This window comes from Somniosus microcephalus, chromosome 34 (assembly GCF_052327205.1).
Source record: "Somniosus microcephalus isolate GS21.2 chromosome 34, FLI_Smic_1.0, whole genome shotgun sequence".
NCBI classification, from domain to species: Eukaryota; Metazoa; Chordata; class Chondrichthyes; order Squaliformes; family Somniosidae; genus Somniosus; species Somniosus microcephalus.
Window position 1 is genome coordinate 8,761,000 of NC_141020.1, and position 144,179 is coordinate 8,905,178.

The 144,179-nt window shown below is 49.9% G+C and overlaps 1 protein-coding gene and 1 pseudogene across 7 annotated transcripts; one reads left to right on the forward strand and one right to left on the reverse strand.

Moving 5' to 3' along the window:
• Nucleotides 1–403: 403 nt before the first annotated feature.
• dmpk (DM1 protein kinase) lies at nt 404–48,372 on the forward strand. Of its 6 annotated transcripts, none has more exons than XM_085973337.1 (15): nt 404–746; nt 6,055–6,146; nt 9,592–9,675; nt 10,833–10,928; nt 12,579–12,727; nt 16,492–16,585; nt 19,063–19,263; nt 23,036–23,284; nt 25,670–25,749; nt 28,192–28,300; nt 32,264–32,412; nt 34,498–34,595; nt 38,145–38,206; nt 40,157–40,237; nt 47,596–48,372. In XM_085973337.1, exons 1-15 carry the CDS (start codon nt 587–589, stop codon nt 47,692–47,694), a joined length of 1,803 nt encoding a protein of 600 aa, XP_085829463.1. In that variant the 5' UTR covers nt 404–586; the 3' UTR covers nt 47,695–48,372. The 6 variants fall into 6 exon arrangements, with proteins under 6 accessions (XP_085829463.1, XP_085829464.1, XP_085829465.1 ...); XM_085973338.1 differs by having other exon boundaries at nt 28,192–28,297; XM_085973342.1 differs by lacking the exon at nt 404–746 and adding an exon at nt 764–1,078.
• A 33,401-nt stretch (nt 48,373–81,773) lies between these two features.
• On the reverse strand, nt 81,774–128,598 carry LOC147096734 (TNF receptor-associated factor 3-like; annotated as a pseudogene). Its single transcript, XR_015074542.1, has 10 exons — nt 128,341–128,598; nt 120,183–120,234; nt 117,366–117,470; nt 109,242–109,406; nt 104,380–104,457; nt 97,840–97,914; nt 94,335–94,435; nt 91,307–91,447; nt 90,168–90,360; nt 81,774–87,723 (listed from the first exon to the last, which is right to left on the reverse strand). The product of XR_015074542.1 is annotated as a TNF receptor-associated factor 3-like (transcript).
• Nucleotides 128,599–144,179: the final 15,581 nt, after the last annotated feature.

Consider the following 144,179-nt stretch of genomic DNA (forward strand, 5'->3'; position numbering starts at 1 on the left):
CAGTGTAGAGGGAGCTTTACTCTGTACCTAACCTGTGCTGTCCCTGCCCTGGGAGTGTTTGATGGGACAGTGCAGAGGGAGCTTTACTCTGTATCTAACCCGTGCTGTACCTGCCCTGGGAGAGTTTGATGGGACAATGTAGAGGGAGCTTTACTCTGTATCTAACCAATGTTCTGGTTGGCCTACAACTAATTGATAATGGCATTGGGTGCAATAAGCGTGAAAATTTTCGTCCATTGCCCAGCACTGACAAAATATTAAGTCACAACAACAAAGAAAATGTTTTGGCATTAGGGTATGTAATTAAAATTAAAATTACAGAGCAGAACATATTAAGTGTACAATGATAATTCTTGCTTTAAGAGCCGTGCTCGCAGGGTTTGTGAAGAGTTTATAACAGGCAACCAGTTGGTCACTCTGTAACCGAGGGCAACGCAAGAGGAACGAGAGAGAGAGAGAGCGAGAGACAACATTGTGAGACAAGATGGGTCAAAAAAAGTTTGTCCAATTTAAAAACTCTGGGAGAAAAATACTGAATTAATTGCTGAACTTGTTCTTTTGAAAGTTGAGTGACTTTAAGACGGGAATGTCGGCAGAAGTCCGGCTGAGGGAGTTGGAGGCGCTGATTGTTACAGGGAGGTTACTCAGTGTCGAGGGGCTGCTGGACGTTTTGGTTTGCGTGTTCGATGAGCTCAGCGGTTCGGCTTTAACAGGCGAGAAACATGTGCTGGATTTCCTGGCGTGGGGTAAGCACCTTTCAGTGGGGGGGGGAAAGAAAATCTATTGTGCGTTTGTGGAAGGTGTCAGTGGGTAGCGCTCTCGCCTCTGAGTCAGAACCTCGCGGGTTCAAAGCCCCACTCCAGAGACTTGAGTCGAGTGCGGTGCTGAGGGAGTGCCGCACTGTCGGAGGTGCCGTCTTTCGGAGGAGACGTTAAACCGAGGCCCCCGTCTGCCCTCTCGGGTGGACGTAAAAGATCCCAGTGGCCACTATTTCGAAGAAGAGCAGGGGGGGAGTTCTCCCCAGTGTCCTGGGGCCAATATTTATTCCTCAATCAACATCACTAAAGCAGATGATCCGGTCAGTATCACATTGCTGTTTGTGGGAGCTTGCTGTGTGCAAATTGGCTGCTGCGTTTCCTACTTTACAACAGTGACTACTCTTCAAAAAGTACTTAAATGGCTGTAAAGCACTTTGGGATGTCCTGAGGTCATGAAAGGCGCTATACAAATGCAAGTTGTTGTTTGCTATTAAAAGTCACCTGAGCACCACTTTACCGTAATCCGCACCCTACTGTACATTTTGCCCTTATATACGTCACTGAACCCCAGTGAGCACTCGCTATCTATCCCAGCGTTCGCAGTGTGTATCCTCTATATATTGCACAGCTCCCCAATTTTCTTCTTTTATGCATCCATTGTTCCCACCCTTTGTCCTCCGTAGGGTGGTGTAGGAAAGTGGAGTTGAGGTAGAAGATCAGTCTTGATCTTGTTGAATGGTGGAGCAGACTCGAGGGGCCGAATGGCCGACTCCTGCTCCTGCCTCTTATGTTCTTATGTACCTCCCAGGGTTTGTATTCTCTCTAAACCCCCACTGTTGTTCCAGCATCCACTGTGACGTATCCCCCTTTTACCCAGTGTACATCTACAGGAGCTGGCTCTGAGGTAGCAACAGTACCAGATGGCACTGTTGACCAGGCACTGTGAAGATGGCACGCCTGTCCACGTGGCTCAGCCCTTCCCCCACTGGCCTTCTTAATACCCTAAAGGCCCTGAGAGCCAATTAGGTCAAAAATAATTAGGCCACCTCCAACGTGATCCCACCACCAAACACATCTTCCCCTCACCTCCCCTTTCAGCATTCCGAAGGGACTGCTCCCTCTGCGACACCCTGGTCCACTCCTCAATCATCCCCAACAGCCCTTCTCCTTCACCTGGCACCTTCCCGTGCAAGCGCAGGAGATGCAACACCTGCCCTTTCACCTCCTCCCTTCCCACTGTCCAGGGCCCCAAACACCCCTTCCAGGCGAAACAGCGATTTACTTGTACTTCTTGCGATCTAGTATACTGTATTCGCTGCTCACGATGCGGTCTCCTCTACATTGGGGAGACCAAACGCAGATTGGGCGACCGCTTTGCGGAACACCTCCGTTCAGTCCGTACGGGTGACCCCGAGCTTCCGGTCGCCTGTCATTTTAATTCACCGCTTCACTCCCACTCTGATCTCTCTGTCCTCGGCCTATTGCATTGTTCCAATGAAGCTCAACATAAGCTCGAGGAACAGCACCTCATCTTTCGATTGGGCACTTTACAGCCTGCCGGACTCAACATTGAGTTCAACAATTTCAGATCATTATCCCTGCCCCCATTTTTCATGCAGTATGGTTTTTGCCATTCCCATTTGCAACATTTTATCTTTCCTGCCTCTTACAAAAGTACAGGATGTTCTTTCTATTCCTTCCTCCCCTCCTAAACACCCCCGCCGCCCTCTCTGCACCTGCTTAATATCTGTTACATCTCCAGCTTTTTCCAGTTCTGATGAAGGGTCCCAGACCTGAAACGTTAACTCCGTTTCTCTCTCCACGGATGCTGCCTGGCCTGCTGAGTATTTCCAGCATTTTCTGTTGTTATTTCAGATTTCCAGCATCCGCAGTTTTTTGCTATTATATATAGGTTAAAAATAAGCCGCCCATTGTAGTCAGCTCTACCAGACCAGAGGGTCCCATTCTCAACTCCGAGTCTGTGCTGAGATGGGTGCCCATATCCTAACTCGCATTAAGTCCCGTTCACCCATCAGTTCCACCCCTGAGTCCGCGGACCTACATTAGCTCTCGGTCCAGCAATGCCTCGATTTTAAAATTCTCGTCCTTGCGTTCGAATCCCTCAATGATCTTCCGTCCCATCTTATCTCTGTAACCTCCTCCAGACCTATAAGCCTTTGAGATCTCTGCGCTCTTCCAATTCTGGCCTCTTGAGCATGCCCCGATTTCCATCACTCCACCATTGGCGGCCGTGCCTTCAGCCGCCTGGGCCCTAAGCTCTGGAATTCCCTCCCTAGACCTCTCGCTCCTCTCTCTCCTCCTTTAAGACGCTCCTTAAAACCTACCTCTTTGAGCTGGTCAGAGGCTGGGTATTCTGCGGCGAGTGTCTCACCTCCTGACTCCCCAAAGCCTTTCCACCATCTACAAGGCACAAGTCAGGAGTGTGATGGAATACTCTCCACTTGCCTGGATGAGTGCAGCTCCAACAACACTCAAGAAGCTCGACACCATCCAGGACAATGCAGCCCGCTTGATTGGCACCCCATCCACCACCTTAAACATTCACTCCCTCCACCACCGGCGCACCGTGGCTGCAGTGTGTACCATCTACAAGATGCACTGCAGCAACTCGCCAAGGCTTCTTTGGCAGCACCTCCCAAACCCGCGACCTCTACCACCTAGAAGGACAAGGGCAGCAGGCGCATGGGAACACCACCACCTCCAAGTTCCCCTCCAAGTCACACACCATCCCGACTTGGAAATATATCGTCCGTTCCTTCATCGTCGCCGGGTCAAAATCCTGGAACTCCCTCCCTAACAGCACTGTGGGAGTACCTTCACCACACGGACTGCAGCGGTTCAAGAAGGCGGCTCACCACCACCTTCTCGGGGGCAATTAGGGATGGGCAATAAATGCTGGCATTGCCAGCGACACCCACATCCCATAAAGGAATAAAAAAACAATAAAACAAGCCTTTTGCCACTTGTCCTAATATCTCCTGATGTGGCTTGTGGTCAAATCGTGTTTGATAACGCTCCTGTGCAACACCTTGGGATGTTTCACTACGTTAAAGGCGCTATATAAATGCAGCTTGTTGTTGTTGTTGGTGGTCAGAGTTGGTTCAGCACTCGCAGTACATTTGCCGTAATTTCCCTCAGCCCCCATAGATTAATGGGAGCGAAAGTCCAACATTTCCACCCCAGATCACAATCTGGCGAGCTCCGCTGGAAAACACACGGCCGAATATCAGGCCAGGACGGCAGCGGGCTCGGCCGCGATGCACCCCGTGGTTGAATAGCCGGCCTACGCTCACGCATTAAAGAACAGCCGCTTGAGCTGGAGGGCTGCCAGTGATGTCAGGAGAGAAGGCGGGGGGGAGAAAGACCGGCTTTGGAGGGAACGGGCTCAAATCCGTAAAAAGAAACCTGGTCACTTCCTCGCTGACTTGGCATTGCAGAGCTGGAGGCTGGCCAAGTATTCAAGATGCCGGGATCAGCGCACAACATAATTAACAGAGGATGACATCACTCTGCCCTCAGCAGCTGCCCTTGCCCGTCAGCAGAAGTGGCTGGACTACAGCACAGGTCACATTTTATCACTCTCTTTGGGCTGCAGTTTGAGGAAGGATGTTCTTGCCATGGAGGGAGTGCAGCGAAGATTCACCGGACTGATACCTGGGATGGCAGGAATGACGTATGAGGAGAGATTGGGTCGATCGGGCTTGTATTCGCTAGAGTTTAGAAGAAGGAGAGGGGATCTCATTGAAACTTATAAAATTCTGACAGGACTAGACAGACTAGATGCAGGAAGGATGTTCCTGATGGCCGGGGAGTCCAGAACCAGGGGTCACAGTCTAAGGATAAGGGGTAAGCCATTTAGGACAGAAATGAGGAGGAATTTCTTCACCCAGAGAGTGGTGAACCTGTGGAATTCTCTACCACAGAAGGCAGTAGAGGCCAATTCATTAAATATATTCAAGAAGGAGTTAGATATATTTCTTAAGGCTAAAGGGATCAAGGGATATGGGGAGAAGGCAGGGACAGGGTACTGAATTTGGCTGATCAGCCATGATCTCATTAAATGGCGGAACAGGCTCGAGGGGCCGAATGGCTTATTCCTGCTCCTATCTTCTATGGTTCTATGTTTGCAATCGGGGCCCCGTAAGCGGAATCAAAAAATTGGTGCTTACTAAAAAGAAATTCTGTTTCTCTTGCTTCTCTCCCCTGCCCACCTTCCCCTAACTTCAGGGACTGTCTGGTGTGCAGAAAACTACAACGACAAATTGCGGCTTGTGTCCGTAACATGGGAGAGCCTAGACAGCAAGTATTGACAGGCAAATCGACCATGGGGGGCGGGGGTTAACACACCCAAACCGGGTCTTGCTCTCATTGACATCCACGTGCGTACCCAGCAGGAAGCACAGTGGGTAGCACTCTCTCTCGCCCTCTCTGTGTCAGAAGGCCGTGGGTTCAAATCCCACTCCAGAGACTTGAGCACAAATATCTAGGCTGACACTCCCAGTGCAGTGCTGAGGGAGTGCTGCTCTGTCGGCAGTGCCGTCTTTTGGATGAGACGTTAAACCGAGGCCCCGTCTGCTCTCTCAGGTGGACGTAAAAGATCTCACGGCCACTATTTCGAAGAAGAGCTGGGGAGTTATCCCCGGTGTCCTGGGGCCAATATTTATCCTTCAACCAACACAACTAAAAAATAGATGATCTGGTCATTATCATATTGCTGTTTGTGGGAGCTTGCTGTGCGCAAATTGGCTGCTGTGTTTCCTACATTACAACAGTGACTACACTTAAAAAAAAAGTACCTCATTGGATGTAAAGCGCTTTGGGACGTGCTGAGGTTGTGAAAGGAACGATATTTATTTCCTCCCTCCCTCCCTCCCTCCCTTCCGTCCTTCCCTCCCGTCCTTCCCTCCCTCCCTCCCTCTCTTCCGTCCTTCCCTCCCTCCATCCCTTCCGTCCTTCCCTCCCTCCATCCCTTCCGTCCTTCCCTCCCTTCCCTCCCTTCTGTCCTTCCCTCCTTCCCTCCCTCCTGTCCTTCCCTCCATCCCTTCCCTCCCTCCTTCCCTTCTGTCCTTCCCTCCCTTCCATCCTTCCCTCTCTCCCTTCTGTCCTTCCCTCCCTCCCTCCCTCCCTCCTTCCATCCTTCCCTCCTTCCCTCCCACTCCCTCCCACACTGTAGAGTTGCATCAACCCGCCGTGGGAGGTCGAGCGCTGCTGGTGGTAACTGAAGGGTGGGTGAAGGGACGGGCTGCTCACGTCCTGCTGTTTCATATTTCGCCAGCTCATCCGATCGTCAGGAAGGTGAAGGACAGGCGGCTGCACGGGGATGACTTTGAAATCCTGAAAGTCATCGGCAGAGGAGCTTTCAGTGAGGTAAGCGAGCCGGTGCCAAGATCTGGGAATAGTTTTGAATATCACATCGCTGTCACCCTGAGCTAATCCGTGCCGACACCTGCCATTGTGTGATGATGTTTCCTCTCTAACTGTCAGGTAGATTAGAGGATGGGTCCAACAAGTAGTCTTCACACAGCCAAGGGCAAAGGGATATTCCATTTGACAAGACCTTAAAGTCAGGATCACAAGACTGGTATTACATCGAATTACACAGAGTTCTACAGCACAGGCCATTCGGCCCAACTGGTCCATGCCGGTGTTTATGCTGCACACGAGCCTCCTCCCACCCCTCCTCATCCCACCCCATCAACATAGCCTTCTATTCCTTTCTCCCTCGTGTGTTTATCCAGCTTCCCCTTAAATGCATCTATACTATTCGCCTCATCCACTCCCTGTGGTAGCAAGTTCCACATTCTCACCGCTCTCTGGGTGAAGAAGTTTCTGCTGAATTCCCTATTGGATCTATTAGTCGTCGTCGTACGTGTCTTCACACTGTTCCCTTTGGGGAACTGTATGAAGTGGCGGAAGGATTTCTGGCCGCGATTAACGCTCCTTCCGTGACCGTAACCATCTTCGTACCAGCCATTAGTGTGGTTAGTCCTATGGCGGGAGGGTTTTACGGGCTCCCACAACCCATACGAGGCGGGGGGGGCCACCCACACCCACGGACGCAAGTATCCCGCTGGATGTCAACCCAGAATTTAGAGCCGGAGCTCCGACTCCACTTGCCGGGACTGACTGGAGCGGGGTTCGAAACCCTACGCCTTCTGGCCCAGCGGCGGGGATGCTACCGCTACGCCAAAGGCCCACTCAGATTTATTAGTGACTATCTTATATTGATGGCCCCTAGTTCTGGGTCTCCACCACAAGTGGGAACATCCTCTCTGCGTCTACTGTATCATGGGGGAAAAATTCGGTATCGACCATTTTGAGACGCTAACATCACCTGGGCGTTAACTTTAGCGCCCGGCGCTAATTAGCACCGACGACTGCGAAATTGAGCTTTAGTGCCCCAAGAGGGGCCGTCTTTCGGATGAGATGTTAAACCGAGCTATATAATCTCCCGGGAGAGGCATAAAACCAGGGGGGAAACCCAGGGCCAATAAGGGGAAAAAAATACTCTGGAAAATTGCTCTCCGACACCCCTCAGGCAATGGAAGCCAGTCCAGGAGATCACACGGACCGAGTGTTGTCTATAAAGACAGTTAAAAAAAAATTGTTTATGGGATGTGGGCGTCGCTGGCAAGGCCGGCATTTATTGCCCATCCCTAATCGCCCTTGAGAAGGTGGTGGTGAGCCGCCTTCTTGAACCGCTGCAGTCCGTGTGGTGAATGTGCTCCCACAGTGCTGTTAGGGAGGGAGTTCCAGGATTTTGACCCAGCGACGATGAAGGATCGGCCGATATATTTCCAAGTCAGGATGGTGTGTGACTTGGAGGTGGGACTTGGAGGTGGTGGTGTTCCCATGCGCCTGCTGCCCTTGTCCTTCTAGGTGGAAGAGGTCGCGGGTTTGGGAGGTGCTGCCGAAGAAGCCTTGGCGAGTTGCTGCAGTGCATCCTGTAGATGGTACACACTGCAGCCACGGTACGCCGGTGGTGGAGGGAGTGAATGTTTAAGGTGGTGGATGGGGTGCCAATCAAGCGGGCTGCTTTGTCCTGGATGGTGTCGAGCTTCTTGAATGTTGTTGGAGCTGCACTCATCCAGGCAAGTGGAGAGTATTCCATCACACTCCTGACTTGGGCCTTGTAGATGGTGGAAAGGCTTTGGGGAGTCAGGAGGTGAGACACTCGCCGCAGAATACCTAGCCTTCCATATGATGCGATCTCTGCCCCAGCCTGGAACGGGCCTAGCTCCCTCTTGAAGGTGTGGAGAGAGTCAGCACCCACCTGTAAGAATTGGATCACAGGTTACCCAAAGGGCCTTAGGAGTTGTAAGGCTTCTTATTAAGGAGCGGCAGTTTAAGTTAACGTACAATCAATCAAGACAGACATAGTCAACATACGACGGTGACAAGCAGCTGGTATCGGTTCTGATCGGACAGACAGCCGCCGTGTGCGAACACCTCTTCCCTTCCCTTCACCATCTGTGCTAAAAGCTCTTTAGTTATCGCTATTACTCTCTTTTTAGGGATGGGCCTAGGGTATAGAATCATAGAAAGTTACAGCACGGAAGGAGGCCATTTCGACCCATCGTGTCCGCGCCGGCCAACAAAGAGCTATCCAGCCTAATCCCACTTCCCAGCTCTTGGTCTGTAGCCCTGCAGGTTACAGCATCCCAAGTGCACATCCAAGTACTGTTTAAATGTGATGAGGGTTCCTGCCTCTACCATTCTTTCAGGCAGTGAGTTCCAGACCCCCACCACCCTCTGGGTGAAGAAACTTCCCCTCAAATCCCCGCTAAACCTTACACCAATTGCTTTAAATCTGTGCCGCCTGGTTTTTGACCCCTCTGCTAAGGGAAATAGGTCCTTTCTATCCACTTTATCTATGCCCCTCATAATTTTATACACCTCAATAAGGTCTCCCCTCAGCCTCCTCTGTTCCAAGGAAAACAGACCCAGCCTATCCAGTCTTTCCTCATAGCTAAGATTCTCTAGAAACATAGAAACATAGAAGATAGGAGCAGGAGTAGGTCATTCGGCCCCTCGAGCCTGCTCCGCCATTTAATGAGATCATGGCTGATCATCCAAACTCAGTACCCTGTCCCTGCCTTCTCCCCATATCCCTTGATCCCTTTAGCCTTAAGAAGTATATCTAACTCCATCTTGAATATATTTAATGAATTGGCCTCAACTGCCTTCTGTGGTAGAGAATTCCTACAGGAATGTCTACTCCCGGCAACATCCTTGTAAATCTCCTCTGTACCCTCTCCAGTGCAATCACATCTTTCCTGGAATGTAAATTACTAAAGATACAGTCGACAATCTTTCCAGCACACAAACAGCAGACAGCGAGTCTGGGAACAAGGGAACCAAGAATGTAATCAAATTCTAAGCGTCTATCTGTTTATTCTAACACCAGTCTGAAAAGGCTTTTGTGTGTCAAGTTATTTCTCCCAATTCACGATTTCTTACCCACCGCACCCGCTGCCAACACATTCCAGAGGTTCCCTGCTCGCTGGGATTCGAAGAATTGCTCAACGTCAAGTCCATTCTGACCCTTACAGAGTTTAAAGTTTTGTTAATTCACAAGATAAATCCGTAATCCCCCTGGATCCTCGTGAAGTGCTCGCTATCTGTAACGACGTAGTGGGACGAGTTCCATTTTTCCATGCCTGAAAGCGGGGGGCAGGTGGGCTGGCAAATTTAGTGAGTTACCTGGGGGTGGGGCTGTGCCGCTGGCTGCCAGATTGCAACAACCAAGCAACTGGAGGGACTGGCCACGGTCGGGCAGAGCGCTGACAGTGTCCTGTGTTCTTTCTGCTAGATCGCGGTGGTGAGAATGAAGCTCACGGACCGAGTGTACGCGATGAAGAGGATGAGCAAGTGGGACATGTTAAACAGCGAGGAGGTAGGAGGGTTCGGGTCCACGTGGGGGCCACTGGCTTTCTGTAACCTCCCCCCCCCTCCAAACAGTTTGAAAGGAGTCACTGGATTAAGGAGTCGTGGAGAGGGATTAATACTGAGACTGTGTATAAACACTCCCTCTACACTGTCCCATCAAACACTCCCAGGGCAGGTACAGCACGGGTTAGATACAGAGTAAAGCTCCCTCTACACTGTCCCATCAAACACTCCCAGGGCAGGTACAGCACGGGTTAGATACAGAGTAAAGCTCCCTCTACACTGTCCCATCAAACACTCCCAGGGCAGGTAGGGCACGGGGTTAGATACAGAGTAAAGCTCCCTCTACACTGTCCTGTCAAACACTCCCAGGGCAGGTACAGCACAAGTTAGATACAGAGTAAAGCTCCCTCTACACAGTCCCATCAAACACTCCCAGGGCAGGTACAGCACGGGTTAGATACAGAGTAAAGCTCCCTCTACACTGTCCCATCAAACACTCCCAGGGCAGGTACAGCACGGGCTAGATACAGAGTAAAGCTCCCTCTACACTCTCCCCATCAATGTACCCCAGTCCCAAACAGAAAAGCAAAGCCTATTGGACCTGAGCGACAATTTCCACTCCCCACACCAGCAGTGTTGAGTGGGATGGCCCAATACTGTTGAATTGGGTGTAGGATTGTGATGTTTGGCCACACCTGTGATGAAATATGCCGTTCATCAGGCTGTGTTCTCAGGCACTGTATTCTCTGTGTTTAGTTTAGTTTCAGTTTCATTTCCCCTCCGGTACTGTATTGTGTGTAGGGCTCTGCCCATACCTGGCCACTACTTAAGCAGGCTGCACTGTCTCACAGACAGTGCAGCAGATCTTTGGATGGGAGACACTTCTCCACTGTGTGTTACTTTCTTAGTTAATAAAAGCCTTGCTTTGCTCCGTTAACGTCGAGTCTCGGATTCATTGAGGCACATCAACACCCACGAGGGGTTAGATCGAAGCTGCCTGAAGTGACGTGAGGCCAGCAGTCTGGGCAGGAATTGAACTCTGGCCCTGTCAGTGAATGGCCAGAGTCTACCCCCGCCGCACCGTCCAGGCTCTCGGGTGTTGGCTTTTTTTAATGTTAAACCTTTAACCAGGTAACAATTGAATACAAATTATTCACTCAGGCGGCCCGTTTCCGTGAGGAGCGCAACGTCCTTGTGAACGGGAACAGTCGGTGGATCACGAAACTGCACTTTGCCTTTCAAGATGAGGATCACCTGGTATGTGCCCCAGGCAAAGCAATCTTGACTGACAAGCAATAGTTGGTGCTGTCCCTCCAGTATCATCAACAGACACTGACCCATACAGCTCACCGGTCCCAGCATTGACCTGTACTGATTCATAGACTCCCTCCTGTCCCATTACCATTTCGTACTGACCCATAAAAAAGAAAAAAGAAAGACTTGCATTTATATAGCGCCTTTCACGACCACCGGACGTCCCAAAGCGCTTTACAGCCAATGAAGTACTTTTTGAAATGTAGTCACTGTTGTAATGTAGGAAACGCAGCAGCCATTTTGTGCACAGCAAGCTCCCACAAACAGCAATGTGATAATGACCGGATCATCTGTTTTTAGTGATGTTGATTGAGGGATAAATATTGGCCCCAGGACATCAGGGAGAACTCCCCCTGCTCTTCTTCAAAATAGTGCCATTTATGTCCACCTGAGAGAGCAGACGGAGCCTCGGTTTAATGTCTCATCCGAACGACGGCCCCTCCGACAGTGCGGCACTCCCTCAGCACTGCACTGGGAGTGTCGGCCTAGATTTTTGTGCTCAAGTCTCTGGAGTGGGACTTGAACCCACGACCTTCTGACTCCGAGGCGAGGGTGCTGCCCACTGAGCCACGGCCAGGGAAGAATAAATGTTTCAGCCGATTGGGGTGCTCTTACTGACCACTTTTTACTGTCGCCTGGCTGTGTGTCACTTTGGCAGCAGCCTTAGCAACAACAACAATAACAACTTGCATTTATATAGCGCCTTTAACCTAGTATAACGTCCCAAGGTGCTTCACAGGAACGATTATCAGACAAAATTTGACACCGAGCCACAGGAGGAGATATTAGGACAGGTGACCAAAAGCTCGGTCAAAGAGGTCGGTTTTTAAGGGGCGTCTTAAAGGAGGAGAGAGAAAGGCGGAGAGGTTTAGGGAGGGAATTCCAGAGCTTGGGGCCCAGGCGGCTGAAGGCACGGCCGCCAATGGTGGAGCGATTAAAATCAGGGGTTGCGCAAGAGGCCAGAATTGGAGGAGCGCAGAGATCTCGAAGGCTTGTAGTGCTGGAGGAGGTTACCGAGATGGGGGGAGGGTGGGGGGGACGGGGGGGGCGAGGCCGTGGAGGGATTTGAAAACACGGATGAGGATTTTAAAATTGAGGCGTTGTCGGACCGGGAGCCAGTGACGGTCAGCGAGCACAGGGGGTGATGGGCGAACGAGATTTGGAGCGAGTTAGGACGCGGGTATCTGAGTTTTGGATGACCTCAAGTTGATGTAGGGTAGAGTGTGGGAGGTCGGCCAGGAGTGTGTTGGAATGGTCAAGTCTGGAGGTGACAAAGGCAGGGATGAGGGTTCCAGCAGCGGATGAGCTGAGGCAAGGGCTGGTGTCGGGGCGATGTTACGGAGGTGGAAGTACGCGGCCTTGGTGATGGAGCGGATACGTGGTCGGAAACTCCTCTCGGGGGTCAAACACAACATCAAGGTTGCGAACAGTCTGGCTCAGCTTAAGACAGTCGCCAGGGATGGGAACGGTGGTCAGGGAACGGAGTGAGTAATCAGAATGATGTGAACACGGTGAAAGATTTTTGATATCTGCTTTCTTTTTTTTTAAAAAGTCTTTGTATAAAGTTTCGGATTTCCACCCTCCCCTCTCCAGTATTTCATCATGGATTACTATGCTGGTGGAGATTTCCTGACCTTAATGAGCAGGTTTGGCGATCGCTTCCCAGAAGACATGGCCCAGTTCTACCTCGCGGAACTCGCGCTGGCCATCAGCTCCGTCCATGACCTCGGCTACATCCACAGGTGAGTGACATCAGCTGCCCGTTATATTACCCGGGCATCGCCTGCCCATTCTGTATCGAAAGAATTTGCATTTCTATAGCGCCTTTCACCACCTCAGGACGTCCCAAAGCGCTTCACAGCCAATGAAGTACTTTTTGAAGTGGAGTCACTGTTGTAGGAAACGCGGCAGCCAATTTGCGCACAGAAAGCTCCCACAAACAGCAATGTGATAATGACCAGATCATCTGGTTTTGTTATGTTGGTTGAGGGATAACATAGAAGATAGGAGCAGGAGTAGGCCATTCGGCCCCTCGAGCCTATTCCGCCATTCAATGCGATCATGGCTGATCATCCAAATTCAGTACCCTGTCCCTGCCTTCTCCCCATATCCCTTGATCCCGTTAGCCTCAAGAAATATATCCAACTCCTTCTTGAATACATTTAATGAATTGGCCTCTACTGCCTTCTGCGGTAGAGAATTCCACAGGTTCACCACTCTCTGAGTGAAGAAATTCCTCCTCATCTCAGTCCTAAATGGCTTACCCCTTATCCTTAGACTGTGATCCCTGGTTCTGGACTCTCCCGCCATCGGGAACATCCTTCCTGCATCTAGTATGTCCAGTCCTGTTAGAATTTTATAAGTTTCAATGAGATCCCCTCTCATTCTTCTAAACTCTAGCGAGTATAAGCCCAATCGACCCAATCTCTCCTCATACGTCATTCCTGCCATTCCAGGTATCAGTCTGGTGAATCTTCGCTGCTCTCCCTCCATGGCAAGAACATCCTTCCTCAGATAAGGCGACCAAAACTGCACACAATACTCAAGGTGTGGTCTCACCAAGGCCCTGTAAAACTGCAGCAAGACAAATATTGTCCCAGGACACCGGGGAGAACTCCCCTGCTCTACTTTGAAATAGTGCCAGGTGACGTTTTACGTCCACCTGAGAGAGCAGACGGGGCCTCGGTTTAACGTCTCATCTGAAAGTTGGCACCTCTGACAGTGCGGCACTCCCTCAGTACTGCACTGGGAGTGTCAGCCTAGCTTTATGTGCTCAAGTCCCTGGAGTGGGGCTCGAACCCACAACCTTCTGACCCAGAGGCGAGTGTGCTAAGTTAAAGGCACTATATAAATGCAAGTTGTTGTTGTGTGGTATCATGGAAACCTCCCACAAACAGCAATGTGATAATGACCAGATAATCTGTTTTTAGTGATGTTGGTTGAGGGATAAATATTGGCCCCAGGACACTGGGGAGAATTCCCTGCTCTTCTTCGAAACAGCGAGCCGTGGGATCTTTTACGTCCACCCGAGAGGGCAGACGGGGCCTCGGTTTCCCGTCTCATCCGAAAGACGGCACCTCCGACAGTGCGGCGCTCCCGCAGGCTTTTCTTTCTTTATCCCATCAGCGATCAAGTGCGGGACCGCGGGCAGAGACGGGAGATGGAGCTAAGGGGAGGCTGGACCTGGCAGTGGGGTGAGGTGAGTCTCGGGGTGGGTCAGGGGTTAGGGACCGAAGGGCAGGTAGAACTCGAAGATAGCTCAGCTGTTGATTGCACTGCCTGGTGGAATACCGAGCCATGCCCGGCAGGATGGTCTCAGGATCGATCACCATGGTCACACAGCCTGACTGCTGCTCACTGCCTAGTCTTGCACATTAAGAAAGTGCCACTTGAGTTGAAGTATCTGCACCTCAGCACAACCTTAGCCAGGGATAACCTGCGCAATTTCCTCTCCACCCAATGGCGGGGGCGACTCGTGCTGGCCTACAGTCTAACAGCTGCTGCCAGACTCGGCCAAATGGTCTGACGTAAGAAAACTACTCGGCACTCGGTCTAAGCATTAAACAAAGCTTTAATCAACTGTTTTACAACATGGAGGTCTAGTTGTACATAAGAACATAAGAACATAAAAAGTAGGAGCAGGAATAGGCCATACGGCCCCTCGGGCCTGCTCCACCATTCAATAGGATCATGGCTGATCCGAATCTAGACTCACGTCCACTTCCCTGCCCGCTCCCCATAACCCTTAATTCCCTTATGAGCTAGGAAACTGTCTATTTCCTTTTAAAATTTATTTAATGTTGCAGCTTCCACAGCTCTCTGAGGTAGCAAATTCCATAGATTTACTACCCTCTGAGTGAAGAAGTTTCTCCTCATCTCAGTTTTGAAAGGGCAGCCCCTTATTCTAAGATTATGCCCCCTAGTTCTAGTCTCACCCATCAGTGGAAACATCCTCCCCGCATCCACCCGATCAAGCCCCCTCACAATCTTATATATTTCGATAAGATCACCTCTCATTCTTCTGAATTCCAATGAGTAGAGGCCCAACCTACTCAACCTTTCCTCATAAGTCAACCCCCTCATCTCCAGAATCAACCGAGTGAACCTTCTCTGAACTGCCTCGAGAGCAAGTATATATTTTCTTAAATATGGAAACCAAAATTGTACGCAGTATTCCAGGTGTGGCCTCACCAGTACCCTGTCTAACTGAAGCAAGACTTCCCTGCTTTTATACTCCATCCCCCTTGCAATAAAATGTGCCCTTCACTAGTTCCTGTTAAGAATGTCCTGCGCAAGCTGGGCCCGTGCCCGAGTATTTATACTCTCCCTGGACAGCGCCACCCGCAGGCCGCTCAGTTGATTCATGTCATGGTCATTCTTGACAGGCGGGCCTTGTCAGCTTGCGCTGGCTTCAATTTTCCATCGGATGTTAAAGGTCACCGGGGGGTCGACAACCTATCATCAACAGAGAGAGATACCGTTTCCAATGGTTCGCGCACACTCCAGCTATTGTTGGCATTAGCAGTGTGAGGTGCAGGATTACTGATGGATCGGTCTGTCCTACGGTCTGGGTGCCAGCTACAGATTCGGTGACAGGCACAGTCCCAACCGGTGCCCAGCTCGTTGACAGCTGAACCAGAGTGCAATGCACAGTTGATTTAAGCGGAATTACTAGACACTAAATACCTCCCTGTGACTGCCCTCATAAAACCAATGACTGTCTTGTTTCTCCTCTCGTTTCCTGGCCTAGTGTGGATTGCACTCGCAGCGTGACACAGAATATCACCGGTCCAGTATTTATCGCTTGATGCCGTTGGCCCACGCTCAGGGCCCACGGCCCCCAGCTGCCCTCTGGCACCTCAGCCAAGTGGCCATTCTTCGTGTGTGAAGCTAGACAGCGAGTGTCAGGGAGAGAGAGAGAAAGAGAGAGAGAGAGAGAGAGAGAGAGAAAGAAAGAGAGAGAGAGAGAGAGAAAAAGGAGAGAAAGAGAGAGAGAAAGAAAGAGAGAAAGAGAAAGAAAGAGAGAAAGAAAGATTGAAAGAAAGAGAGAGAGAAAGAGAGAAAGAAAGAGAGAGAGAGAGAAAGTTAGAAAGGTAGAAAGAAAGGAAGAAAAGAAGAAAGAAAGATAGGGAGAAAGGGGGAAAGAGAGAAAGAGAGAAAGGATGTTCTGCTCTTTACACCGTGGGGCCACACCGACCTGCGATATACTGACATTGGCAAGTCTTGTAGGGTTTGACCCTAATCTCGGGAGGTAACGGTCAGGGTTTAAACTGAAAACCAGAAGGCCTGTTTACAATACAGCCCATTAACCCTGCTGCCTAGAGAGGGTTAACCCAGAAACACAAGGGAACGATGTAGAGATGGAACACATACAACGCACGGCTCACTGGCCCGAGTCTTGTCCTGGGTAAAAGCTCCAAACAACGCGCTCCTGATGAAATGAAAACATGTTTTGTGTTTGAGACTCTGGTCGTCACGGGGATTATATTCTCCTTTCTTTTTTTAGGGACGTGAAGCCGGATAATGTCCTGCTGGATGTGAGCGGCCACATCAAGCTGGCCGACTTTGGTTCCTGTCTGCGGCTGAATACCGAGGGCCATGTGAGTACAGTGTGGGCGGTCGTTGAACTGTGGCCATCAGGGACAAACTAGGCCGAATGTTCAAAGGAAAGAAAGAACAGACCGGCCTGTCACCTTCACAAAGAGCTTCACAGCCAATAGAACATAGGAGCAGGTCACTCAACCCCTCGAGCCTGCTCCGCCATTCAATGGGGTCACGGCTGATCAGCATCGCAATTCTGCTTACCCATCTTTGCTCCATATCCCTTGATACCTTTACGTAGCTCGCTTCTGAGCTCGAAAGAAACAGGTTTATCCCTGGATAGAGTCATAGGGCAGGATTTTCACTGGGCCGTGGAGGCGGGATTGGAGGCGTGTGGGGGGTTAAAATCCCAAAATCGGGGGGCACGAACCCATCCCGCCCTCAACCCGCCTCCATGCCAATTTCAAAGGAGGCGGGTACCCGACCTGTGCTGGGACCCGCCTCCCCGAGGCGGGAAGGGGATTAGTGCCAATTAACTGCTTGTTAACAGGTAGATAACAGGCAGTTTTTAGCCTAATCCCTAGTTTCATTCTTGAAATGTGGGATTCCCGACGGCTCCAAACCAAACCAAGTTAGCGAGGTGGGCCGTCGGGCTGAAGGGCTTGGAGGGGTCAAGATGTCCGGTGTTCAGGTGAGTGATGGGTGCATGAGTGCAGAGGTAAATGTGTTTGGTCTGTGTTTAAAGTGTTTAAAGAAGTTTTACTTACCTTTACAGCTTTCCTTCCTTCAGGTCTCGGGAGTCCCTCATCTCACCGGCACAGAAAGCAGAATGGCCGCGATCTGTCAAAAACTGCAGCATTCAGCTTTCTGTTCTGGGGAGATCTCTAAATCATCCTGAGAGGAAGGAATTAACTTAGAGTACAGATTGTCAGTGTTTGACAGCTTCAAACAGCTTTGAAACACTGATATTTCATCTGTCAAAAGGTCTTGACAGATGAAATGTCAATCTGTGACGTCACCTGTTGCCGGGTGGCCCTTAATTGGCCTGCTGAGCCCACTGGGCGGGCTCAACAAGGTCAATCAAGTCAAAATCGCGTGGGTTGGCTACAACTCGATGGAGGCGGGACTACAACCCCGAAAGCTGTAGTCCCGCCTCCTACCCGTCTCCTCAATGGAAATCCAGCCCATAGAGTTATACAGCACAGAAGGAGGCTCTTCGGCCCATCATGTCCGCGCCGGCCATCAAGCCCTGTCTATTCTAATCCCATTTTCCAGCACTTGGTCCGTAGCCTTGTATGCTATGGCGTTTCAAGTGCTCATCTAAATGCTTCTTGAATGTTGTGAGGGTTCCTGCCTCTACCACCCTTTCAGGCAGTGAGTTCCAGATTCCAACCACCCTCTGGGTGAAAAAGTTTTTCCTCAAATCCCCTCTAAACCTCCTGCCCCTTACCTTGAAACTATGCCCCCTGGTTATTGACCCCTCTGCTAAGGGGAAAAGTTCCTTTCTATCCACCCTATCTATGCCCCTCATAATTTTGTACACCTCAATCAGGCCCCCCCTCAGCCTTCTCTGCTCCAAGGAAAACAACGCCAACCTGTCCAGTCTCTCCTCATAGATGACTTTGGTCCGTGACACGGGTTGCCAGTTCTGGTTGGGCGTAGTCCTCAAAGTATCGTCACATGACTGCACCCCCCCCCCATGCTCCCGCCATTGGGCACCTGACATGCCCATCATCACCAGGCACCGCCTTCCTACACCAATTGGAATGTGAACAGACATTACTTGATTCGATAATTCCTGACAGTCAGTCAAACAGCCTTTTTTCTCCATCATTTCCAATATTATTATAACTACAACAGCAACCTGCATTTATATAGCGCCTTTAACGTAGTAAAACTTCCCAAGGCGCTTCACAGGAGCGATTATCAAACAAAATTTGACACCGAGCCCCATAAGGAGATATTAGGACAGGTGACCAAAAGCTTGGTCAAAGAGGTCGGTTTTAAGGAGCGTCTTAAAGGAGGAGAGAGAGGCGGAGAGGTTTAGGGAGGGAATTCCAGAGCTTGGGGCCCAGGCAGCTGAAGGCACGGCCGCCAATGGTGGAGCGATTAAAATTGGGGGATGCTCAAGAGGCCAGAATTGGAGGAGCGCAGATATCTCGGGAGGGGCGGGGGGGTTGTGGGGCTGAAGGAGATTACAGAGATAGGGAGGGGTGAGGCCATGGAGGGATTTGAAAACAAGGATGAGAATTTTGAAATCGAGGAGTTGCTTAACCGGGAGCCAGTGTAGGTCAGCGAGCACAGGGATGATGGGCGAACGGGACTTGGTGCGAGTTAGGACACGGGCAGCCGAGTTTTCACTAATAATGGTAAAGTGTTCAGATAAAAAGGAAATTAAACCTCTTTTTTTAATGCCCAAATAGTTTTTCTTTGGAGGGTTTTTGCTCGCGGAACTGTCCAGGAGATTAATCTTTAATTCCTGAAGACTCCAGGGCATTGGCGACCCTATCTGAGACCCGCCGCCATTTTCTTCCAGGTGCGGTCCGCCGTGGCGGTAGGAACCCCTGACTACATCTCACCGGAGATCCTGCGAGCAGTGGAAGACATGACAGCCACATACGGTCCAGAGTGTGACTGGTGGTCATTCGGGATCTGTTCCTATGAAATGCTTTTTGGACAGACGCCCTTCTACGCCGACACCCTGGCGGAAACATACAGGAAAATTATCAACTACAGGGTAAGTGACTGGGAACAAATTTTGATCAACAGAACCTATTTACACCAGGCCCCCAGAAAGAAAGAACTTACATTTCTATAGCACCTTTCACGACCTCAGGATGTCCCAAAGCGCTTTACAGCCAATGAAGTACTTTTGAAGTGTGGTCACTGTTGTAATGTAGGAAACACAGCAGCCAATTTGCGCACAGCAAGCTCCCACAAACAGCACTGTGATAATGACCAGCTCATCTGTTTTTAGTGATGTTAATTGAGGGATAAATATTGGCACAGGACACCGGGGAGAACTCCCCCTGCTCTTCTTCCAACAGTGGCCGTGGGATCCTTTAGTTCCACCTGAGCGAGCAGACAGGGCCTTGGTTTAACGTCTCGTCCAAAAGACAGCACCTCCAACAGTGTAGCACTCCCTCAGCACTGCACTGGGAGTGTCAGCCCTAGATTGTTGTGCTCAAAGTCTCTTGGAGTGGGACTTGAACTGTCAACTTTCTGCATTCAGAGGCGAGGGTGCAGCCCACTGAGCCACAGCTGACACTCTGTGACCAGAGCAGCGAGAGCCTTATAATGAGAGTAGGGTGTGTTGAAGAGAGTGTAATAACTGAGAGCCTTAACAATGCAACTGCCCCAGATCTTTATTCACCCCCTCTGCTAAATTAACCCAGTATTTTATCTGCCCATTCTACTACAGCTAAAACACTTTGCTGATGGGTTTCTGCATGTATCCACAATAACCCTTCTGTTGTGTATGTAACCTGTTCCACCTTAAGAGAGCTTAAGCCTGTTCCACCTTAAGAGATGTACTACTTTCTCAGGCTGCTGTAGACGTAATACCGGGGGTGAACACACCGGTATATAAGCACTGTGCAGTAATCTTGTATTCAGAATAGTCCCTACCTCCAACCAGTAAAGACCTGTTTTATTGTTACTGATTAAGTCTGAGTATTAATTACTTGAACAACTCACAGACTTAACACTGGCGACGAGTCTGATTCGGACCCTGCGGCAGTCACTCCACGGCAGCTTCGTCCACAGCCAGGACGTTGCAGAGAGGTTTCCACCCTCTCCACCCCACTGGAAGACATCCTGACCTCAGAGCCTCCATCGGCGACCGTCAGCTTCTTCTCCAGCTTGGTGGTGGGTAAGCCGTTGTCTGAGCCGGGCAGCGACGCGACAGGCAGTCGACCGCGTTGGCCGCACGAACGGGGCTGGGGGAGCCGGAGAAATAGGGCGCGAGAGCCGCTTCGAGCGGGAGGCGTTTCAACAGAGCGATCGCATCTCCTGATAAGGGCCGCACTCGGGCGATCGCGGCGAAGACAAGGGCCGCACTCGGGGGCTGAAGGGAGACGGCGTCGGGGGACGGGTGAAGACCGCCAAGCGTGGGAAAACCGCCATTTTGTGGGCGGAGGACGACGGCAAGAGCGGGAAGCCGCCATCTTGGATAGCAGTAAAAAAAAAAAAACCTGAGAAATTGCAAATCTGATAAAGTACTACAATGCCTAAACACGGGAATATTAGCAACTTTGATAGTGACATCGAAGATTGGGCCATATATGTTGAACGAGTTAAAAATTATTGTAAGGCCAATAAAATTCGTGAGGCTGATAAAGCACTAACATTATTAAATTTAATGGGTGCGAAGACATACGGGCAATTGAAACACCTGTTATCACCAGATGAACCGGCAGATAAGACGTTCGATGAGATTGTTACTGTCCTGAAAGATCATCTAAACCCCACGCCGCTGATGCTAGCGGAAAGATGTCTGGATTTGGAACAAGAGCTGGCTAACGTCCAGCTGGGTATGGAGGAAATAGACGACCCTCTCACTGGTCTAGCTCAGGACGACACCGAATATTACCATGACCTGGTGGACGACACCGAATATTACGATGTCCTGTCCTGCCCAGCTTGTAACTTCGACTCCCAAAGTGCAGAAATCATGGAGGAGCACCAAAAGTCTACGGAACATCGGGAGAAGCTGGCTCTACGACGGAAACAGGAGGAAGAGAAGGAGGAACTGCGCATGCAGCTGGCAGCTGTGGCAGCTGACAATGGAGCCCAGAGAGTCTCCAAGAAGCAGAAAAGGAAAAGTAAAAACAGAAGATGACCCATCTGAACCATTATGACCTCTACCAGATCACACACGTGGTCCCTCCGAACGGAGCCAAATCAGTTCGGAAGTTCAAGCTGTTAAATCCATGAAAGGACTATTGAATGAGTAACGTGAACCGACTACACCACAGAGATTGAATCTGTGAACTGTTTTCCGCAGAGACTGAATCTGTGATATGTTACGTTAAACATGAAGTTATATATGTATATATGTTATTACGTTATGTTAAATGGGGGGGATGACTATAAAGCTAAGAAGGGAGGAGTGTTGTGTATGTAACCTGTTCCACCTTAAGAGAGCTTAAGCCTGTTCCACCTTAAGAGATGTACTACTTTCTCAGGCTGCTGTAGACGTAATACCGGGGGTGAACACACCGGTATATAAGCACTGTGCAGTAATCTTGTATTCAGAATAGTCCCTACCTCCAACCAGTAAAGACCTGTTTTATTGTTACTGATTAAGTCTGAGTATTAATTACTTGAACAACTCACAGACTTAACACCTTCCTTTGCTAATAAGTACACCTGATGACTATTTAACACCTGATCTCTCCCTTTACTTGCTCCCATGGTAATTATTTTGCACCTTTCCACATTGAACAGCAGCTGCCACCTACTGGCCAAGGTCCTGATCTAAATCCTACTGCATCTGCTTGCGCTGGGGCTGGGGGTGTTTAGTAATACGTCGCCAACCCCTCTAGGATTGGCCTGGAGTCTCCAGGAATTGAAGGTTAATCGCCAGGACGCTGCTGGGAGCAAAAGCCTCAGGGGTGAAAAATCACTGCGACGTTAACAAAAGTGTTTTTTTTTCATTTTGTTTGAACACTTCTGTTATCAAAATATTGGAGTTGCGGGAAAAAGGCTGTTTGACCGACACTCAAAAGTCATCCAATCGGGTAACAAAGAGTCTTTTCTGCTTTCCAATTGGCCGTGGGAGGGCGGGGTGCCGCGAGGATGGACGTGTCGGGCGACCAATGGCGGGAGCGTTGGGGGGGGGGGGGGGCGGGGTGGTTGGAGGCGGCAGGTCACGTGATGGAACCTCCAGGAATAAGTCCGGCCAGAGTTGGCGACCTCGAGTGTTTAGTCTCACATCCTGGTCTCAGCTGTAACCCAACATGAAGATTGGTGATAAACCTTTGGACCGGACAGGGCTCAGTGATGATCTTATTTCATGAGATGAAGGGGTTGTCTTACGAAGAAAGGTTGAGCAGGTTGGACCTATACTCACTGGAGTTTAGAAGAATGAGAGGTGATCTTATTGAAACATATAAGATACTGAGGGGGCTTGACAGGGTAGATGCAGAAAGGATGTTTCCCCTCATGGGGGAATCTAGAACTCGGGGGCATAGTTTCAGAATAAAGGGTCGCCCATTTAGGACTGAGATGAGGAGGAATTTTTTCTCTCAGAGGGTCGTAAATCTGTGGAATTCTCTTCCCCAGAGAGCTGTGGAGGCTGGGTCATTGAATACGTTTAAGGTGGAGATAGACAGATTTTTGAACGATAAGGGAGTCAAGGGTTATGGGGAGCGGGCCGGGAAGTGGAGTTGAGGCCAAGATCAGATCAGCCATGATCTTCTTGAATGGCGGAGCAGGCTCAAGGGCCCGAATGACCTCCTCCTGCTCCTATTTCTTATGTACTTATGTACTCTTCCTCTCCTCCTCAGGAGAACTTTCGGTTCCCGGACGCGGTGTCTGATGTGACAGATGTGGCGAGGGGGTTCATCCGGGACCTGGTTTGCAGCAGGGAGGAGCGGCTGGGACAGGACGGAGTGGAAGACCTGAAGAAGCACGCCTTCTTCGCGGGCATCCAGTGGGACCTCATCCACCGGTGCGAGCCTCCCTTCCTCCCGGAGGTCGCCAGTCCTACCGACACCTCAAACTTTGACGTGGAGGATGAAAGCTTCAGCTCTCCTGTGCGTGGTCAGGCAAATTCTAGCCTCAAAAAAAACTTTTGGTGACTTAGAAACATAAGAACATAAGAAGTAGGAGTAGGAGTCGGCCATTCGGCCCCTCGAGCCTGCCCCGCCATTCAATAAGATCGTGGCTGATCTTCTACCGCAACTCCACTTTCCTGCACTATCCCCATATCCCTCGATTCCCCTACAGTCCAAAAATCTATTGATCTCAGCCTTGAATATACTCAAATCTTTGCATTAGTCAGTGTTAAGAACATAAGAAACAGGAGCAGGAGTCGGCCATTCGGCCCCTCGAGGCTGCTCCGCCATTCAATAAGATCATGGCTGATCATCGACCTCAACTCCACTTTCCCGCCCGATCCCCATATCCCTTGATTCCCTTCATATTCAAAAATCTATCGATCTCTGTCTTGAATACACTCAATGACTGAGCCTCCACAGCCCTCTGGGGGAGAGAATTCCAAAGATTCACCACCCTCTGAGTGAAGAAATTTCTCCTCACCTCAGTCCTGAATGGCCGACCCCTTATTCTGAGACTGTGACCCCTGGTTCTAGACTCCCCAGCCAGGGGGAAACATCCTCCCTGCATCTACCCTGTCAAGCCCTGTAAGAATTTTGTATGTTTCAATGAGATCACCTCTCATTCTTCTAAACTCGAGAGAATATAGGCCTAGTCTACTCAATCTCTCCTCATAGGACAATCCCCCCATCCCAGGAACCAGTCTGGTGAACCTTCGTTGCACTCCCTCTATGGCAAGTATATCCTTCCTTAGGTAAGGAGACCAAAACTGTACACAATGCTCCAGGTGTGGTCTCACCAGGGCCCTATATATTCTTTAATTTCAGTGATGGCTTCAAACTCTCCCAGGTCGGGTGCGACACAACTAACTGCAAAAGTAAAACTGCGCTACACTGTCCCATCAAAGGATCTGAAACCAGGGACTGCATCGGTTCGATGCAGATTAAAGCTTTGTATAAATAAAGGTTAAAATTAAAACGTAATAGATGGGTCGAACAGTTGTTAGGAGAGTTAACTAACGCAGGTTTAAGCAGTGTCCTGGCAATCCTCAGTGAACCTGTTTCGTTCCTGCAGTGTCAGCCTTGATTTTTTTTGCGCTCAATTCTCTGATGTGGGACCCGAACCCAGTACCAGTGAGTGATCCTCATGAACAGGCCTGAGAGATGCCTGCCTCCAGGCATCCTTAGCGGCTTGCAGTCAATGGCATTCCCGTGGGAAATAGAATCTGCTCCCCTCGATTATTTAGGAAGAGGAAAGCTCTCAGTACAGCAAAGGTATCCCATTCTTGTCCTTGATTGTCAGCATCCAATGTTAAGAACTATTCACTCTGCGGAATGTGATCGCACGGCCTTCAAGGGACACCCTCAGATTCCTCGTCAGGTGTGGCCTCGGTTAAACTGTCTCCAAATTAAAATTTACAAAGTATTAACAGCACAGAGGCAGGCCATTCAGTCCAATTGGTCCGTGCTGGTGTTTATGCCCCACACCAGCCTCCTCCCACCCCCTCTTCATCTCACCCCATCATCATATCCTTCTATTCCTTTCCCCCCTCACGTATTTATCTAGCTTTCCCTTAAATGCATCTATGCCTTTCCACCATCTACAAGGCACAAGTCAGGAGTGTGATGGAATACTCTCCACTTGCCTGGATGAGTGCAGCTCCAACAACACTCAAGAAGCTCGACACCATCCAGGACAAAGCAGCCCGCTTGATTGGCACCCCATCCACCACCTTAAACATTCACTCCCTCCACCACTGGCGCACCGTGGCTGCAGTGTGTACCATCTACAAGATGCACTGCAGCAACTCGCCAAGGCTTCTTCGGCAGCACCTCCCAAACCCGCGACCTCTTCCACCTAGAAGGACGAGGGCAGCAGGCGCATGGGAACACCACCACCTCCAAGTTCCCCTCCAAGTCACACACCATCCTGACTGGGAAATATATCGGCCGATCCTTCATCGTCGCTGGGTCAAAATCCTGGAACTCCCTCCCTAACAACACTGTGGGAGCACCTTCACCACACGGACTGCAGCGGTTCAAGAAGGCGGCTCACCACCACCTTCTCGAGGGCAATTAGGGATGGGCAATAAATGCTGGGCCTTGCCAGCGACGCCCACATCCCAAATACAAATTTTTTTAAAAATGCTATTCATCTCAACCACTCCCTGTGGTAGCGAGTTCCACATTCTCACCACTCTCTGGGTAAAGAAGTTTCTCCTGAATTCCGTCTTGGATTTAATAGTGACTCTGTTATATTGATGGCCCCCAGTTCTGCTCTCGTCCGCAAGTGGGAACATCTTCTCTGCGTCTACTCAATAAATGTACAGGTTATGTTTTACCACCTTTGGTTTATTCCCCTAGGAGACCTCACGACCAGTTTCCCACAGTCCCCTTCCTGGGACCCAGCTGCCGTTTGCGGGATTTACATTCTCCGGCGGCAGGTGAGAGATTCTTGCGGTAGATTTTTTTCCTGCTCGGGGCGCAATCGGGAAAATTGCACGCGAAATGCGCTTGAAATGGCAACGCTTTAGGTAGCAGTTCAATGTTTCCGCTGAAATTCATTTGCACAACCACAAATGTGAAGGTCCTCCACGAACCGGCGCAATCGGAGAATGCAGCGGTTTCTTTTTTTTCTTGCGTCACGCATCCACGGCGGTGCTGAGGGAGTGCCGCTCTGTCAGAAGTGCTGTCTTTCGGATGAGACGTTAAACCGAGGCCCCGTCTGCTCTCTCGGGTGGACGTAAAAGATCCCACGGCCACTATTTCGAAGACGAGCAGGGGGGAGTTCTCCCCGGTGTCCTGGGGCCAATATTTATCCCTCAACCAACATCACTAAAACAGATCATCTGGTCATTATCACATTGGGAGCTTGCTGTGCACATATTGGCTGCCGCGTTTCCTACATTACAACATCCTGGGCATTAGACATTGAGCATTAATGTCACCGCCCTTGCCTCAGTTCATCCGCTGCTGAAACCCTCATCTAGACTCGACTATTCCAGCGCACTCCTGGCCAGCCTCCCACATTCTACCCTACGTAAACTAGAGCTCATCCAAAACTTGGCTGCCCGTGTCCTAACTCGCACCAAGTCCCGTTCGCCCATCACCCCCTGTGCTCGCTGACCTACATTGGCTCCCAGTTAAGCAGCGCCTCGATTTCAAAATTCTCATCCTTGTTTTCAAATCCCTCCATGGCCTCGCCCCTCCCTATCTCTGTAATCTCCTTCAGCTCCCCCCCCCCCCGAGATATCTGCGCTCCTCTAATTCTGCCCTCTTGAGTATCCTTGATTATAATCGCTCCACCATTGGTGGCCGTGCCTTCTGTTGCCTGGGCCCTAAGCTCTGGAATTCCCTGCCTAAACCTCTCCGCCTCGCTACCTCTCTCTTCCTTTAAGACGCTCCTTAAAACCTACCTCTCTGACCAAGCTTTTGGTCACCTGTCCTAATTTCTCCTTATGTGGATCGGTGTCAAAATTTTGTTTGATAATCGCTCCTGTGAAGCGCCTTGGGACGTTTTACTACGTTAAAGGCGCTACATAAATAAAAGTTGTTGTTGTTGCCGAAGTGGAATCGCAGGCCATAGAAACATAGAAACATAGAAGATAGGAGCAGGAGTAGGCCATTCGGCCCCTCGAGCCTGCTCCGCCATTCAATGAGATCATGGCTGATCATCCAAATTCAGTACCCTGTCCCTGCCTTCTCCCCATAGCCCTTGATCCCTTTAGCCTTAAGAAATATATCCAACTCCTTCTTGAATATATTTAATGAATTGACCTCAACTGCCTTCTGTGGTAGAGAATTCCACAGGTTCACCACTCTCTGGGTGAAGAAATTCCTCCTCATCTCTGTCCTAAATGGCTTACCCCTTATCCTTAGACTGTGACCCTTGGTTCTGGACTCCCCCGCCATCGGGAACATCCTTCCTGCATCTAGTCTGTCCAGTCCTGTCAGAATTTTATAAGTTTCAATGAGATCCCCTCTCATTCTTCTAAACTCCAGCGAGTACAAGCCCAATCGACCCAATCTCTCCTCATACGTCATTCCTGCCATCCCAGGTATCAGTCTGGTGAATCTTCGCTGCACTCCCTCCATGGCAAGAACATCCTTCCTCAGATAAGGCGACCAAAACTGCACACAATACTCAAGGTGTGGTCCCACCAAGGCCCTGTACAACTGTAGCAAGACATCCTTGCTCCTGTACTCGAACCCTCTCGCTACGAAGGCCAACATACCATTTGCCTTCTTAACCGCCTGCTGCTCCTGCATGCTTACCTTCAGCGACTGGTGCACAAGGACACCCAGGTCTCATTGCACTTCCCCTTCTCCCAATCTATTGCCGTTCAGATAATAATCTGCCTTCCTGTTTTTGACACCAAAGTGGATAACCTCGCATTTATCCACATTATACTGCATCTGCCACACTCAAACCCGCTACCAGTGGATGGAGCAGGAGGCTCACAGGGCAGCACAGTACTACTGGGAGAGTGCTAAGCCAAGGCTCAGTCTGCCTACTGAGGTGGGCACTGGAGAGGAACAGTGAGTGTTTCCCGGTGTCCTGAACCCAACACGCCTCTCTCAGCAGCTCCACCAGAGTAAGCGCTCATTCATCCCGTTGCTGTTGGCGGGATCTTGCTGTGCGCGCGCACAAAACTGCTCCACTTCAATTAGTAATCCGGAGATGTTTTTTCGGCATGGGTAGGGACGTTGCTGTGGGACGGGGGACGGGGGGTTGGGTGTGGAGGGGAGGCAGTAATGGCGTGCGACACCTGAGACGGGATTACTGTCTGGAAATAGGGGGGGGTAAAGCGTCGGGAGTCAGCCAAGAGCTGGAGAATTGAGATTCAGCCTCAGAGTAACCGAGCGTTCGTTCCCCTCCTTCTCAGGCAGCGCGAGGGAGCAGAGGCTGAGAGGGAGCCGAGCACACGGAACGTGGAAGCGACGCACGCACCGAGCCACAGCGGGCAGCTGCTCTCGAGGGCAGAGGTTAAGGTGGTGAGAGGGAAAAAAAACAACCCCGGCACTGGCTCTCTAAATGTTGGTTCAAGCAGGGCCCTCTGAGTAAAGGCGCCACCCGATGTGGCTGGTGGTAAGGGATGGGTGGGGGAAAAGCCAGTCAGCTTTCCCACTTTCGATTGGCGCCCCCCCCGCCGGAAAGTGGTGTGGTTGGCAGTTATGCCTTACGCAGTTGAATAGCCTGTCAGCATTCGTTAGACTCAACAAGGTAGAATGGTCACCTGGGTGCGGGGACTGGAGGGTGACCAGTGCCCGTGGCTCTGCACCCAGCAATACTCAATGAAAAGCCTGGGGGGGGGGGTGAGGGGAGGGGTCTGGGGGGCGTTGACAGTGGGGGAGGGGGGAGGAGGTTGAGTGAGGGGCTGGGGGAGGGGAGAGGGGAGGGTATGAAATTCCAATCAGCTGTTTCTATTTATTAATGAATGACCCACCTATGGTCAGAGGATGTGCCATTTATTAAGGACATGCGAAATGGAATGTAGGTGTGTGTCCCTTTAAACCTAGGTGTCATTTCTCTGCACTCTTGCATGAATACGGAGAGACGAGGGAAGCTGGGGTTGTTCTCCTTGGAGCATTGAAGGTTAAGGGGAGATTTAATAGAGGCGTTCAAAATCATGAATGGCTTTGACAGAGTAGATAGGGAGAAACTGTTTCCACTGGCAGGAGGATCGGTAACCAGAGGACACAGATTGAAGATAATTGGCAAAAAATAAACAGAGGGGGGAAACATAGAAACATAGAAGATAGGAGCAGGAGTAGGCCATTCGGCCCCTCGAGCCTGCTCCGCCATTCAATGAGATCATGGCTGATCATCCAAACTCAGTACCCTGTCCCTGCCTTCTCCCCATATCCCTTGATCCCTTTAGCCTCAAGAAATATATCCAACTCTTTCTTGAATATATTTAATGAACTGGCCTCCACCGCCCTCTGTGGCAGAGAATTCCACAGGTTCACCTCTCTCTGGGTGAAGAAATTCCTCCTAATTTCAGTCCTAAATGGCTTACCCCTTATCCTTAGACTGTGACCCCTGGTTCTGGACTCCCCGGCCATCAGAGACATCCTTCCTGCATCTAGTCTGTCCAGACCTGACAGAATTTTATAGGTTTCGATGAGATCCCCTCTCATTCTTCTGAACTCCAGTGAGGATGAGGAGAAGTTTTTGGACGCAGCGAGTTGTTGCGATCTGGTACGAGCTGCCAGAAAGGGCGGTGGAAGCAGATTCACTTTCCAAAGGGAATTGGATAATTACTTGAAAAGGAAATATTCGCAGGGCTACGGGGCAAGAGCAGGGGGAGTGGGACTAATTGGAGAGCTCTACCAAAGAGCCGGCACAGGCATTGGCGTAAGAAAACTACTAGACACTTGGTCAGACTATTAAACAAGGCTTTAATCAACTGTTTCACAACATGGAAGTCTAGTTATCCTTCACTAGTTCCTGTTTACAAAATGTCCCTGAGCAAGCTGGGCCCGTGCCCGAGTATTTATACTCTCCCTGGACAGCGCCACCAGCAGGCCGCCCAGTATATTTCACAAGTCATTTCCACATGAATGGCACGATTTATGTCAGGCACGATGGGCCGAATGGCCTCCTTCCGTGCTGTGTCATTCTATGAACGGCAGGGCCATTTAGCTGCTAGCTGGGAACACGGGCTTTCGTTTGATTGACTGACCCACAGGCCTGCAGATGTTGCTGAGCCAGCAGGGAGGACGCTGAAACACGCACAGCATTTTTAAGGTAGGTTGGTATCTCCTAAGAAAGGGAGTTGAATGCAGGAGATTCTCTACCCCAGAGGGCTGTGGAGGCTCAGTCGTTGAGTATATTCAAGACAGAGGTCGGTAGATGCTTGGATATTAAAGGGAATCGAGGGATATGGGGATCGGGCGGGAGAGTGGAGATGAGGTAGAAGATCAGCCATGATCTTATTGAATGGCGGAGCAGGCTCGAGGGGCCGAATGGTCGGCTCCTGCTCCTATTTCTTATGTTCTTATATAAAGGATATATTACCTGTCATGAATCTTACCATTCATGAAGAAATGACTCATGAAGTAACACTGGGCGGCCAGCTGGTGGTGCCGTCCAAGGAGTATAAATACTCGGGCGTGGGCCCAGCTTGCTCAGGATGTTTCTGTAACCAGGAACTAGTGATGTAACTAGAGTCTCATGGTTGTGAAACAGTTGATTAAAGCCTTGTTTTATACTCAAACCAAGTGCTCAGTGAGTTTTCTTGCGTCATTACCCTTATTGTAAGAATGGGATATATTTTCAACTTACCAACCCAGCCATATAACTAGCGTTATGGTTCAGCCAACAGTTTCAATGGGAATAAAAATCGGGAGGGTTGCTCTAACAGAGGGCACGATGTAATGCCAGTTTTACACTTAGATGGCAAGTTGAAAAGCCACCCCTTTGTTTCAGAAGTTCACCTAGTTTCCATCTGTTCTTATTTTGGTTTAAGTTACTTGCCTCTGATGAGTGGCTGCTCTTGAGAAAGTGGCAGCGAGGGCCGGCAGGATCCGAGGCTGGGCATCCACCGTGCGGGGAAATGTGACCCAGCTTCACCAGAATCAGACCGGGGCTAAAATGGTTAAACTAGGAGGAGAGGTTTCCATAAACCAGCCTTGTATTCTCTTGAGTCACGAAGATTAAAGGGGTGATCTGATTGAGGTTTTTAAGATGATTAAAGGATTCAATAGGATAGATAGTGAGGAACTATTTCCTCTGGCGGGGGGGGGGGGAGTCCAGAACAAGGGGGCATAACCTTAAAATCAGAGCCAGGCCATTCAGGGGTGATGTCAGGAAGCACTGCTTCACACAAAGGGTGGTGGAAATCTGGAACTCTCTCCCCCAAAAGTTGCTGAGGCTGGAGGGGGGGGGGGTCAATTGAAAATTTCCAAACTTAGATTGATAGATTTTTGTTGGGTATTGAGGGATATGGAACCAAGGCAGGGAAATGGAGTTAAGAGACAGATCAACCATGAATGGGGCAGCAGGCATGGAGGGGCTGAACGGCCTCCTCCTGTTGCTGTGACCCAATCAGGTGTGGTAGAATAAATGTGCCTGGGATAGAATACACTTGTTCAAGATTAAAAATGACACAAAAGTGTCACAGAAGTTTGTGACAGCGCAGGCTCTGCACAAGACCTTGAATATATTCCTGGTAAATCTGATCAGGTGTTGGCCATGACTGGGTGAAGGTAAGTTGTTGTTGTAACGAGGCTGCAGTGCCACCTCTGGGTTAACAGGAGTAATTGCAAGCTTGTTTTTAGAGTTAAGCGCACCATCATGTGGAGGAAACTAAAAGTAATATTACAGCTTGCCCAACTCAAGAGTTATATAAAATAATAACAGCTGAAAATGCTGGAGACACTCAGCAGGTCAGGCAGCATGGTGGAGAGAGGAACAGGGTCAACGCTTCGAGTCGGGGACCCTTCGTCAGAACTGGACACGGTTAGAGAAGAGAGATTTCTAAGCCGGGGCAGGGGGGAGGGGAGGAAAGGACAAAAGGGAAGGTCTGTGATAGGCTGGAAGGCAGGAGAGATTAAATGACAAAAGGGATGATGGTGCAAGGCGAAAGGAGATGGTAATGGGACAAGTTAAGAAACAAAAGATGACTCTAGATGAGGTGTGAATGGCAGCATCATTAACAGCTACCATTTGAGAAAAACAAGAGACTTTTAAAAAAAAGAAATACAGGGGTCAATTTATAGTCTGAAATTGTTAAACTCGATGTTAAGTCCAGAAGGCTGTAAAGTGCCTAATAAAAAGATGAGGTGCTGTTCCTCAATAATTATGTATATAGATGGATAGATTGTTATGAAGTAGGTGGGAGGTGAGGGGTTCTTGGAGTCTCACATCTGCAAGGTGCAGGAATGAAGCTGCCGACACCCATTCCAGTTAGGACATTCCAAAACCCACTACAGCCAACCTTCTTGTGCCTTCAGGACCCATTGCTGCAATTTTCTGGTGCTCCAAAACTGGACATGTCGGTCTTATTCACATTGCAGTCAGCACTGGAGGTGGAGCTGCAGGGGGGAGGGACCGTCGAAGATGAGCTTCTTAAAACAAAAATTGCTAACATTACCACTGAAAGGTAAGAAAGTGTCATTGGCAAATCTCTAGTGCCCTCCTATTACAGTATTTGCAGTAACGACATTGCCCTTCTATTACAGTATTTACAGTAACTCCAAGTGCCTCATATTATAGTATTTACAGTAACTCCATGTGCTCTCATATTACAGTATTTAAAGTAACTCCATGTGCCCTTCTATTACAGTATTTACAGTAACCCCATGTGCCCTTCTGTTACAGTATTTACTATAACTCCAAGTTCCCTCATATTACAGTATTTACAGTAACTCCATGTGCCCTTCTGTTACAGTATTTACAGTAACCCCATGTGCCCTCCTATTACAGTATTTGCAGTAACTCCATGTGCCCTTCTATCACAGTATTTACAGTAACTCCAAGTTCCCTCCTATTACAGTATTTACAGTAACGCCATGTGTCCTCCTATTACAGTATTTACAGTAACTCCATGTGCCCTTCTATTACAGTATTTACAGTAACTCCGTGCCCTCCTATTACAGTACTTACAGTAACTCCAAGTGCCACCTATTACAGCAACTCTGTGCCCTTCTATTACAGTATTTACAGCAACTCCATGTGCTCTCCTATTACAGTATTTACAGTAACTCTGCCCTTATATGACAGTATTTACAGCAACTCCATGTGCCATTCTATTACAGTATTTACAGTAACTCCAAGTGCCCTCATATTACTGCATTTACAGTAACTCCATGTGCCCTCCTATTACAGTATTTACAGTAACTCCAAGTGCCCTATTACAGTATTACAGTAACTCCAAGAGCCCTTCTATCACAGTATTTACAGTAACTCCAAGTGCCCTCCTATTACAGTATTTACAGTAACACCAAGAGCCCTTCTATCACAGTATTTACAGTAACTCCATGTGCCCTCCTATCACAGTATTTACATTAACTCCAAGTGCTCTCCTATTACTGCATTACAGTAACTCCATGTGCCTTTCTATCACAGTATTTACATTAACTCCAAGTGCTCTCCTATTACTGCATTACAGTAACTCCATGTGCCCTTCTATCACAGTATTTACAGTAACTCCAAGTGCCCTCCTATTACAGTATTTACAGTAACACCAAGTACCCTTCTATTACAGTATTTACAGTAACTCCATGTGCCCTTCTATCACAGTATTTACAGTAACTCCAAGTGCCCTCCTATTACAGTATTTACTGTAACTCCAAGTGCCCTTCTATCACAGTATTTACAGTAACTCCATTTGCCCTTCTATCACAGTATTTACAGTAACTCCAAGTGCCCTTATATTACAGTATTAACTCTACATGCCCGCCTATTATGGTATTTACAGTAACGTTAAGTGCCCTCCTATTACAGTATTACGGTATGCCTATTAGTGTGTAAATGACGCCTACCCTTTTGTTACAGTATATACGGTACCCCTGATGTTCTCTATTTTTATATACACCGTATGCCATAATACAGGATCTGCAGCATTCACAGTGCCCTATTACAGTAGAGTGCCACCATATGTAGTGAACAAAGTCCCCGATACACTATTACGATACATACCGTACCCCTGTGATGCACCTCTATTACAGTAACCCGCGCACTCTCCTAGTTCACTACATAAAGTGCTCGCCCATTATGGTATATAGAGTACCGCACAAGACCTGTTACAGTAAATACCACACCCAATTCAACACAGCAGGCACATGGGAGCCCCACCACCTCCAAGTTCCCCTCCGAGTCACGCACCATCCTGACTTGGAAATATATCGGCCGTTCCTTCATCGTCGCTGGGTCAAAATCCTGGAACTCCCTCCCTAACAGCACTGTGGGAGCACCTTCACCACACGGGACTGCAGCGGTTCAAGAAGGCGGCTCACCACCACCTTCTCAAGGGGCAACTAGGGATGGGCAATAAATGTTGGCCTTGCCAGCGACGCCCACATCCCAGGAACGAATAAACAAAACCCACGTGCCCTGTTACAGTATATATACAGTCCGCAGTTCTTTCCCCCGCTTGCTGTCGGTGCTCCCCTTTCTGATTCTCCATCGCTGACTTTCTCTCACAATCTCCGTCTCACTTTCCCTTCCACACCCTCACTCTCCGCAGGCTGCTGATGAAAGCAAATCACAGAAACACAACGTTAGAGGAAGAAGTGAAGAATCTGACGAAAGAGGCCGAAGAAATGAAAGTTAGATTAAACCAGGGTGAGTATTGATTGATTTATTTTAGAAAATAGCGCTTTTGGGAAGTGGCCCAAACTTACACTGCTGCCTGGCCTTGTCCTGCACACTCGCTGCACTCTGCATTCTCGCTGTGCTCTCCGTGTTCTTTTAGCGTATATTAGCATCAGCCACCTCTGAGTCAGAAGGTCGTGGGTTCGAGTCCCAATCCAGAGACTTGAGCACAAAAATCTAGGCTGACGCTCCCAGTGCAGTGCTGAGGGAGTGCCACACTGTCGGAGGTGCCGTCTTTCGGATGAGACGTTAAACCGAGGCCCCGCCTGCCCTCTCAGGTGAATGTAAAAGATCCCACGGCCACTATTTCGAAGAAGAGCAGGGGGAGTTCTCCCCGGTGTCCTGGGACAATATTCATCCCTCAATCAACATCGCTAAAACAGATTATCCGGTCATTTATCACATTGCTATTTGTGGGAGCTTGCTGTGTGCAAAATGGCTGCCGCGTTTCCCACATTACAACAGTGACTCCACTTCAAAAGTATTTCATTGGCTGTAAAGCGCTTTGGGACGTCTGGTGGTCGTGAGAGGTGCTATATAAATGCAAGTCTTTCTTTCTTTTGTCAATTATCTTAAATCTGTGTCCTCTCGTTACCGACCCTCCTGCCAATGGAAACAATTTCTCCTTATTTACTCTGTCAAAACCCATACATATCTGTAACATATTACAAGTCTTGCATATGACAGCATCACTCACTTCTGATCACACTTTGCTAACACAATTGTGTTTGCCCCGTTGATTTTACTCGGTCTCCAAGCTAGGTGGCGCAGTTGTCCACTGATCTCTGAGACCTCCCAAGTCCTTCTCAAGCCTAGGTGGCGCTGTGGGCACCAAATGGAGGCATTGCGCGCCTTCAGCTAAGTTCACCATTTATATTAATATATAAGTTTTTAATGGGCTCAACACCATTCCTGCCACCGCCAATGCTCGCTGTCCCAACCACACATTCAACAATAAAAACAACTTGCATTTATATAGCACCTGTAATGTCGTAAAACATCCCAAGGCCCCGAGCCACAGGAGACATCAGGGCAGGTGACCTAAAGCTTGGTCAAAGAGGTCGGTTTTAAGGAGCGTCTTAAAGGAGGGGAGAGAGAGGCAGAGAGGGTTTAGGGAGGGCATTCCAGAGCTTGGGGCCCAGGCGGCTGAAGGCACGGCCGCCAATGGTGGGGCGATGGAAATCGGGGGACGCTCAAGAGGCCAGAGTTGGAGGAGCGCAGAGATCTCGGAGGGTCGTAGGGCTGGCGGAGGTTACAGAGACAGGACGGGGGAGAAACCATGGAAGGATTTTGAACATGCATTCCCAACGTTCCTGCTGTCACCTAGACATCGAGTGTTAGCAAGCTATTCCACCATTGTTGAGGGAGGGGGATCATTCGTAGCCTGAGTTGAAAGCAGAGAAGGTTTACCAGACTAATACCTGGAATGGGCGGGTTGTCTTATGAGGAAAGGTTGGACAGGCTAGGCTTGTATCCGCTGGAGTTTAGAAGAGTAAGAGGTGACTTGATTGAAACATATAAGATCCTGAGGGGTCTGGACAGGGGGGATGTGGAGAGGATGTTTCCTCTTGTGGGAGAATCTAGAACTAGGGGTCACTGTTTAAAAATAAGGGGTCGCCAAGTTAAGACAGAGATGAGGAGAAATTTTTTCTCACAGAGGGTCGTGAGTCTTTGGAACTCTCTTCCTCAGAGGGCGGTGGAAGCAGAGTCTTTGAATATTTTTAAGGCCGAGGTAGATAGATTCTTGGTAAGCAAGGGGGTGAAAAGTTATCGGGGGGTAGGCGGGAATGTGGAGTAATCAGATCAGCCATGGTCTTATTGAATGGCGGAGCAGGCTCGAGGGGCCGTGTGGCGGAGCAGGCTCGAGGGGCCGAGTGGCCGACTCCTGCTCCTAATTCGTATGTTCGAGTATGTCCTTCTCCAGTGCCCACGCGCCTGAACTTTCCAGCAAATTGTTCCCTGTTCTCTCGCGCCGGGGGCACTGAGGATATTGGTAGCCCACACCCCCTATTTTGGCCCCACCTGAAATGTCAGTGGTATCTTGAGAAGGGGATAGCAATGTTGTTATGTCCCTTCAAAAGGGCTTTGGTGAGCTGGGGAGGATTCAGAGAAGAGCCACACGTTCACCTCCTGGTTTTAAAGGCACCGATTTATAAACCAGAGACTCGCAGAGGTGGCTTTGTTTTCGTCGGAAGAACAGATAGGGAGGGGGAACACACTCCCGGTCATCACCAACGTGGAGAAGCACCGGATGATCCAGATGAGCGTGGCATTATTCAAAGAAAAGCAGAGACCTTTTCCCGGTGTCCTGGTCAACGTTTAATCCTCGGCAAACTCCACCAAAAAAAACGGATTAACCGACCACATATCTTATCGTTATCTGTGGAACCTAGCTGTGCGCATTTGCCTACAAAATAGCAGCGATTACAATTCATTGGCTGTTGCATAAGAACATAAGAATTAGGAGCGGGAGTCGGCCATTCGGCCCCTCGAGCCTGCTCCGCCATTCAATGAGATCATGGCTGATCTTCTGCCTCAGTTCCATTCACCGGCCCTATCGCCATATCCCTTGATACCGTTACTAGTCAGAAATCTATCGACTTCTGTTTTGAATATACCCAACGACTGAGCCTCCACAGCCCTCTGGGGCAGAGAATTCCAAAGATTCACCACCCTCTGTGTGAAGAAATTCCTCCTCATCTCAGTCCTAAATGGCCTACCCTTTATCCTGAGGCTGTGGCCCCTGGTTCTAGAATCCCCAGCCAAGGGAAACATTCTCCCAGCATCCATCCTATCAAGCTCTGTAATAATTTTGTATGCTTCAATGAGATCCCCTCTCATTCTTCGGAATTCAAGAGAATACAGGCCTAGTTTACTCAATCTCTTCTCATACGACAGTCCCGCCATCCCAGGAATCAATCTCGTGAAACTTTGTTGTACTCCCTCTATGGCAAGTATATCCTTCCTTAGGTAAGGAGACTAAAACTGTACACAGTACTCCAGGTGTGGTCTCAACAAGGCCCTATATAATTGGAGTAAGAATTCTTTACTCCTGTACTCAAATCCTCTTGTAATGAAGGCCAGCATACCATTTGTCTTCCTAATGGCTTGCTGCACCTGCACATTCACTTTCAGTGACTCGTGTACAAGGACACCCAGGTCCCTTTGAGCATCTGCATTCCCCAATCTTTCACCATTTAGGAAATACTCTGCCATTCTGTTTTTTTCTACCAAAGTGGATAACTTCACATTTATCCACATTATAATCCATCTGCCAAGTTCTCGCCCACTCACTGAGCCTGTCGAGATTCCTTTGAGTTTCCTCATAGCTAAAATTCCCCAGCCCAGGCAACATCCTCGTAAATCTCCTCTGTATCCTCTCTAGTGCAATCACATCCTTCCTGTAATGTGGTGATCAGAACTGTACGCAGTACTCTAGCTGTGGCCTAGCTAGTGTTTTATACTAACATACTAAGATCTGCAGACTAAACTCCCTGATTTGTTTCTGTTTAATAACAGATCTGATGTACTTAGACCTTCAACGGTTTCCGTTCTGCCCTGAGCTCGACAGTCCATGGGACGTAAGTACCTGAGAGCCTGTCACACTTTATATGGAGACATCATCACCAATTGAGGACCAGACTACAACAAGGAGCTGTCTGAATGATTGGCGCAAGTGTCAGGACCAAGAGTAGACCTTGGGTGGAAGGACCAAGAGTAGATCCTGGGTGGAAGGACCAAGAGTAGACCCTGGGTGGAAGGACCAAGAGTAGACCCTGGGTGGAAGGACCAAGAGTAGACCCTGGGTGGAAGGACCAAGAGTAGACCCTGGGTGGAAGGACCAAGAGTAGACCCTGGGTGGAAGGACCAAGAGTAGACCCTGGGTGGAAGGACCAAGAGTAGACCCTGGGTGGAAGGACCAAGAGTAGACCGTGGGTGGAAGGACCAAGAGTAGACCCTGGGTGGAAGGACCAAGAGCAGACCCTGGGTGGAAGGACCAAGAGCAGACCCTGGGTGGAAGGACCAAGAGTAGACCCTGGGTGGAAGGACCAAGAGTAGACCCTGGGTGGAAGGACCAAGAGCAGACCCTGGGTGGAAGGACCATGGGCAGATTCTGGGTGGAAGGACCAAGAGCAGACCCTGGGTGGAAGGACCAAGAGTAGACCCTGGGTGGAAGGACCAAGAGTAGACCCTGGGTGGAAGGACCAAGAGTAGACCCTGGGTGGAAAGACCATGGGCAGATTCTGGGTGGAAGGACCAAGAGTAGACCCTGGGTGGAAGGACCAAGAGTAGACCCTGGGTGGAAGGACCATGGGCAGATTCTGGGTGTCATGACCAAGGTTGGACCCTGGGCATTAGGACCAAGGTTGGACCCTGGGCATTAGGACGGTTACGATGGCCTAAATGGACTCCAACTGCGCTGTAAACTTCTGCAATTCTATGCTTGCGGCGAGTGGGAAGATAGACTGTTTTATAGTGACAGGGGTTTGCCTGATAACCAGAGGTATTTGGCACTTCCAGGGCTGTTGCCAATCTTCAGATTGTTCCAGGTTTTTGCTCATGTGGTTTTCTTTTGTATTATTCATTCTCGGGATGTCGGCATCGCTGGCAAGGCCGGCGTTTATTCCCCATCTCTAGTTGCCCTGAGAAGTTGGTGGTGAGCCGCCTTCTTGAACCGCTGCAGTCTGTAGCGGCTTGATGCAACCCAGAGATCTGCTCGGGCAACTTCAAGTAATGTTACAGGTTAAAAAGTGAAGCGCAAGCTACCGACCGATTTGCCAAGCCCGCTCTGTGATGGGCAGCCCATCCATCAGCACCGCGTATGGTTGGCAGCGCACGTAGGGGTTCCCAATATTCGCCACGAGGCTGGCCGCCACCGGCACATGTTGGAGAGTTGACCCCTCATTAGTTGTCTTTCAGATGAGACGTTAAACCGAGGCCCCGTCTGCTCTCCCAGGTGAACGTAAAAGATCCCAGGGCCACTATTTCGAAGAAGAGCAGGGGGAGTTCTCCCCGGTGTCCTGGGGCCAATATTTGTCCCGCAGCCAGCATCACTAAAAGCAGATTATCCGGTCATTATCCCATTGCTGTTTGTGGGAGCTTGCTGTGCGCAGATTGGCTGCCACGCTTCCCTACATTACAACAGTGACTACACTTCAAAAAAAGTACTTCATTGGCTGTAAAGCACTTTGGGACGTCCCGAGGTCGTGAAAGACGCTAAAGAAATACAAGTCTGTCTTTAATGTCTTTCTTTTCTGGAATTCCCTGCCTAAACCTCTCCGCCTCGCTACCTCTCTCTCCTCCTTTAAGACGCTCCTTAAAACCTACCTCTTTGACCAAGCTTTTGGTCACCTGCCCTAATTTCTCCTTATGTGGCTCGGTGTCAAATTTGTTGTCTTAAAATACTCCTGTGCAGCACCTTGGGACATTTTACTATGTTAACGGCGCTATATAAATACACGTTGTTGTTGTTGTAACGTTAAAACAATGTGGTGTTGAGAGCCTTTGGTGTTTTCCTTCCCCTTTTGTAGAGAGACTGCATGGTTGCTACCTCGTTCTCAGACTCTCCTCTTGTGGTTCCTCTCCTTCGATACCTTGTCTTGTTCGCTGGGGTACGTCTGAATGGTTTGCCGTGCTTCCCAACGACCAGAACTCTAGACCTCCGACCGCATGATCACGTCCGGCGTCGCCAGTCAGTTGTCACAAAGCTGCACCTCACAAAGAGGGGAGGTGTGGGGCCTCCCCCTGTGGGCTCGACACTGCACGTCACCCCGTGGTACATTGGTTCAAATCTGACCTACGCTGTTGGAGTATACCTCCTGCCAGCTCTGAGGGCAGAGAGTTTGGGCTGCCACAATTCAGCTCCTGCTCCACCTCTAAAAAATGCCCCAAATTCAAAACTTGATTGGCACAATATTGGCCACCTCGTTCAAAGAGGCGGCAGGTGTGAGGGGAAATGGAAATGTCAACCTTGAGGCACTTGGCTGGAGCAGTGTAGAGGGAGCTTTACTTTGTATCTAACTCATGCTGTACCTGCCCTGGGAGTGTTTGATGGGACAGTGTAGAGGGAGCTTTACTCTGTATCTAACCCGTGCTGTACCTGCCCTGGGAGTGTTTGATGGGACAGTGTAGAGGGAGCTTTACTCTGTTTCTAACCCCGTGCTGTACCTGCCCTGGGAGTGTTTGATGGGACAGTGTAGCAGGAGCTTTATTCTGTATCTAACCCGTGCTGTACCTGCCCTGGGAGTGTTTGATAGGACAGTGTAGAGGGAGCTTTACTCTGTATCTAACCCGTGCTGTACCTGCCCTGGGAGTGTTTGATGGGACAGTGCAGAGGGAGCTTTACTCTGTATCTAACCCGTGCTGTACCTGCCCTGGGAGTGTTTGATGGGACAGTGCAGAGGGAGCTTTACTCTGTATCTAACCCGTGCTGTACCTGCCCTGGGAGTGTTTGATGGGACAGGGTAGAGGGAGCTTTACTCTGTATCTAACCCATGCTGTACCTGCCCTGGGAGTGTTTGATGGGACAGTGTAGAGGGAGCTTTACTCTGTATCTAACCCGTGCTGTACCTGCCCTGGGAGTGTTTGATGGGACAGTGTAGAGGGAGCTTTACTCTGTATCTAACCCGTGCTGTACCTGCCCTGGGAGTGTTTGATGGGACAGCGTAGAGGGAGCTTTACTCTGTATCTAACCCATGCTGTACCTGCCCTGGGAGTGTTTGATGGGACAGTGTAGAGGCAGCTTTACTCTGTATCTAACCCGGGCTGTATCTGCCCTGGGAGTGTTTGATGGGACAGTGTAGAGTAGGATGTAAAAGATCCCACAGTACTATTGGATGGAGAACACAGGAGTTCTCCCTTGTGTCCTGGGCCAATATTTATTCCTCAACCAAGATTATCTGGTATTATCTCATTGCTGTTTGTGGGAGCTTGCTGTGCTCAATTTTGGCCGCGTTTCCTACATAACAACAGTGACTACACTTCAAAAAGTACCTCATTGGCTGCAAAATGTTGGGACACCCTGAGGATGTGAAAGGCGCTATATAAATTGAAGTTCTTTCTTATCCCTGTCGGCAGTACATTAGCTGCTATTAACCCACACTTGCCAAGAAAACATTTCATTTGACTAAGTCACAGGTTGCTGGCTGGTGAACATGAACCTTAAGTTATGGGGGAGTCCAGAACAAGGGGGGGGGCGTAACCTTAAAATTAGAGCCAGGCCGTTCAGGGGTGATGTCAGGAAGCACCTCTTCACACAAAGGGTGGTGGAAATCTGGAACTCTCTCCCCCAAAAAGCTGTTGAGGCTGGGGGTCCAATAAAAATTTCAAAATTGAATTTGATAGGATTTTGTTAGTGATGCGCTATCAATTACTCATAAAAGACTGAGAGTTAAGAGAGTAACTAAAGGCTTTTATTAACAAAAGAATGAAGGTCTGCCTCGAGTGGTCGACCGGTCCAGAAATACAAAGGGCTGGGGAGCAGTCACCTTTATACTAGGACTTGTGGGAGGAGTCAGCCGAGGCATGTCCAGGCATGTACACAGTGGAATACAAACAGTGGTTTACCACAGTTAGGTAAGGGTATTAAGGGTTATGGAACGAAGGCGCGTAGATGGAGTTAAAATACAGATCAGCCATGATCTCATTGAATGGCGGAACAGGCTCGAGGGGGCTGAATGGCCTCCTCCTGTTCCTCTGTTCCTGCTAAGGTAGGAGCATAAAAATTCACAAGAGCAGGGGAGACCATGACTGTCAATCTTGTTGCCCCCAGAGTTTGAAGAGGTACCGTACCCTATCTCTCATACCTTTAAATCCAATGTATCCATTCAGTGCCCTCTTGAATCTGATCCAATAGGTTGGGGTTCGGAAAAAAAGGAAACCACATTTGTGAATGGTCAACGTCTTTGATGGCTGACATGTGGTCATGTGGCCTGGGGTCTAGTTTATCTCCCCTCCCCCCCCTCACCCAGTGCCTTGTGTGGATTGGTTGAATTTACAAAGCATGTATTGCTTCATGGATTAAATTTGTTTTGGTAGTCCAATCAATTTGTCTTGGCAGTCCGGCTTTGATAGCTCACAAGAAGGTTGTTAACATCTCGTCTCTATTGCGATGGAGTCATAGGCCTAGAAATTCACTATGGCCCCGCCAGCTAGCTAGCGCCCAAAAGTTAGCGCTGGGTGGGGAGCCATTAGCGATCGTCAGATATTCAGTTTTTGCGCCCCAATTCGGAACCGGGCGCTATTCCAGGGTGTGCCCGCCTCCGCTTGGGGGGGGTGGAGGAGGCCGGGGAAGGAGGTGCGGGCAGGCGGCCGCCGAAAAAGCGGCCGGCCGCACCTCCACCTTAAAGCGCCCCACTAAGGCTACAGTACGGCCCCATTTTCTGGTCGCTGTTTGCGGCCGCTGCGGAGGAGGCGGCCGCAACTAAATATGGGGATCAGGCCGGTTTCGGGGCGGAACCGGGGCACTGCGCACACCGATAACGTCATCGGTGCCGGCGCAGCGCTAACGGCTACCGCCGCCAATACCGCTGCGCTGAATATCAGCGCAAACTCCTTTTTGGCGCAGAAGCCCTCTTTAGGCGGTAACTGGCCACAAAGCTGGCAGCGCCTTAATGAATTTCTAGGCCATTGAGTCATAGGGCTGGATTTTCATTCAGAAGTCGGGAAGGAGGCGGGACTACAACTTTCGGGTTGTAGTCCCGCCTCCATTGAGATGCGGCCAATCCACGCGATTTTCCCTTGATTGACCTTGTTGAGCCCGCCCAGTGGGCTCAGCAGGCCACTTAAGGGCCACCCGGCAACAGGTGACGTCACAGACTGAAATTTCATCTGTCAAGACGTGCTGACAGATGAAATATCAGCATTTCACAGCTGTTTGAAGCTGTCAAACACTGACAGTCTTACTTCTAACCTGAGTCCTTCTACGCAGACTCAGTTAGAAATCTCGCCGGCACTGAAAGCTGCAGGCTGTCACTTTTGACAGATCGCAGCCATTCTGCTTTCTGTGCCGGCTGAGTGATGGACTCCCGAAACCTAGAGGAAGGAAGGCTATAAAGGTAAGTACAGGTAATTTAAACTTCTTTACACACTTTAGACACACCAAACACACTTACCTTTGCACTTATGCACCCATCACTCACCTGAACACCGACATCTCGACCCCTCCAAGTCCTTCAACCCAACGGCCCGCCTCCTCTAACCTGGCGTAGTTTGGAGCCATCGGGAATCTCACACGACAACCTTCAAAATAGGGATTAGGCTAAAAAATTGGCAGTAATCCCTTCCCGCCTCGGGTCGGCGGGTCCCAGTGCGGGGCGGGTACCCGCCTCCTTTGAAACTTACATGGAGGCGGGTTTTGGGCGGGATGGTGTCGGGAACCCCGAATTCGGGATTTTAGCCCCCTGCACGCCTAAAAGCCCGCCTCACGGCACACTGAAAATCAACCCCATAGAGTTATACAGCACAGAAAGAGGCCCTTCGGCCCATCGTGTCCATGCCAGCCATCAAGCCCTGTCTATTCTAATCCTATTTTCCAGCACTTGGTCCGTAGCCTTGTATGCTATGGCGTTTCAAGTGCTCATCTAAATGCTTCTTGAATGTTGTGAGGGTTCCTGCCTCTACCACCCTTTCAGGCAGTGAGTTCTTGATTCCAACCACCCTCTGGGTGAAAAAGTTTTTCCTCAAATCCCCTCTAAACTGTCTGCCCCTTACCTTGAAACTATGCCCCCTGGCTATTGACCCCTCTACTAAGGGGAAAAGTTCCTTTCTATCTACCCTATCTATGCCCCTCATAATTTTGTACACCTCAATCAGGTCCCCCCTCAGCCTTCTCTGCTCTAAGGAAAACAACCCCAGCCTGTCCAGTCTCTCTTCATAGCTGAAGCGCTCCAGCCCAGGTAACATCCTGGTGAATCTCCTCTGCGCCCTCTCCGATGCAATCACATCCCTCCTATAGTGTGGCGACCATAACTGCACACAGTATTCCAGCTGTGGCCTAACTAGCGTTTTGTACAGCTCCATCACAACCTCCCTGCTCTTATATTCTATGCCTCGGCTAATGAAGGCAAGTATCCCATATGCCTTTTTAACCACCTTATCTACCTGTCCTGCTGCCTTCAGGGATCTATGTACATGCACACCAAGGTCCCTCTGATCCTCTGTCCTTCCTAGGGTCCTACCATTCGTTGTGTATTCCCTTGCCTTTGTTAGTCCTCCCAAAATGCATCACCTCGCATTTTTGTCTCTGCTGTCGTCCTCATCCAGACAATGCCCTACATCGCCCGCCATTGTCCAGTCTGAAAGCAAAAGGCCGGCCATCTCGTCCCCGGCCTCGGGCAATGTCATGTGTTGATTTGAGGTCCACAAGAAGGCCTGGGCTAACCCACCCCCCACCTCATTGTTTTTCCTCAGTCCTTGTGGCGGTGGGGCGGGGGGGGCGGCGGTGGGGCGGGGGTCGGGGGGAGAGTGTGTGCTGCGTCCTTCTGGCAATCCTCCAAAGGCAGCCAAAGTTCAGAGCTCGCAGTCGAGGTCATCGCGACCATGAAACCGCAGAGGTGCCACCGAACACAAGAGCAACATCCTGGATGGTATGGCATTGCTTGGGTCCGCCTGTACGCTGCCATCGTGTGAGGCAACATTCTCGCGGTGCCTTCTGGGGTAGAATGACGTCGCTGAGGCCAGATTGCACCCTATAGTTGGGCAATAGTTCACTCACTTAGTCAAAAGGTCGTGGGTTCAAGTCCCACTCCAGAGACTTGAGCACATAATCTAGGCTGACACTCCAAGTGCTGCACTGCCGGAGGTGCCGTCTTTAAGATGAGACGTTAAACCGAGGCCCCCGTCTGCCCTCTCAGGTAGATATAAAAGATCCCATGGCCACTATTTCGAAGAAGAGCTGTGGAGTTATCCCCCGGTGTCCTGGCAATAAAAACAGATTATCCGGTCATTATCACATTGCTGTTGGTGGGAGCTTGCTGTGTGCAAATTGGCTGCTGCGTTTCCCACATTACAACAGTGACTACACTTCAAAAAGTACCTCATTGGCTGTCAAGCACTTTGGGACGTCCTGAGGTCGTGAAAACCCCTGTGGTAAATGTCATACAATATAAATACACACCTTACTTTTCCGTTCGTTTTCTCACCTTCCCTCCTGACTCCTTGCAGGTACCTCTCCCAAGGGGCCGTTCTTCAACGCATGAACCTAGACAGTGAGAGTGTCAAATTATTGTGCCATTAGGAACCCAGTCTGACCTGGTCCTCACCCAATGCTCACTCGGGTACACTCCCAGTAGGGGATCACGAATAGCGACCCTGACCAATTTCCTCTACCCTAACATTCCTACCACTCTACCCTGATTGAGACATGGCCATCTAAGAACATAAGGAATTAGGAGCAGGAGTCGGCCATACGGCCCCTCGAGCCTGCTCCGCCATGCAATAAGATCATGGCTGATCATCGACCTCAACTCCACTTTCCCGCCCGATCCCCATATCGCTTGATTCCCCTAGAGTCCAAAAATCTATCGATCTCAGCCTTGAATATACTAAACGACTCAGCATCCACAGCCCTCTGGGGCAGAGAATTCCAAAGATTCACCACCCTCTGAGTGAAGAAATTCCTCCTCATCTCAGTCCTAAATGGCCGACCCCTTATTCTGAGACTGTGACCCCTGGTTCTAGACTCTCCAGACAGGGGAAACAACCTCTCAGAATCTCAGCATATGGAGGTCACACCTCATCGATCGAAAATGCTGTTGTTCCATGCCTAAAAGTCCACATTTACCTCACTGGGTACGGTAGCATAGTGGTTATGTTACTGGACTAGTAATCCAGAGGCCTGGGCTATTAATGATCTATAAGATAAGATTAGTTCAAATTAACATAGAAACATAGAAGATAGGAGCAGGAGTAGGCCATTCGGCCCCTCGAGCCTGCTCCGCCATTCAATGAGATCATGGCTGATCATCCAAATTCAGTACCCTGTCCCTGCCTTCTCCCCATACCCCTTGATCCCTTTAGCCTCAAGAAATATATCCAACTCCTTCTTGAATATATTTAATGACCTGGCCTCCACCGCCCTCTGTGGCAGAGAATTCCACAGGTTCACCACTCTCTGGGTGAAGAAATTCCTCCTCATTTCAGTCCTAAATGGCTTACCCCTTATCCTTAGACTGTGACCCCTGGTTCTGGACTCCCCGGCCATCAGAAACATCCTTCCTGCATCTAGTCTGTCCAGGCCTGACAGAATTTTATAGGTTTCGATGAGATCCCCTCTCAATCTTCTAAACTCCAGCGAGTATAAGCCCAATCGACACAATCTCTCCTCATACGTCATTCCTGCCATCCCAGGTATCAGCCTGGTGAATCTTCGCTGCACTCCTTCCATGGCAAGAACGTCCTTCCTCAGATAAGGCGACCAAAACTGCACACAATACTCAAGGTGTGGTCTCACCAAGGCCCTGTACAACTGCAGCAAGACATCCTTGTTCCTGTACTCGAACCCTCTTGCTATGAAGGCTAATGTACCATTTGCCTTCTTATAAATTGCACCAAATTTAAATTCAGTTCATTAAATAAATCAGGAATAAAAAGCTAGTGTCAGTAATGGTGACCATGAAACTATCGGATTGTGGTTAAAAACCCATCTGGTTCACTAATGTCCTTTTTAGGGAAGGAAATCTACCGTCCTTACCCGGTCTGGCCTATATGTGACTCCAGACCCACAGCAATGTGGTTGACTCTTAACTGCTCTCTGAAATGGCCCAGCGAGCCATCTTGTTGTAAAAAAAATACTATGAAAAGAAGAACGGTTTTCTCGAGGGCAATTAGGGGGTGGGCAATAAATGCTGGCCTTGCTGGTGACGCCCACCTCCCAGGAACGAATAAATTAAAAGAAAAACCTCACCAGCGATTTCCCAAAATGGCGACTGTTGTTGTTAAACTAGTCCTAACCTCACGTTTTTTCTTTCAGGTCCCCAAACCGCTGGGCGTGATGAAGGGATTCCTACTCTTGTGGACGGTTGGATTCAGACACATGGGGCCTACTTGCGGCCCAGTGGCACCACCCTGAGATCCCATACCTGCTGCTGTGGAACCCCCCCCCCCCCATGAATACTGAAGGCAGCGTCGCCCCAGCGGACTGAACCGTTGTTGGGGAAGTGGGTTGAGGGTGGGGGGGGGAGGAGTGGGTTGGGGGAAGATGAGACTTGGGAAGCGTTATCCTGGGCTGGGCAAACAAGAGCCCACGAGCCTACGCTTGCGGGGACTGAGAAAAGACTGAGAAAAAGCAAGCCTACCGCCTCCTCCCGTCTCAGTGAAGGTAAAAGCCGCCGGATCTTCAGGAGGCTCGAGTAGGACGCGCGCGGTGTGCGTGCTGTAAGGCCGTCCTCCATGCGCGAGGACAGCGGTAGCGGTGCGCTGGCTACCTCAGAGGGTGAGAGAAGCTACGACGCTGGTGGTGGAGCAGCCACTGTCCAACCATCTTTGCCTTTCTTGCGGGCGCGGTATTACAAGTCAAGCGCCTCACGTCGTCGCCGCCAACCTCCGTGGGGAAATACAGAGGCTACAGAAGCTGCCCTTTCACAAATGAAAATTGGGGGGGAAAAAATCCACCTCACTGCCTCCAATAACTCAGACAACAACAACAACTTGCATTTATATAGCGCCTTTAACCTAGTAAAACGTCCCAAGGCGCTGCACAGGAGTATTAAAAGACAAACAATTTGACTCCGAGCCACATAAGGATAAATTAGGGCAGGTGACCAAAAGCTTGGTCAAAGAGGTAGGTTTTAAGGAGCGTCTTAAAGGAGGAAAGAGAGGTAGTGAGGCGGAGAGGTTTAGGCAGGGAATTCCAGAGCTTAGGGCCGAGGCAACAGAAGGCACGGCCACCAATGGTGGAGCGATTATAATCAGGGATGCTCAAGAGGGCAGAATTGGAGGAGCGCAGATATCTCGGGGGGGGGGGGGTTGTGGGGCTGGAGGAGATTACAGAGATAGGGAGGGGCGAGGCCACGGAGGGATTGGAAAACGAGGATGAGAATTTTGAAATTGAGGCGTTGCTTAACCGGGAGCCAATGTAGGTCGGCGAGCACAGGGGTGATGGGTGAACAGGACTTGGTGCGAGTTAGGACACGGGGCAGTGAGCACAGGGGTGATGGGTGAACAGGACTTGGTGCGAGTTAGGACACGGGGCAGTGAGCACAGGGGGTGATGGGTGAACAGGACTTGGTGCGAGTTAGGACACGGGGCAGTGAGCACAGGGGGTGATGGGTGAACGGGACTCGGTGTGAGTTAGAACACGGGGCAGTGAGCACAGGGGGCGATGGGTGAACGGGACTTGGTGCGAGTTAGGACACGGGGCAGTGAGCACAGGGGGTGATGGGCGAACGGGACTCGGTGCGAGTCAGGACACGGGCAGCCGAGTTTTGGATGAGCTCAAGTTTACGTAGGGGGAATGTGGGAGGCTGGCCAGGAGTGCGTTGGAATAGTCGAGTCGAGAGGTGACAAAGGCAGGGATGAGGGTTTCAGCAGCGGATGAGCTGAAGCAAGGGCGGAGACGTTAATGCACAGTGTCTAGTGCCCAGGAACTGGCGAGTGATCCAAGAGGTAATCTCTGGCCTGTGCTGGACTATCCAATATCAGTCAGGATAGCAGTAGGAGTGTTACAATGAGCTTCACCCTAGTGTGGAGGTAGGAGTTGGCGCCTTCGGCTGGGAGGGAGGGAAGATTGTAGGCGAGAGGAATTAATGCTGTTACTTTCAAGAGACGATAACTCCCAATGTTCATGTTAGATGTCTCCTCTATAGGTAAATGCAGCTTTGCATGGGTTATAATGTACCAGCGCCAATCCTTCTTAGGCAGTCCCTCGGAACCGAGGATGACTTGCTTCCACGTTAAAAATGAGTTCTCAGGTGACTGATGAGTCCAATGCTGGACCTACAGTCTCTGTCACAGGTGGGGCAGACGGTGGTTGAAGGGGTGGGTGGGTGGGGTGCTTGGGTTGACGTGCGCTCCTTGCGCTGCCTGCGCTTGGCTTCCGCTTGCTCCCGGCGAAGAGACTCGAGGTGTTCGGCGCCTTCCCGGATGCTTCTCCTCCACTTTGTGCGGTCTTGGGCCAGGGATTCCCAGGTGTCGGTGGGGATGTTGCACTTTTTCAAGGAGGCTTTGAGGGTGTCCTTGAAGTGTTTCCTCTGCCCACCTGGGGCTCTCTTGCAGTGCTGGAGCTCCGAGTAGAGCGCTTGTTTTGGGAGTCTCGTATCGGGCATGCGGACAATGTGACCCGTCCATCGGAGCTGATCGAGCGTGGTCAAAGCTTCGATGCTGGGGATGTTGGCCTGAGCGAGAACACTGACGTTGGTGCACCTATACATAAGAGCTCGACCTGCAAAATACTTGAGACTGGCAGATGTTATTCTACCTCGTCCCCCACCAACTCCCAGACACATGGTCAATGGCTTGGTGTTGGGTTTCTTCAACAAGTTTTCAAATCCCATGGGTGGACCATACAATTCCTGCCCAAGTAACTTGGTAGAGGAAATGACTCACCTTTAGAGGACTGCCTCCCTATCTCTAACCTCCTCCAGCCCCACAACTCTCCCAGATCTCTGCGCTTCTCCAATTCTGGCCTCTTGTACATCATCGATTTTCATCGCTCCACCATTGGCGGCCGTACCTTCAGCTGCCTGGGCCCCGAGCTCTGGAATTCCCTCCCTAAACCTCTCCGCCTCTCTCTCCTCCTTTAAGACGCTCCTTAAAACCTACCTCTTTGACCAAGCTTTTGGTCATCTGTCCTAATATCTCCTTATGTGGCTTGGCGTTAAATTTGTCTCTGATAACACAACCGTGAGGCGCTATATAAATGTAAGTTGTTGCTGCAGTCTATCAACTGTAACAGCAGCATGGCTACCAGAACTTTGCAGGAATTGGGCACACTAGTCCTACAAAGTAGAGATGAGCACGCCCACAGTGGCTGAACCTGATTAAATGCTAGCAGGGGAAACTTTGACAGTGTTGTTCCCCCCAGCCCCCTACTCCCAATCCTGATCTTCCAGACCCCCAAACTCTTCCTCCCTAGCCACCCCCAGGAAATTCATGGACTCAATTGAGATATGGGTGTTGCTGGCAAGACTAGCATTTATTGCCCATCCCTAATTGCCCTTGAGTGGCTCGCTAGGCCATTTCAGAGGGGCAGTTAAGAGTCAACCACATTGCTGTGGGTCTGGAGTCACATATACTCGGCCAGACCGGGTAAGGACGGTAGATTTCCTTCCCTAAAGGACATTAGTGTACCAGATGGGTTTTTACGACAATCCGATAGTTTCATGGTCACTGTTACATCGTTATATTATCACATCGTTAAATGGAACTACTTGTTACATTGTTATATGGAACTACTTTGGTTAGTGCATTTATACTGCTATGTGGCACACTGTGTCAGGCAGTGCACAGTGCAAGGACGGACATCTTGTATCACTCCGCGCCATGCGGCAGCAACATCATGAAAGCACTGAGCTGTAAACTAAAATGAGTTAAAAGTGTCTGTATTACATAGTAATAAGAACACAAGGGGACACAACATGGTGGCAGCGGTATAAGTGAGTACAACTGGTGTCATACGAACTATGAATAAGACGAAAAGTGAATATATGAGCTGATCGTGAGTGCCGGTGTCTGCGTGATTGAGCGTGAATCGTACGGGCAACTAAGATGGCGGCTGCCGCGGCACTGACTGCGCAAATGCAACCCCTCATGAACTGGGAAGCCGACGATATAGTAGAGGCATTCCGCAAGTTCAAACAGAAATGTGACCTTACATTCAAAAGCTTCCTGAAGGGTACTGCCGACGAGGAAAAGGTTAGTTACATTCTGTTGTGGGCAGGAGAAAAAGGTCTAGATTTGTATAATAGCTGGAGTTTGACTGAAGACGAAAAGGAAAACCCTGCAACAATCTTTGAGAAATTCAGCCACCATCTAGAGCCTAAATCCAATCACCATATACACAGATACAAATTCCAGAGTCTAAGACAGGAACCCGGTGAAACAGCTGAGAACTTCCTGACAAGGCTGAGAAATGAAGCCACAAGTGTGCATTTAAGGAAATGGAGGAAAGGCTTGTGGACCAGCTGATATGGGGGTCAGCGCATGCAGAGGTACAAAAAGCCCTGATAGGGAAGGAAAAGCTCAAAATAACAGAGGCTGTAGATACTGCGAGAGCTCATGAAGCCATGAAGCAGCAAATGAGAATGCTGATTTCTCAAACGGCTGACATGCGGACGGCTTCTGAGATGGACAACAGAGTGGATACAGTGAGAGAAAAGTACAACACACAAAGATATGCACGTGACAACGGGAGAAACGTGCAGAAACTGTGGAAGACCGCACGATTATACAGACAGGAGGAAATGTCCAGCATATGGAACAAGCTGCAATGCATGTGGCAAACTAAACCACTGGGAAAAGAGGTGTAGAACGAAGAAAGAAGGAACATACATCAAAAACAAAGGCGGACAGCAGAACCAGAGAAAGAAACACAATATCCATGCCATGGATGAACAGGATGATGATGATTATGGTCATGACAATACACTAAACATCGAAACCATAAAGGTACAGCTTCATGAGATGTCCAGAGCGGAAAATACTCTGAAGAGAGAATTGCACACCATCATCCAAATTGAAAAGAGGGTCAAAGGTCAGCCCACAACCATCAACTTATAGTTGAAGCTAGGCACAGGGGCTCAGAGCAACATTCTCCCATTGAGACTGTGATAAAAATGCTAACTTCCGGGAAGTTATGTCATCACTTCCTGTGAACTATGAACTGTGAACTATGAACTGTGTACATACCTCACTTCCTGTCATATGTCACTTCCTGTTGGACTGGTATAAATACTGGTCTGTTCAGTATTGTAAGAGGCTTCTACCAGAGGCATGGTAAAGACCTCTCTTGTATATAGTGTGTTTATAAGTTACTTAAAGCTTACTTTAAAGTTACTTGATGGTAAGTCTCCTTTTTCTTACATCAATTTAAGTAACTTAGTATTTACACTGACAAGTACTAGACCTTCAGACAAACTCGGAAGTTAAGGATCCAGGGAACCACCCATCATGGAGAAAATCCTTAGACCTATTCGTCTGGACTTGGACCCGAATACACCAGCAGCTGGCAGGGTATGGAAGCATTGGTATCGTACTTTTGAGAATTTTCTGGATGAATGTAAAGTGGATGCTCCTGCTAAATTGAAGATACTTGTCAATTATGTGACCCCAAAAGTGTTCGAATATGTTGATGACTGGGATAATTACGAAGAGGTGATTCGGGCACTTAAGAAACTGTATGCGAAGACCCCAAATGAGGTCTATGCTAGACATCTACTGGCCACAGCCCGACAAGGGCCAGGGGAATCAATTGACGAATTCCTGCAAGAACTTCGCAAGCTCAGCGTAGATTGTAACTTTCAGGCAGCCTCAGCTGAGCTGTACCGCCAAGAAATGATTCGTGATGCTTTCATCTGCGGGATTGCCTCTCCATTTATACGCCAGCGTCTACTAGAAAGTAAAACACTTGAGCTACAAAAAGCTTTTGACCTAGCTTGTTCACTGGATTTGGCAAAGAGAAATGCAGACCTCTATCAGCTGCCCAGATCTCGATCTGCTGCTGTAGCTGCAACCAGACAATTCAAGCGGTCTCAGGTGAACCCTATCATGGGGGAATCTAATTCTGATAATTCTGATGAAGAAGAGGAGGACGACCCCACTTTAGCAGCCTCTTGGCAATCTAGGAAGGAATGCTTCTTTTGTGGAGATGCTTTTCACCCTAGGAAAACCTGCCCTGCTCGCAATGCAATCTGCAGTTATTGCGGGAAAAAAGGACACTTTGCTAAAGTTTGCCTATCAAGGGCCTCTACGAGGGCCAATCCAGCTAAGACCTACCGAACTGCCCCAATTAGGGCCTATCAAGATGCTCCAGCTAGGACCTATCAAGCTTCCTCTCGAGCTCTCTCCCGAAGAAGCACACCGAGAGTTTTAGCCACTCTCTGTGCAACGACACCAATTACAGCTGCTTGCCCACAGAACCTGTCTCAGGCAGCCACAAAAATTTCAATTAAAGGGCATACCTTAGATGCCTTAATTGACTCAGGAAGTACTGATAGTTTCATTAAGGAACAGATTGTTGCGAAATTGAAACTACATGTCTTCCCATCGGACCAGGCAATTGCGATGGCCCAGTCATCACTTAATACCAGAATCTCCGGCTTTTGTGTTGTTGATATGACACTTCATGGTCGTATGTATCCCTCCACCCGACTTTCGGTGCTCAAAGACTTATGTAGTGATCTCCTCTTAGGGCTGGACTTCCAAAAACAGCATAAGAAACTCACCATTGAGTTTGGTGGATCCAAACCCGGACTTACTATTTCTAATATACCATCTAAATTACCTTTTTGTGCATTATCAGCAGCTTCACTTGATGAACCCTCATTATTTGCCAGTATTCCGCCTCAATGCCAACCGATAATAACGAAATCGCGGCGCTTTAATCAGGAAGACCAATCTTTTATTGCGGCTGAAATCTCTCGACTTCTAGCAGAGGATATCATTGAACCATGTTCGTCGCCCTGGCGGGCTCAAGTCGTCATTGTCAAGAACCCTCTAAAACCTCACAAACAGCGACTATGCATCGATTATTCGCAAACCATCAATCAATATACCGACTTGGACGCCTACCCATTGCCACGCATTGATGATATGGTTAATAAACTGGCCGAATACAAAGTGTTCTCAACTTACGATTTAAAAAGTGCCTATCATCAGTTACCCTTGAAGGTCTCAGATAAACAGTACACAGCCTTTGAGGCTAATGGACGGCTGTACCAATTTCGTCGCCTCCCATTCGGGGTTACTAATGGAGTGGCTGCCTTTCAACGGGCAATGGATGGCCTGGTTAAGCAGGAAAACCTAAGGGACACTTTTCCCTATCTTGATAACATTACCATTGCAGGTCACGATCAACAGGAACACGACTCCAACCTCCAAAAATTTCGGGATGCCCTCCATCGCCGTAATTTGACCCTGAATGAATCCAAATCTGTTGAGTCGCAACCGACCATCAACATCCTTGGCTACTGCGTAGGCAATGGTATCATTAAGCCAGACCCAGAAAGACTTCGCCCGCTCCAAGAGCTCCCGTCACCTAAGAATCCGGCTTCTTTACGTCGGGCTCTCGGTCTGTTTGCATACTACGCTAAATGGATTCCTCATTTTTCGGACAAAATCCAACCCTTGCTGCATGCTAGATCATTTCCACTGGGAACAGCGGCTGTTGCAGCCTTTAACCTTCTCAAAAAACAGTTGGAGAAAGCGGCTCTTCACTCCATCGATGAGAATCTCCCTTTCGTGGTTGAATGTGATGCCTCGGAGGTGGCGATCTCGGCTACTCTGAATCAGGAAGGTCGTCCTGTAGCATTTATGTCCAGGACCTTACAAGGTGCCGAGCTACATTATCCTCCGGTTGAGAAAGAAGCCACAGCCATCATAGAGGCAGTACGGAAGTGGAACCATTTTCTAGCTCGCCAGCACTTTACATTGATCACGGACCAACGATCAGTCGCCTTCATGCTCGATAATCGAAAACGAACCAAAATTAAGAATAATAAAATACAACTTTGGAGGATGGAACTGGCCTCTTTTGGTTATACCATTCTCTATCGGCCTGGCAAGGAGAATGTGGCCCCGGACACCCTCACACGGGCATTCTGCTCCACTATGTCATCCTCCACTCTCATGGATGTCCACAATGGTTTGTGTCATCCTGGCGTTACGCGCATGCTACATTTCGTACGATCACGGAATCTCCCTTTTTCCACTGGAGATGTAAAGAAAATATGCTCAGAATGCCGGCTTTGTGCGGAATTAAAACCTCAGTTCTTCCGCCCCTCAGCTGGTATACTCATACATGCAACCCAACCGATGCAACGACTTAGCATCGATTTTAAGGGCCCAGTGCCCTCTTCAACTCGGAACACATATTTGCTCACCATGATCGACGAATATTCACGTTTTCCGTTTGCCTTCCCCTGCTCCAATATGCTGGCATCCACAGTAATCTGCTGCCTTGAGCAGGTATTTTCTCTCTGTGGCATGCCGGCTTATATTCACTCAGATCGGGGTCCATCCTTTATGTCAAGGGAACTCAAGGACTACCTCTCAGAACGGGGAATTGCTACAAGCAAAACAACACCATACCATCCCATCGGAAATGGGCAGGTAGAGAGGTATAACGGTATCATCTGGAATTCCGTACGTCTCGCTTTAAGATCTCGGGGCCTACCAGACCAGCAATGGGAAACAGTGCTTCCGGATGCATTGCACTCTATACGGTCCCTGCTTTCTACAGCCACAAATACTACACCTCATGAGCGGTTCTTTGGATTCCAGCGTCGCTCATCTCATGGGACATCACTCCCGTCATGGCTAACTACTCCTGGACCTGTATTACTCCGAAGATACGTTCGGACGTCTAAAAATGACCCTCTCGTAGACGAGGTTGAACTAACCGATGCCAACCCCACCTATGCAAACATACGATATTCCGACGGCCGAGAATCTACCGTATCATTACGGGATCTGGCTCCCTGCCCACCAGGACCTAGTGGGACATCGGGTGATGGCATTTCACCAGGAAACTCTTGGGACCTATCGGGTACCCCTCTCCAGGATCCTGATCGGACACCAACTAGCTTGGTGCCGGTAGAACCCCGTGCTCAAGGTTGCGACCCTCCCAGTACCGCGCATGAAAGTACTGATCCGCCACAGACCAGCTCTGCACCTCCCTCTGAACAGAGGCAGTCCGACTTTGAACCTATTGGGGCTCGTACTCGAAGCCATGATCTCCCCGACCCTTCACAGGGCAATCCAGGCCACACAGACTCTGACCAATGGCCAACCGCATGTAAGCGGACCAGCGACCCTCTACGACGGGAATCCAAACGGGTGCGACTCTTCCTTGTTCGGCGGCTGCGGACCAAAAGGTAGACCACAGCCTTCTAATCCTGCAGGAGGGAAGAATGTGATAAAAATGCTAACTTCCGGGAAGTTATGTCATCACTTCCTGTGAACTATGAACTGTGAACTATGAACTGTGTACATACCTCACTTCCTGTCATATGTCACTTCCTGTTGGACTGGTATAAATACTGGTCTGTTCAGTATTGTAAGAGGCTTCTACCAGAGGCATGGTAAAGACCTCTCTTGTATATAGTGTGTTTATAAGTTACTTAAAGCTTACTTTAAAGTTACTTGATGGTAAGTCTCCTTTTTCTTACATCAGAGACTGTACCAGCAGATCTTTCCTGAAAACTTGAGAGAAGATGGCTACCCGAAAAACGGTTGTTTAAAGGCAAGTAATGTCACGCTGACAGCATACGGGGGGAGTGAGATTAAACAACTCGGAATAACCTTTGTCAAAGGGACACATAAAAGAAAGAACATCAACTGCATGTTCTATGTCACCGACACTGAGTGGCCAGCGATCCTGGGATTAAACAGCTGTGAGAAGTTGAGATTGATCTCAGTGAATCACGAGCTGACGGAAACGTCACTGAGGATAGACAGCAACACCCCACTGGAGAACTGCCCACAAATCAAGAGTAAAAAAGACTTGATAGACATGTATCCGGAATGTTTCGATGATACAGTGGGATGTTTCGGAGATTTCCAATACCACATCACCATCAATCCAGAGGTAAAGCCCGTTATCCATGCTCCACGAAAAGTACCCATCGAGCTGAAGACAAAGCTTGAGAGAGAGCTAAAGGAGATGGAAGAAAAGGGAGTGATCGTAAAGGTCACTGAACCCACAGACTGGGTAAACTCAATTGTGGTACGAGAAAAGCCAAACGGGCGTTTCAGAATATGTTTGGACCCCAAAGATCTAAACCAGGCGATAAAGAGGGACCACTATCCCACCCCAACGCTAGAGGAGATTACGCCATCACTGGCAGGAGCCAAGGTTTTCTCAAAACTAGATGCCAGAAATGGATATTGGAATGTGAAGTTGGATGAGGAATAAACAACACTGACAACATTCAACACACCATTTGGGCGTTACAAATTCCTGCGGCTACCATTCGGGTTAAAGGTCAGTCAAGATATCTTTCAACAGAAAGTAGACGAGACATATAGAGGCTGTGGAGGAGCTATAGGAATAGCTAATGATATTCAGATCTATGGAGCAGATGAAAGAGACCATGACATGCACCTACATGAGGCCATGGAGCGTACCAGGAAGGCTGGCATCAAGTTAAATGCTGATAAGTGCATAGTTAAAGTCAAGGAATGCCAGTTCTTCGGTATGATTTACACACCAGAGGGAGTCAAAGCCAAAAGATTGCGGCGATTGCTCAAATGAAACCACCCAAAGATAAGAAAGAGCTGAGGAGTTACCTCGGCTTGGTCCAATACATGAGTTCTTTCATCCCAAACATGTCGGAACATACAACAAATCTCAGAGAGCTAATGAAAGAAGACGCCGAATACCAGTGGTCTGAATCACATGAAAGGAATTTCAAACAACTTAAAGAATTGTTGTGCAAAGAAACAAGTCTGTCATATTATGACAGAAGAAAACCAGTCACTCTGCAAGTAGACGCTTCTACCAGAGGACTAGGGGCAGCTCTGGTGCAGGAAGGAAAGCCGATAGCTTTCGCATCAAAGGCCTTGACGTCAGCCGAGACAAGATACGCCAACATAGAAAGAGAACTATTAGCAGTAGTGTACGGATGCGAGAAATTCCATACATACCTGTATGGAAGGCAGTTTACAATAGAGAGTGACCATCGTCCACTAGAACAGATCTACAAGAAGAATCTGTGCAAAGCACCTGCAAGACTGCAAAGGCTACTTTTAAGGCTCCAAAACTACGACTTCACGCTTAAATATAAGCCAGGAAAGGAAATGGTGCTAGCAGATGCGTTGTCTCGATTGTCACCATATGAGAAACACGAGGTGGAGGGTCTAACAATAAAAATCCACCACCTAGTGAGTGTTACCCCTACAAAGCTCAGTCAAATCAGAGATGAGACTAGCAAAGATGAGGAATTACAACTACTCACACAACAAGTGATACAGGGGTGGCCGGAGAGAATCCAGCAGGTACAGGCGACAATTCGTCAATACTGGATGATTAGAGATGACATCGCAATAGAAGACGGTATTCTCCTTGTTGGATCGAGGATCATCGTGCCAAAGATGATGCAGACACAACTTCTCCATCTAATACATGAAGGCCACATGGGAATGGAGAAATGCAAGCTGAGAGCCAGATCAGCTGTATACTGGATAGGAATGTACAAAAATATCGAACAGATGGTTTCTGCATGTGGTATATGCCAGAAATACAGAAATGCACAACAGAAAGAGGAGATGATACCTAGTGAAATACCGTCAAGACCATGGCACACTGTTGGGGCAGATCTCTTCATGTGCAATCAAGAATGGTATCTCATAGTGACAGATTACTATTCCAAGTTTCCTTTTGTGAGAAGGATGAAAGATCTGAGAGCCACAACTACCACCAGAATTGCAAAGAGCTTGTTTGCTGAACAAGGAATCCCGGAAAAGGTAATCAGTGACAATGGAACCCAGTTCACATCGAGTGAATTCAGAGCTCTGGCAGAAAAGTATGGGTTCCAAATAGTAACCTCATCCCCACATTTCCCAAGGGGACACGGGTTCATCGGAAGACAGATCCAGACTGTCAAGAGAACTCTCATCAAAAGCAGTGAGATGGGGGAAGACCAAAACCTTGCCCTCCTATCACTCAGATCAACACCACTGAAAGCAGACATGAAATCACCTGTGGAATTGCTGAATGGGAGGAAGTTTAAGACTACCCTACCAGCAAAAATACATCCTCCCCAGGACCAGGAGGACTTCAGACAGAAGCTGGCAGAAGCACAAGTCGTAGGAAGCAAACATTACGACAAACATGCAAAGATGCTACCAGAATTGCTGAATGGGCAATCAGTGCATGTGCAAGACCCGGTGTTGAAAACCTGGAATCCAGCCAAGGTCATTGGAAAAGCTGATACTCCAAGATCCTACTTCGTAGAGACCGAACCTGGTAACCAATACAGACGGAACAGACTCCACATCAGACCTTCACCTGAACTGGTTAGGCAGCAGGCAACATCAAGAAGAGCGGAACACACCAAAACACCGCAGAGAGGAGTGTTCACCACCAAATCCACAAGATGGAGGGACAACATCCAACCACCTGAGCGATATTGCGAATAAGAAAAGAAAACTCACGATTCTTTGTATTTGATAATAATAGTTTAGATATAATATATTTTTTAATTTAATTAAATTTCATGTTTTAGTTTTTTGAGAAAGAGGGATGTTACATCGTTATATTATCACATCATTAAATGGAACTACTTGTTACATTGTTATATGGAACTACTTTGGTTAGTGCATTTATACTGTTATGTGGCACACTGTGTCAGGCAGTGCAAGGACGGACATCTTGTATCACTCCGCACCATGCGGCAGCAACATCATGAAAGCACTGAGTAAAAGCTGTAAACTAAAATGAGTTAAAAGTGTCTGTATTACATAGTAATAAGAACACAAGGGGACACAACAGTCACCATTACTGACACTAGCTTTTTATTCCTGATGCCCTGGTGGGATTTGAACTACTGGTCACCGGCTTATTAGTCCAGACCTTCTGGATTACTAGTCCAGTAACATTACCACTATACTACCGTTCCCTGCCTATGCCCATCCCAAATTGCCCTCGAGAAGGTGGTGGTGAGCCGCCTTCTTGAGCCGCTGCAGTCCGTGCGGTGAAGGTGCTCCCACAGTGCTGTTGGGGAGGGAGTTCCAGGATTTTGACCCAGCGACGATGAAGGAACGGCCGATCTATTTCCAAGTCAGGATGGTGTGAGACTCGGAGGTGGAACTTGGAGGTGGTGGTGTTCCAGCGCGCCTGCTGCCCTTGTCCTTCCAGGTGGTGGAGGTCACGGGTTTGGGGTAAGGATCCATGGGTGTTAGAAGCTCCCACTGTACCTCAAACACTCATCACGTGCTTGTCTAGTAGGTGAAAGCAGGTTGGTCATGTACACTGACTCACACTAACTCTCACTCAATCGTACACCACCTCACAATGACACTAAATCGCATTCATTCGCGCAAGCACGTGTCCTCACTCTCCGTGTGTTATTCCTGTGAGAAAACTCACTAAGCACTTGGTTGGGTATAAAACAAGGCTTTAATCAACTGTTTCACAACCATGAGATTCTAGTTACATCACTAGTTCCTGGTTACAAAAATGTCCTGAGCAAGCTGGGCCCACGCCTGAGTATTTATACTCCTTGGACGGCGCCACCAGCTGGCCGCCCAGTGTTATCTCATGAGTCATTTCTTCATGAATGATAAGGTTCATGACAATTCCTCTCTCTCAATCACTTGCCTCCTCGTCCACTCACTCGCTGCCTCACACCGCTCACGAAGCACTGCGAGAGGTCTCAGGTATGTAAATAAAATCTCTTTGTGGTTTTTCTTCACACTTTTGGTTACAATTTGAGTAACACGAGATCGTGATGAGTTTTGAAATGAGAATCATTTGCAAATGAGCTTGACGAGAGCAGGTGTTGGCCTGAGGTCAGGGAGTGATGCTGTGACCGAGAGAGACAGTAAGTGAAGAGGAAGCAACACTCCAGATATTTGCTCGTTTCCTCCTCACTGACCGACAGTCAGTAACTGCAAGCTACTTGACCTAGTAATAGAATTGATTGGCACCCCATCCACCACCTTAAACATTCACTCGCTCCACCACCGGCGCACCGTGGCTGCAGTGTGTACCATCTACAAGATGCACTGCAGCAACTCGCCAAGGCTTCTTCGGCAGCACCTCCCAAACCCGTGACCTCTTCCACCTAGAAGGACAAGGGCAGCAGGCGCACGGGAACACCACCACCTCCAAGTTCCCCTCCAAGTCACACTCCATCCCGGATTGGACATATATCGGCCGTTCCTTCATCGTCGCGGGGTCCAAATCCAGGAACTCCCTCCCTAACAGCACTGTGGGAGCACCTTCACCACACGGACTGCAGCGGTTCAAGAAGACGGCCCATCTCAAGGGGCGAGTTGGGATGGACAATAAATGCCAGCCTTGCCAGCGACGCCCACATCTCGTGAATGAATGGGGAAAAAAAAAACCAGCATGGGTTACTTTGAGGAGAGGAGGGGAGGAGTTTGGTGGGGTATAGCAAGGGTTGGTGCGATGTAAGAAGGGTTGTGCTGGGGTGGGAAGAGTAAGACAAACACTTGCATCTTCTGGGCAATCGGAGACTCTGCCATCTCCCAACTCACGACATTGGTCAGTGGAGCTGTGCAGCCGGACTGCGCTTACTGCGCTGCACAGGGTAATGGAGCGGTGTAATCCGGATGCGCTTACTGCGCTGCACAGGGCAATGGAGTGGTGTAATCCAGACTATGCTTACTGCTCTGCGCAGGACAATAGAGCGGTGTAATCCAGACTGTGCTCACTGCTCTGCGCAGGACAATGGAGCGGAGTAATCCGGACTGCGCTTACTGCTCTGCACAGGGCAATGGAGCGGTGTAATCCGGACTATGCTTACTGCTCTGCGCAGGACAATGGAGCGGTGTAATCCGGACTGCGCTTACTGCTCTGCACAGGACAATGGAGCGGTGTAATCTGGACTATGCTTACTGCTCTGCGCAGGACAATGGAGCGGTGTAATCCGGACTGCGCTCACTGCTCTGCGCAGGACAATAGAGCGGTGTAATCCGGACTGCGCTTACTGCTCTGCGCAGGACAATGGAGCGGTGTAATCCGGACTGCGCTCACTGCTCTGCGCAGGACAATGGAGCGGAGTAATCCGGACTGCGCTTACTGCGCTGCACAGGACAATGGAGCGGTGTAATCTGGACTGCGCTTACTGCGCTGCACAGGACAATGGAGCGGTGTAATCCGGACTGCGCTCACTGCTCTGCACAGGACAATGGAGCGGTGTAATCCGGACTGCGCTTACTGCTCTGTGCAGGGCAATGGAGCGGTGTAATCTGGACTGCGCTTACTGCTCTGCGCAGGGCAATGGAGCGGTGTAATCCGGACTGCGTTTACTGCTCTGCACAGGACAATGGAGCAGTGCAATCCGGACTGTGCTCACTGCTCTGCACAGGACAATGGAGCGGTGTAATCCGGACTGCGTTTACTGCTCTGCGCAGGACAATAGAGCGGTGTAATCCGGACTGCGCTTACTGCGCTGCACAGGACAATGGAGCGGTGTAATCCGGACTGCGCTTACTGCGCTGCACAGGACAATGGAGCGGTGTAATCCGGACTGCGCTTACTGCTCTGCGCAGGACAATGGAGCGGTGTAATCTGGACTGCGCTTACTGCTCTGCGCAGGGCAATGGAGCGGTGTAATCCGGACTGCGCTCACTGCTCTGCACAGGACAATGGAGCGGTGTAATCCGGACTGCGCTTACTGCGCTGCACAGGACAATGGAGTGGCATAATCCGGACTGCGTTTACTGCTCTGCGCAGGACAATAGAGCGGTGTAATCCGGACTGCGCTTACTGCTCTGCACAGGGCAATGGAGCCGTGCAATCCGGACTGCGTTTACTGCTCTGCGCAGGACAATAGAGTGGTGTAATCCGGACTGCGCTTACTGCTCTGCACAGGACAATGGAGCGGTGTAATCCGGACTGCGCTTACTGCTCTGCACAGGACAATGGAGCGGTGTAATCCGGACTGCGTTTACTGCTCTGCGCAGGACAATAGAGCGGTGTAATCCGGACTGCGCTTACTGCGCTGCACAGGACAATGGAGCGGTGTAATCCGGACTGCGCTTACTGCGCTGCACAGGACAATGGAGCGGTGTAATCCGGACTGCGCTTACTGCTCTGCGCAGGACAATGGAGCGGTGTAATCCAGACTGCGCTTACTGCTCTGCACAGGACAATCGAGCGGTGTAATCTGGACTGCGCTTACTGCTCTGCGCAGGACAATGGAGCGGTGTAATCCGGACTGCACTTACTGCTCTGCGCAGGACAATGGAGCGGTGTAATCCGGACTGCGCTTACTGCTCTGCACAGGACAATGGAGCTGCATAATCCGGACTGCGCTTACTGCTCTGCGCAGGACAATAGAGCGTTGTAATCCGGACTGCGCTTACTGCTCTGTGCAGGACAATGGAGCGGTGTAATCCGGACTGCGCTTACTGCTCTGCGCAGGACAATGGAGCGGTGTAATCCGGACTGTGCTTACTGCTCTGCGCAGGAGAATGGAGCGGTGTAATCCGGACTGCGCTTACTGCTCTGCACAGGGCAATGGAGCGGTGTAATCCGGACTGCGCTTACTGCTCTGCGCAGGACAATGGAGCGGTGTAATCCGGACTGCGCTTACTGCTCTGCGCAGGAGAATGGAGCGGTGTAATCCGGACTGTGCTTACTGCTCTGCACAGGGCAATGGAGCGGTGTAATCCGGACTGCGCTTACTGCTCTGCGCAGGACAATGGAGCGGTGTAATCCAGACTGCGCTTACTGCTCTGCACAGGGCAATGGAGCGGTGTAATCCGGACTGCGCTTACTGCTCTGCGCAGGACAATGGAGCGGTGTAATCCGGACTGCGCTTACTGCTCTGCGCAGGACAATGGAGCGGTGTAATCCGGACTGCGCTTACTGCTCTGCGCAGGGCAATGGAGCAGTGTAATCCGGACTGCGCTTACTGCTCTGCGCAGGACAATGGAGCGGTGTAATCCAGACTGCGCTTACTGCTCTGCGCAGGACAATAGAGCGGTGTAATCCGGACTGCGCTTACTGCTCTGCGCAGGACAATGGAGCGGTGTAATCCGGACTGCGCTTACTGCTCTGCACAGGACAATGGAGCGGTGTAATCCGGACTGCGCTTACTGCTCTGCGCTGGGCAATGGAGCGGTGTAATCCAGACTGCGCTTACTGCTCTGCGCTGGGCAATGGAGCGGTGTAATCCAGACTGCGCTTACTGCTCTGCGCAGGCCAATGGAGCAGTGCAATCCGGACTGCACTTACTGCGCTGCACAGGACAATGGAGCGGTGTAATCCAGACTGCACTTACTGCTCTGCACAGGACAATGGAGCTGCATAATCCGGACTGCGCTTACTGCTCTGCGCAGGACAATAGAGCGGTGTAATCCGGACTGCGCTTACTGCGCTGCACAGGACAGTGTTACTGTGCCATTTGGGAGATGTGTGTGAGTGATAAAGGAGTATAAGTTATGTTGACAGGTTGCATAGTCTAGGCTTGTACTCCCTCGAGTGTAGAAGATTAAGGGGTGATCTAATTGAGTTGTTTAAGATGATTAAAGGAGTTGATAGGGTAGATACAGAGAGAGAAACTATTTCCTCTGGTAGGGGGGAGTCAGGGGGCATCACCTTAAAATTAGAGCCAGGCCGGTCAGGGGTGACGTCAGGAAGCACTTCTTCACACAAAGGGCAGTGGGAATCTGGAACTCTCTCCCCCAAAAAGCTGTTGAGGCTGGGGGGGGATCAATTGAAAATGTCGAAACAGAGATTTGAAACAGGTACTCAAATCACTAAAAGTAGTGACGCAGGTTAATGAGGCCATAAAACAGCAAACCAGGCACCGGAGTCCCAGAGGGACAGAATTGAAAAGCAGCGAAGTCAAGCTTGTATCGAGCCTCGGTCAGACCACACTGGGAGCACTGTGCACAGTTCCAGTCTCTGTATACCTTGGTTAGACCACACTTGGAGCACTGTGCACAGTTCCAGTCTCTGTATACCTTGGTTAGACCACACTTGGAGCACTGTGCACAGTTCCGGTCTCCATATACCTTGGTTAGACTGCACTTGGAGCACTGTGCACAGTTCTGGTCTCTGTATACCTTGGTTAGACCGCACTTGGAGCACTGTGCACAATTCTGGTCTCTGTATACCTTGGTTAGACCACACTTGGAGCACTGTGCACAGTTCTGGTCTCTGTATACCTCGGTTAGACCGCACTTGGAGCACTGTGCACAGTTCTGGTCTCTGTATACCTTGGTTAGACCGCACTTGGAGCACTGTGCACAATTCTGGTCTCTGTATACCTCGGCTAGACCGCACTTGGAGCACTGTGCACAATTCTGGTCTCTGTATACCTCGGTTAGACCGCACTTGGAGCACTGTGCACCGTTCCAGTCTCCATATACCTCGGTTAGACCACACTTGGAGCACTGTGCACAATTCCGGTCTCCATATACCTTGGTTAGACCGCACTTGGAGCACTGTGCACAGTTCCGGTCTCCATATACCTCGGTTAGACCACACTTGGAGCACTGTGCACAGTTCCGGTCTCTGTATACCTTGGTTAGACCACACTTGGAGCACTGTGCACAGTTCCGGTCTCCATATACCTCGGTTAGACCACACTTGGAGCACTGTGCACAGTTCCAGTCTCCATATACCTCGGTTAGACCACACTTGGAGTATTGTGCACAGTTCTGGTCTCCATATACCTCGGTTAGACCACACTTGGAGTATTGTGCACAGTTCTGGTCTCCATATACCTTGGTTAGACCACACTTGGAGCACTGTGCACAGTTCTGGTCTCCATATACCTCGGTTAGACCACACTTGGAGTATTGTGCACAGTTCTGGTCTCCATATACCTTGGTTAGACCACACTTGGAGCACTGTGCACAGCTCTGGTCTCCATATTATAAAAAGGATATATTGGTCACTGGAGAGATTGAACAGGCTGGGGCTCTTTTCTCTAGAAAAGAGAAGGCTGAGGGGTGACCTGATAGAGGCCTTTAAAATTATGAAAGGGGTTTTGATAGGGTTAGACGTAGAGAAGATGTTTCACTTGTGGAGGGAGACCAACAACTAGGGGCCATCAATATACTGTAAGATAGTCAGTAATAAATCCAACAGGGAATTCAGGAGAAACTTCTTTACCCAGAGAGCGGTGAGAATGTGGAACTCGCTACCACAGGGAGTGATTGAGGTGAATAGTATCGATGTATTTAAGGGGAAGCTGGATAAACACATGAGGGAGAAAGGAATAGAAGGATATGCTGATAGGGTGAGATGAAGAGAGCGGGAGGAGGCTGATGTGGAGCATAAACACCGGCACGGACCAGTTGGGCTGAATGGCCTGTTTCTGTGCTGTAGATTCTTTGTGATACATTTTTGTTAGGCAAGGGTGTTGAGGGTTACAGAACAAAGTAGTGTAGATGGGGTTAAGATACAGATCAGCCTTGATCTCATTGAATGGCAGAACAGGCTCGAGGGGCCGAATGGCCTCCTCCTGTTCCTGTGACTTCTCTCGCCTGCCGTTGCCTGCCGTTTCCTGGAGTGCCAAGGTCCACTGTGGCAGTCCAGACTAAGTCTAGACGTTGCAGCACCTAGTGGCGATTGATCCTGGGACCGACTGGGCCAGCACATAGCAACATAGAAAATAGGAGCAGGAGTAGGCCATTCGGCCCCTCAAGCCTGCTCCGCCATTCAATGAGATCACAGAATCACAGAAACCCCACAGTGCAGATAGAGGCCATTTCGGCCCATCGAGCCTGCACCGACACATATCCCACCCGATCCCCGTAACCCCTACACCAACACATATCCCACCCTATCCCAGTAACCCCACGTATTTAATCCCCCCTAACACTAAGAGTCAATTTATCATAGCCAATCAACCTAACCTGCACATCTTTGGACTGTGGGAGGAAACCGGAGCACCCGGAGGAAACCCACGCAAACACGGGGAGAATGTGCAAACTCCACACAGACAGTCACCCGAGGCCGGATTCGAACCCGGGTCCCTGGCGCTGTGAGGCAACAGTGCTAACCACTATGCCACCGTGCTGCCCCATGGCTGATCATCCAAACTCAGTACCCTGTCCCTGCCTTCTCCCCATATCCCTTGATCCCTTTAGCCTTAAGAAATATGTTCAACTCCTTCTTGAATATATTTAATGAATTGGCCTCAACTGCCTTCTGTGGTGGAGAATTCCACAGGTTCACCACTCTCTGGGTGAAGAAATTCCTCCTCATCTCAGTCCTAAATGGCTTACCCCTTATCCTTAGACTGTGACCCCTGGTTCTGGACTCCCCGACCATCGGGAACATCCTTCCTGCATCTAGTCTGTCTAGTCCTGTTAGAATTTTATAAGTTTCAATGAGATCCCCTCTCATTCTTCTAATGAGCACTGCACCAGGACTTCAGCAACCGAGCCACCGGGACACCCCGAGTTATGGTTTCTGCCGAGACCGAGCGAATGTTGGCATTAACCGTGCCTCAGCTAACCTCCCCCTCCCCCTCCTCACCCATGTCGCAGTCATGTGATTGTAAAGAAAGACTTGCATTTCTATAGCGCCTTTCACGACCTCAGGACGTCCCAAAGCTTTACAGCCAATGAAGTACTATTTGAAGTGTGGTCACTGTTGTAATGTAGGAAACACGACAGCCAATTTGCGCACAGCAAGCTCCCACAAACAACAATGTGATAATGACCAGATCATCTGTTTTTAGTGATGTTGATTGAGGGATAAATATTGGCCCCAGGACACCGGGGAGAACTCCCCCTGCTCTTCTTCGAAATAGTGGCCGTGGGATCTTTTACATCCACCCGAGAGAGCAGACGGGGGCCTCGGTTTAACGTCTCATCCGAAAGACGGCACCTCCGATAGTGCGGCGCTCCCTCAGCACCGCACTGGGAGTGTCGGCCTAGATCTTGTGCTCAAGCCTCCGGGAGTGGGACTGTGAACCCACGACCTTCTGACCCAGAGGCGAGAGGGAGTGCCGCCCACTGAGCCACGGCCGACGCCAGGTTGCGCGGGGCTCGCAGGCGGCCTCAGAGAAAAGGCCGGCAGCGGGAGCCACGTGCGCCGAAATCACGCAACATCCCACCCGAGTTGGTGGGACAGCATCGTGGTTCCATTATACAGAAGAGGCAACATGTGCCTCGGTGCAGACCAGCGCTGCACGAGCAGGTTACTCATTGCAGTCTGTGAAGGTTGCTCGTTATCAGGCAGTGTCAGATGTCTGTGGTTCGGCTGATTTGCCAGACACCTAGTCAAAAATTTGCCCCAGATCTTTAAAAGGAAATCGGTGGTTTCCCCAACCTTTCGAATTATTCAGAGACTGTGGATGAAGTTGCTCAATAATTGACTCACTTTGCAGCTAACAGGAAACAGAGGAGCGCGGAGAGTGGCTGAGTGCAGGCAGGACATTAAATGTCAAACATCGACAACAACCTGCATTTATATAGCGCCTTTAACGTAGTAAAACGTCCCAAGGCGCTGTATTCACTCGAGTTTAGAAGAATGAGAGGGGATCTCATTGAAACGTATAAAATTCTGACCGGGCTAGACAGACTGGATGCAGGGAGGATGTTTCCCCTGGCTGGGGGGGGTCTAGAATGAGGGGTCACAGTCTCAGGATACGGGGTAGGACATTTAGGACTGAGATGAGGAGAAATGTCTTCACTCAGAGGGTGGTGAACCTGTGGAATTCTCTACCACAGAAGGCTGTGGAGGCCAAGTCACTGAATATATTTAAGAAGGAGATCGATAGATTTCTAGACAGAAAAGGCGTCAAGGGGTATGGGGAGAGAGCGGGAATATAGTATTGAGATAGAGGATCAGCCATGATCGTGTTGAATGGCGGAGCAGGCTCGAAGGGCCGAATGGCCAACTCCTGCTCCTATTTTTCTATGTTTCTAAGGCGCTTCACAGGAGCAATTATCAAACAAAATTTGACACCGAGCCACATATGAGATATTAGGGCAGGGACTTGGTAAAAGAGGTCGGTTTTAAGGAGAGTCTTAAAGGAGGAGGAGAGGTTGAGGGAGGGAGTTCCACAGCTCAAGGCCCAGGCAGCCGAAGGCACGGCCACCAATGGTGAGGGATGCGCCGGGAAAGGGGGCGATCAAGTCGGGAAAAGGGGGGGGCGATCGGGTCCGAAAAATGGGGCAATTGGGTCAGTAAAGAGGGCGATCAGCTCGGGAGGTCGAAGTGGCCGGGGGTCGGGGCGGGATACAGTGGCAGCGATGCGGTGGGGAGTGGAGGCAGCCAGCAGCTGATCGCGTGCTTCTCTTCCCCAGAGAGCTGTGGAGGCTGGGTCATTGAATATATTTAAGGTGGAGATAGACAGATTTTTGAACGATAAGGGAGTCGCGGGTTATGGGGAGCGGGCAGGGAGGTGGAGTTGAGGCCAAGATCAGATCAGCCATGATCTTATTGAATGGCAGAGCAGGCTCGAGGGGCCTAATGACCTCCTCCTGCTCCTACATCTTATGTTCTTTGAATGTGTGGGCAGGAGGGGCCACTCCTGCTCCTCCCGGCTCCACGCTCGGGTCAGGAACTTATCTTGTTGGTTGTGGCCTACTCCTGCTCCTACAAGGCCGCAGGAAGGCCCGGCTGAGGTACTCTGGGAAGACACCAGGTGGAAGAGGAAAATAGGCTCGGGGAGTTTGCTCCCCCCCTCCCCAACAGGAAACTTAGGACTTGTGTGCGTTTAAGCCCTTCAGTCTTGTTTGTTATTCCCTTAACAATGACCCTAGCCTGAGGAGCAAAACCACTGATCCTAACAATTCAGAATTTGGATTTGATGATTTGCCATATTAAAAAGCTGAAGAAGAAAAAAATGTTTCAGTGTTTTTTTTATATGTTGCAACTGGGTGACTCGACTCGTCCATTAAAATAGCGACAGCTTCAATGACCAGGATGATTTTGCCTCATTTCCCCCCCAAGCTAACACACACACAATTTCTGCACAGGACCTAGAATGGTCGACCTGGTTGTCACATGGTTTGCGTTGTGCCCTCTGACATGAATCAGTCATTCATGAAAGAAAGACTTATGAAATAATACTGAGCGGCCTACGGGTGGCGCTGTCCAGGGAGAGTATAAATACTCGGGCACGGGCCCAGCTTGCGAGTGTCTCACCTCCTGACTCCCCAGAGCCTTTCCACCATCTACAAGGCACAAGTCAGGAGTGTGATGGAATACTCTCCACTTGCCTGGATGAGTGCAGCTCCAACAACACTCAAGAAGCTCGACACCATTCAGGATAAAGCAGCCCACTTGATTGGCACTCCATCCACCACCTTCAACATTCACTCCCTCCACCACCAGCGTACCGTGGCTGCAGTGTGTACCATCTACAAGATGCACTGCAGCAACTCGCCAAAGCTCCTTCAACAGCACCTTCCAAACCCGCGACCTCTACCACTTAGAAGGACAAGGGCAGCAGACGCATGGGAACATCACCACCGACAAGTTCCCCTCCAAGCCACACACCATCCTGACTTGGACCTGTATCGCCGTTCCTTCACTGTCGCTGGGCCAAAATCCTGGAACTCCCTTCCTAACAGCATTGTGGGTGTACCTACACCATATGGACTGCAGCGGTTCAAGAAGGCGGCTCACCACCATCTTCTCAAGGGCAATTAGGGATGGGCACTAAATGCAGGCCTAGCCAGCGACGCCCACATCCCATCAATGAATTTAAAAAAAAGGACATTCTTAACAGGAACTAGTGAAGGACACAACTAGACCTCCATGTTGTAAAACAGTTGATTAAAGCTTTGTTTAACGCTTAGACCAAGTGCCTAGTCGTTTTCTTACGTCACCCCTGTTTTGAGGGGACACTTTTTTCAGACACTTGTAACATTAATTAACCAAGTTTTTTTCCTCCCCTCATAATTTGAATGGGGAGAGAGCGGGAAAGTGGTATTGAGGTCAAGGTTGGATCAGCCATGATCTTATTGAATGGCGGAGCAGACTCGAGGGGCTTATGTTCTTATGGGACGCCCTGCGGTCATGAAAGGCGCTATATAAATGCAAGTTCTTCCTTTCACACGTGAAGAATGGCTGTTTAGGGAGACTGGTTCCAGTGATGAGGGACCTCAGTTACGTGGATAGACTGGAGAAGCTGGGGTTGTTCTCCTTGGGAGCAGGAGAAGGTTGAGAGGAGATTTTGATCGAGGTGTTCAGAATCATGAGGGGATCTGGACAGAGTAGATGGAGAGAAACTGTTCCCGTTGGCGGAAGGGTCGAGAACCAGAGGACACGGATTTAAGGCGATTGGCCGAAGAACCAAAGGCGACGCGAGGAAAAACGTTTTTTACGCAGCGAGTGGTGAGGATCTGGAACGCAGATGATCCGGTCAGTTATCGCGTCACTGTTCGTGGGAGCTTGCTGTGCACAAATTGGCTGCCGCGTTTCCTACATCACAACAGCGACCGCACTTCAAAAAAAGTACTTCATTGACTGTAGAGGGCTTTGGGACGTCCGGAGGTGGTGAGAGGTGCTGGAGAAATGCAAGTTCTTTCTTGCTTGACTCCCCACGTGCAACACCGCACGAGATTAACTGGTAATATTATGAAAACTTGTCATATGTATGCACTTCCTATCTGTCACATTTGAAGCGTTTGTCACACTTGAGATATCACGCCTCCTCGAACACAAATTGCTGCTTCCACTGACCAAACGTGGCCCGGCCCAGTTTAAATTTCTTCCACCTGATTGGTTGATGTTGTGGCAAAACCACTAAGAGACTCTTACAGTGACTTACATAATTGTCTGTAACCAATGTTATTACCTTTCAAGTTGGCTCTGGTTAAACAGAGCTGGATCGACAACATCGCGATCTGATGCGATGACGTCATCACGTGGGTCACGTGACGTCCCCTTTGGCGGGAAACATGATGACGTCATGATGTCAGAGGTAGAGGGCGGGGCCAGCCAGTCCTCGTGTGGATTGAAAGAGAAAAGACCTGTTTTGAGCTTCTCCTGTAGTTTCTTGTTTTGTAAAGTTCTTAGACAATAAATTCAGTTTGTTAACTTCCAGTAAGTTATAGATTCTTTGTTAGGAGTGCAGAGACTCCTACAATGTGCACCTTTCCAGTGATTTGAATTTACTAATTGTAATTCAGTCCCGTGCAAATTTCTTAAGAAAGAAAGGACTTGCTGACGTAAGAAAACTACTAGGCACTTGGTCTAAGCGTTAAACAAAGCTTTAATCAACCGTTTTACAACATGGAGGTCAAGTTGTGTCCTTCACTAGTTCCTGTTAAGAATGTCCTGCGCAAGCTGGGCCCGTGCCCGAGTATTTATACTCTCCCTGGACAGCGCCACCCGCAGGCCGCTCAGTATTATTTCATAAGTTTTTCTTTCATGAATGACTGATTCATGTCATTTGCTTTTCTGCAGCGCCTCTCACAGCCGCAAGACGTCCCAAAGCGCTTCACAGCCAATGAAGTGCTTTTGAAGTGTATTGAAGCTTATTAGAAGGGATTATAAGGATGGAGAAAATTGCCGAGAGGGTGGGGCAAGGTCGTGGCAGCACTTGTGAACAACAAGATGTCTGCCTTCCGTTAACTTGAGCTCAACCAAAGCTCTGCTGCCCCGTGTCCTAACTCGCACCGAGTCCCGTTCACCCGTCACCCTCACCCCACCCCCCCGCCCCCCCGGTGCTCACCGACCCGCATTGGCTCCCGCTCCGGCAACACCTCGATTTTAAAATTCTCATCTTCGTCTTCAAATCACTCCACGGCCTCCTCGCCCTCCCTTTTCCCCATTTCTACAACCTCCTCCAACCCTCCAAGAACTCTGTGTTCCTCCAATTCTGGTCATTTGTTGATCCCGCCCCCTCCCCGCCCACATCATTCGCCCCACCCTTGGCGGCCGCGCCTTCGGCTGCCTGGGCCCCAAGCTCTGGAATTCCCTCCCTAAACCTCTCCGCCTCTCTCTGTCTCCTCCTTAAAACCTGCCGCTGTGACCAACCCTCTGCTAATGTCTCATTCTGTGGCTCGGTGTCAGGTTTGTGTCTGAGTACACTCCTATGAAGAGCCTTGGGACATCTTATAGGCGCGAAATAAATGCAAATTGTTGTTTAATTTAATACCCCTGGGAGATGGGAAGCCAGTGAAGGTCATACACCGGCATAACTGAGAAACAGGGCCTATAGAACAGAGAGGTGGGATCCTTATTGAGAAACTTCAACAGATTTCGGTTTCTCTTACGAAATCCAGATTAATTGGCCCTTTACGTACACAGTATTTACAGTACAGGAACAGGCCATTCAGCCCAACTGGTCCGTGCCAGTGTTTATGCTCCACTCGAGCCTCCTCCCACCCCCTCTTCATCCTTAATGCATCGATACTATTCGCTTCAACCACTCCCTGTGGCAGCGAGTTCCACATTCTCACCACTCTCTGGGCAAAGAAGTTTCTCCTGAATTCCCCATTGGATTTACATAGAAACATAGAAGATAGGAGCAGGAGTAGGCCATTCGGCCCTTCGAGCCTGCTCCGCCATTCAATGCGATCATGGCTGATCATCCAAATTCAGTACCCGGTCCCTGCCTTCTCCACATATCCCTTGATCCCTTTAGCCTTAAGAAATATATCCAACTCCTTCTTGAATATATTTAATGAATTGGCCTCAACTGCCTTCTGTGGTAGAGAATTCCACAGGTTCACCACTCTCTGGATTTATTAGTAAAAAGGTAAAGAAAGACTTGCATTTCTATAGCACCTCTCACGACCTCAGGACGTCCCAAAGCCCTTCACAGACAATGAAGTACTTTTTGAAGTGTAGGAAATGCGGCAGCCAATTTGCGCACAGCAAGCTCCCACAAACAGCAATGTGATAATGACCAGATCATCTGTTTTAGTGATGTTGGTTGAGGGATAAATATTGGCCCCAGGACACCGGGGAGAACTCCCCCTGCTCTTCTTCGAGATAGTGGCTGTGGGATCTTTTACATCCACCCGAGAGGGCAGACGGGGGCCTCGATTTAGCGTCTCAACTGAAAGACGGCTCCTCTGACAGTGGGGCACTCCCTCGGCACTGCACTGGGAGTGTCGGCCTGGGTTTTTTTGTGCTCAAGTCTCTGGAGCGAAGACTCGAACCCACAACCTTCTGACTCAGATGAGTGTGCTGCCCACTGAGCCACGGCCGACACTCTTATATTCATTGCCCCTAGTTTTTGTATTACCACACATCAGGAAACAGTTTCTCACGCCTGTAGCCCAAGAAGAGCTACGTTAGCAGACTTTTGGAGTTTCGGGTCTGTTAATTCCCTGCGGCAAAAATCACATGCAGATTTAAGTTGTCGTCGTTTCATGAAAAGATTCCAAGATAATTTCTCACTGAAAGGTCACATTGGTATCATTTCCTTTGCGAGGCGTTGATGAGCCGGAATTGAAAGTGAGAGAGAGACCAGTCCACAAATGGGCAGGGTGTTTGGAGGGAGGGGTTCACGAGGGCTGTATGTGGCAATCAGAGTAGGTGGAACACAGGAGCCCGAGGAGGCCATTCAGCCCCTTGAGCCTGTTCCGCCATTCAATCAGATCCTGGCTGATCTGCACCTCAACACCACTGACCCGCCTTACCTCATATCCCTTGATACACAGAATTTCATCGAGCGGACAGCACAGGAGCAGGCCATTCTATCCCACTGATCCATGCCGGTGTTTATGCTCTTTTAGGGAGGGGGAGGAGTGAGGACCACAGAGGGATTTGAAAACAAGGATGAGAATTTTAAAATCGAGGTGTTGCCGGAGCGGGAGCCAGTGTAGGTCGGCGAGCACAGGGGGTGATGGGCGAACAGGACTTGCTGTGAGTTAGGAACAATTGACAACCAGAATCCACACTCCCCCAGATTCCCAGTACCCTCTGAGTGAAAACCTGCTTCCTGAATGGCTCCACCACGATCAAAGCAGCAGGCGTTACATAGTTTACAGAGAATTACATTGTATTTACAGCACAGGAACAGGCCATTCGGCCCAACTGGTCCGTGCCGGTGTTTATGCTCCACACCAGCCTCCTCCCATCTCTCTTCATCTCACCCTATCACCATATCCTTCTATTCCTTTCTGCCTCATGTGTTTATCTAGTTTCCCCTTAAATACATCGACGCTATTCGCTTCAACCACTCCCTGTGGTAGCAAGTTCCACATTCTCACCACTCTCTGGGTAAAGAAGTTTCTCCCGAATTGCCTATTGGATTTATTAGTGACTGTCTTATATTTATGGCCTCTAGTTCTGGTCTCCCCCACAAGGGGAAACATCTTCTCTACGTCTACCCTATCGAACCCCTTCATCATTTTAAAGGCCTCTATCAGGTCGTCCCCTCAGCCTTCAGTTTTCTAGAGCAAAGAGCCCCAGCCTGTTCAGTCTTCCCTGATAAGTATATCCTCTCAGCTCTGTCATCATTCTTGTAACCAGTCTACTTGTTTTGTTCTGGGGTCCTGCCTGACCTATGATCAGAGCCACGACTGTACGCTGACTGAGTCAGCGGAAATGTTGTTATTTATTACGAGATGTTCCGGGAAGTTTAGTGGGGTTTGCGGATCATTAGGCTGTGGCTGGCCAAAATATTAGTAATTATAAGGGACATTATTTAAAAATTAGCAGCAAATACAGAAGACATTCAACGGCATTACCATCGCCGAATCCCCCACCATCAACATCCTGGGGGGTCACCATTGACCAGAAACTTAACTGGACCAGCCACATAAATACTGTGGCTACAAGAGCGGGTCAGAGGCTGGGTATTCTGCGGCGAGTGTCTCACCTCCTGACTCCCCAAAGCCTTTTCACCATCTACAAGGCACAAGTCAGGAGTGTGATGGAATACTCTCCACTTGCCTGGATGAGTGCAGCTCCAACAACACTTGAGAAGCTCGACACCATCCAGGACAAAGCAGCCCGCTTGATTGGCACCCCATCCGCCACCTTAAACATTCACTCCCTCCACCACCGGTGCACCGTGGCTGCAGTGTGTACCATGTACAAGATGCACTGCAGCAACTCGCCAAGGCTTCTTCGGCAGCACCTCCCAAACCCGCGACCTCTTCCACCTAGAAGGACAAGGGCAGAACATAAGAACATAAGAACATAAGAAATAGGAGCAGGAGTAGGCCAATCGGCCCCTCGAGCCTGCTCCACCATTCAATAAGATCATGGCTGATCTGATCCTAACCTCAAATCTTCTATCACTCTCCATCCCACCCGAACCCATGTGATCTCCCGGGAGAGGCGAAAAACCAGATAAAAAAACCAATGGCCAATTTGGGAAAAAAAATCTGGGAAATTCCTCTCTGACCCATCCAGGCGATCGAAACTCTTCCAGGAGATCACTCTGTCCCTATATTTTCTGCAGTACTTACCTTCTGTAAAGGCGATCTCCACCCCAGCCAGGAACAGGAATAAAACCATCTCCTGAAATCTAACACAGAATTAGAACACAAGAAGTAGGAGCAGAACCAGGCTACACGGCCCCTGGGTCCGCTCCACTACCCACAGGGCCATGACCATTCCGAACCTAGACCCATGTCCAACTTCCTGCCCGCTCCCCGTAACCCTTAATTCCCTTTACTTCTAGGAAACTATCTATTTCTGTTTTAAATTTATTTAATGATGTAGCTTCCACAGCTTTCTGGGTCAGCAAATTCCACAAACCTACCACCCTCTGAGTGAAGAAGTTTCTCCTCATCTCAGTTTTGAAAGAGCAGCCCCTTATTTTAAGATTATGCCCCCTAGTTCTAGTTTCACCCATCATTGGGAACATCCTCACCGCATCCACCCGATCAAGCCCCTTCACAATCTTATATGTTTCAATAAGATCGCCTCGCTTGGGGACACCACCACATCCAAGTTCCCCTCCAAGTCACACTCCATCCTGACTTGGAAATATATCGGCCGCTCCTTCATCGTCGGTGGGTCAAAATCCTGGAACTCCCTCCCTAACAGCACTGTGGGAGCACCTTCACCACACGGACTGCAGCGGTTCAAGAAGGCGGCTCACCACCACCTTCTCGTAGGGGCGAGTAGGGATGGGCAGTAAATGACAACCTTGCCAGCGACGCCCACATCCCATAAACTAATTTTTAAAAAGTAGGAAGAGGATACCCAAAGGATAATAACCGTGCAGAATGAATGACCAGGGAAGGTTTTTGCAGTAGATGGCATTCAGCTGGCAACTGGGTGTGTTCCTGGATTGAGAAGGGGTTGAGGAACATGGTGAGAATGTGGAAGGTTTGGCTTCGATTAACTAAAATCTTGCTCAATTTGGCAATGTTCCTCGTCACTGGAAATGATTTCCCTGCTCAAGCATTGGGCCCTTCATTAAGCGGGCTTGTACAGAGAGGTAGGCACAGAAATTTGGGCAGGCCCATTTTAGGGTGCGTGGGGGAGGCAAGGTACATTCCCCGTGCTTAGAATGGTGAGGCCCGAGGATCCCCAGATATTGGGCCTTGGGCCTCGTCAGATTGGACCCGTTGTGGCAGCAGATCCCCCTCAGGTAAGTGAGTCTGGGGGTCGGGTCGGATATCGGGGGGTGGGGACCAGGTAATGCGGAGTTGGGGGGTGGGGCGGTGATCCGAGAATCGGTTTGGGGCGGTGAAGGAAAGCGGGGTCGGGGATCGCGATCTGGGTTGTGGATTGGGATGAGGTCATGGGTCGGATCAGGGTTGGGTGGGGGGGTCAGGGTCAGGGTCAGAGAGTGCGGGGCCGGGGATCGGGAGGGGGGAGGAGGGTGTCAGTCCGAGAGTGGTGGCGAGGGTTGGGGTGGTCGGGAGCGGCAGGGAGGGTCGCGGCGGTGAGGGCGGTTGTCAGGACCAGTGACCAGTGTACATGGACCATGTACAGCAGGCACCTCAAAGCACCGGAGAGGTACCACCAATGCTGGCTCCGCAAGTTCCTGCAAATCCATTGGCAGGATAGGCGCACCAACATCAGTGTTCTTGCTCAGGCCAACATCCCCAGCATCGAAGCTCTGACCACGCTCGATCAGCTCTGATGGACGGGTCACCCTGTCCGCATGCCCGATACAAGACTCCCAAAACAAGCGCTCTACTCGGAGCTCCGGCACGGCAAGAGAGCCTCCTTGAAAAAGTGCAACATCCCCACCGACACCTGGGAATCCCTGGCCCAAGACCGCACAAAGTGGAGGAGAAGCACCCGGGAAGGCGCCGAACACCTCGAGTCTCTTCGCCGGGAGCAAGCGGAAGCCAAGCACAAGGAGCACCCCACCCACCCGCCCCTTCAACCACCGTCTGCCCCTCCTGTGACAGAGACTGTAGGTCCCGCATTGGACTAATCAGCCACCTGCGAGCTCATTTTTAACGTGGAAGCAAGTCATCCTCGGTTCCGAGGGACTGCCTAAGAAGAAGAAGAAGTGACCTGTCCTCGAACAGAATCCAGTGATGATTCATCAGGATGATAGCCAAGGTGAAGAGATTTGGTTGTGATGAGAAACTGGAAAAGCTTGGGTTCTGTCCCTAGAGATAAAAAGGTTAAGGAGTGATCTGATTATTAGTGAACAACTCTTTCCTGTAGCAGGGGAATCTTCTCGGGGGCAATTAGGGATGGGCAATAAATGCTGGCCTTGCCAGCGACGCCCACATCCCATAAATGTATATATTTTTAATCGAGAACAAAGACACATACTGGTGTTCCACAAGGATCAGTGCTGGGACCACTGCTGTTCACAACTTACATTAACGATTTAGACTTTGGAATCAAAAACACAATTTCTAAATTTGCGGGCGACACCAAATTGGGGGGGAATAGTCAATACTGAGGAGGACTGCAACAAATTACAGGAGGACATTAATAAACTTGCAGAATGGGCAAATAATTGGCAACTGAAGTTCAACACAGATAAACGTGAGGTATTACATTTTGGTAGGAAGAATAGGGAGGTCACTTATTACTTGGAGGGTGCGAGTCTAGGTGGGGTAGAGGAACAAAGGGATCTCGGAGTACAAATACACAAATCACTAAAAGTTGCGACACAGGTTAACAAGGCCATATAAAAAAAACAAGCACTTGGGTTTATTTCTAGAGGGATAGAATTGAAAAGTAGGGAAGTTATGCTAAACCTGTATCGAACCTTGGTTAGGCCACACTTGGAGCATTGCGTACAGTTCTGGTCGCCATATTATAAAAAGGATATAGAGGCACTGGAGAGGGTGCAGAGAAGATTTACAAGGATGATACCAGAAATGCGAGGGTATAAATATCAGGAAAGGATGAACAGGCTGGGTCTCTTTTCTGTTGAAAAAAGAAGGCTGAGGAGTGACCTAATAGAGGTCTTTAAAATTATGAAAGGTTTTGATAGAGTGGATACAGAGAGAATGTTTCCACTTGTGGGGAGGGGCGTAACTAGAGGCCATCAATATAAGATAGTCACCAAGAAATCCAATAGGGAATTCAGGAGAAACTTCTTTACCCAGAGAGTGGTGAGAATGTGGAACTCGCTGCCACAGGGAGTGGTTGAAGCGAATAGTATCGATGCATTTAAGGGGCGGCTGGACAAACATCTGAGGGAGAAGGGAATCGAGGGTTAGGCTGATAGATTTAGATGAGGAAAGACGGGAGGAGGCTCGAGTGGAGCATAAACGCCGGCATGGACTGGTTGGGCCGAATGGCCTGTTCCTGTGCCGTATAACCTATGTAATCCTATGTAACATACTCTAACAGTTTGAACTAGGCCAGTTAAACGTTCTTCACACAAAGGGTTGTTAGAATATGCAATGTATTGGCTCAAAAGGCCGTAGGTAGAGAGTCAGTTGAGGTATTTCGATGGTAATTGACTGGTAAATCACTGGTTGGGCCTCAGCTGGAGAATTGTGTCCAATTCTGGGCACCGCACTTTAGGAAGGATGTCAAGGCCTTGGAGAGGGTGCGGAGGAGATTGACCAGAATGGTAGCAGGGAGGAGGGACTTCAGTTACAGGGAGAGACTGGAGAAGCTGGGATTGTTAAAAACTTAAGAGATTTAATAGTGTTGTTCAAAATGATGAGGGGGTTTCGATAGAGTAAATACGGAGAATCTGTTTCCACTGGCAGGAGGGTCGGTAACCAGAGGACACAGATTGGAGATCATTGGCAAAAGAACCAGAGGGGGGGTGAGGAGAAATATTTTTACGTTGCATATTGTTGTGATCTGGAACGCGCTGCCTGAAATCACGATGGAAGCAGATTCAATAGTAAATTTCAAAAGGGAATTGGATAAATACTTGAAAAGGGAAAAAAAATTGCAGGGCTGTGGAGAAAGAGTGGGTGAGTAGGACTGATTGGACAACTCTTTCAAAGAGCCGGCACAGGCACAAAGGGCCGAATGGCCTCCTTCTGTGCCGTGTCATTCTATGATTATAAAGGCTTGGGAAGCAAGAGCATTAGGCCGTTCAGGAGTGAGATGGGAAGAAATTTCTTCACTCAGAGGGCGGTGAATCTTTGGAATTCTCTGCCCCAGAGGGCTGTGGAGGCTCAGTCGTTGGGTATATTCAAAACAGAAGTCGATAGATTTCTGACTAGTAAGGGCATCAAGGGCTATGGCGAGAGGGCCGGTGAATGGAGTTGAGGCAGACGATCAGCCATGATCTCATTGAATGGCGGAGCAGGCTCGAGGGGCCGAATGGCCAACTCCTGCTCCTATTTCTTATGTTCTTATTAAGGGTGTAATGTATGTACCTTTAAGGGGGGAACTACTTGTGATGAAATATGTCATTCATCAGACTCTGTATTTAACTACATACCTTGTATTGTATATAGGGCACCGCCCCCTTTCTCCCCATTGGGTGTGTCGGCTCCGCCCATACCTGGCCCTACTTAAGACAAGCCCAGGCTTGTCTTGCAGCAGAACAGCAGAATGCTAGGTGAAGACACAGGCATCTTTCTTTGCTAATAAAAGCCTTGTTTTATCCAGTTAACTTTGAGCCTTGAAGTTATTGAGGCGCATCACTACTTTCTACAGCTCATGTATACTGTAGTACCGGCAGTGACCACACCTGTATATAACGCTGAGTAGTAATCTGTTGTTTCAGTTGCAGTTTGAACCACGTTGAGTAAACATCTGTTGTACCGTTCTCTGCAGTCCATTTCTTATTATACACGGACGTAACAAAGGGATTGCAGAGAAGAGGCAGGAACTTGAGATATAAAGGGGTTGAAAACATGGCGGAGCGGGTAGAATGGGCTGAGTGACCAACCCATGCTCCTGTCTACCAGTCCCTCTGGAATCACGCCCAGCAACAAGGATACATTTCAAAACAATCATTTATTTAAAAAATTGAGCCCTTATTTAGTCAGCTTCGAAAGAAGAGAGAGACACCAGGGTCAACATCAGTATTTTATTTCACAGTACCCATATTGGGGAACGTTACTAAAGTTACACATATAAATTAAAGCAAAGCTGCAGCTTAGTAACGAGCCCTAGCGGGCCTCGCTTGAAAGAAAGGATAAAAAGAAAAGAAGGTAGGACGCAGGGTTTCAAACTCACGCCGGGTCAGAGAACCAGATCCTTTGTTGGCCTTTGACGGGGCGTCATGGGGACGGAATGAGTCAAAATCCATTTTTGATCGAATGGGATCTCTCGCTTTTTAATCGGGAATCACGTTCTGGGATTCTGTCCCTATTTCTGACATAAACAGCATAGCCTTGTTCGTGAAGGAGCAGCTCAAACCGTTGATGGATGTTCCTTAAACTAATACGGGGAGAGTGTGGAAGGACGCTGGTGGGAGGTCTCACAGGATCACACGGCAGGTTCAAACTTTGTACTATTTGATCTCATCGGTCCAGAATAGTGACTCTACCTTAACGGCCCCCACTTGTTTTAAAATCTATTCCCTTTTCCTGCTTTTTTTTCCAGTTCTGACGAAAGGTCTTCGACCTGAAACGTTGACTCCGTTTCTCTCTTCACGGATGCTGCCCTGGCCTGCTGAGTTTTTCCAGCGTTTTCTGTTGTTATTTCGGATTTCCAGCATCCGCAGTATTTTGCTATCCTACCTTAACGGCGCCGTGCAACATCCGAGATATTGCCAACGTCGCTTTGTTTTAGTGTCGCTGCCTCCTGCCACACTGGATCGAGGTGGTCTACAAGCGTAGCTTAAAATAACCATCGTGTTTGTGCCGGCTCTTTGAAAGAGCTCTCCGATTAGTCCCACTCCCCCCGCCCCCCCTGCTCTTTCCCCATAGCCCTGGAAGATTTTCCCTTTAAGTGTTTATCCAATTCCCCTTTGAAAGTTACTATTGAATCTCCTTTTCAGGCAGCGCGTTCCAGATCACCACAGCTCGCTGCTTAAAAAAGATTTCTCCTCATCTCCCCCTTTGGTTCTTTTGCCAGTTATTTTAAATCCGTGTTCTTGAATTTTCATGACGTTCTCTTTGCATTTCTGGGTGAGCAGCACAATTCCGAGACATAAATCCCTCAGCTTGAAGTTGAAAGCAATTCCGATTTTTGCAATGATAAATGGGATGACAACTGTACTCCCTCGAGTGTAGAAGAGTAAGGGGCGATCTAATCGAGGTGTTTAAGATGATTAAAGGAGTTGATAGGGTAGGGAGAGAGAGAAACTATTTCCTCTGGTGGTGTGGAGTCCAGAACAAGGAGACACAACCTTAAAATTAGAGCCAGGCCGTTCAGGGGTGGATGTCAGCTGGCAGCTCCCTAGGGAGCTCCTTTGCCATCCTTGACAATGTCAAGAAGCACTTCTTCACACAAAGGGTAGTGGAAATCTGGAACTCTCTCTCCCCAAAAAGCTGTTGAGGCTGGGGGTCAACTGAAAATTTCACAACTGAGATTGATAGCTGTCCTTCATTCTGCCAGCGCAATTCACACTCCATCTAGAGCCATCCTTTGTTCCTTAACCTGTCCCATTACCACCTCCTCTCGCCTTGAATATCTCTCAATGTCTCTTAATCTCTCCTGCTTTCTATCCTATCACTGACCTTCCCTTTTGTTCTTTCCTCCCCTCCCTTTTCCCAGCCCCTAAACTTGCTTTCCATTTCCTGCTTTTTTCTCAGTTCTGACGAAGGGTTTCGACCTGAAACGTTAACTCCGTTTCTCCCTCCACGGATGTTGCCCGGCCTGCTGAGTTTTTCCAGCATTTTCTGTTGTTATTCCGGATTTCCAGCATCCGCAGTATTTTGCTATTGATAGATTTTTCTTGGGTAAGAGTATTAAGAGATACGGAACCAAGGCAGGTAAATGCAGATCAGCCGTGATCTAATTGAATGTCGGAACAGGCTCGAGGGGCTGAATGGCCTGTTCTTATTCCGATGTTCCTAGGAAGAGATGTCACTTTGAACCTTGTCTAATTTCCTTCAGGTTAAAATTCCTTTCTCCCTGCTAGCTGCAGTGCTCCTAAGAAAAATGATTTGGAGTCACCTCAACTAATTTCCCAGTAGGCGTGGGTCTACAGTCGAAAATTGGCCAAAAGGTGGACATCGTTAGATACATGGTTTGACACGAGACAGACACTGAATTATCAAGCTCACTCAGAGAGCGAAAAATGAAACTGGAAATACGTAAAGCAAACTGAAGCGCGGGTATGACCCGCTTGGTCCCGGCGGCGAGACTGAGCACAGGGCAAGTGATTCAGGATCACATTGGTTGGCTCAGAAATGCTGTTGGCTCAGCGTCTGAGATTCTTTAATACAAACTGCAGTAGATGGCCAGCGAATCGTGCCGGAGCACCGTGAGTGAGGAAGTTGGTAGGAATTTTCCCACCGGGGCAAATCACTTACCCCGGTAATGGTCATTTCCACAGCAGCCAACCAGAAGTGGGGGCAGCAGGATTTTTGGGAGGGTGGTGGTGGTGGGGGAAGGAGGGGGAGGGAGAAGGGCAATTAATATATCTAGCGTAATTGCAAAATACTGCGGATGCTGGAAATCTGAAATAACAACAGAAAATGCTGGAAATACTCAGCAGGCCAGGCAGCATCCGTGGAGAGAGAAACAGAGTTAACGTTTCAGGTCCGGGACCCTTCATCAGAACTGGAAAAAGCTGGAGATGTAACAGATATTAAGCAGGTGCAGAGACAGGAGGGGGGGGGGGTTAGGAGGGGAGGAAGGAATTGAAAGAATATCCTGTACTTTTGTAAGAGGCAGGAAAGATAAAATGTTGCAAATGGGAATGGCAAAAATCATACTGCATGAAAAATGAGGGCAGGGATAATTATCTGAAATTGTTGAACTCAATGTTGAGTCCGGCAGGCTGTAAAGTGCCCAATCGAAAGATGAGGTGCTGTTCCTCGAGCTTACGTTGAGCTTCATTGGAACAATGCAATAGCCCGAGGACAGAGAGATCAGAGTGGGAGTGAAGCGGTGAATTAAAGTGACAGGCGACCGGAAGCTCAGGGTCACCCTTACGGACTGAACGGAGGTGATCCGCAAAGCGGTCACCCAATCTGCGTTTGGTCTCCCCAATGTAGAGGAGGCCACATCGTGAGCAGCGAATACAGTATACTAGATCGCAAGAAGTACAAGTAAATCGCTGTTTCACCTGGAAGGGGTGTTTGGGACCCTGGACAGTGGGAAGGGAGGAGGTAAAAGGGCAGGTGTTGCATCTCCTGCGCTTGCACGGGAAGGTGCCAGGTGAAGGAGCAGGGCTGTTGGGGGTGATTGAGGAGTGGACCAGGGTGTCGCGGAGGGAGCGGTCCCTTCGGAATGCTGAAAGGGGAGGTGAGGGGAAGATGTGTTTGGTGGTGGGATCACGTTGGAGGTGGCGGAAATGGCGGAGGATGATCCGTTGAATGTGGAGGCTGGTCGGGTGAAAGGTGAGGACAAGGGGAACCCTATCATGGTTCTGGGAGGGAGGGGCAGGGGTGAGAGCAGAAGTGCGGGAAATAGAACGGACACGGTCAAGGGCCGTGTCAACCACGGTAGAGGGGAATCCTCGGTTGAGGAAAAAGGAAGACATGTCAGAAGCACTAGTATGGAAGGTGGCATCGTCAGAACAGATGCGGCGGAGACGGAGAAACTGGGAGAATGGAATAGAGTCCTTACAGAAGCGGGGTGGGAGGAAGTGTAGTCCAGGTAGCTGTGGGAGTCGGTGGGCTAGCAGTGGATGTTTGTTGAAAGCCGATCGCCAGAAATGGAGACGGAGAAGTCAAGGAAGGGAAGGGAAGAGTCGGAGATGGACATGTGAAGGTGAGGGCAGGGTGGAAATTGGAAGCAAAGTGAATGAACTTATCCAGTTCAGGGCGAGAACAGGAAACGGCACCAATACAGTCATCAATGTACCGGAAAAAGAGGTGAGGGAGGGGACCTGAGTAGGACTGGAACAAAGAATGTTCCACATATCCCATGAACAGGCAGGCATAGCTAGGGCCCATGCAGGTTCCCATAGCTAGCAACACCTTTAATTTGGAGGAAGTGAGTGGAGTCAAAGGAGAAGTTGTTCAATGTGAGAACAAGTTCAGCCAGGCGGAGGAGGGTGGTGGTGGATGGGGACTGGTCGGGCCTCTGTTCAAGGAAGAAACGGAGCGCCCGAAGGCCGTTCTGGTGGGGGATGGAGGTGTAGAGGGATTGGACGTCCAGTGAAAAGGAGACAGGTGGGGCCAGGAAACTGGAAACTGTTAAAGTGACGGAGGGCGTCGGAAGAGTCGCGAATGTAGGTGGGAAGAGACTGGACAAGGGGAGAAAAAATAGAGTCGAGATAGGAAGAGATAAGTTCCGTGGGGCAAGAACAGGCTAAAACGATGGGTCTACCAGGGCAGTCCTGTTTGTGGATCTTGGGAAGGAGGTAGAAGCGGGCTGTGCGGGGTTGGGAGACTATGAGGTTGGCGGCCATGGAGGGAAGATCTCCAGAGGAGATGAGGTCAGTGACACACTTGGAAACAATGGCTTGATGTTTGCTAGTGGGGTCATGGTCCAGGCGGAGGTAGGAGGAGGTGTTGGAGAGTTGGCGTTCAGCTTCCGCACGGTAGAGGTCGGTTCGCCAAACAACAACAGCACCACCCTTATCAGCAGGTTTAATGATAATGTTAGGGTTGGATCGGAGAGAACGGAGTGCTGCAAGTTCAGAGGGAGTTAGGTCGGTCAACTCAAGGCCCCGAACACACCACAAAGTCATCAATGCCAATCTTCCACACAATGCTTTTTTATTCCTCCCTACTCCTTCTCTCCCGTTTCTCTCTCTCTCCTTCACTCCTGTTTCTCTCCTTCACTCCCGTTTCTCTCTCTCTCCTTCACTCCTGTTTCTCTCACTCGTTTACTCCCAATTCTCCCTCCACCTTCATTACCATTTCTCCTTTATTTAGCTTACTAAAATCCATTCTTTCCTCCTTCTCTTCGGTCTCTCTTATTCCTCAGCCATCTGATTCTCTCTATACATTTATTGGCATTATTAGCTGCCAAGTATTCTACCACATGACCAAAGGGATGAGGTCAGCCAGATATTGACCCCTAGAATTGGGGGTAGGGGGATTAGTGGCTAATAGCAGTGTATATATATATTTATATATATATATATGAATATATATTATAATATTAAAGGGTTTAGATGGATTTGATACTATTTACAAAAGAAATTATTACAGCTTTACAATTTACTGTTCTGGCCCCAGATCTTAGTGATGAAAAGTGAAAGGCTTTTTGGATGTTGGACGGACTGTGCCAAGCACGGTTCAGAAAGCTTTCAACGTGATCAGTCAGTGATCGTAGGACTATTGCACAATGCCTTTCAATACAGACCGAGCGGCGGGTTTCAGAGCTCCAGCGTGTCCGAAATGTCCACCGCAATCTTGATGAAAATCGTGTCGTCCTTGACGTACCGGTGCGTCTCGTTCTCCAGCACGGTCTGGGTCACGAAAAGGGGGCAGCCGGACGCGACGTTCATTTCCGTCTGGGGCCTCCTGAAGCTGCTGCTGTTGGGGTCCGGCTTGAACGTGTCCGACACGTGCAGCTTGGAGGGCCCCTGGTCCAGTAAGGTGAGCGTCACCTTCTGCTTGAACGGCCAGGGCAGCAGAGGGTCGTACTCGCCCTGCATCACCACAAAGAACAGCGACAGGTGGGTCCCCTTGCCCATGCCGTCCCCGTTGAGGTAGACCCGGGCGCACATCTTGTAGCCGAAGGAGCCGGTGTAGAACGGCTGGCTGTAGAGCGACAGCGTGGTCCCGGACACCGCCTCCCGTTTCCGCCGCGCGTAGTCCCGGATTTTCCAGATCAGCCTCCCGTTGTAGCTCGCCGTCTCCAGCAACTGGAAGCGCAGGTCGATCTCGGCCAGACGGACTTCGTGGACACTCAGCATGTTGTCGTGTTGGCCGACTTGATGCTCGACCGACGCTGAAACCAAAAAAAAAAACACACGGAGGATTCATCATTTCCCGTAGCATAGAAACATAGAAGATAGGAGCAGGAGTCGGCCATTCGGCCCCTCGAACCCGCTCCGCCATTCAATGAGATCATGGCTGATCATCCAAATTCAGTACCCTGTTCCTGCTTTCTCCCCATACCCCTTGATCCCTTTAGCCTTAAGAAATATATCCAACTCCTTCTTGAATATATTTAATGAATTAGCCTCCACTGCCTTCTGTGGTAGAGAATTCCACAGGTTCACCACTCTCTGGGTGAAGAAATTCCTCCTCATTTCTGTCCTAAATGGCTTACCCCTTATCTTTAGACTGTGGCCCCTGGTTCTGGACTCCCCAGCCATCGGGAACATCCTTCCTGCATCTAGCCTCACTGTTTTAAAACTCAAAAAAAAAGTGGGGGGGGGGGGGCGTGTCAAGCTGGTTTAAAATCCAAAGCTTACAGCATCACCTAATCAACCTCTTCTGCTTTTCTACTCTTTCCAGCCGGTCAGCCAATGGTTCAGTGGGCAGCACTCTCGCCCACATCACAACAGTGACTCCACTTCAAAAATACTTCATTGGCTGTAAAGCGCTTTGGGACGTCCGGTGGTCGTGAAAGGCGCTATAGAAATTCATCTGCTTTTCTATTCTTTCTAGGTGGTCAGCCAGTGGTTCAGTGGGTAGCACTCTCTCTCCTCTGAGTCAGAAGGTTTGTGGGTTCAGGTCCCACTCCAGAGACTTGAGCATAAAATCTAGGCTGACACTCCCAGTACCAGTACTGAGGGAGTGCTGCACTGTCAGAGGTGCCGTCTTTCAGATGAGACGTTAAACCGTCTGCTTCTTTCCAAAAAATGTGAATGAGACAGAAGGTAGTTTGTAGCAGATGGAGAGAGGGGGATAAAAATAAGGTCTCCACTGCAACCCTTGTGGGATTCATAATTGCCTTTGAGACGTGTGATGGGACCTCCATCAAAGAAGGTTAGTGACCACCCTTTCTTGTGAAAAAGTATCTCGCCTCTGCTCAACCTCACTCCGAAATTGGACCAATCCTTCATCTTGCGACACACAACATCTTCACGCATCATCGGAATTCTTCAAAACAAATGAGTATTAACACCCCACACCTCTGTAGTGAATCCTGATTGGTCAAAACTCTGAACAATTTACAAACCGATTCCTGTCAAGCTGGCATCTTTGGAACTATTCCCCTGCTTTAAACGCTGACGTAATAAAGACTCACTACGCACTTGGTTGTACATAAAGCAAAGCTTTAATCGACTTGTAACAGAACATGGAGGTCTAGTTAGTAGTCACTAGCTTCCTGTTTCCAGATTGTCTCTGGCCAAGTTGGGCCCACGCCTCGGACGGCGCCCTCAGCTGGCCGTTCAGTAGTACTTCCTGAGTTACTTCTTGCAGAAGTTGCGATTTATGACAAACGCTATTTGAATATTCTGTTTAAAACCCACTTGAACCCATGTGTTTTGCAGGTAACGCATCACTCTGCAGCCCCCAGCTCTGTAATCCCTTAAAGAAAGAAAGGCATTTATATAGCACCTTTCACGGCCTCAGGATGTCCCAAAGCGCTTTACATCCTTTCTGAACTATGTCTATGATGGAGCATAGAATAGGGTCATAGAGCCATAACGGCACAGAAGGTTGCCATTCGGCCCATCGAGTCCGCGCCGGCTCTCTCTGTAGAGCAATCCAGTCAGCTCCATTCCCCCGCTCTATCCCCGTAGCCCTGAAGGTTCATTTCCCTCAAGTGCCTATCCAGTCTCCCCTTGAAAACATTGAGTGTCTCCGCTTCCACCACTTCCGTCGGCAGCGAGTTCCAGGTCCTCATCACTCGCTGCCTAAAGTTTTTCCTCACATCCCCCCTGTATCTCTTGCCCAAAACCTTAAATCTGTGTCCCCTAGTCCTTGTACCATCAACTAGTGGGAACAGCCTTTCCCCGTCTAGCCTATCCAAACCCGTCATAATCTTGTCCACCTCGATCAAATCACCCCGCGACCTCCTTTGCTCTAATGAAAACAAATCCAGCTTCTCCAACCTGTCCTTGTAGCTAAGATCCCCCATCCCCGGAACCATTCTGGTAAATCTCTGCACCCTCTCAAGGGCCTTCACATCCTTCCTAAAGTGTGGTGACCAGAACTGGACGCAATACTCCAGGTGTGGCCTAACCAGCGCCTTATAAAGGTTCAGCATAACTTCTCTACTTTTGTACTCAATACCTCTATTTATGAAGCCCAAGATCCCATGTGCTTTGCTAACCACTCTTCTTAAACAAAACATGGACTGGGTCTTGCCCTAAACAGTGAAAGGAATGCAACGTAACTCACCTACAACTCCTGGCAACCCAAGTGTCTACAAATCAAATTCTTCATACTTCTCCTTTGACGCTTAATTGTTTGTCACTTAAACTCCATCGCACTCACCTGGGCCACTGTTGCCCCGATAGAGGCATGGCATGCTTTGGCCATTTTCTAGCGATGACACTCTGCTGGCCACGTTCTCTGCGCTATATTTTACCAACAGGATGTCTCGCTTTAGATTTTCTTCCAGCTTGCGCCTCTCCAACAGCTCACATTCAACCTGATACAGCTTATCTGTGTGCACAGCCAGTGTTTTCTGCAACAGAGAATAGATTTTGCCACTGTTTAGTTGTCACACGACAGTGGTGGCAGTTGGGGTTGGACATGCGCTACCGGGACGGTAACAGTAAATATGATTGGGTGAGCTGGCTCCATGGACAAGTTTTCTGCATGGAACTGTCCTGTGATTGGTTGAGTTTGCTGTATGGAATTGACCTGTGATTGGTTGCGTTCTCTGTATGGAACTGACCTGTGATTGGTTGAGTTCTCTGTATGGAACTGACCTGTAATTGGTTGAGTTCTCTGTATGGAACTGACCTGTGATTGGTTGAGTTTGCTCTGTGTACCTGGCCTGTGATTGGCTGAATTTGCAGTGTGGCACTGACCTGTGATTGGTTGAGTTTGCTGTATGGAACTGACCTGTGATTGGTTGAGTTTGCTGTAGGGAATTGACCTGTGATTGGTTGAGTTTGTTGTATGGAACTGACCTGTGATTGGTTGAGTTTGTGCTGTGGCACTGACCTGTGATTGGTTGAGTTTGTTGTATGGAACTGACCTGTGATTGGTTGAGTTTGTGCTGTGGCACTGACCTGTGATTGGTTGAGTTTGTTGTATGGAACTGACCTGTGATTGGTTGAGTTTGTGCTGTGGCACTGACCTGTGATTGGTTGAGTTTGTGCTGTGGCACTGACCTGTGATTGGTTGAGTTTGTTGTGTGTGTGTGTGTGTGTGTGTGTGTGTAACTGAGCTGTGATTGGTTGAGTGTGCAGTGAGCAGCTGACCTGTGATTGGTTGAGTTTGCTGTGTGTGTACCTGGCCTGTGATTGGCTGAATTTGCAGTGTGGAATTGCTAAAGTTTTCTCAGAGAAGCTGATCTACAATTGGCCATGGTTTCCTTGTGAAAGTGACTTGTGATTGGTCGATTTTACTGCGTGAACTTGACCCGTGATAGGTGGAATTGAATTTTTTGCTGCAGAACTGACCTGTGATTGGTTTAGTTTTATGTCACTTCTGTTTACTGATTGACTTGTTAACGACATTTCCTTCTCCATTTGCTGAAACTGACTGGACAACATTTGTAAAGCGGTCATCTTCTCCTTCACCTCGCTCTCAAGTTTTGAGACCTGGGGATAAAAACAAAAAAACACTTTTTAAGAAGGTTTCCAATCCAGAAAAGATTGTCAAGACATTTTTACAAGGTTAATTCGCACCTATTAATAGCTGCATTGACCTCTACCCTCTTTCCCAGAATGGTGCTCCACCTATAAACCGATACCAATGGAGGGGTTTGGGGGATGGAGCAATGAAACTAGACTCAGCCTGGGTTTTGTTGGTTCAGTTTGGAATGGGAAAGACAGCTTGGTGCAGAACCTGAACTCTAAGCTGTGCTTCGACCCAAATTGAGCAAATCAGGGTTTTTGCATTGGGCATATCTTTTTCAAATGGAATCAGCCGAGCGTAAGTTGCATTTCCCCAAAGTTGAACGTCACCGTCTGAATTTTAGTTTCACTCTCCCCGCTTGCATCATTTTCACCCTTTATTATCGGCCGTCCTTCATCTCGCTGCTTTCTTTCAACTTACTCCCAATTTCCCAAATCTGGGAATGATAGAGCTTGGGGGAGGAGGGATGGTTGGGTCCTGGGTATAGAGAAGGGAGAGTGGGGCCTGGGATTGGAGACGGGAAAGTGGGACCTGGGAATGGAGACGGGAGAGTGGGACCTGGGATTGGAGACGGGAAAGTGGGACCTGGGATTGGAGACGGGAGAGTGGGACCTGGGATTGGAGACGGGAGAGTGGGACCTGGGAATGGAGATGGGAGAGTGGGACCTGGGATTGGAGACGGGAGAGTGGGACCTGGGATTGGAGACGGGAGAGTGGGACCTGGGATTGGAGACGGGAGAGTGGGACCTGGGAATGGAGATGGGAGAGTGGGACCTGGGAATGGAGATGGGAGAGTGGGACCTGGGATTGGAGACGGGAGAGTGGGACCTGGGAATGGAGATGGGAGAGTGGGACCTGGGAATGGAGACGGGAGAGTGGGACCTGGGATTGGAGACGGGAGAGTGGGACCTGGGATTGGAGACGGGAGAGTGGGACCTGGGAATGGAGACGGGAGAGTGGGACCTGGGATTGGAGATGGGAGAGTGGGACCTGGGAATAGAGATGGGAGAGTGGGACCTGGGAATGGAGACGGGAGAGTGGGACCTGGGAATGGAGACGGGAGAGTGGGACCTGGGAATGGAGACGGGAGAGTGGGACCTGGGATTGGAGATGGGAGAGTGGGACCTGGGAATGGAGACGGGAGAGTGGGACCTGGGAATGGAGACGGGAGAGTGGGACCTGGGATTGGAGACGGGAGAGTGGGACCTGGGATTGGAGATGGGAGAGTGGGACCTGGGAATGGAGACGGGAGAGTGGGACCTGGGATTGGAGATGGGAGAGTGGGACCTGGGAATGGAGACGGGAGAGTGGGACCTGTGGCTGGAGCAGGATGGTGAGGGCCTGGGAGTTAGCTAACTGAAAGAAAATGCCTCTGAACCTTTTACTGCACCAAAGGGTGCTGCACCAGCATTTGCTCAGTATGCAAATATCTCAATTTCGTTGTAAAAAGACCAAAGGTGACAGGTCATGCACAGTGTGCATTCCTCAGATATACATCTCGCTGACACAGACACTCTCTGAGCTCGGTCTAACATCGAATGCCGATGCTCCCTCATGGACCTACAGGAATTGACAGCCCAATGGACTCCCACCAAGTCCCATTCATCCATCTTGGGCACTAAGGGAATCAAAGGAATTGGGGATCTCTCTACCCCTCTCTCTCTCCGTCTCTCGCTCTCCCCTTTCTCTCTCTCCCCCCCTCCCCTCCCCTCTCTCCCCCTCGCTCTCTCTCTCCCCTCTCTCCCTCTCTCTCGCCCTCTCTCTCTCTCTCCCCTCTCTCTCTCCCTCTCTCTCTCTCTCCCCCCCTCTCTCTCCCCTCTCTCTCACCCCCCCTTTTCTCTCTCCCCCCCTCTCTCTCTCTCGCTCTCTCTCTCTCCCCTCTCTCTCTCTCCCCCTCCCTCTCTCTCTCTCTCCCTCGCTCTCTCCACCTCTCTCTCTCTCCCTCTCTCTCCCCCCGCTCCCTCTCTCCCCCCTCTCTCTCCCCCCTCTCTCACTCTCTCTCCCTCTCTCTCTCCCCCCTCTCTCTCTCCCCCCTCCCTCTCTCTCTCTCCCTCGCTCTTTCCACCTCTCTCTCCCCCTCTCTCTCTCTCCCTCCCCCTCTCTCTCTCCCTGCTCTCTCTCTCTCCCCTCCCTCTCTCTCTCTTTCCCCCTCTCCCTCTCTCTCTCTCCCCCCTCTCTCTCTCCCCCTCTCTATCTCTCTCCCCCCCCTCTCTATCTCTCTCCCCCTCTCTCTCTCTCCCCCCTCTCTCTCTCGCCCCTCTCTCTCTCTCCCCCCCTCTCTCTCACCCCTCTCTCTCTCTCCCCCTCTCTCTCCCCCCTCTCTCTCTCCCCCCTCTCTCCTCTCTCTCTCCCCTCTCTCTCCCCTCTTTCCCTCTCTCCCCCCTCTCCCTCTCCCCCTCTCTCTCTCTACACCCTCTCTTCCATCTCTCTCTCCCCCCTCTCTCTCTTCCATCTCTCTCTCTCCCCCCTCTCTCTTCCATCTCTCCCCCTCTCTCTCCCCTCTTTCTCTCTCTCCCCCCTCTGTCCTCTCTCTCCCCGCTCTCTCGTCCTCCTCCCCTCTCTCTCGCCCCTCTCTCCCTCTCCAAGTCTTGTCTTATGTAAGACCAACAGGATGCACATGCAGAGTACCAACTTATACAATATAAATTTCCCACAAAATTTCTGGACTGCCTGCGCTGGCTTCCATCCCCCAGAGTTGCAGATGAGGGTGCGGGGCAGTCAGGCACGCTGCCGACTGCACCAGGACGCAGCCCAGTTGGCCTGAGTTCCTCCTGCATAGATTGGGAGACTCCATCCCAGTGTCTAAACCAGAAACAACACCGCACATCCCTGGCAGTCCGGATCCATTACCTTTTCCTCCAGTGCCTTGTTTTTTAATTTTTTAACAACACCGGTAGCAAGAGCTCATGGGCCGACTGGATTTCGTGTTCTTTAGTTCGTCGACTTGTTCCCTGTTTGTTGAAAGAATAAAACATTTTAACGGCCTCACTGATTAGCAAGCCGCACTCAGCCTATGTTACAGAGCTGGACAGTGTGGGATTTGGGGTTGGGGTTTGAAGTACATTATCTAAGAACATAGGAAATAGGAGCAGGAGTCGGCCACCCGGCCCCTCGAGCCTGCTCCGCCATTCAATAAGATCATGGCTGATCATCGACCTCAACTCCACTTTCCCGCCCGATCTCACAGAATCACACAGAATCACAGAAACCCCACAGTGCAGATAGAGGCCATTTCGGCCCATCGAGCCTGCACCAACACATATCCCACCCGATCCCCATAACCCCACGTATTTAATCCCCCCTAACACTAAGGGTCAATTTATCATAGCCAATCAACCTAACCCGCACATCTTTGGACTGTGGGAGGAAACCGGAGCACCCGGAGGAAACCCACGCAAACACGGGGAGAATGTGCAAACTCCACACAGACAGGTCGCCCGAGGCCAGATTCGAACCCGGGTCCCTGGCGCTGTGAGGCAACAGTGCTAACCACTATGCCACCGTGCTGCCCATATCCCTCGATTCCTCTGGAGTCCAAAAATCTAGCGATCTCGGCCTTGAATATACTCAACGATTGAGCCTCCACAGCCCTCTGGGGCAGAGAATTCCAAAGATTCACCACCCTCTGAGTGAAGAAATTCCTCCTCATCTCGGTCCTAAATGGCCGACCCCGTATCCTGAGACTGTGACCCCTGGTTCCAGACTCTCCAACCAAGGGGGAAACAGCCTCTCAGCATCTACCCTGTCAATCCCCTTCTATGAATTTTGTACATTTTGATGAGATCACCTCTCATTCTTCTAAACTCCAGAGAATATGGGCTGGATTCTGTCAATGCGGACGTGATGGAGGCGGACTCCCCACTTTTTGGGTTGTAGTCCCGCCTCCATCGATTTGTGGCCAACCCACAGCGATTTTCCCTTGATTGACCTGTTGAGCCCGCCCAGCAGGCTTAGCAGGGCCAATTAAGGGCCACCCCGGTTACAGGTGACGTCAGGGATTGACATTTCATCTGTCAAGAGCTTTTGACAGATGAAATATCAACGTTTGGCAGCTCTGTGAAGCTGTCAAACACTGACAGTCTGACTTCTAACTTGAGTCCTTCTCCACAGACTCAGTTAGAAATCTCTCCAGAACAGAAAGCTGAATGCTGCAACTTTTGACAGCTCGTGGCCATTCTGCTTTCTGTGTCAGTGAGATGAGGGACTCCCGAGACCTGAAGGAAGGAAGCCTGCATTAGTAAGTAAAGGTAAGTAAAAACTTATTTAACACTTTACACACACCAAACACACATACCTGAACACCGGACATCTTGAACTCTCCAAGCCCTTCAGCCCGACGGTCCGCCTCGCTAACTTGGCGTGGTTTGGAGCCATCGGGAAGCCCACACTTCAGGGCTAAAAATAGGGATTAGGGCCAAAAACTGCATGTTAACTACCTGTTAATAGGCAGTTAATTGGCACTAATCCCCTTCCCCCGCCTCAGGGAGGCGGCTCCCAGCACAGGTCGGGTACCCGCCTCCTGGGAAACGGGCATGGAGCGGGCTGGGGACGGGAAGGGTTCGTGCCCCCACCACCCGATTCTGTAACTTTAACATCCCACACGCCTCCATTCCCGCCTCCACGGCCCTGGAAATTTGAGCCCTATAGGCCCATTCTACTCAATCTCCTCTCAGAGGACAGCCCTCTCATCCCTCGTCTGGGCACTATACTGCACTCCTGGCCCATGAACCATTTATAACGACCACTGCAGTGATTTGTTTTGGTAGCAGATTCCTCAAAGCTATTATCCTTTGTGTGACGGCTTGCTCCTAAATTCCCAGTTTTGTTTTAAACTTGTGCCCCTTGTGACGTAAGAAAACTACTAGGCACTTGGTCTAAGCGTTAAACAAAGCTTTAATCACTGTTTTACAACATGGAGGTCTAGTTGTGTCCTTCACTAGTTCCTGTTAAGAATGTCCTGCGCAAGCTGGGCCCGTGCCCGAGTGTTTATACTCTCCCTAGACAGCGCCACCCGCAGGCCGCTCAGTATTATTTTCATAAGTCTTTTCTTTCATGATTCACCTTGCCTACCTCACCCTTTCCCCAATCCCTACTGTGAGCAGGTTGCCCTGGGTCTGCTTTGCCAGCCCACTTCCATAGCGCTGACCACTTCAATTAGGCCACCTCAACATCTCCAACCTTTCCAACCAGGGCAAGCCCAACTTGCCTCACCTTTTCTCACAACCTAAATTCTTCAAGCGTGCAAACTTCACGTTATTTTTTTAAGAGCGCAGAGTTACGTAAAATTACACAGAATATATGGCACAGAAACAGGCCCAACTGGTCTGTGCTGGTGTTCATACTCCACACGAGTCTCCTCCCATTCCACCTCCCTCATCTCAGCCTTTCAGCATATCTTTCTATTCCCTTTTTCTCATGTACTCGTCTAGTTTCCTTTTGAAAGCGTCTGTACTATTTGCCTCAACCACTTCCTGTGGTAGCGAGTTCCACATTTTAAAAAATGATTAGTTCCTGGGATGTGGGCGTTGCTGGCGAGGCCAGCATTTATTGCCCATCCCTACTCGCCCCTTGAGAAGGTGGTGGTGAGCCGCCTTCTTGAACCGCTGCAGTCCGTGTGGTGAAGCTGCTCCCACAGTGCTGTTAGGGAGGGAGTTCCAGGATTTTGACCCAGCGACGATGAAGGATCGGCCGACATACTTCTAAGTCAGGATGGTGTGTGATTGGAGGGGAACTTGGAGGTGGTGGTGTTCCCATGCGCCTGCTGCCCTTGTCCTTCTAGGTGGAAGAGGTCGCGGATTTTGGGAGGTGCTGCCGAAGATGCCTTGGCGAGTTGCTGCAGTGCATCTTGTAGATGGTACACACTGCAGCCACGGTGCGCCGGTGGTGGAGGGAGTGAATGTTTAAGGTGGTGGATGGGGTGCCAATCAAACGGGCTGCTTTGTCCTGGATGGTGTTGAGCTTCTTGAGTGTTGTTGGAGCTGCACTCATCCAGGCAAGTGGAGAGTATTCCATCACACTCCTGACTTGTGCCTTGTAGATGGTGGAAAGGCTTTGGGGAGTCAGGAGGTGAGACACTCGCTGCAGAATACCCAGCCTCTGACCTGCTCTTGTTGCCACAGTATTCTAACCACTCTCTGAGTAAAGAGATTTCTCCTTGTCTCCCTATTGGATTTATTAGTAACTATCTTGTATTTATGGCTCCTGCTTTTAGTTTTTCTCCCACAAGTGGAAACATTCTCTCCACACCGACCCTGCCAAATCCATTCATAAATTTGTAATGAATCGGTGGCCCTCCACATCTTCACAGCCTCAATCTCACTTGCTGACATGATTTGACCCTGCAATGTGCACTCACCTTGAAAGTGCATCTGTAGATGCTAAAACTGCAACAGCTCTCAACCTTGGAACTCTCTGCCATTTGGCCTTTAAGCTGAAAATTTGAGAAGAACGTCTTACTTTAACTCAACTTAGAGAAACATGCAAGGTGAAGATGCCAGACAATCTTGGGGGCCTTGTGGGGAGTCCAGAACAAAGGGGTATAACCTTAAGAATAGAGCTCGGCCGTTCAGGGGTTGTGACGTCAGGAAGCACTTCTTCACACAAAGGGGAGTGGAAATCTGGAACCCTCGCCCCCCAAAAATCTGTTGAGGCTGGGGGGGCGGGTGGGGGGGTGGTGGGGGCGGAGCGCGGGGGGGGGTCAATTGAAAATTTCACAACTGAGATTGAAAGATCTTTGTTAGGCAAGGGTGTTAAAGGTTACAGAACCAAGGCAGGTAAATGGAGTTAAGATACAGATCAGCCATGATCTAATAATAACATAAGAAATAGGAGCAGGAATCGGCCATTTCGGCCCCTCGAGCCTGCTCCACCATTCAATAAGATCATGGCTGATCTTCTACCTCATCTCCACTCTCGCACCCGATCCCCATATCCCTTGAGTCCCTTAATATTCAAAAATCTATCGCTCTCAGTCTTGAATATACTCAACGACTGAGCCTCCACAGCCCTCTGGGGCAGAGAATTCCAAAGATTCACCACCCTCTGAGTGAAGAAATTCCTCCTCATCTCAGTCCAAAATGGCCGACCCCTTATTCTGAGACTGTGACCCCTGGTTCTAGACTCCCCAGCCAGGGGAAACATCCTCCCAGCATCTACCCTGTCAAGCCCTGTAAGAATTTTGTATGTTTCAATGAGATCACCTCTCATTCTTCTAAACTCTAGAGAATATAGGCCTAGTCTACTCAATCTCTCCTCATAGGACAATCCCCCCATCCCAGGAACCAGTCTGGTGAACCTCCGTTGCGCTCCCTCCATGGCAAGTATATCCTTCCTTAGGTAAGGAGACCAAAACTGTACACAATACTCCAGGTGTGGTCTCACCAGGGCCCTATATAATTGCAGTAAGACGTCTTTACTCTTAAACTCAAATCCTCTTTATAATAAAGACCAATGTACCATTTGCTTTCCTAATTGCTTGCTGTACCTGCATGTTAACTTTCAGTGATTCGTGTACAAGGACACCCAGGTCCCTCTGAACACCAACATTTTCCAATCTCTCACCATTTAAAAATACTCTGCTTTTCTATTTTTCCTACCAAATTGGATAACTTCACATTTCTCCACATTATATTCCATTTGCCATGTTCTTGCCCACTCACTTAGCCTGTCTATATCCCCTTGAAGCCTCCTTGCATCCTCCTCACAACTTACATTCCCACCTAGCTTTGTATCATCAGCAAACTTGGATATATTACATTTGGTCCCCTCATCCAAATCATTGCTGTAGATTGTGAATAGCTGAGGCCCAAGCACTGATCCTTGCAGTACCCCACTAGTTACAGCCTGCCAACCCGAAAATGACCCGTTTATTCCTACTCTCTGTTTTCAATCCTCAATCCCATGAGCCCTAATTTTGTTTAATAACCTCTTGTGTGGCTCCTTATCGAATGCCTTCTGAAAATCCAAATACACCACATTCACTGGTTCCCCCTTATCTATTCTGCTAGTTACAACCTCAAAAAACTCTAACAGATTCGTCAAACACGATTTCTCTTTCATAAATCCGTGTTGACTGCCCAATCCTAGTATTATTTTCTAAGTGCCCTGTTACCACGTCCTTAATAATAGATTCTAGCATTTTCCCCACTACTGATGTCAGGCTAACTGGTCCGTAGTTCCCTGTTTTCTCTCTCCCTCCTTTCTTAAATAGTGGGGTTACATTAGCTCCACCCAAACTGATTCTACTTCTTGATTTTCGGAGCTAAGATCCTTTCTCTCTCCTGTCTTTGTCCCATCCTTTATTATCAGGGCTCCCCTCCTCCTTTTCCATTTTGCCTATCTCTTCTAAAAGTTAAGTATCCTGGAATATTTAGTTCCCAACCTTGGCCACTTTGCAACCACGTCTCCATTATGGCTATTAGATCAAACCTGTTCATTTCTGTCTGCGCTATTAATTCATCTATTTTTTTGCGAATGCTTCGCACATTCAGATATCGTGCCTTTAGCTTTGACTTATTTCTATTTTTCCCTGATGTCACTTTAGTCACTGATGCCCTATTACCTTTGTTACTCTCTCTGTCCCTTCCTGACCCACTCTGCTTATTTTTACCCCAAACTCTACTCTGCTCTAGAGCTTTGACATTACTCTCGCTGCTTTTAAATTTACTCTTTCCTGAATTCTCCCACACCCCCTTCATTAGTTTAAAGCCCTGTCTACTGCCCTAGTTATTCAATTCACCAGGGCACTGGTCCCAGCCTGGTTTAAGTGGAGCCCGTCCCAATGGAACAGCTCCCTCTTTCCCCAGTACTGGTGCCAGTGCCCCATGAACCGAAACCCCTTCCTCCCACACCACTCTTTGAGCCACGCATTTAAACCTCTAATCTGTTTGTCCCTATGCCAATTTGCGCGTAGTTGAATGGCGGAACAGGCTCGAGGGGGTGAATGGCCTCCTCCTGTTCTGAAGTTCAAAGCACAGCACCCAGTGCAATTCAGCAAAAAAAAACGGCCTCGTGAAAAAGAAAGCTGTGATAAGAAAATAAGTTTGTCTCTCAGGCACTGAAGAACATCCTTTAAGTCAGACGGTTGAAGTCTCTGAGCGAGGGGGAAATCCCTGCAGAAATGTCAATAACTATAACGTGTGATATGCTCAAAGTTAAAATTGAAACTGAAAAATGAAAAAGAGTTGTAAGAATTTCCACAAATTTGCAGTTTTTACTTGGCTCGGAGCGACAGGTTGAGTCAAAGTCTGTGTAAAAAAGGAATCTTTGTAAGTCTTCGGAAGGAATATGCGCCCTGCTGCAATAACACACGAAAGAAAGAACTTGCATTTCTATAGCGCCTTTCACCACCTCAGGACGTCCCAAAGCGCTTCACAGTCAGTGAAGTACTCTTGAGGTGTAGTCATTGTCAATGTTCCCTCTAATTTTTTTGGAGGCCGTGTGGTTCCTTTAATGGACTGTGTGGTCCAATCAAATTTCCATGCGCGGTTTTTCCATTTAAAAGTCGGTGAGCGGGACCCCCCCCCCCCCCGAGCATTGGTCACTGTTGTAATGTAGGAAACGCGGCAGCCAAGTTGCGCACAGCAAGCTCCCACAAACAGCAATGTGATAATGACCAGATAATCTGTTTTTGGTGCTGTTGATTGAGGGATAAATATTGGCCCCAGGACACCGGGGAGAACTCCCCCCCCTGCTCTTCTTCGAAATAGTGGCCGTGGGATCTTTTACGTCCACCTGAGAGAGCAGACGGGGCCTCGGTTTAATGTCTCATCCGAAAGACGGCACCTCCGACAGTGCGGCGCTTGCTCAGCACTGCACTGGGAGTGTCAGCCTAGATTTTTGTGCTCAAGTCCCTGGAGTGGGACTTGAACCCACGACATTCTGACTCAGAGGCGAGAGTGCTGCCCACTGAGCCACAGCGGACACGGTGAAGGTGCGCAGTCATTACAAACTCGTGGGGGCCAGGAAAGCAGCTTGCGTTCAACGTGCTCATCACCTGGTTACTTGGCTTGCAAGACAGAAAGAACTTCCATGACACCAGTGGTGATGGTGGCAATGCTATCATTGACACCACAGGAGCCAGTCTTCAGCCAATTCAATCCAGTCCACGTGATATCAAGAAACGGCTGAGCGCACTGGATACAGCAAAGGTTATGGGCCCCGACAACATCCCGGCTGTCGTGCTGAAGACTTGTGCTGCAGAACTAGCCACGCCTCTAGCCAAGCTGTTCCAGTACAGCTACAACACTGGCATCTACCCGACAATGTGGAAAACTGCCCAGGTATGTCCGGTCCACAAAAAGCAGGACAAATCCAACCCAGCCAATTACCGCCCCATCAGCCTACTCTCAATCATCAGCAAAGTGATGGAAGGTGTCGTCGACAGTGCTATCAAGTGGCACTTACTCACCAATTACCTGCTCACCGATAACCTGCTCACTGATGTTCAGTTTGGGTTCTGCCACAACCACTTGGCTCCAGACCTCATTACAGCCTTAGTCCAAACATGGACAAAGGAGCTGCATTTCAGAGGTGAGGTGAGAGTGACTGCCCTTGACATCAAGGCAGCATTTGACCAAGTGTAGCATCAAGGAGCCCTAGTAAAACTGAAGTCAATGGGAATCGGGAGGAAAACGCTCCACTGGCTGGAGTCATACCGAGCACAAAGGAAGATGGTTGTGGTGGTTGAAGGTCAATCATCTCAGCCCCAGGGCATTGCTGCAGGAGTTCCTCAGGGCAGTGTCCTAGGCCCAACCAGCTTCAGCTGCTTCATCAATGACCTTCCCTCCATCTTAAGGTCAGAAATGGAGATGTTCGCTGAATGCTGCACAATGTTCAGGGCCATTCACAACTCCTCAGATAATGAAGCAGTCCATGCCCGCATGCAACAAGACCTGGATGACGTTCAGGCTTGGGCTGATAAGTGGCAGGTAACATTCGTGCCACACAAGTGCCAGGCAATGACAATCTCCAACAAGCGAGAGTCTAACCACCGCCCCTTGATATTCAATGGCATTACCATCGCCGAATCCCCCACCATCAATATCCTGGGGCTCACCATTGACCAGAAATGTAACTGGACCAGCCACATAAATACTGTGGCAACAAGAGCAGGTCAGAGGCTGGGTATTCTGAGGCCCAGATTTTCAGTGTGCGGTGAGGCAGGCTATTAGGCGTGCAGGGGGCTAAAATCCCAAATTCGGGGGTCCCGACACCATCCCGCCCAAAACCCGCCTCCATGTAAGTTTCAGAGGAGGCGGGTACCTGCCCTGCACTGGGACCCACCGACCCGAGGCAGGAAGGGATTAGTGCCAATTAACTGCCGGTTAACAGGTAGTTAACAGGTAGTTTTTAGCCTAATCCCTATTTTGAGGGGTGTCGTGTGGGATTCCCGACGGCTCCAAACCACGCCAGGTTAGAGCAGGCGGGCCGTCGGGTTGAAGGACTTGGAGGGGTCGCGATGTCGGTGTTCAGGTGAGTGATGGGTGCATGAGTGCAAAGGTAAGTGTGTTTGGTGTGTCTAAAGTGTGTAAAGAAGTTTAAATTACCTGTACTTACCTTAACAGCCTTTCTTCCTCTATGCGTCGGGAGTCCATCACTCAGCCGGCACTGAAAGCTGAATGGCCGCGATATGTCAAAAGTGACAGCCTTCAGCTTTCAATGCCGGTGAGATTTCTAACTGAGTCTGTGGAGAAGGACTCAGGTTAGAAGTAAGACTGTCAGTGTTTGACAGCTTCAAACAGCTGTGAAACACTGATATTTCATCTGTCAGCACGTCTTGACAGATGAAATTTCAGTCTGTGACGTCACCTGTTGCCGGGTGGCCCTTAATTGGCCTGCTGAGCCCGCTGGGCGGGCTCAACAAGGTCAATCAAGAGAAAATCGCGTGGATTGGCCGGACGTCGATGGAGGCGGGACTAAAACCCGAAAGTTGTAGCCCTGCCTCCTTCCCGACTGCTGAATGAAAATCTACCCCTGAGTGTCTCACCTCCTGACTCCCCAAAGTCTTTCTACCATCTACAAGGCACAAGTCAGGAGTGTGATGGAATACTCTCCACTTGCCTGGATGAGTGCAGCTCCAACAACACTCAAGAAGCTCGACACCATCCAGGACAAAGCAGCCCGCTTGATTGGCACCCCATCCACCACCTTAAACATTCACTCCCTCCACCACCAGCGCACCGTGGCTGCAGTGTGTACCATCTACAAGATGCACTGCAGCAACTCGCCAAGGCTTCTTCGGCAGCACCTCCCAAACCTGCGACCTCTGCCACCTAGAAGGACAAGGGCAGCAGGCGCATGGGAACACCACCACCTCCAAGTTCCCCTCCAAGTCACACACCATCCTGACTTGGAAATATAATCGGCCATCCCTTCATCGTCGCTGGGTCAAAATACTGGAACTCCCTCCCTAACAGCACTGTGGGAGCACCTTCACCACACGGACTGCAGCGGTTCAAGAAGGCGGCTCACCACCACCTTCTCAAGGGCAACAAGGGATGGGCAATAAATGCCGGCCTTGCCAGCGACGCCCACATCCCAGGAACGAATAATTTTAAAAATGTTATATAAGCCCATGAGGGTAGTGTTCATGGCAAAAGCTTATTAACATCCAAACGGCACTGTTTTTTGAGAGAGTGTGTAGGAGTTATTATTAATGAAAGTAATCTGATCTCAGGTTTCAAATAACCGTAAATCATCTGCCTTTTTATCAAGGTGTACGACGTCACCTCACGCCCCTCGGTCAGATGAACTTCTTGAACTGACGCCTACCTGTTGGGTTTCACAGCTTGTTTTCTTGCTAAAAGGAAACCATTTAGTCAATATTGTGACCCAGCTCCCCTCAAGAACGTCAACGTTCTAACTGGCCCCCCCAAAGCCCAAGCGACCCTCCTACCTCAGCTCGGTGAACTCGTGCCCCGCAGTTTTTCGGGCATGTTATCAGCGAAGATGGGCACTCGCTGCTTTCGTGCGTCTAAAACAAAGATTGAATGAAGCCATTAATAAAGGGACTCTCACTTCAACCGATTCTACACTTGATAAAACCAACAGCGATCAAAGTGCTGAACCACTAAAAATCCAAAGATAGAAAAGGTAAAGAGATGAGGAGAAATTTCTTCACTCGGTGGGTGATGAATCTTTGGAATTCTCTACCCCAGAGGGCTGTGAAGTGTCAGGGCTGGATTTTCATTGAGGAGTCGGGTAGGAGGCGGGACTAAAACTTTCGGGGTTGTAGTCCCGCCTCCATCGAGTTCTAGCCAACCCACGCGATTTTGACTTGATTGACCTTGCGGTTAAGAAGACAAATGGTATGTTGGCCTTCATAGCGAGAGGGTTCGAGTACAGGAACAAGGATGTCTTGCTGTAGTTGTACAGGGCGTTGGTGAGACCACATCTTGAGTATTGTGTGCAGGTTTGGTCGCCTTATCTGAGGAAGGATGTTCTTGCCTTGGAAGGAGTTCAGCGAAGATTCACCAGGCTGATACCTGGGATGGCAGGAATGACGTATGAGGAGAGATTGGGTCGATTAGGCTTATATTCGCTAGAGTTTAGAAGAATGAGAGGGGATCTCATTGAAACTGATAAAATTCTAACAGGACTAGACAGATTAGATGCAGGAAGGATGTTCCCGATGGCGGGGGAGTCCAGAACCAGGGGTCACAGTCTAAGGATAAGGGGTAAGCCATTTAGGACAGAGATGAGGAGGAATTTCTGCACCCAGAGAGTGGTGAACCTGTGGAATTCTCTACCACAGAAGGCAGTAAAGGCCAATTCATTAAATATATTCAAGAAGGAGTTGGATATATTTCTTAAGGCTAAAGGGATCAAGGGATATGGGGAGAAAGCAGGGACAGGGTACTGAATTTGGATGATCAGCCATGATCGCATTGAATGGCGGAGCAGGCTCGAGGGGCCGAATGGCCTACTCCTGCTCCTATCTTCTATGTTGAGCCCGCCCAGCGGGCTCAGCAGGCCAATTAAGGGCCACCCGGCAACAGGTGACGTCACCGATTGATATTTCATCTGTCAAGACCTTTTGACAGATGAAATATCAGCGTTTGACAGCTGTTTGAAGCTGTCAAACACTGACAATCTGTACTCCAAGTTAATTCCTTCCTCTCAGGATGATTTAGAGATCTCCCTGGAACAGAAAACTGAATGCTGCAGTTTTTGACAGCTGGCGGCCATTCTGCTTTCTGTGCCGGTGAGATGAAGGACTCCCGAGACCTGAAGGAAGGAAGGCTGTAAAGGTAAGTAAAGGTATGTAAAACTTATTTAAACACTTTACACACACCAAACACACTTACCTTTGCACTCATGCACCCATCACTCACCTGAACATCGGACATCTCGACCCCTCCAAGCCCTTCACCCCGACGGTCCACCTCGCTAACTTGGCGTGGTTTGGAGCCGTCGGGAATCCCACGCTTCAACATTAAATAGGGATTAGGCTAAAAGCTGCCTGTTAACTACCTGTTAACAGGCAGTTAATTGGCACTAATCCCCTTCCCGCCTCGGGGAGGCGGCTCCCAGCACAGGTCGGGTACCCGCCTCCTGGGAAACGGGCATGGAGGCGGAGTGGGGGCGGGATGGGTTCGTGCCCCCCGATTTCGGGATTTTAACCCCCCACACGCCTATAATCCCGCCTCCACGGCCCAATGAAAATCCTGCCCTGAGTCTGAATATATTCAAGGCTGAGATCGATAAATTTTTGGGCTCTCGGGGAATCAAGGGATATGGGGATCGGTAGGGAAAGTGGAGTTGAGGTCGATGGTCAGCTGAATGGTGGAGCAGGCTTGAGGGGCCGAATGGCCTACTCCTGCTCCTATCTTCTATGTTTCTATATCCCCAGTTACTTTTTTCCCCAATTTCCCTTCCCTTGTCTCCTGAAGGTGTTGGTTCTTGTTGGCGGAATTCTCCACCAACGCTGACAACCTTACAGTATCCAATCCAAGGGGAAAGACTGGCTGATTCTCCCCCTCCCTAGACAAGGGTACTAAGTCTAACTTAAACATTCTCTCCCTCCACCACCGGCGCACCGTGGCTGCAGTGTGTACCATCTACAAGATGCACTGCAGCAACTCGCCAAGGCTCCTTCGGCAGCACCTCACAAACCCGCGACCTCTTCCACCTAGAAGGACAAGGGCAGCAGGCGCATGGGAACACCACCACCTCCAAGTTCCCCTTCGAGTCACACACACCATCCTGACTTGGAAATATAATCGGCCGTCCCTTCATCGTCGCTGGGTCAAAATCCCGGAACTCCCTCCCTAACAGCACTGTGGGAGCACCTTCACCACACGGACTGCAGCGGTTCAAGAAGGCGGCTCACCACCACCTTCTCAAGGGGCAATTACAGATGGGCAATAAATGCCGGCCTTGCCAGCGATGCCCACATCCGTGGAACTAATAATTAAAAAAAGTTATGTTCGCCCATGAGGGTAGTATTAATGACAAAAACATCTTAACATCCAAACGGCAATGTTTTTTGAGAGAGTGTGTAGGAGTTATTATTAATGAAAGTAAGCTGATCTCAGGTTTCAAATAACCGTAAATCATCTGCCTTGTTATCAAGGTGTACGACGTCACCTCACGCCCCTCGATCAGATGAACTTCTTGAACTGACGCCTACCTGTTGGGTTCCACAGCTTGTTTTTTCCTAAAAGAAATATTTTGTCAATATTGTGACCCAGCTCCCCTCAAGAGCGTCAATGTTCTAACTGGCTCCCCCCAAAGCCCAAGCGACCCTCCCACCTCTTCACTCAGAGGGTGGTGAATCTTTGGAATTCTCTGCCCCAGAGGGCTGTGGAGGCTCAGTCGTTGAGTATATTCAAGGCTGAGATCGATTGATTTTTGGATTCTAAGGGCATAAAGGGATATGGGGATCGGGCGGGAAAGTGGAGTTGAGGAAGAAGATCAGCCAAGATCAACTGTTTACAGTTTTGGCCCCCTTATTTAAGGAGGGATATACTTGCATTGGAGGCAGTTCAGAGAAGGTTCACGAGGTTGATTCTAGAGATGAGGGGTTGTCTTATGAGGAAAGGTTGAGCAGGTTGGGCCTATCCTCATTGGTGCTGAGAAGAATGAGAGGCGATCTTATTGAAACATATAAGACTCCGAGGGGGATTGACAGGGTGGATGCTGAGAGGCTGTTTCCCCTCGTGGGGGAATCTAGAACTAGGGGGCATAGTTTCAGGATAAAGGGCTTGCCCATTTAAGACGGGGATGAGGAGGAATTTCTTCACTCAGAGGGTTGTGAATCTTTGGAATTCTCTTCCCCAGAGAGCTGTGGAGGCGGAGTCATTGAATATATTCAAGGTGGAGATTGACAGATTTTTGAACGATAAGGGAGTCGAGGGTTATGGGGAGCGGGCAGGGAAGTGGAGTTGAGGCCAAGATCAGATCAGCCATGATCTTATTGAATGGCGGAGCAGGCTCGAGGGGCCGAATGGCCTCCTCCTGCTCCTATTTCTTCAGTTCTTATGGCTGCTTGTAACCACAGAGAGGCTAGTACCCAGCATATCCCCAGTTACTTTTTCCCCCCAATTTTCCTTCCCTTGTCTCCTGAAGGTGTTGGTTCTTGTTGGCGGAATTCTCCACCGATGCTGAAACCTTACAGTATCAAATCCAAGGGGAAAGACTGGCTGAATTCTCCCCTCCCTAGACAAGGGTACTAAGTCTAACTGTAATGCCCTACTGTTAACACTAAATGAGGATAATCCACTCAGCACAGAACCAGCAATCAAACTTGAGAACTTCCTAGTCTGCGTGTCTTGGTACCCCACCAAGTGCAGTCTTTATCTGCTAAGCCAATGGTGGGAACTGAAAAGATTATCATTAATTAATTAGGCAAACTAAAATGGGCTTTTTTGGTGTCCTTATATCTTGTATATCATTCGTCTCATAATGCATTGTCGTCATTACAGCGCAGCTCAATGTGAATGGGTAACTAGTGTCCTTCGCCCCAGTCAGACAATATATACTACAGGCTGTAATGTAAGAGAATATGCACTCAAATATAGCTGTGGCTCAGTGGGTCGCTCTCTCTCACCGCTGAGTCAGAAGGTTGTGGGTTCAAGCCCCCACTCCAGAGACTTGAGCACAAAAATCTGGGCTGACACTCCAGTGCGGTGCTGAACCATTGGAACAGAAAAAAGTAAGAAAGCACATTTATATAGTGCCTATCACGACCGCAGGATGTCCCTAAGTGCTTTACAGCCAGTGAAGTACTTTTGAAGTGTAGTCGCTGTTGTAATGTAGGAAATGCGGCAGTCAAATCGTGCACAGCAAGCTCCCACAAACAGCAATGTGATAATGACAAGATCATCTGTTTTTAGTGATGTTGGTTGAGGGATGAATATTGGCCCCAGGACACCGGGGAGAACTCCCCCCTGCTCTTCTTCAAAATAGTGGCTGTGGGATCTTTTACGTCCACCTGAGAGAGCAGACGGGGCCTCGGTTTAACGTCTCATCCGAAAGACGGCACCTCCAACAGTGCGGCACTCCCTCAACACTGCACTGGGAGTGTCAGCCTAAATTATGAGCTCAAGTCTCTGGAGTGGGACTTGAACCCACGACCTTCTGACTCAGATGCTGCCCACTGAGCCACGGCCGACACTAAAATCCTAAATCCACTCTGGTGTTGTGTGGTGATATCATAAATGGAGTGCTTAAAATCAGAAGTGAATTGACATTAGAATTATTAATCAGGAAGGTTATTGTTTCAGAAGACTGGATGTTGACAGTGTAGCTCTGTACCTTCAGGTCAGCGAAGGTTGTCTCTTTTTGGCAATATTTACACTTCACTTCTCGGTGTTTACACTTGCAGATTAAATGGTCAGTCAGGTCTCGCCGCAGAACAAGCTCAGAACAACTAGCGTGTGAGCACTGGACTTGCTGGAAGGGACAAGTGTTCAAATGGGCCTGGAAGGAAAGCAAAGCAAAAGATGCAGTGAGCACCCAATAATGGGGAGCGTTCACTTTCAACCCAACCAATCTGACCCAGACCCAAACCCGACCAAACTGACCCAAACCCGACCAAACTGACCCAAACCCGACCAATCTGACCCAAACCCGACCGAACTGACCCAAACCCGACCTAACTGACCCAAACCCAACCAATCTGACCCAAACCCGACCAATCTGACCCAAACCCGACCAAACTGATCCAAACCCAACCAATCTGACCCAAACCCGACCAAACTGACCCAAACCCGACCAAACTGACCCAAACCCAACCAAACTGACCCAAACCCAACCAATCCGACCCAAACCCGACCAAACTGACCCAAACCCAACCAAACTGACCCAAACCCGACCAAACTGACCCAAACCCAACTAAACTGACCCAAACCCGATCAAACTGACCCAAACCCAACCAATCTGACCCAAACCTGATAAAATTGATCTAAACACAACCAAACTGACCCAAACCCAACTAAACTGACCCAAACCAAACTAAACTGACCCAAACCCGACCAATCTGACCCAAACCTGACAAAACTGACCTAAACCCAACCAAACTGACCCAAACCAAACTAAACTGACCCAAACCCGACCAATCTGACCCAACCCTGACAAAACTGACCCAAACCCAACCAAACTGACCCAAACCCAACCAATCTGACCCAAACCTGACAAAACTGACCCAAACCCAACCAAACTGACCCAAACCCAACTAAGCTGACCCAAACCCGACCAAACTGACCCAAACCCGACCAAACTGACCCAAACCCAACTAAACTGACCCAAACCCGACCAAACTGACCCAAACCCAACCAATCTGACCCAAACCTGACAAAACTGACCCAAACCCAACCAAACTGACCCAAACCCGACCAAACTGACCCAAACCCAACCAAACTGACCCAAACCTGACAAAACTGACCCAGACCCAACCAATCTGACCCAAACCTGACAAAACTGACCCAAACCCAACCAAACTGACCCAAACCCGACCAAACTGACCCAGACCCAACCAAACTGACCCAAACCCGACCAAACTGACCCAGACCCAAACCTGACCAAACTGACCCAAACCGGACCAAACTGACCCAGACCCAAACCTGACCAAACTGACCCAAACCCAACCAAACTGACCCAAACCTGACAAAACTGACCCAGACCCAACCAATCTGACCCAAACCTGACAAAACTGACCCAAACCCAACCAAACTGACCCAAACCCGACCAAACTGACCCAGACCCAACCAAACTGACCCAAACCCGACCAAACTGACCCAGACCCAAACCTGACCAAACTGACCCAAACCCGACCAAACTGACCCAGACCCAAACCTGACCAAACTGACCCAAACCCGACCAAACTGACCCAAACCCAACCAAACTGACCCAAACCCAACCAAACTGACCCAAACCCGACCAAATCGACCCAAACCCGACCAAACTGACCCAAACCCGACCAAGTTGACCCAAACCCGACCAAACTGACCCAAACCCGACCAAACTGACCCAAACCCGACCAAACTGACCCAAACCCAACCAATCTGACCCAGACCCAATGAAACTGACCCAAACCCAACTAAACTGACCCAAACCCGACCAAACTGACCCAAACCCAATCAAACTGACCCAGACCCGACCAAACTGACCCAAACCCGACCAAACTGACCCAAACCCGACCAAACTGACCCAAACCCGACCAAACTGTCCCAAACCCAACCAATCTGACCCAAACCCGACCAAACTGACCCAAACCCGACCAAACTGACCCAAACCCAACCAATCTGACCCAAACCCGACCAAACTGACCCAAACCCAATTAAACTGACCCAAACCCGACCAAACTGACCCAAACCCGACCAAACTGACCCAAACCCGACCAAACTGACCCAAACCTGACCAAACTGACCCAAACCCAACCAATCTCAAGGAAACCAAATCCAATGCATGGAACTGACCCAGACACAAGACAAATGGCTAATAGGAAATTACAAGGCAATTTAATCAGTTTTAATTAATTCAAAAACTTTCAGGACAATGGCAGAAACATCATTTATTATTTGACGGGAACAGTTGTTCATTTAACTTTTAACCCTCGAGTCAGGCCGACGCAATGCAATAAAATTTAATGACATAGGTTTCCAAAAAGAGTTTTTCTGCAATATCTTTTACCTTGCAATAGGTGTGTTACAGAAATACCCCAGTGCTCTCTGCAAAGATGCCTCTGCAAGCTGTGAAAAAGGCACAGTGCATAAAGGATGTGCTCGAGAGAATGTGTTAGAGAGAGGGTTTGTGAGAGAGAATGTGTTAGAAAGAGGGTTTGTGAGAGAGAAAGATGGTCAGACAACAACAACTCCAGTAAAAGTCTTGGCGAGTACCCGTGTGTGTGAGAGAGAGAGAGAGAAACAGTGTGCATGAAGGCGTTTGAGATTGAGAGTGTTCGAAAAAGTGTGTTAGAGAGAAAGTGCGTTAGAGAAAGTGTTAGAAAGAGATACAGACAGACAGGAAAGAGAGGGAGAGGTTCTTCAATTAGTGCTTCATTGTGTGGGGAAGCTCTGCAAATACTGACACACTCCCAGAGACCCTCTGTAAATATTGACACACTCCCGGAGACCCCCTGTAAATACTGACACACTCCCAGAGACCCCCTGTAAATACTGACACACTCCCAGAGACCCCCTGTAAATACTGACACACTCCCGGAGACCCCCTGTAAATACTGACTCACTCCCAGAGACCCCCTGTAAATACTGACACACTCCCGGAGACCCCCTGTAAATACTGACTCACTCCCAGAGACCCCCTGTAAATACTGACTCACTCCCAGAGACCCACTGTAAATACTGACACACTCCCGGAGACCCCCTGTAAATACTGACACACTCCCAGAGACCCCCTGTAAATACTGACTCACTCCCAGAGACCCCCTGTAAATACAGACACACTCCCAGAGACCCCCTGTAAATACTGACACACTCCCAGAGACCCCTGTAAATACTGACACACTCCCAGAGACCCCCTGTAAATACTGACACACTCCCAGAGACCCCCTGTAAATACTGACTCACTCCCAGAGACCCCCTGTAAATACAGACACACTCCCAGAGACCCCCTGTAAATACTGACACACTCCCGGAGACCCCCTGTAAATACTGACACACTCCCAGAGACCCCCTGTAAATACTGACTCACTCCCAGAGACCCCCTGTAAATACTGACTCACTCCCAGAGACCCCCTGTAAATACTGACTCACTCCCAGAGACCCCCTGTAAATACTGACACACTCCCAGAGACCCCTGTAAATACTGACACACTCCCAGAGACCCCCTGTAAATACTGACACACTCCCAGAGACCCCCTGTAAATACTGACACACTCCCAGAGACCCCCTGTAAATACTGACACACTCCCAGAGACCCCCTGTAAATACTGACACACTCCCAGAGACCCCCTGTAAATACTGACACACTCCCAGAGACCCCCTGTAAATACCGACACACTCCCAGAGACCCCCTGTAAATACCGACACACTCCCAGAGACCCCCTGTAAATACTGACTCACTCCCAGAGACCCCCTGTAAATACTAACACACTCCCAGGGACCCCCTGTAAATACTGACATACTCCCAGAGACCCCCTGTAAATACTGACACACTCCCAGAGATCCTCTGCAAATATTGACACACTCCCGGAGACCCCCTGTAAATACTGACACACTCCCAGAGACCCCCTGTAAATACTGACTCACTCCCAGGGACCCCCTGTAAATACTGACACACTCCCAGAGACCCCCTGTAAATACTGACACACTCCCAGAGACCCCCTGTAAATACTGACACACTCCCAGAGACCCCCTGTAAATACTGACACACTCCCAGAGACCCCCTGTAAATACTGACACACTCCCAGAGACCCCCTGTAAATACTGACACACTCCCAGAGACCCCCTGTAAATACTGACTCACTCCCAGGGACCCCCTGTAAATACTGACTCACTCCCAGGGACCCCCTGTAAATACTGACACACTCCCAGAGACCCCCTGTAAATACTGACACACTCCCAGAGATCCTCTGCAAATATTGACACACTCCCGGAGACCCCCTGTAAATACTGACACACTCCCAGAGACCCCCTGTAAATACTGACACACTCCCAGAGACCCCCTGTAAATACTGACACACTCCCAGAGACCCACTGTAAATACTGACACACTCCCAGAGACCCCTGTAAATACTGACACACTCCCGGGGACCCCCTGTAAATACTGACACACTCCCGGGGACCCCCTGTAAATACTGACACACTCCCGGGGACCCCCTGTAAATACTGACACACTCCCAGGGACCCCCTGTAAATACTGACACACTCCCGGGGGACCCCCTGTAAATACTGACACACTGCCGGAGACCCCCTGTAAATACTGACACACTCCGGGGACCCCCTGTAAATACTGACACACTCCCGGAGACATGGTGAGGCCATCGCTGGCATCCTGGGCAGCAATGTGCACGGGTGGTGATGCCCTGCGTCCAGTGCAGCATCAGTTGATTGCGGAGGATGTTAGTGCTGCTGGTGAGCCCAGTCCGGTGATGCTGGTGTTGGGGCTGATAGTGTTGGGATTCTGAGGACCAAGGTGAGATTTCTTCCAAGGGCACCGATGCTGATGGAATAGATGGCAGGTGAGGTTGAGATGACAGAAGTAATCTGCCTATGTTGAGGTAGGTTGTTCCAAAGGAGGTGACAGTGGATAGAGAGATTACTCCAAACACTTCCAAAGTGCGTAAACCTCAAAAGTGGGTTCCAAATCATTAATGGCCCAGAAATTAGGATCGGGGGCTTGCCGCGCGTGCAAGCCCCCGATGTGCACTTACCCGGCGCACCGACAGCTGAAGCCTGGGCCTGCTTGGAATTCCTGTCACTGGCCCGGTTCAGCTGTCGGCGCGCTGTGCTTGCCTGATCCAGCGGCGTAGTTAGTGCGATGTGCCGGCTGGGATCAGGTGAGCACTGGGCAGCCAATCAGGGGAGGGGAAACTTCATTCATGAGTTTGATAGTAAGAACTGTCAAACTCATGAAAACTACGGGCGCCCAAAACACTACTTAAACTTTAAATAAAATTTTAAAAAACATCCCACTAATTAAATGAATGCTAAATAACTTTTAAAAACTATTTTAAACAATTAATCAAATTTGGAGTTCTAAGACTGGGAGGTGAACAGCTGCGAAATGGTAGGTTTTAAGCCACTTTTGCAGCTTTCACCTATTCACAGCAATGGAGAGTCATTGAGAACCCGACATACTTACCTGACCTGATAGCCGCTCTCTGGGAACCTCGTTTAAAACCTGGTAAAATGGTAAGTACATGGGAAGATGGTGCTTAACTACCTTTTAACAAGCTTTTAATTATCTAACTTGGCTGACCCGCCCGCTTGGTGTCGGGTCTGTTCGGGGATGACAGACCCGACACTTGGGAAACTGACAAGGAGGCGGGCTTACAGCGGGAATACCGACCTGCTGTCAACCTTTGTGCTTTTGACAGCGGACCCGCCTCCAAACCCGCCCTCCGAGCGCCGGTAAAAATCAGGCCCGTTAAGTGGGAGTGGGCAAAAAAACTGTGGCAGATGGAGTGCCATGTGGGGGAAGTGTGAAGTCATCCACTTTGGATCTGAGAATGGCAAATGGGAATATTTTCCTAATGGTGAGAAGCTCGGCTGTGGAGGAGCAAAGTGAATTAAAGGGGGGAAAATTCAGTTGTTTGTGTCTCCCGTTAGGGCCTTAAGAGGGCGCTAATGGGGCGCAAAGCAACTAGCGCCCGGGCGCGGCGATGTTTGCGCCCCTCGCGAAATTAACTAGACATTTTGCGGCGGTGCTAAACACTACCGCCACGATCTCCTGCGCCGGCAGATCGTGACGTCAGTCGAGTGCGCAACGCCCCAGTAGCGCCCCGGACCGGATATTGAGCGGCGCCCCCTGCCTTACCGCCTGCCGCTAGCAACGACAGGTTGAGGGGAGCGTTATGCTGTCAGAAAGGGGCTGGGGGAGCGCTATTTAAAGGCGACCGCTTCCTGCCTTTTTTTGTTGGTGACATTTTTGCCCCACGCATTCTGAGAGAGAGAGAGAGACTTCTGGAGAGATTCAACGCTGTGTGAAGGAGTTTTGAGTACTGAGCAGCACTTTGCAGGTTCATTTTGATTTGCCCTTCCTTGCTTCGCCAGCGCTCTGAGGTAGCGCCTCGCTCCTCGGCCTTTGCGCCTTAAGACAGGTGTGAAGCGCCTGATTTAGCGCTCCAATCACCTCCAGGGGCGATAAAAGCCAAGTTTGCTGTCGGAGGCGATAATTAGCGCCAGGCGCACGGCCGATAATGGTGCCCCAAACGGGACGATACTGAATTTTCCCCCAAAGTGTTTAGGTACAATAATCACTAAAAGCGAGTGCACAGGCACAAAAAGTAATCAAAAAGGCTAATGGAATGCTGGCCTTCATCTCAAGAGGGTTGGAATACAAAGGGAGGAAGGGATTGCTTCCGTTGTACACAGAGCCTTGGTCAGGCCTGATCTGAAGCACCTGGGTTCAGTTCTGGGCCCCGCACCTCAGGAAGGATCTATTGGCCTTGGAGGGTGAGCAGCGCAGATTCACCAGAAAGACACCGGAGCTTAAAGGGTTAAATTACGAGGACAGTTTCCACAGACTGGGCTTGTATTCCCTTGAGTGCAGAAGGTTGGGGAGTGATTCAATTGAGGGGTTTAAAATTATAAAGGGACTCAACAGAGTAGACACAGAGAAACTGTTTCCTCTGGTGGGGGCAAGTCCAGAACAAGAGGACATAATCTGAAAATTCGAGCTAAATCATTGAGGAGTGAAATCAGGAAGCACTTCTTCACCCAGAGGGTAGTGGAAATCTGGATCTCTCTCCTCCAAAATGGCTGTGGATGCTGAAAGGGGTCAATTGAAAATTCCAAGACTGAGATCGATAGGTTTTCGTTGGGTAATTTTGTTTAATAATTGCTCCTGTGAAGCGCCTTAAGATGTTTCCACTTGCGGACGAGGGGCCTTAAATATAAGATGGTCACCAATAAATCCAATCGGGAATTCAGGAGAAACTTCTTTACCCAGAGAGTGGTGAGAATGTGGAACTCGCTGCCACAGGGAGTGGTTGAGGCGAATAGTATAGATGCATTTAAGGGGAAGCGAGATAAACACGTGAGGGAGAAAGGAATAGATTGTTATGCTGATGGGGTGAGATGAAGAGGGGGTGGGCGGAGGCTGGTGTGGGGCATAAACACCAGCACGGACCAGTTGGGCCGAATGGCCTGGCTCTGTGCCGTAAGCACTTTGTCATACTTACTCCTTGACTTTTAATTTGTGTCCTCTTGCGATTTAAATACTTCAGTGAACAATGGATTAAACCTTCGCTAAAATAGTCAACAGGCGAACTCGATCCAAACGTGCATCCGCTGAAGCCACCAGTACAGGAAACTCTCGATTTACCGGCAGCCAAACAACCGGAAATCTCGGTTAACCGGCAAAATTCAGGAGTAGGTTCAGTTAAGTTTTTCTTCATACAGTATTAGTGGCCGTTTCTTGATTCTTAGCTGTGTAATCGGGGGTTCCTGCACTTGTTGCTAAGCAACAGGGACGCTTGGTCTGTGGCCGAGCTTCTTGCACCTGTTGCTAAGCAACAGGGAAGCCTGGATTTGTTGCTGTGTACGGGGCTCTCGTACCTTTTAACTTTAACTCTCTGTAATCCGGACTTTTTGATAAACTGGCACCACGCCGGTCCCGTCGGTGCCGGATAAAAAAGAGTTTCCTGTCGTGATTTTGCCGCTCTAAATCCTTTTTTTGAATTCGAATTGATTCTCTGGTAATTTTAACCAATTGAATACACATTGGCCATCGCCGTAAACACAAGCTGTTTCTCACCTCCAGCGCCCCCAGCGCTATTTGCTGCTTGCAGCCCATCTTGTTGTTCCTGCAATAAACCATCAGCCCCAGTACTTCCTTCCGGCAACAGTTGTCATTGAAAACCTGCGGAAATAACAACGGGCACGTTTTAACGAGCACGGTGCTTTGAAAACAAAAACAAAAACCCGGTCGGCGCTCCATCTCCCACCCACCGCTCCACCCGAGAGGGATCTGTAATGATAACAAAATACTGCGGATGCTGGAAATCCGAAATAACAACAGAAGACACTGGAAAAACTCAGCAGGCCAGGGCAGCATCCGTGGAGAGAGAAATAGAGTTAACGTTTCGGGTCGAAACCCTTCGTCAGAACTGAGAAAAAAAGGCAGGAAATGAAACAGATTAAAAGGCAGTTTGGGGGCTGGGAAGTGGGGGAGGGGATGAAAGAATGCACGGTGGCATAGTGGTTAGCACTGTTGCCTCACAGCACCAGGGACCCGGGTTCGAATCCGGCTTCGGGCGACTGTCTGTGTGGAGTTTTCACATTCTCCCCGTGTTTGCGTGGGTTTTCTCCGGGTGCTCCGGTTTCCTCCCACAGTCCAAAGATGTGCAGGTTAGGTTGATTGGCTATGATAAATTGACCCTTAGTGTTAGGGGGATTAAATACGTGGGGTTACAGGGATAGGGTGGGATATGTGTTGGTGTAGGGGTTACGGGGATCGGGTGGGATATGTGTCGGTGCAGGCTCGATGGGCCGAAATGGCCTCTATCTGCACTGTGGGGTTTCTGTGATTCTGAAGAAGAGACATTGAGAGATATTCAAGGTGAGACGAGATGGTAATAGGACAGGTAAAGAAACAGACAATGGCTCTAGATGAAGTGTGAAATGCGCTGGCAGAGTGAGAGACAGCTGTCATGTGGGAGAGAGGGAAAAAAAGGAAAAGGCACAAACCAAAAGTGTGGTTAAAAAATATATTAAAATATGATAGGGGCCGAGGTTATGATCTGAAATTGTTGAACTCAATATTGAGTCCGGAAGGCTGTAAAGTGCCGAATCAGAAGATGAGGTGCTGTTCCTCGAGTTTACGCTGAGCTTCCGTGGAACAATGCAAGAGGCCAAGGACGGTGAGGTCCGAGTGGGAATGGGGCGGTGAATTAAAACGACAGGTGACCGGGAGCTCGGGGTCACCCTTACGGACTGAACGGAGGTGTTCCGCAAAGCGGTCACCCAATCTGTGTTTGGTCTTCCCAATGTAGAGGAGACCGCATGGTGAGCAGCGAATACAGAGGGATCTGTAATGTATGACAAGGGGCTTTAACCGACCCCCCACCCCCCAATGACAGGGCAAGATGAGAAAGAAACACAGGTGAGAAAACTAACTGGTCCCATCCCAGCGATTTATAGGAACCGGGGGGGGGGGGGTGCGAGACGAGGACAATTTTATTTTTTACTCAGCGGATTGTTGTGATCTGGAACGCACTGTCTGAACGGAAGCAGATTCAATAGTAACTTTCGAAAGGGGAATTGGAGGAATGCTTGAAGGGGAAAATTATACAGGGCTATTTTGGAAAGAGCGAGTGGGAGTGGGACTAAACCAAAGAGCCGGCACAGGCACGATGGGCTGAATGGCCTCCTTCTGTGCTGTAGCGTTCTATGATTTGGTTCAATGGAATGAATTGAACTATTTAAAGGGGCTCTGTTTTGTGAATCCATTTGCCTGGAGGGAGAACCATCTGGCTGGTGGGTCCAGAACCAGGGGTCACAGCCTCAGGATAAGGGGTCGGCCATTTAAGACTAAGATGAGGAGGAATTTCTTCACTCAGAGGGTGATGAATCTTTGGAATTCTCTACCTCAGAGGGCTGTGGAGGCTCAGTCGTTGAGTATATCCAAGACAGAGATCGATAGAGTTTTGGACTCTAGGTAAATCGAGGGATATGGGGATAGTGCGGGAAAGAGGAGTTGAGGTAGAAGATCAGCCATGATCTTATTGAATGGCCGAGTGGCCGACTCCTGCTCCTAGCTCTTATGTTCTTCTGTTGTTGACGGTCACAGTCTTTACACTGCCGAATGTAGAATGGAGGTGCACACCAATAGATCCCAGGTCCAGTCCCTGGTATGAGTTGAGTCAACTAACCTTAGTCAGTCTGACCATAGGCATTGCTATTGGACATAGTATCCATGAGCTAGGGTGGGGGGGGCAAACATTAGCCAGGGTTCCTGATCCTGACCCTAACGCAGGCGGGTGAAGGTCGGTCGGGCTTTGGCTGTGAAGCTTCCTGTAGTCGAACAGCTTTCTCACACACATCGCCGATGCTCCCACATGAAGAATGGCCACTTGGGTGAGATACTGCAGGGTGCCTGGCTTCTGTGGAACTGTATCCCAGAAGTGTTGGTGCCTTCAACAACAACAACTTGCATTTGTATAGCGCCTTTAACATAGCTTCACTGGAGCGATTATCAGACAAAAAGAGATAAGGAGATATTTGGACAGGTGACCAAAAGCTTGGTCAAAGAGGTAGGTTTTAAGGAGCGTCTTGAAGGAGGAGAGAGAGGCGGAGAGGTTTAGGGAGGGGATTCCAGAACTTAGGGGCCTCGGCAGCTGAAGGCACGGCCGCCAATGGTGAGACGATGAAAATCAGGGGATGCGCAAAAGACCAGAATTGGAAGAAGGCAGAGACCCCGGAGGGTTGTGGGGCTGGAGAAGGTTACAGAGATAGGGAGAGGGGCGAGGCCGTGGAGGGATATGAACACGAGGATTGAGAATTTTAAATTCGAGGTCTTGCTGGTCGGGGAGCCCAGGACAGAAAGGACCAAAGATTGATTAAGTTCATTTACCTCAGTGCCATCCAGGGCCTCCTGGTCAGCTGGGCAGACGTGACCAGGGAACCTAGAAATAAAATCACAATGTGTTACGATGAACAGGAAATAAGAAGCCTCTTTCTTTCTTAAACGCAGCTGTAATAAGCAGGCTTTTCACCATTTCTCCAGGATCTGTGCACCGTTTATAGTTACTGCACTCATCAGAATACAGCCTCCCTCACCTTGAACATCGCTCTCCAATATCATCTCCTCTGCTGCCAAGGGAACCCTGTCAAGAGAACTGGCCCTGGACACACACACAGTACCAGACGGGAGTGAACCGGTCATTCCCGGTGTGCACTGCACATGTATAGGAACTGAATCTTTTTTTAAAAAAATATTCATTCTCGGGAAGTGTGTGTGGCTGACAAGGCCGGCATTTATTGGTTACAGTTATACAGGGCTTTGGTGAGCCCACACCTGGAGTACTGTGTGCAGTTTTGGTCTCCTTACCTAAGAAAGGATATACTTGCCATAGAGGGAGTGCAGCGAAGGTTCACCAGACTGATTCCTGGGATGGTAGGACTGTCTTATATGGGGAGATTGGGTCGACTAGGCCTGTATTCACTAGAGTTTGGAAGAATGAGAGGGGATCTCATTGAAACGTATAAAATTCTGACAGGGCTAGACAGGCTGGGTGCAGGGAGGATGTTTCCATTGGCTGGGGGTGCTAGAGCGAGGGGTCACAGTCTCAGGATACGGGGTAGGACATTTAGGACTGAGATGAGGAGAAATTTCTTCACTCAGAGGGTGGTGAATCTGTGGAATTCTCTACCACAGAAGGCTGTGGAGGCCAAGTCACTGAATATATTTAAGAAGGAGATAAGATAGATTTCTAGACACAAAAGGCATCAAGGGGTATGGGGAGAGAGCGGGAATATGGTATTGAGATAGAGGGTCAGCCATGATCATATTGAATGGCGGAGCAGGCTCGAAGGGCCCAATGGCCGACTCCTGCTCCTATTTTTCTATGTTTCTATCTCCAGTTGCCCTTGAGAAGGTGGCGGTGTTGGGCCTTCTTACTGAACCGCTGCAGTCCGTGCGGTCAAGGTGTGGCTTGATACAACTGAGCGGCTTGTTTCAAGAGGGCAGGTGAGTCACAAGTAGGCCCAGACCTGGGCAAGGAGGGCAGGTTTCCTTCCCCTAAAAGGGACATTAGTTGAACCATTACGATAGCAAAATACTGCGGAGGCTGGAAATCCGAAATAACAACAGAAAACGCTGGAAAAACTCAGCAGGCCAGGGCAGCATCCGTGGAGAGAGAAACAGAGTTAACGTTTCAGGTCGAAACCCTTCGTCAGAACTGAGAGAAAAGGCAGGAAATGAAACCGATTAAAAGGCCAGTTTGGGAGCTGGGAAATGGGGGAGGGGATGAAAGAACAAAAGGGAAGGTCAGTGAGAGGTGAAGAGACATTGAGAGATATTCAAGGCGAGACGAGATGGTAATAGGACAGGTAAAGAGACAAAAGACGACTCTAGATTAGGTGTGAAATGCGCTGGCAGAGTGAGAGACAGCTGCCATGTGGGAGAGAGAAAAAAGGGGGAAGGGCACAAACCAAAGGTGTGGATATAAAAATATAATAATAGGGGCCGAGGTTATGATCTGAAATTGTTGAACTCAATATCGAGTCCGGAAGACTGTAAAGTGCCTAATCGGAAGATGAGGTGCTGTTCCTCGAGCTTATTAGTTGAACCCAGTTGGGTTATGCCGACAATCCGACAGCTTTACAGTCGCTTTATGCTGAGACAGGTTTTTGGAAAAGAAATTCCAGATTTCTTTAAATTGAATAAAAAATTATCAAACTGCCAGTGGGATTTGAGCTCGGGCTGTGGATTACTAGTCCAGTAACACAACCACCACACTACTCTACCTAGGGCGCACATCAATGCCGTACAGTACCAGACGGCAATGAATTTGACCTGATAATGCACTGACGGCTATTGTTACATAACTTTAAATACATTCCATCGACAAGTTTTTTTTTACAATTTCGCCAGAAGTAAAGATCTGAGGAAAGCGTCACCCAGTTAAACGTACCCCGCTCGTTGTTGCGTTGGGATCTTGCTGTGCGCAAATTGGCTGCCGCGTTTCCCACATTACAACGGTGACTACACTTCTAAAAAAGTACTTCATTGGCTGCAAAATGTTGGGAGATCCCAAGGATGTGAACGACGCTATAGAAATAGGAGTTCTTTCTTATCACGGTGCCAGGCAATGACTATCTCCAACAAGCGAGAGTCTAACCACTGGCCCTTGACATTCAACAGCATTACCATCGCTGAATCCCCCACCATCAATATCCTGGGGGTCACCATTGACCAGAAACTTAACTGGACCAGCCACATAAATACTGTGGCAACAAGAGCAGGTCAGAGGCTGGGTATTCTGCGGCGAGTGTCTCACCCCCTGACTCCCCAAAGCCTTTCCACCATCTACAAGGCACTAGTCAGGAGTGTGATGGAATACTCTCCACTTGCCTGGATGAGTGCAGCTCCAACAACACTCAAGAAGCTCGACACCATCCAGGACAAAGCAGCCCGCTTGATTGGCACCCCATCCACCACCTTAAACACTCACTCCCTCCACCACCGGCGCACAGTGGCTGCAGTGTGTACCGTCTACAAGATGCACTGCAGCAACTCGCCAAGGCTTCTTCGGCAGCACCTCCCAAACCCGCGACCTCTTCCACCTAGAAGGACAAGGGCAGCAGGCACATGGGAACACCACCACCTCCAAGTTCCCCTCCAAGTCACACACCATCCTGACTTAGAAATATATCGGGCGTTCCTTCATCATCGCTGGGTCAAAATCCTGGAACTCCCTCCCTAACAGCACTGTGGGAGTACCTTCACCACACGGACTGCAGCGGTTCAAGAAGGCGGCTCACCACCACCTTCTCGAGGGCAACTAGGGATGGGCAATAAACGCTGGCCTTGCCAGAGACGCCCACATCCCATAAACAAATTAAAAAAAGGCAGTGCATTAAGTGTTATTACCAACATCACTAAAAACAGATGATCTGGTCATTATCACATTGCTGTTTGTGGGAGCTTGCTGTGCGCAAATTGGCTGCCGCGTTTCCTACATTACAACAGTGACTACACTTCAAAAAGTTATTCATTGGCTGTAAAGTGCTTTGTGACGTCCTGAGGTCGTGAAAGGCGCTATAGGAATGCAAGTCTTTCACCCTACACCTTTCACCGTTTCCATTTCTCACAGCTGGCAACCTTAAGACCTGCCTGAGCCAGACTGACAAATTAACGACACCTTTTGCTGAACGTGGGCCAGCTTTGAGCTGGGTCCACGTGCACTGGGAATTACCCACAGCCAACAGCAAGAGGAGATTTTCATCCATCGTCCAAGGCCATTTTGGACGCGCGCCGAAGCCCTTGTGGCGATCTCTCCTCAGCCTTGAAGAGCGAGGGCGATATGCCTGGAAGAACTGCGACGTGCGGAATGGATTCCTTATAGAGGAGCCCGCCGTACAACCTGAAGGATCGAAGCTTCCTCGCCAACAGTGGACAACCATCAACCTCCTCAGAACTGGTCATGGTAGATGATGCCACCTTCTCCATACGATGGAAGATTAAAGCATCCCCATCAGGTGACTGCAGAGCTCCTAATCAGACCCTGGAACACATCATTGAGCACTGCCCTCAGAGGAAATTCGCAGGCAGCCTACAAGGTATCCACGCTGTTACACCGGAAGCTTTGGCCTAGATATCTGACTTGGATATTGACATTTGATTTGCTTTGCTACTGACATACACAAGAAGAAGACAATGAATAAAGCAGCTGGCCAAACCATCTGCAATGCTCGATGGGTCCTTGTGAAGTTCCATCACCAATAGGGTTGCCAACTCTGATTGGCCGTATTCCTGGAGGCTCCACCATGTGACCTCCCGCCTACAACCGCCCCGCCCGGTCAAACAGCCTTTTCCCCCATCGCCCATATTTTTACAACTAATAAGTAAAAACATTCAAAGAAAATGGAAGAAAAAAACCCCCCAGAATTTTTTCAAATGTCCCTGTGATTTTCCTCCCCTGGGTTTCATTCCTGGAGACTCCAGGCCAATCCTGGAGGAGTTGGCGACCTCTAGTCACCAACCAAACATTTCCACAGGGGGAGTCCCTCACAGACGCACCACTTCCTCTTGCTTGCTGACTATCCCTCCCAGTTTTTGATGTATGTTTTAGGGAGTTATTCAGGATGCGATGTTCCAGGAACGCAAAGTAGCTGCAATCGCTTAACAAGGTGGCAAGTTCGAGAGAACACCACAAGCTCTGACGGCTCCTGCATCAAGCTCTCCGTCCAATCAGTTTTCCGGATTAAAATAGTACTTGAGGTCATCCAAAACTCTGCTGCCCTGTGTCCTAACTCGCACCAAGTCCTGTTCACCCATCACCCCCTTTGCTCGCTGATCTACATTGTCTCCCGGTTAAGCTGCGCCTCGATTTCAAAATTCTCATCCATGTGTTCAAATTCCTCCATGGCCTCGCCCCCTCCCTATCTCTGTAATCTCCTTCAGCCCCACAACTCACCCCCGCCCCTGAGATATCTACACTCCTCTAATTCTGGCCCCCTGATTGCTATCGCTCCACTACTGGTGGCCGTGGTTCAGCTACCTGGGCCCTGAGCTCCAGAATTCCCTCCCTAAACCTCTCCGCCTCTCTCTACCTCTCTCTCCTCCTTTAAGACAGTTCTTAAAACCTACCTCTTTGACCAGACATCTGCCCTGATATCTCCTTATGTGGCTGGGTGTCAAATTTTGTTTGATAATCGCTCCTGTGAAGCGCCCTGGGACGTTTTACTACGTTAAAGGCGCTATAATAAAGGCAAGTTGTTGTTGTTTGTAGAAACCATTTCCTGTCCGTACGGACACGCAGACTTATTCAGGACACGTTACCATGGCAATCGCAGCTTTCCCCTGACTGAGACTAGGCCAGATGGCGCAGCAGCAGAATATTTAACTTAGGTCACCGAGTCAAGCTGCTTCTTCACAGGTGCCGGAATCTGTGGAGTGAAGGGAACCAGGGGAGCCTTACAGACAGGCCGACCAATCTGTAGAACTCAGGGCCTAGGGGGCCCTAGAATACAGGTGACTAGCCTGTTGAGCACAGGGGGAGGAGGACTCATAGAAACATATGGCCTAGAAATTGAGTTTGCGCTGCGCCAGGGCTTTAGCGCCGGAAGTTAGCGCCGGCGCTAAGTCCCTTTGCGCGCGCCAAAAATTCAGTAGCGCCGCGCCCAAACGGCTGCCGGCGCTACTGAAGGGTTTTAGCGCCTGAAAACTGGCGCAACGCGCGCCCGCTGCGGTGCGGCAGGCTCGGGAAGTGCAGGCCTCCTCCTTCCGTTAAGGAGGAGCTGCCTGCACCCGGCCGCGGCCCGCGCAAATCTCTTCAAAAATGAGCCCGGCACCTCGGACAAGTGCCGGGCTTGCATCTGTTCCGGGGGGGGGGGGGGGGGGGAGAAGTCCGGGGAGGGAGCTGCGGGCAGGCGGCCGGCGGGAAAGCGGCCGGCCGCCGCGCCTCCTTAAAGCGCCGGCGCAGACTCCGGCAACACTCGTTTGCCGGAGTCTTAGTTGCGGCTGCCACTGGCGAGGCGGCCGCAACTGAATTTCGGCTTGGGGCCGGGTTACCACGGCAACCGGGACGCTGCGCACACCGATGACGTCATCGGTGCCGGCACAGCGCTACCGGTCTACCGCCGCGGAAGGGCCCCAGGCAATTTAGGAACCGGCGCCAATTGCAGCGCTAGGCCCTCTAGCGCCGCAAAATCGGTGCTAAGGGCACTGAATTTCTAGGCCATAGAGACATAGCAGATAGGAGCAGGAGTAGGCCATTCGGCCCCTCGAGCCTGCTCCGCCATTCAATGCGATCATGGCTGATCATCCAAATTCAGTACCCTGTCCCTGCCTTCTCCCCATATCCCTTGATCCCTTTAGCCTCAAGAAATATATCTAACTCCTTCTTGAATATATTTAATGAATTGGCCTCAACTGCCTTCTGTGGCAGAGAATTCCACAGGTTCACCACTCTCTGGGTGAAGAAATTCCTCCTCATCTCTGTCCTAAATGGCTTACCCCTTATCCTTAGACTGTGACCCCTGGTTCTGGACTCCCCCGCCATCGGGAACATCCTTCCTGCATCTAGTCTGTCTAGTCCTGTTAGAATTTTATAAGTTTCAATGAGATCCCCTCTCATTCTTCTAAACTCCAGCGAGTATAAGCCTAAACGACCCAATCTCTCCTCATACATCATTCCTGCCATCCCAGGTATTAGTCTGACAGCGCTACCAACTCTTTCGTATTTGGTGCGGAGACTCACACTGTGACACAGTGACCTCCCGCACTCACACTTCACTATCGGGATCTCAAAAGTGGCCCCCATTTTAACTCCGGGTGGATTTCCCCCGCTCAGGCCTGAGTTAAAATTACAGTCGGGGGTGGGGGGGCATGATGTCATCGGGCCGCAGCATGCCTATGTAAAGAAGGACCCCGTAAAGTTGGCTCCGGGCGCCTGCCCTTGCCGCCTGCTCGGGAGAGCAGGTTAAAGCTGCAGGTGTCGCGATCGTGGCGGCTTTCGGACGGGTAAGAGCCAGGGGGCGATTTTAACCGCCCGCCCGCCAGGTTCCTGCTGAGCGAGCCGGGTTAAAATCGCCCCCGAGAGAAAACAAAACATGCAGTTTTGTGTCCAATCCTGGGCACCAAACTTTAGGAAGGAGTTCAAGGCCTTGCAGAGGGTGCGGAGGAGATTTACTGGAATGGAACCAGGGATGCGGGACACGGGGAGAGACTGGAGAAGCTGGGATTGTTCTCCTTAGAGCAGAGAAGGTTGAAGGGAGATTTTAATAGAGGTGTTCAAAACCATGAAGGGGTTTCGATGGAGTAAATAAGGAGAAACTGTCGCCAGTGGCAGGAGGGTCGGTAACCAGAGGACACAGATTTAAGATAATTGGCAAAAGAATCAGAGGGGGAGATGAGGAGAAGGTTTTTTAACGCAGCGAGTTGGAACGCGCTGCCTGAAAGGGCGGTGGAAACAGATTCAATAATAGCTTTCAAAAGAGAATTGGATAAATACTTGAAAAGGATAAGTTGCAGGGCTATGGGGAAGGTGTCTGGGAGTGGGACTAATGGGAGAGCTCTTTCAAAGAGCCGGCACAGGCACGATGGGCCGAATGGCCTCCTTCTGTGCTGTGGGATTCTAAGATTCTATGTGAATGTTACAGCCAGCTGAATTATGAGGAGAAGATGGATAAGTGGATAGAGAAAGGAGAGGAATAGGTTAATATCACAAGGCCATACTGAGCAACCCACTGGACAGATGCAGCTTTCGACCACAGAGAAAAAGTAATAACTTGCATTTATATAGCAACTTTCACATCCTCAGGATGTCCCAAAGTGCTGTACAGCCAATGAAGAGCTTTCTGAAGTGTAGTCAACATCCCCAGCATCGAAACTTTGACCACGCTCGATCAGCTCTGCTGGACGGGCCACATCGTCCGCATGCCCGATACAAGACTCCCAAAGCAAGCGCTCTACTCAGAGCTCCGACACGGCAAGAGAGCCCCAGGTGGGCAGAGGAAACGTTTCAAGGACACCCTCAAAACCTCCTTGAAAAAGTGCAACATCCACACCGACACCTGGGAATCCCTGGGCCAAGACCGCACAAAGTGGAGGAGAAGCATCCGGGAAGGTGCCGAACACCCTCGAGTCTCTTTGCTGGGAGCAAGCGGGAAGCCAAGTGCAGGCAGCGCAAAGAGCGCACGTCAACCCAAGCACCCCACCCACCCGCCCCTTCAACCACCGTCTGCCCCACCTGTGACAGAGACTGTAGGTCTCGCATTGGACTCATCAGTCACCTGAGAACTCATTTTTAGTGTGGAAGCAAGTCATCCTCAGTTCCGAGGGACTGCCTAAGAAGGAGAAGGGGTAGTCCCTGTTGTAATGTGGGAAACGCGGCAGTCAATGTGCGCACAGCAAGCTCCCACAAAAGGCGAAGCTTTCGGTGCGAGGCGGCACCTTGCATCTTCTGACTGAACATCTCAGGCCTGGATCGCGTCCAAATGCCGACAGCCCTGCTCACCGAATGCGCCCCCCCCCCTCCAATATCCCCAAACACCGCCCGGCTTACCTGAGAAGCGCGTCGAGGCAGGTCTCGCAGAACCGGTGCCCGCACCCCGTCTGCCTGGCACTGCGCAGCACCCGGCGGCACTGCTCACACTTGTACTTGTCATCGACCGGCCGAACAAACTCCTCGGCATGGCCCCCTTCCAGTGGTTGGATCCCGGGCACGGGCGGCCTACAGTAACTGCCAGGGGGAGAGGTCTGGTACGAGCCTGACTTTAACCTGTCTGAACCGCTTCCTGTCGCCATTAACACTTTCCACCTACACTGAAAAAGAGAGAGGAGAACAGAAGTTAACGTCCCAATAGTGAAGGGCTGGAAGCAACGTTCCCTTTAGGATTCTGAAGGGGGTTTGACAGGGTCGATGCCGAGAGGTTGTTTCCCCCTGGCTGGACTAGGGGGCATAGTCCTTGTCCACCAGTCACTGAAAGCAAACATGCAGGTGCAGCAAGCAGTTAGGAAGGCAAATAGTATGTTGGCCTTCATTGCAAGAGGATTTGAGTACAGGAGCAAGGATGTCTTGCTGCAGTTATACAGGGCCTTGGTGAGACCACACCTGGAGTACTGTTTGCAGTTTTGGTCTCCTTACCTAAGAAAGGATATACTTGCCATAGAGGGAGTGCAGCGAAGGTTCACCAGACTGATTCCTGGGATGGCAGGACTGTCGCATGAGGAGAGATTAGGTCGACGAGGCCTGTATTCACTCGAGTTTAGAAGAATGAGAGGGGATCTCATTGAAACGTATAAAATTCTGACAGGACTAGACAAACTGGATGCAGGGAGGATGTTTCCCCTGGCTGCGGGGTCTAGAACGAGGGGTCACGGTCTCAGGATACGGGGTAGGACATTTAGGACTGAGATGAGGAGAAATCTCTTCACTCAGAAGGTGGTGAACCTGTGGAATTCTCTACCACAGAAGGTTGTGGAGGCCAAGTCACTGAATATATTTAAGAAGGAGATAGATAGATTTCTAAACACAAAAGGCATCAAGGGGTATGGGGAGAGAGCAGGAGTATGGTATTGAGATAGAGGATCAGCCATGATCATATTGAATGGCGGAGCAGGCTCGAAGGGCCGAATGGCCGACTCCTGCTCCTATTTTTCGATGTTTCTATGTTTCTAGGGTACGGGGTCGGCCATTTAGGACTGAGATGAGGAGGAATTTCTTCACTCAGAGGGTTGTGAATCTTTGGAATTTTCTCGCCCAGAGGGCTGTGGAGGCTGAGTCGTTGAGTATATTCAAGACGGAGATCGATAGATTTTTGGGCTCTAGGGGAATCAAGGGATATGGAGATCGGGCGGGAAAGTGGAGTTGAGGTCGATGATCAGCCACGATCTTACTGAATGGTGGAGCAGGCTCGAGGGGCCGAATGGCCGACTCCTGCTCCTATTTCTTATGTCCTTAAGCTGCGCAGCCGTGCCGCACCCTCGCGCTCCCACGCAGCCGGCTTTTAAATTGGGGAAAAAAAAACCCGCACTGAATTTTTGAACGAGCCGCAGAGTCCACCAAAAAAAAAAAATGACAGGGAACATTGGCTTGACGGCGCTCATAGGAGCAGGAGGAGGCCATTCAGCCCCTCGGGCCTGTTGTGCCGTTCAGTGAGATCCTGGCTTCTACCCCTTTGCATGTCTTTGTAGGAGGAGTCTAAGGCGCAGGGCCCAAGGCCTACACGGGCTGCTTTCCGCCAAAGAGCAGCGATACGTGACGGCAAGAGGTGAGGCGACTCGAATACTGACTGGAAAAGCGGGGCTGGCCCATCCCCCCTCTCCGGTCACGTCACGTTTTAACGCTGGGCTTTGATCTCCCAGCATGCACTGCACCGCCCCCCCCCCTCCCCCACACCGCTCTGGGAAGAGTCTCTTAGTTAAAGGAATGGCCTAAAGTTTACAGCTGTGTGCGTGTGGTTTTGCTTCTTCTTGTGGGTTCGAGCCCCACTCCAGGGATTTGAGCACATAAAATCAGGCCGACGCTCCCAGCGCAGTGCTGAGGGAGTGCCACACTGTCAGAGGTGTCGTCTTTCGGATGAGACGTTAAACCGAGGCCCCGTCTGCTCTCTCAGGTGGATGTAAAAGATCCCGCGGCCACTATTTCGAAGAAGAGCAGGGGGAGTTCTCCCCGGTGTCCTGGGGCCAATATTTATCCCTCAACCAACATCACTAAAAACAGATGATCTGGTCATTATCGCATTGCTGTTTGTGGGAGCTTGCTGCGCGCAAATTGGCTGCCGCGTTTCCCACATTACAACAGTGACTACACTTCAAAAGTACTTCATTGGCTGTAAAGCGCTTTGAGATGTCCGGTGGTCATGAAAGGCGCTATAGAAATGCAAGTCTTTCTTTTTAAAGTACACTTTCTTCTCCGGGGGGGGGGGGTGGGGGGGCGATCTCCATCATGCAGATCCCTGAAGGTAGCAGGACAGGTAGATAAGGCGGTTAAGAAGGCATACGGGGTACTTGCCTTTATTAGCCGAGGCACAGAATATAAATGTAAGAAGTCACACAACACCAGGTTATAGTCCAACAGCTTTATTTGAAATCACAAGCTTTCGGAGCACTGCTCCTTCGTCAGGTGAAGTGGAGAGATGCATAAAGACACAGCTTATATAGTCAGAGAATAATGTCAGATGTTTACAGGTAATCTTTCCAACTGCCATTTATCACACCTCGGCAGAGAGATAATCACAGCAATCAAAGGTGTGAATGGTGTCCAAACAGGTCAGTCAGGAAAACATTACATCAAAGAACAATGAGGTGGGGTCACAAGGGGTCAAATATTGCAGATGCTGGGGTCTGTATGAAAAACAAAAAAACAGGCAAAAAACATTTTTTTTGCTGGAAATCACAGCAGATCCGGCCGCATCTGTGTAGAGAGAACAAGTCAATGTCGACTCGAGTCTGGATGACCCTGCATCAGGTGGGGTTACATGTAGCGTGACATGAACCCAAGATCTCGGTTGAGGCCGTCCTCATGGGTGCGGAACTTGGCTATCAGTTTCTGCTCGACGATTTTGCGTTGTCGTGTGTCTCGAAGGCCGCCTTGGAGAATGCTTACCCGAAGATCGGAGGCTGAATGTCCTTGACTGCTGAAGTGTTCCCCGACTGGGAGGGAACACTCCTGCCTGGTGATTGTTGGGCGGTGTCCGTTCATTCAGCCTCCGATCTTCGGGTAAGCATTCTCCAAGGCGGCCTTTGAGACACACGACAATGCAAAATCGTCGAGCAGAAACTGATAGCCAAGTTCCGCACCCATGAGGACGGCCTCAACCGAGATCTTGGGTTCATGTCACGCTACATGTAACCCCACCTGACGCAGGGTCATCCAGACTCGAGTCGACATTGGCTTGTTCTCTCTACACAGATGCGGCCGGATCTGCTGTGATTTCCAGCAAAAAAAATGTTTTTTGTCTGTTTTTTTGTTTTTCATACAGACCCCAGCATCTGCAATATTTGACCCCTTGTGACCCCACCTCATTGTTCTTTGATGTAATGTTTTCCTGACTGACCTGTTTGGACACCATTCACACCTTTGATTGCTGTGATTATCTCTCTGCCGAGGTGTGATAAATGGCAGTTGGAAAGATTACCTGTAAACATCTGACATTATTCTCTGACTATATAAGCTGTGTCTTTATGCATTTCTCCACTTCACCTGACGAAGGAGCAGCGCTCCGAAAGCTTGTGATTTCAAATAAAGCTGTTGGACTATAACCTGGTGTTGTGTGACTTCTTACATTTGTCCACCCCAGTCCAACTCCGGCATCTCCACATCACAGAATATTAGAGCAGGGAGGTTATGCTTGAACTGTATCTAACACTAGTTAGGCCACAGCTAGAATACTGCGTGCAGTTCTGGTCACCACATTACAGGAAGGATGTGATTACACTAGAGAGGGGACAGAGGAGATTTACGAGGATGTTGCCTGGGCTGGGGAATTTTAGCTATGAGGAAAGATTGGATCGGCTGGGGTTGTTTTTTTTGGAACAGAAAAGGCTGATGGGAGACCGAATTGAGGTGTATAATATTATGAGGGGCCTAGATAGAGTGGATAGGAAGGACCTATTTCCCTTAGCAGAAGGGTCAATAACCAGGGGGCACAGATTTAAAGTAATTGGTCAGAGGTTTAGAGGGGGGTTGAGGAGAACTTTTTTCACCCAGAGGGTGGTGGGGGTCTGGAACTCACTGCCTGAAAGGGTGGTCGAGGCAGAAACCGTCATCACATTGAAAAAGTGCTTGGATATACACTTGAAGTGCCGGAACCGACAGGGCTACGGACCAAGAGCTGGGAAGTGGGATTAGGCTGGATCGCTCTTTGTCGGCCGGCACGGACACGATGGGCCGAATGGCCTCCTCCTGTGCAGTAAATTTCTATCTTTCTATGATTCTATGCAGTCCCCTCAGGATCGCTATTTCTTGTGACTGGCTGTGGCCCTAAGAAAATAGCAGCGATCTGAACCTAACTTCTCTCACCGTGGATTCAACAGTGTCCTTTCTCCTCTGGGGTTGGGTGATAGAAACATAGAAACATAGAAGATAGAAGCAGGAGTCGGCCATTCGGCCCCTCGAGCCTGCTCCGCCATTCAATGTGATCATGGCTGATCATCCAAATTCAGTACCCTGTCCCTGCTTTCTCCCCATATCCCTTGATCCCTTTAGCCTTAAGAAATATATCTAACTCCTTCTTGAATATATTTAATGAATTGGCCTCAACTGCCTTCTGTGGTAGAGAATTCCACAGGTTCACCACTCTCTGGGTGAAGAAATTCCTCCTCATCTCAGCCTAAATGGCTTACCCCTTATCCTTAGACTGTGACCCCTGGTTCTGGACTCCCCCGCCATCGGGAACATCCTTCCTGTATCTAGTCTGTCTAGTCCTGTTAGAATTTTATAAGTTTCAATGAGATCCCCTCTCATTCTTCTAAACTCCAGCAAGTACAAGCCCAATCGACCCAATCTCTCCTCATACGTCATTCCTGCCATCCCAGGTATCAGCCTGGTGAATCTTCGCTGCACTCCCTCCATGGCAAGAACATCCTTCCTCAGATAAGGTGACCAAAACTGCACACAATACTCAAGGTGTGGTCTCACCAAGGCCCTGTACAACTGCAGCAAGACATCCTTGCTCCTGTACTCGAATCCTCTCGCTACTGAATTTTTTGCGATGTTTTACCGTTAATACTGATACAGAATCGTCTGTGCTTTGCCTTCGCGTCTATGTATACACAGCAACAGCTCCAGGGTTGCCAGCCCTGACTGAGGGGGGGGAATGAGTGTCTACCCTCGCCGCCCTCCCCCACAGAAACGGCGAGTGGAACATTCCCCTGCGCGCTCTCCCAGCGGCCCCGGCCAACCAGCCTCCCTCAACCACCACCAACACCCAATAAAACGATCAGCCGTCTTATGCTGGGTGCAGGGTCCGACTGGCTGCAAAATTGGCTGCTGCATAACGGCAGTCACTGAACTTAGGAACACAGGAACAGGAGGAGGCTGTGATGTAGTGTGGCATGGTTTGTCAATGTTCCGTAGACATTTGGCCTGATCGCGATAAGAAAAATTGCTTTTTTTTCCCGTTCGCGAATTACTTTATTTTTGAGCTTGAACATTCTCATCTGCACCTTCGGTCTCAATAATGCTCCTGGTTCTAAAAAAACATCTCCCTCCGCTCAACGTAAGAACCGAATGGTTCGCGAGCTCGGTCATGCAGGCCGAGGCTTCTGGTGAATCCCGTAGGTGCGGCCCTGATTGTCCCGACCCCGTCGAGCGGTGACTCAGCACGCTGCCCCTGTGAGAATCAACGCCGCCGTTGCTGCCTATACATAGACGCAAAGGCGAACTATAGACGATTCTGCCTCAGCATTAACGGTAAAACATCGCAAAGAATTCAGTTTGGGTGTCACAAATTCACCTTAAACTTGTCCACTCGAAGGTTGAACGCTGTGTCCCTCCATGATCCCTAAAAATGGCTTTGGGATCCCATTCTCGTCGCCAAATATGCAATACAGGAAATTCTTTTTTATCCGGCACCGACGGGACCGGCGTGGTGCCGGTTTATCAAAAAGTCCGGATTACAGAGAGTTATAGTTAAAAGGTACGAGAGCCCCGTACACAGCAACAAATCCAGGCTTCCCTGTTGCTTAGCAACAGGTGCAGGAACCCCGGCCACAAGATCCAGGCGTCCCTGTTGCTTAGCAACAGGTGCAGGAACCCAGGTTACACAGCCGCAGATCCAGGAACGGCCACTAATATGAAGTAAAACTTACCTGAACCTACTGCTGAATTTTGCCGGTTAACAGAGATTTCCGGTTATTTAGGTGCCGGTAAATCGAGAGTTTCCTGAATATGTGGGTGGAACGTCCCAAATCCGGCAACCTCGGGACCGAGGCCGAACCGGTTTTCAGGTCTTTCCAGACTTTGGAACGTGTTTCTGATGTCCGAAGTCCGGAAACGCCCGAGCCCAGGTTGCGATATTTCCGGACTTCGGAACATCAGAAACACGTTCCGAGTCCGGAAATGCCTGGGATCAGGTTCCGGTTTTTTGGTAAGCCTCCCTCAGGGTGTCCGGATTGGGGAACATTTTACGGATTCCGGAACTCCGGATTTGGGACGCTCATCCTGTATGGGGATAGAACACATAAAGCAGAGAGACACGATGAGCTGCTGGTCAAGGTGCTTACTTTACTAGGCCAGAGTTAACTGAGCATGCTCGTACCAAACCATGTGACAAACCATGTGTTAATACATTACAATAGGCCATTCGGCCCCTCCAGCCTGTTCCGCCATTCAATGAGATCGGGGCTGATCTGTATCTTAACTCTATTTACCCGCCTTGGTTCTGTGACCCTTAATACCCTTGCCTAATACAAATCTATCAATCTCAGTGTTGAAATTTTCAATTGACCTCCCCCCTCAGCCTCAACAGCTTTTTGGGGGAGAGGGTTCCAGATTTCAAACTAATGCATTGTACGTGAAGCTGTTTGAGATGTTTCTGGAAGACATGATCAAGCGCTGTCAATCCGCCTTTCACTGAGAAAAAGTAAATATAAAGGAAACCTTTCAGAGTACCGGCTGCCTAAAGGCACAATGGGGCTTTCATTGATGCTGAAGTGCTCGCACTTGCTGTTTGAACATAAGAATGTCTCCTGCAGTTGGCGAGCAGCCCGCCAGGGTCACCTCACATGTATCTGGAAAATCCCTTCACTCTGGGCAGTGGCACCAAGAGACAGGCCTGTACTGTTAGCCCAGCTTTCAGTCTCCAGTACAAGCAGGGAGCTCTGCACTCTCCACACTCACACACTCACACACAACTCTCACACTCACACACAACTCTCACACACACACACACACTCTCCACACTACACTTTCACACTCACTCACACACTCTCCACACACACACTCACACACTGTTGGAATCATACCTAGCACAAAGGAAGTTGGCTGTGGTTGTTGGAGGTCATTCATCTCAATCACATGACATCACTGCAGGAGCTCCTCAGGGCAGTGTCCTAGGCCCAACCATCTTCAGCTGTTTCATCAATGACCTTCCCTCCATCATAAGGTCAGAAGTGGGGATGTTCGCTGATGATTGCACACTGTTCAGCACCATTCGAGACTCGTCAGATGCTGACGCAGTCCGTGTCCATATGCAGCAAGACCTGGACAACATTCAGACTTGGGCTGACAAGTGGCAAGTAACATTCGCACCACACAAGTGCCAGGCAATGACCATCTCCAACAAGTGAGACTCTAACCATCTCCCCTTGACATTCAATGGCATTACCATCGCTGAATCCCCCACTATCAACATCCTGGGGGTTACCATTGATCAGAAACTGAACTGGACCAGCCATATAAATACTGTGGCTACAAGAGCAGGCCAGAGGCTGGGAATTCTGTGGCGAGTGTCTCACCTCCTGACTCCCCAAAGCCTTTCCACCATCTACAAGGCACAAGTCAGGAGTGTGATGGAATACTCTCCACTTGCCTGGATGAGTGCAGCTCCAACAACACTCAAGAAGCTCGACACCATTCAGGATAAAGCAGCCCGCTTGATTGGCACCCCATCCACCACCTTCAACATTCACTCCCTCCACCACCGGCGTACCGTGGCTGCAGTGTGTACCATCTACAAGATGCACTGCAGCAACTCGCCAAAGCTCCTTCAACAGCACCTTCCAAACCCACGACCTCTACCACTTAGAAGGACAAGGGCAGCAGATGCATGGGAACATCACCACCTCCAAGTTCCCCTCCAAGCCACACACCATCCTGACTTGGACCTGTATCGCCGTTCCTTCACTGTCGCTGGGCCAAAATCCTGGAACTCCCTTCCTAACAGCATTGTGGGTGTACCTACACCATATGGACTGCAGCGGTTCAAGAAGGCGGCTCACCACCATGTTCTCAAGGGCAATTAGGGATGGGCACTAAATGCAGGCCTAGCCAGCGACGCCCACATCCCATCAATGAATAAAAAAAACCACTCTCCACACTCACGCTCACTCACACACACACTTACACTCTCCACACTCACTCACGCTCACTCATACACACTTACACTCTCCACACTCACACTCACACACACACTCACACACACACTCACACTCCACATTCACACACACACTCACATTCACACACTCACACTCACACTCACACTCACACTCCACATTCACACACACACTCACATTCACACACTCACACTCCACACTCACACACACACACTCACACACACTCACACTCACACTCACACACACTCACACACACTCACACTCACACTCACACTCCACATTCACACACACACTCACATTCACACACTCACACACACACACACACTCACACTCACACTCACACTCACACTCACTCACACACTCACACTCCACACACTCACTCCACACTCACACTCCACATTCACACTCCACACTCACACTCACACACACTCACTCACACACACACACTCATACACTCACACACACACACTCACACTCACTCACACACTCACACTCCACACACTCACTCCACACTCACACTCCACACTCACACTCCACACTCACACTCCACACTCACACTCACACACACACACACACACTCACACTCACACTCACTCACACACTCACACTCCACACACTCACTCCACACTCACACTCACACTCCACTCACACTTCACACTCACACACACTCACACACACACACTCACACACACACACTCATACACTCACACACTCACAGTCACACTCACTCACACTCACACACACACACTCACACTCACTCACACACTCACACTCACTCACACACTCACTCTCACTCACACACACTCACACACACACACTCACACACTCACACACTCACAGTCACACTCACACTCACTCACACTCACACACACACACACACACACACTCACTCACACACTCACTCACACACTCACACTCACTCACACACTCACTCACACTCACACACTCACACTCCACACACCACACACTCACACTCCACACTCACACTCATACACACACTCACACTCACAGTCACACTCTGGGATCGTCCTGACTGGAGGCCAGTCCCCAGTAAGCAGTTAGTTTGGCCTTTGGCATTCATCAGTCCCATTGACATGAGTTTGCGTGTTTGTTTGGTGTGGGTGCACGTATTTCTGTGTGTGAGGGAAATGCCACACTGAGTTACTGCTGGTGAACAAAGCAAGGGTGTGCGATGGAGCAAAGTCCTAGGGATTAACGTCAAGCGCAGGGCCCTGAGTAATGCTTCCTCAAACAGATTTCAGTTTGATTTGATCCCGAAAAAACCCAAATCACTTTTCGAAAGAATCTTAGGGGGCGAAATTCGGCTGCTTTGCACCTCACCGGGGGGGGGGGGGGGGCTAACGGGGTGCAAAGCGGCTCGCGCCCGGGCGTGGCACCGCTGATGCCTCCCGTGAAATTCAGTGGGAGGTTAGCGGCGGCGCTGCGCCTCTGCCGATAACGTCAGGGTCAGGGGTCAGGGGGTGTGTACGTGCGGCCGGGGCGGCCATATTGAAAGGGGAGGTGCCGGGTGGCCATTTTTGTTGTTGTTGTTGGCCACCTGCCAGATCCCTGGTTGGCGCTGTGCAAGGCCCCTCCCCTTTTGACCGCGTGGCACCGCGGCACGTAGCACCGCGATATTGAGCTGGAGCGCCCCAAGAGGGAAGGGGGAGCGCTTCCAGTAGCTTAAAGGCACCGCGCATTGAAATAATCAGGCCGCACAGCACAAAGCACAGCGCACGGGGAGCACGGGCTCCACAAGCCCGTACGATGGGTGGGGGTTGGGGAGGGAGGTCACCCACACTCGCCGGACGCGAGTATCCCACTGGATGGCAATCCGGAATTCCGAGCCGGAGCTTCAGTCTCCACTGGCCGGGAATGTCTGGACTGGGGTTTGAACTTCTGACCCAGAGGCGGGAATGCCAATGAGCCAATGACCCTGCTCCGAAAGAACTAACTGAGCCATTGACATAATAAAACTCACTACGCACTTGGTTTGAGCATCAAGCAAGGCTTTAATCAACTTGTTTCAGAACATGGAGGTCTAGTTGTACTTCACTAGTTCCTTGTCTTACAAAATGTCCCTGGCAAGCTGGGGCCACGCCCGTGTAGTTATACTCCTTGGATGGCGCCACCAGCTGGCCGTCCAGCGTTATTTCATGAGTAGTTTCTTGATGATGAGATTTATAACAGCCATTAAGAGAAGTTTTTTTAAATATATATTATAAACACAGACAGGTTGTCAGAATGCAGAATCCAGAATAGCTTTCAAAAGGGATCTACGGAAACATTAAAAAAAATGTGAAAGGGGGAATGGGACTCCATGGATGCTAGCTCTTTCAGAGAGTCGGCATAGAAAAAAACGGGCCGAATGGCCTTTTTCACAACTATTAAATGTGTGAGCCCAGGACCACGGACAGCCTCACTAGAAAGAACGAAAGAAAGAAGGACCTGCATTTCGATAGCGCCTTTCACAACCGCAGGACGTCCCAAAGCCCTTTACAGCCAATGATGTACTGTTTGAAGTGTAGTCACTGTTGTAATGTAGGAAACGCGGCAGCCAATTTGCGCACAGCAAGCTCCCACAAACAGCAATGAGATAATGACCAGATCACCTGTTTTTTAGTGATGTTGGTTGAGGGATAAATATTGGCCCAGGACACCGGGGAGAACTCCCCCCTGCTCTTCTTCGAAATAGTGCCCTGGGATCTTTTACCTCCACCTGAGAGGGCAGACGGGGTCAGAGAGCCAGGAAGACCTGTGTTTGGCACAGTGCCAACAATCAGAGAGGTCCCTGGAGTATTTCCCCAAATGGCGGTAGATTGTTCCCTCCTCTAGTTGTTTTGGTGCCTCACCCAGAGGGTTAGGGGGTTTGGTGATAGGTCGGTGGTTGGGAGGTAAGTCAGTAGGTGCACCATGCCTGGGTCGGCCAGGCGATGGTCAATTGCCAGCCTACCTTACCTACGTTCATCCATAAAAAGCAAATTCTGAGCGACATCCACCATTCCAGTAGACACCCAACAGCCTGGACCAGTTCCATGGGACAGGATTAAACCAGACTCCCCAGGGGACTAAGATGATTAAAGTTTGGAAAACTTCAATTAGCCCGCCCAATAACAGCAACCCATCTTGTGCCAATCATACATTACACAACACACTGGGACAAACAAGTCTTGTACATCAAAGGAAGGACGAGGAATTAGATCAAAGGGACTAACCGCATTGATCTTATAAATTAATTCAATCTGTCAGTCTCATTTTAGAAGGGGCACAACAAGACCCTATGATATGATATGACCCGATGATGAAGGAAAGAAGGAAAGAAAGAAGGAAGTAAAGGAAGAAAGGAAAGGTTTGCACTTCCTGCTCTCACGGGACACAAACTGAGCTGAGCAGAGAGCCGGGATTGAGCCTGGACCCTCCCATTGTCTAAATGGTTTAATTCTACACTTGAGCGACCCACCGAGCTATCAGGGGGGCCATTAAATCACATCTACAACTCCAACCCTCTTGCTCCAGGGTATTTATTTTCTGACCCCCCCGGTGTTCCTCGACAATTGGTTAATGAGCTGAAATGAAGTCCGTCTTGTATCTTTTTTTAATCCAGCGACTAACTGGATTACTGCACAGCGGAGTTCCATGAACCCCCCACCCTAGCTGGCCAACGATCGACATGCCTGGAGTCACTAAGGTGTTTCATTTCCTTTGAGCGGTAATTTGGTGTAAATATCACTCTGTACACTATTAAAGCACAGTCAGTGACAAACCTAAGTCTTCCGTAGATGCTTTCACAGGTGCCAGTCACTCCTTTAAGCAGGCCTAGTGTCTTCGTTTTATGGGAGTGGACTGCCCCTCCCTACATCTACTCGGGTGATCACGGGACCCAGGAATGTAACAACTGCCTTCCCTTATAAACAGGACAAGTCTTTTCACGTGAATTTCTTCAAACTCTCCAAAAGGTGGATCAGATTAATACTGGGTCTGGCAAAGCCGGGCTTAAAACAGCTAAGACGACTTTATTCCATTGCAAAGTGGAACGCCCAGAGCAGCGGTAGTGAGCAGATTCGCTTTCTTCAATCAGTGCAAATTATAAACCGCGTCATGATACAAAATAATGAACACGCCGTGCTTTCTGACATCGGTGGGTCGACTCTTCTGACTTGAACAAGAGGTCTTGTGACTATCAAGAAGAAAAGGGGGGAGTTCTCCCCGGTGTCCTGGGGCCAATATTTATCCCTCAATCAGCATAACCACAAAAGATACAAACGATCCGGTCATTATCACATTGTTGTTTGTGGGAGCTTGCTGTGCGCAAATTGGCTGCCCCGTTTCCTACATTACAACAGCGACTACACTTCAAAAAGTACTTCATTGGCTGTAAAGCGCTTTGGGACGTCCTGAGGTGGTGAAAGGCGCTATAGAAATGCGAGTCTTTCTATCCTACAGCATCTCCAATCTCTTCAGCGCAGTAAAGGCCCGTGCAGCTTGTTCTTGAACAAAGGTTTACTGCTCTTATAGCCTTGCTGGTTCAAAAAGCTTCCTGAAAGAGGACGTTAGCTTCTTTGACTCCTTTGGGGGCGGTGAGGGTGCTAATCCATAAGAACATAAGACATTGGAGCAGGAGTAGGTCACTCGGCCCCTCAATCCTGCTCCGCCACTCGGCCCCTCGAGCCTGCTCCGCCACACGGCCCCTCAAGCCTGCTCCGCCACACGGCCCCTCGAGCCTGCTCTGTCACACGGCCCCTCAATCCTGCTCCGCCACACGGCCCCTCGAGCCTGCTCTGTCACACGGCCCCTCGAGCCTGCTCCGCCACTCGGCCCCTCAAGCCTGCTCCGCCACACGGCCCCTCGAGCCTGCTCTGTCACACGGCCCCTCAAGCCTGCTCCGCCACACGGCCCCTCGAGCCTGCTCTGTCACACGGCCCCTCGAGCCTGCTCCGCCACACGGCCCCTCGAGCCTGCTCCGCCACACGGCCCCTCAATCCTGCTCCGCCACACGGCCCCTCGAGCCTGCTCCGCCACACGGCCCCTCAATCCTGCTCCGCCACACGGCCCCTCAATCCTGCTCCGCCACACGGCCCCTCGAGCCTGCTCCGCCACACGGCCCCTCAATCCTGCTCCGCCACACGGCCCCTCAATCCTGCTCCGCCACACGGCCCCTCAATCCTGCTCCGCCACACGGCCCCTCGAGCCTGCTCTGTCACACGGCCCCTCAATCCTGCTCCGCCACACGGCCCCTCAATCCTGCTCTGTCACACGGCCCCTCGAGCCTGCTCTGTCACACGGCCCCTCGAGCCTGCTCTGTCACACGGCCCCTCAATCCTGCTCCGCCACACGGCCCCTCGAGCCTGCTCTGTCACACGGCCCCTCGAGCCTGCTCCGCCACACGGCCCCTCAAGCCTGCTCCGCCACACGGCCCCTCGAGCCTGCTCTGTCACACGGCCCCTCAATCCTGCTCCGCCACACGGCCCCTCGAGCCTGCTCTGTCACACGGCCCCTCGAGTCTGCTCCGCCACTCGGCCCCTCAAGCCTGCTCCGCCACACGGCCCCTCGAGCCTGCTCTGTCACACGGCCCCTCAATCCTGCTCCGCCATTCAATAAGATCATGGCTGATCTGATCTTGGCCTGAACTCCATTTCCCTGCCCGCTCCCCATAACCCTCGACTCCCTTACCGTTCAAAAATCTGTCTGTTTCCGCCTTAAATATATTCAATGACCCAGCCTCCACGGCTCCCTGGGGCAGAGAATTCCACAGATTTACGACCCTCTGAGAGAAGAAATTCCTCCTCATCTCAGTTCTAAAAGGGTGACCCTTTATTCTGAAACTGTGCCCCCGAGTTCCAGATTTCCCCACGAGGGGAAACATCCTCTCTGCATCTACCTTGTCGAGCCCCTTCAGAATCTTATGTTTCAATATTATCCCCTCTCATTCTTCTAAACTCCAGTGAGTATAGGCCCAACCTGCTCAACCTTTCCTCATAAGACAACCCCTTCATCTCAGGAATCGACCTCGTGAACCTTCTCTGAACGGCCTCCAATGCAAGTATATCCTTCCTTAAATAAGGAGACCACAACTGTACACACTACTCCAGGTGTGGTACCCGGATCCAGGCCCTGCTGTGAAATGAGCTATGTGGAAAGCTGAAAGAGGATGAATTCCCTAAGGTATAGACGTTTGCAAGAAAGTATTTTAACAGGCCCTCCACTCTGAGGCCTTCCTGACATTATTCATCTGACTGCTAACCCACGTCCTAGCAGGCGGCTCTCCTCAATAAACTAACCCCTTCACGGCAGGTTTTAACTTAAAAGCACCTTTGAAGACAAACTCGCCTCCCGATCCTTTCCGTAAAAGAATCAAAAAAAGGTGCTGACTCCCCCCTCCCCTGAAGGTGCTGACTCCCCCCTCCCCTGAAGGTGCTGACTCTCTCCCCCTCCCCTGAAGGTGCTGACTCCCCCCTCCCCTGAAGGTGCTGAATCTCTCCCCCTCCCCTGAAGGTGCTGACTCTCTCCCCCTCCCCTGAAAGTGCTGACTCTCTCCCCCTCCCCTGAAGGTGCTGACTCCCCCCTCCCCTGAAGGTGCTGACTCCCCCCTCCCCTGAAGGTGCTGACTCTCTCCCCCTCCCCTGAAGGTGCTGACTCCCTCCTCCCCTGAAGGTGCTGACTCTCTCCCCCCTCCCCTGAAGGTGCTGACTCTCTCCCCCCTCCCCTGAAGGTGCTGACTCTCTCCCCCCTCCCCTGAAGGTGCTGACTCTCTCCCCCCTCCCCTGAAGGTGCTGACTCTCTCCCCCCTCCCCTGAAGGTGCTGACTCTCTCCCCCCTCCCCTGAAGGTGCTGACTCTCTCCCCCCTCCCCTGAAGGTGCTGACTCTCTCCCCCCTCCCCTGAAGGTGCTGACTCTCTCCCCCTCCCCTGAAGGTGCTGACTCTCTCCCCCCTCCCCTGAAGGTGCTGACTCTCTCCCCCCTCCCCTGAAGGTGCTGACTCTCTCCCCCCTCCCCTGAAGGTGCTGACTCTCTCCCCCCTCCCCTGAAGGTGCTGACTCTCTCCCCCCTCCCCTGAAGGTGCTGACTCTCTCCCCCCTCCCCTGAAGGTGCTGACTCTCTCCCCCCTCCCCTGAAGGTGCTGACTCTCTCCCCCCTCCCCTGAAGGTGCTGACTCTCTCCCCCCTCCCCTGAAGGTGCTGACTCTCTCCCCCCTCCCCTGAAGGTGCTGACTCTCTCACCCCTCCCCTGAAGGTGCTGACTCTCTTCTCTCCTCTCCTGGCTCTTATTGGGGTAGGGGTCCAATGACACCGTCATAATGCCCAGCGGGCAAGCACTAACCAGTGCGCTACAAGTGGAAATTAAATC

What these genes read in the sequence shown, in the direction of transcription:
- dmpk (XM_085973337.1), top strand. Translation starts at nt 587, where the DNA reads ATGTCGGCAGAAGTCCGGCTGAGGGAGTTGGAGGCGCTGATTGTTACA. An exon ending in GCAGAGGAGCTTTCAGTGAG is followed by an intron (nt 6,147 to 9,591) that starts GTAAGCGAGCCG and finishes TCTTTCTGCTAG; the next exon opens with ATCGCGGTGGTGAGAATGAA. An exon ending in ACCTTGTCTTGTTCGCTGGG is followed by an intron (nt 40,238 to 47,595) that starts GTACGTCTGAAT and finishes TTTTTCTTTCAG; the next exon opens with GTCCCCAAACCGCTGGGCGT.